At 42.0% G+C, this 144,179-nt stretch overlaps 2 protein-coding genes across 4 annotated transcripts; both read right to left on the reverse strand.

Annotated features, from left to right (window-relative positions):
* Positions 1-684: 684 nt before the first annotated feature.
* Positions 685-54,364, reverse strand: LOC127584156 (PH and SEC7 domain-containing protein 3-like). Its single transcript, XM_052040736.1, has 12 exons — positions 54,282-54,364; positions 53,486-53,529; positions 52,275-52,450; positions 48,472-48,542; positions 45,933-46,078; positions 41,662-41,806; positions 40,391-40,533; positions 10,339-10,364; positions 9,849-9,935; positions 6,151-6,318; positions 5,323-5,400; positions 685-719 (listed from the first exon to the last, which is right to left on the reverse strand). The coding sequence occupies exons 1-12, from the start codon at positions 54,318-54,320 to the stop codon at positions 685-687; spliced, it is 1,158 nt and encodes a 385-aa protein (XP_051896696.1). The 5' UTR covers positions 54,321-54,364.
* A 7,460-nt stretch (positions 54,365-61,824) lies between these two features.
* LOC127584377 (uncharacterized) lies at positions 61,825-81,075 on the reverse strand. Of its 3 annotated transcripts, none has more exons than XM_052041152.1 (6): positions 80,960-80,984; positions 78,804-78,893; positions 77,044-78,161; positions 65,349-65,460; positions 64,822-65,257; positions 61,825-62,136 (listed from the first exon to the last, which is right to left on the reverse strand). In XM_052041152.1, exons 3-6 carry the CDS (start codon positions 78,142-78,144, stop codon positions 61,890-61,892), a joined length of 1,896 nt encoding a protein of 631 aa, XP_051897112.1. In that variant the 5' UTR covers positions 78,145-78,161; positions 78,804-78,893; positions 80,960-80,984; the 3' UTR covers positions 61,825-61,889. The 3 variants fall into 3 exon arrangements, with proteins under 3 accessions (XP_051897112.1, XP_051897114.1, XP_051897113.1); XM_052041154.1 differs by lacking the exon at positions 80,960-80,984 and adding an exon at positions 80,136-80,215; XM_052041153.1 differs by lacking the exon at positions 78,804-78,893 and having other exon boundaries at positions 80,960-81,075.
* Between the last annotated feature and the right edge of the window lie 63,104 nt (positions 81,076-144,179).

Consider the following 144,179-nt stretch of genomic DNA (forward strand, 5'->3'; position numbering starts at 1 on the left):
TAGTTTTAGACACCCCAACCATGGGAAACATACCTACCCTATGAATGCCTCTCATAATTTTACATAGCTCTATCATGTCTCCTCTCAGCCCCCCTTACTCCTGGAAAAATATACCCTGCCTATTCAATCTCTTCTTATAACTCAAGCCCTCCAATCCAGGCAACATCCTTGTGAATCTTTTCTGCACCCTCTCTTCCACATCTTTCCTGTACTGTAGTGACCAGAATGGCACATAATACTCCAAATGTAGTAGAACCCAAGTTCTATACAACTGTTACATTACATCCCAACCTCTTGTACAATGCCTTGCCGATGAAGGCAAGCATGTCTTAGGCCTTTTTCACTACCCTGTCTACCTTAATTGTTGCTATGTACTTGTACCCCACCCCAAGGTCTCTCTGTTCAACAGTACTCCCCAGGGCCCTGTCATTTACTGTACACGTCCTGCCATTCACTGTATACGCCCTGCCATTCACTGTATATGCCCTGCCATTCACTGTATACGTCCTGCCCTGGTTTAATTTCCCAAAGATGCATTATTTTGCACTTGTCCGAGTTAACTGCCATCTGCAATTCTCTTGCCCACTTTCCCAGTTGATCTATATCCTGTTGTAACCTCAGACAACCTTCTTCAGTGTCCACTATACAATTTCGGTGTCATCTGCAAACTTATTATTCACAGGCTCAAGGAATATCCTGATCCTCAATGATGGCAAGGCCTATAATGCCAAAGACAGGTTGAAGCAATCACAACCATAAGTGCTGAGTTAATGATTCATCTGGCTTCCTCCTGAGATCACAACTATCAGAGAAGCCTTTCCATAGCTAATTCAATTCATATTATATTAAGAAAATACTGCAAAGCCAGTGGATCAGACAACATGCCAGATATTTTACTGAAGACCTATTTTCCAGAACTAGCTATGCTTCCTCCCAAGTTGTTCCAGTACAATGTGAAAAATTACCCAGGCATGTCCTGTTCACAAAAAGCAGAACAAATCCAGTCAGACTAATTACTGCACCATCAATCTACTCTCAATCATCAAAGTAATGGAAGGTGTCGTCGATAATGATATCAAGCAGCACTTACTCACTGATGCCCTATTTGGGTATTGCTAGAACTACTTGGCTCTAGACCTCATCAAAGCATGGACTAAAAAGGTAAATTCCACAGATGAAGTGAGAATGACTGCCATTGATATCAAGACAACATCTGAGGTCATAAAATTTGGAACATTGTGAACTGCAAAGAAGATAGTGATAAATTGCAGTGAGACATAGACAGGGTGGTGGAATGGGCAGACACATGGCAGATGAAGTTTAATGTCAAGAAGTGTAAGTTAATGCATTTTGGAAGGAAGAATGAGGACAGACAATATAGAAAGGATACTGTTCTAAAAAGGGTGCAGAAGCAGAAGCAAAAGGACCTGGGGGTATGGGTGCACAAGTCATTGAAAGTGGCAGGACAGGTTGCAAAAGCGGTTAATAAGGTATGTGCAATTCTTTTTCCTACTTCTGATGAGGGGTTAAAAATTTGAAACAGTGATTGTTTCTCTTTCCACAGATACTGCCTGACCTGCTGAGTTTTTCCAGCAATTTCTGTTTTTATTTCAGATTTCCAACATCTGCAGTTTTTTGAGTTTCACAATGCAGCCCAGTCCATCACGCAAACCAGCCTCCCCTGCATTGACTCCATCCACATTTCCCACTGCCTCAGGAAAGCAGCAACAAAATCAAGGACCCCTACCTGTCCAGTCATTCTCCCAACAGACAAAAGATACAAAAGCCTGAGAGCACGCACCATCAGACTCAAGGACAGCTTCTATCTCACTGTTATCAGACTCTTGAATGGACCTCTCATATGCTAAGGATGAACTCTTGAACTCTCAGTCTACCTTGTGGTGGTACTTGCAGTTTATTTGTCTACCTGCACTGTACTTACTCTGTAACTGCAACACTCTATTTTACATTCTGCTTTCTTTTTACAACCTCAATGTAATTTTGTATAGCATGATCTGTCTGGTTGGCATGCAAAACAAAAGCTTTTTATTGTACCTCAGTACATGTGGCAATAATAATCCAATATCAATATTAATAGAAACATAGAATATAAAAGCAGGGAAGCCATGCTGAAGCTTTATAAAACACACTGGTAGGCCTCAACTGGATTATCATGTTCAGTTCTGGTTGCCTCATTATAGGAGGGACGTGAAATTATTGAAGAGGATCCATAAATAATTTATGAGAAGGGGTTTGTGGGTGGAGCTAGTGAGTTGCTCTGGTAGAGAGCCAGTGCAGAAATGTTGGGCTGAATATCTTTCTGTGCTGTAACCATTCTATGATCCTAGGATCAAGTGTGGCATCGGGCGCCCTGGTAAAACTGAAGTCAATGGGCATCAATAGCAAGACATTCCAGTGGTTGGGAGTCTTACCTTGCACAAAGGACGATGGTTGTAATCGTTAGAGATCGATTGTCCCAGACCCAGAACATTACTGCAAGCCTTCTTCAGGGCGGTATCCTTAGGTCCAACCATCTTCAGCTACTTCATCAATAACCTTCCTTCTATGATAACATCATGCAGCGAGTTCTGGATAATATACAGGAACAATAAATGGCAAGTACTATTCAGGTTACAGAAGTGCCAAGCAATGACCATTACCAACAGGAGAAAGTTTAACCAACTACCCTTGATATTCAATGTCATTACCATCAGTAATTCACATCCCAGAAGTTAACTTTGAACAGAAACCCAACTAGACCAGTTACATAACCACTGTTGCTACAAGAGCAAGTCAGAGCCTGGGTATCCTGCAGTGAGTGACTCATCTCTTGATGCCCCAAAGTGTTCCCACAAGACATAATTGTGATATGATAATCCACACCCATCAAGATGAGTGTTACGCCAACAGCACCCAAGAAGCTTGACATCATCCAGAACAAATAAGCCCACTTGATTGGTACCCATCCACCACCTAAACATTGATTCCTTATACCATTATCACACAATGGCCGAAGTGTGCATCAACTACAAAATGTACTGCAGTTACTCACCCAGGCTACTCTTTGACAGCATTCCAAAACCATGACTTCTGCCATCAAGAAGCGCTAGGATAGCAGACACAAGGAAACTCCACCCATCTGCAGGTTCCCTTCCAGGTCAAACACCCTCCTGACTTAAAAATACATCGTTGTTCCTTCAGTATTACTGGATCTAAATTCTGGAACTCCCTACCCTACAATATGGTGGGAATAGCTTCACCAGAAGGACTGCAGTGGTCCAAGATGGCCACCTTCTCAACAGCAGTAAGGAATGGGCAATAAATATTGGCCTTGTTATTGATGCCAAGAGTTGTAGAGTAATTACAGAAATGGGCACTTCAGCCTAGTGAGTCTGCACCAACCATTAACCATCCATCTAGACAAATCTTACATTAATCTCATTTTTTTTATTCTCCCCACATTCTCATCAACTCTCCCCAGATTCTGTCACACACCTACACACTAGGGGAAATTTATAGTACCAACCTGCGTGTCTTTGGGATATGGGAGGAAACCAAAGCATGCAGAGTAAACCTACACGGTCACTTGGAGAATGAACAATCTCCATGCAGACAATGCCCAAGGTAAGGATTGAACATGGGTCTCTTGCCTTGTGAGGCAACGGCTCTACTAGCTACGCCACTAAATCGCTGATGAATAAATTTTAAAAACTCTTATGTGGTACCTCTGTCTACCATGCATAATTCTCCATTTTGGTCCATGCCCTTCTCTTACTACTTATTTACTATTAATATGTTTGTAAAAGACTCCTGGTTTTCCTTCTATTAGCTGTCAGTCTACTCCCACTTGGTCTCGTTGTTCTCCTTACTTCTTTTCCTACTTCCCCTCTAATGTCTTTATACAGGTAGTTCTGTTATTAGCCATAGATGCATTCCTAAGAAACCTCACGTTATAGAAAATCATGCTATAAAAACAATTATGTCAATGGGAAAAAGAGGGGGTTAGGGGCTACAGGATTTTCAAAAACAAAGTTGTTTTTAATAGCTGTTTATTTTGTTACTGCAAGCTAAGCGTACTGAAGGCTGAATGTTACATTGTTTAATAAAGTATCCTTGCACAAGTATTAATAGAAGTGATTGCTTGTTAATTTTCATGGCCTCCCGTAGTGAAACCAGCAGCTTGTGTTCTTAAGAGACAATGGTGTCTGATTACTGTGGGGAGGTTACATATAAAGAGATTTTTTCCAAGACTCCTTTTTTTGTCTGCTTGTCAATTTTCAAAGTAACTCTGAAGTGATTCTCTAGTTCCTGATCAAAGTCATGTTATAACCAATTGGCTGCTGTAATAAATAGGATTCCCTAATTCATCAATCACATTGTGTCCAATTCACGTTATAGAAACACGTGTTATAGCATAACTGCCTGTATTCAGTTTGGCCTTTTCTAATATTATCTACATCCCTTTTGTCATGTTTTCCCTTTTGTCCAAGTTCTATGTTGTTCCTAGTGCTATACTGGTGGCAACACGAGTGGGCTGCCCCCAGAACACTTTACTCTGTGTGTTTTGATGTACATGTGACTAATAAAGATATCCTATCTTATAGTTCATCTCACTGTCTATCTCACCTCAATGAAAGTACAGCACTTTGCAATTAGAATCACCTGGTTATATATCTCATTCAGTGCAATTAACTCCAAAATCTAATTTCACAATTAAAATAATTGTTATTTATTCATTCTTTGGGATGTGGGTTTCATATGGAAGGCTTGAATTTATTGCCTGTCCTTAATCACCCTTGAGAAAGCGATGGTGAGCCACCTTCTTGAACTGCTGCAGTCCTTCTGATAAATATACTCCTGCAATGGTTTTGGGTAGGGAGCCCCAAGGTTTTGACTGAGCCCCAAGATTTTGACTGAGCAACAATGAAAGAACAGAGATCTATTTCCAAGATGATGGTATGCTATATGGCAGGGAACCTTAAGGTGGCGGTGTAGCGACATGGCTGCTGCCTTTGTAATTTTTACGGGTAGATGTTGTGGATGTAGAGGTCCACAGTGGATGGGAAAAAGAACGTGGGATCTTCAGCTCTGATGAGTGGAAAGGGAACGGAGGAAATGGGGCTTTGGTGAGTTTCAGGGAAGCATGTGGAACCAGGGCCCCAGTGAGTTTCAGGGAAGCGTGTGGAACCTGGACCCTGGTCTGTTTCAAGGAAGCAACACACAAAGCGCTGGAGGAACTCAGCGGGTCAGGCAGCATCTATGAAGGGAAATGGACAGTTGATGTTAAGGGTCTCAACCCTGCTCCAGATTCCAGCATCTTACAGTCTCCTGTCTTGGGTTTCAGGTAAGTGTGTGGAACCAGGGTCCCGGTGAGTTCGGGGGACGCGTGGAACCAGGGACCTGGTGAATAGAAAAGGATGATGTTTCTAAGAAATAAAAGGAAGAAAAAAAATTACTATGCTGGTTTTTGTACCTGTCTTGCAGCTAAAGATGTTTGAGTGGTTTACATACATGTTTGGTTTGGAAAGAATTCAGGACGTGTTATTTAACAAATGTGATCCAGGGACCACATTATGTACACAAATCCATAGTTAAAAAATATTAACATGCTGCTGTGCAAGAAATCCCGCAATGACATCCTCTGATCAGATTTTAAAAGTATCTTGAGCTTGCCTTAAAGCTCAAGACCTATCTCCAGTGTCAAACTTTGATTCATATTATTTCGGATAATATGGTAATTGAACTTGACTGTAGATAACATGATCTTAATAATTCAAGTTGGCAGTAAATATAAACAATGTAGAAACCACAATCACACTAAGCTTATTAACAAAATTGGACTGCTTAAAAGTGGGAACCAAATTGGTAATTTTGCTTGTGATTACCAATTCTCTTAGTATATTCATTCGTTCATAATTTGTTCAAGTAATATTCATACCAATGAACTGCCAGGCAATGTTTCCAACAACAGGAGCATCAAACAGACGGCCAGATACCGAACCATCAGGAGTTCCGAATTGTCGGATAACAGATTATCGGAATTTTACTCAAATATGAAAGAAAGATAGTTATTTTTATGTAATGCATCTGTCTGTTGTCTTTCTCCCGTACGAAAATTGCGTCGTTTCAGATGAATGTCCCCCCCTTCACCCGCCCGACGAAAACCTTCCGTCGAGCTTTCGGCGCGCTCGAACATTGACGCATGCGCCGAAAACACAGCAGCTCTGACGGCGCATGCGTGAATAAAGGGCGGGCCCTGGAGCGCATGCGTGGCTGACAAGGCGCCCATCAGTTGGTAGATGACAGTGGGACTGATGACTGGAATGGTAGAGATAAGGAGAAATCAAGAGATAAGAAAGAAATAAGAAGATAACCAGAAAGGAAAATGATAGGGAATGGTGAAGGGTAAAGCAGATTGACAAAGGGATTGGATGAGATGGAAAATGAATCAAGAGAATAACAAGCTGGATCAAGACTCAAGCAAGTAAACAAGTGTTAAAAGTTAAAATCACAGTGGGAAGTGAGTGATTGTGTCATATAGTGGCATGGAATACTGATGCAATAATCAGCTATTAAACAGCAAAAAATACAGGAAATCTGAAATAAAGACAGCAATTTTCTGTTCTTATTCATAAACAGCTACTATTTGAATTTAATGGTAGGTTTTAGGAATTGATTGGGCCCTTTCATGTACTATGCTCCCTTTTAAGGAAAATAAATGAATACTGGATGCAAAAATTTGTGAAATGAATGAAATTGAGAAATTAAATTTGTAGTAGCTTATAGTTTTAAACATAAAAGCAAAATGCTGCAGTTGGGGAAAGAGAAACCATTGACATTTCAGGTCAAAGATTCTTCATTAGAAGAGTTCTGAATTGTTAACTTGCCTCCAAACTGAAAAGGTAATTAAGAGTCAACCGTACTGGTGGATGTGGAATCGTATATAAATAAACCAGACTAAGTATGGATGGCAGATTGCCTTCCCTGAAGGACATTAGAGAACCAGATGGATTTTTACAATGATCTGCTAGTCTCATGGTTTTGGTTACTGAGACTTGCATTTTTATTTTAATTCCAGATTGATTTAATTACATAAATTTAAATTCCCAGCTGCTGTGATGGGATTCAAACTTGCATCTCTGGATCAGTGGTCCAGAACTGTGGCTGCTAGTCTTGTGACTTAACCACTAAGCCACCCTCCCTGCCTGGCACACCTGCCTTCCCTCCCCTCCTTCCTGACACCACCCACTAAGTCAAACATTTATCAAGGCTCATAAGTTGCAATGATTGCAAATTTTATCATAGTTCTGCAGCTTTTCAGAATATTATTTAATTGCAATAATGCTGTAGGCTGTTGATTGAAGCATATGGAGGAAAATACAGATTTCTTAATTGGAACAAAATAAACCCTAACCTTCACTCCCTGGTACACTTCCTCCACTTGTGTTTGTCATTGCTACTAAAGACACAGCATCAAATTGCCAAGACATCCTTAACTGCACCTCCATTGCTTAGAAGGATATAAGAGCAGGGACATGTAACCCACCACTACAGGTGTCCCTCCAAGTCACATCCATCCTGACTTATAAATATATCACTAGTCTTTCATTGTTCCCAGGTAAAGATTCTGGGGAGTCCTTGCGTAGCGTTATTGGACGTATCTGCAGGTGGATTGTGAGTTTCAAGGCGGCAGTTTGGGGGCAATTAGCAAAATTGAATGAATTGGAGAGCATTATCAGAATTAACGTGCTATCAGAGAAAATGTGTTTATTGAATTTGTCTTTCACAAACTAAATTGACTTTTCAGTAAGAACTAACAACAAAGTTAAAATATTGGAAATCTTTATATCATTGTTGCCATCTTTGATGTGTTAGGTGTCATCACAGGCTTCACCTGGGAAATTTTATTCTTCTGATGTCTCACTGTTGATCTATCCAAACCACAAAAGTCACAGGTTCAATCTTTTGATTTTGCTACATTGACTGAACTCTGCTGAATCCATGGAAGTGTGCTGCTTTGGGTCTTGGAACTCCAACCCTGTTAGGACTTGGATCTGTTTAGTCAAATAACCTGTTGGCACTTATTGGCATGTCTCATGCCTTAATAATCCCCATTTTGCTGAGGTATCAGACTGTGTCCAGTGCCTATGAAGTCAGTGCCCTAAAAATTTGCTGTAAATAAAAGTAAATATATTTTTGTTAAATGATTAAATTTTTTAAAACCATATTCAATTATGTGCCAAATTGTTTCTGTTAGGAATTTACAATTGACATTAATTTGATTCAGACAGGTTTAATGAAGGGCCATAAACATCGTAATAAAAGAAACATTAGTGCCGAGAAATTGGATCAAATGCACTCATTTTTATTTTGGGGATAAACATTGCAAAATTGATTTCATTTGGAGTAGATCATGCTAGCAATCATTTCTAGGTGAAATTCAATCGTGCAAAACTGAATTAGACACTTGTGCATCTGTCATTTACATGCAGTGATGCAACAAGTTCAGCACTATACCTTTTACGATATTGACAGAGCAATCAAAATATAAGGAGCAATATTCTCTGATCATCACAGTGCCTTATAACACGGGAGTCCCAGGTTCAGTCCTGACCTTTGTGGAGTTTACACATTGCGTAGATTTCCTTTGTGTGTTCTGGTTTCCTCCCACATCACAAAGATGTGCAAGTTGGTATGTTAGAGACACAGGAGACTGCAGATGCTGGAATCAGGAGCAAAAATCAAACTGCTTGAGGAACTCAGCAGGTCAAGCAACATCTGTGGAGGCAAAGGGATGGTCAATGTTTTGGGTCAAGACCCTGCATCAGGACTGAGCGTAGAGGAAAGAAAGCCAGTATAAAGAGGTGAGAGGAAAGGGTGAGACAGGAGCTGGCCAGTGATAGGTGGAACCAGGTGAGGTGAGTAATGATGGGTAGATGGAGCCAGGAGGTGGAGGGGGAGTTTTGAGAGAAGGTGGTGGGTGATAGATAGAAACAGGTAAGGGGAAAAAATGGACATATGGAGCCAGGTGGGGGGAGGGAAGAAGAGGAGAGGGGGAAGGTAGAGAAAGAGGCTGGAATGTGATCATTGGAACCAGAGAAGGGAGGGGTAAATGGCAGATGGAACCAAATGGTAGAGGGGATAGGAACGGTAGACCAAAGGAGAAGAAACCCAGGAGGATAAGTGTGTGTGGGTGATGGGCAGATGGAAACAGATGGGGGGAGGGTAACAAATCTAGGCAATTGGGGGGGGGGGGGGGAGGGATGTGTGGAAAAAGTGAACAAAGGAAGAGAGAACCTTGCATCAGTAGGAGTGGGAAAGGAACCCAAAGGGGTGTGGGTCGGTAGGTTAACTGGCCACAGTAAATTGGCCTCAGTGTGTATGTGAGTGGTAGAATATAGGGAACATTGAGAATGTTGGGAGAATAAAATAGGATTAATGTAAATGGGTGGTTGATGGTCGATACGGACTTGGTGGGCTGAAGGGCCTGTTTCCATGCTGTATTCCTCAATGAAGCAAAGAAACATTGATCGAATGTGCACAGCATCTGTCAGCCATTTTGCAGACTCAACCTCTGTGCAAGCTCACTTATTATTCAGTCCATTAATGATTGCAGCCTTTTTACTTAATCCACATAAGTCAACACACTGTCATCTCTGCCTTATTGATCAATGCCTCATAATGGTATCAGACCATTTGCAGTGCAGGACTCCATTATGACAAACAATCCCTGCAAGGGGGTGTCCAGATGCACACAGGATCACTACATTCTCACCCCGCCCCCACACTCCCTGTTCATGTAATCTTACTTTCATGGCAGCTTCTTATTGCAGCTGGTCTGTGCCTACCATGGCGAGAAGTCCTTTGAGGTCTGATGATCTTCCCAGTGATCAGCACAGCAATGCCGAGGAGGTTGTGAGCTTCTTGTGCAGTTCCTGTTGGCAAGAATGCAGCTTTAAGATTTATCACTTGTTTTGAGGTAGGAAATACGATAGTGTGCTTTAGAAGACATTTTTATCCAATATAGTAGCTTTATCAGGGGTGTCCCAAGTTGGCTCTAGTGTTGCAATAATAATATTTAGGTCTACCTAAATAGCCCCAATTGAATCTTTAAGCATAGGTTTGCAACTGCTTTCTAACTTGGAATTGGAGCCAGTGGTATTAATTCCTGCTTATGTTCCTTATGATTAACCTGAAATTCAAAATGAAGACAAAAACTGGTATTTAAATGTTGATTTATCATGGCACCAGTTATTTGAAATCAAGCTCACTATAGCCCTTGCATAAACTTAATCTTGCATAACTATTGAAAATCTTTATGACCCTGGAATACCTTACCAAGATCTGGTTCACTGATAAACCTCCTGAGCAACAAAATAGTCATTTTTTATAAAAACATGTCTCATCTTAAAAAATTGTTTGAAAGTTACTGGATGAATTGAGCTATAAGGCAGCCTTGGAAGAAAACCTTGAATACAATGTGTAAAACTTTATCAGCCAAGATATTCTAGAATTGTGTCTGAATATAAAGAATACAAGGTTAAGTTCAGACTTTGTGTTGCAGACCTTTATGACTCAAATCCACTCAAGGATGAAATTCCAACAAAGTATTCTTGGAATCCTCTTATCCCATTTCCTCTCTTTGTAGCATTGTTTGCTTTCTGGGATACTGTGCTTCGTGATCATAGTGCCACTAATTATGGGTTGGTAGACTGACCTCTGATGGCATCAACAATAAGCTCAATGTCTTCACTTGATGTCCATACATATTCACTACTCCAACTAAGCCCAACATAAACTTGAGGAACAGCACCTCGTACTCTATCTAGGTACATTGCAGCCCTTGGGACTCGATATTGAATTCAATAAATTCATAAATTAGCCTTGTATGTTTATGTGAAAACTGGCCAGTTGTGATGTTAGGTGATCCACCTACAAAATTAACAGTTTTTCTCTTTCCTCAAATGTTGCCTTATCTTCTGAGTATTTCCAGTATTTTCAAGCAACTACTGTGCTCTGCAACTCACAGTTCCAGTGTGGTTTTTGTATTTGCCCTCCAACTGACCTAATTGATCTATTAATTAGAAAGCTTCAAAAGCATTGTGTCACCTGGAACCCTTGGTCTCCACCCCTCCACCTGTCAAAGTTGAGTTTATTGTCATTTGCACAAGTACATGTATGCACGGGTGCAATGAAAAACTTACTTGCGGCGCCACTCAACCAGGTGACCCATCTTGCTCCAGTGAGCTGACTTATCGTCACCTGTGATTCATGCACAATAGAAGTGTCGTGGGCAAATTTGAAGATGACATTCTATTTGTTTTCTGCCATCAACCCTTTTGCAATTTATACACTCACTTGTTTTCCCATTTTTCCAGCTCTCATTAGGGTCATTGACTTGAAAATTTAACTCTTTTTCTCTCTCTCCACAGATACTGCCTAAACTGCTAAGTATTTTCAGCCCATTCAGTTTTTATTCCATTGCTCTAATCCTGCTGGCTGACCCCCTGTGTGGGACTTTATTGAAAGCATACTGAAAAATCTAAGTACACTACACCCACTGGTCCCCAATTATCTTAGTCTCATCCTGAAGTCTAGCATGGTTACTTTTTCATAAATCCACACAGACTCTGTTCAAATCTATTATCTTTTTGGTGTTCTATTATTACCTCCTTTATTATAGATTATAGCATTTCTCTACAATTGATACTAGTCTGTTAGTTCCCTGTTTTCTCTCTCCTTTCTTAAATAGTGGGTTCACATTTGCCGCTCTGATCTGCAGAAAACATTTCAGAATGCATAGAGTTTTAAAAGATGGTAGCCCATGCATCTACTATCCCTATCACCATATTTTTTTTTAAAACTAGCACATCGGATCCTTGGGACTTTATTTCAGATTTCCAGCATTTGCAGTTTTTTGCTTTTAGATTTCTATTGACATTCTGAATAATAAGCAGTTAGTTAGTGGAGTGTTGGGGGCTGATTAGATAATCTATGCGTGGAGGTGAAGGGCACGGCTAGAATACGTAATGCATACTTTGTTTTGGCCATTAATAGGGATACTTTCAAATTTCAGTAGGAAGGGAGTGCAATATATGCTGTCCGTGGATTTTAAGAAGGAATTTGTCAAGGTTCCACTTGACAAAATAGTTAGCAAAGTTGAAACCCTTGGAATAAAAGTGTCAGTGCTAGCACTGATAAATTGATTGGGAGGGAATTGTTAAGGAGGAGTCATTAGAAAGGCTGGCTATGCTTAAAGCAAATTGGACACCAGGTTTGGATAGGTTTCGTCCTAGGCTACTGTGGGAGATGGGATGGAGATGGTAGAATCTAACTCTACATAGAAGAGAAGTTCCAGAGGGCAAGAATGGAAAAGTGACACCTGTATTGAAAAAGGTATGCAGGCAACTACAAGCCAGTCAGTTTAACCTCACCGGTGGAGGGCTTAGAAACAATAATCAGGGGAAAAAGTATTAAAAAAAACATGGAGATGTTTATAAAGGAGAGCCAGCACATACTTGTTAAGGCAAATGTTTGTCTAACCTGATTAATTTTTTTTGATCAGGTAACAGAGAAAGGATGAAGGGAGTGCAATATATGTTGTCTGTGGATTTTCAGAAGGAATTTGACAAAGTTCCACATGACAACATAGATAGCAAAGTTGAAACCCTTGGAATAAAAGTGTCAGTGCTAGCACTGATAAAATATTGCCTCAAGGACAGAAAGCAGAAAGTCATGGTAAGCAATAAGGATGGCAGAGGGTAATATTCCCAGGGGTCAGTGACTGGACCACTGCTTTATTCATATGAATTGAAGACTTGGATATGGTGTGTGAGATTAAATTTTCAAAGTTTGCAGATGACCTCAAACTAAGAAACAGGAGAACAGTAAAAGATTGCAGAAGGACATTGAGCCAGAATGGGCAGAAAAAACAAGGCTGGATAGATCTTCGCAAGTATTCTAGCATTTAAATAGAACATGGCTGAACGCTATCTGATCTCCACACATGTAGCTTGATAGCTGTCTAAATGACAAACTGTTGAGCTATTTTTTAATATAGTGTTCTAGAAGAGAGGGAGTTACGAACTTCCACTATCTTTGAAGAAGTACTTACTGATAGATTTTCTGAATGGCCTAGCTCTAATTTTAAGATTATCTCCTTATTTTACACTCTCCCACAAGAGATCATTTCAAGAGAAACTATCAAATCCTTTCATTGTCTCAAGCATTTCAAAGAAATTACCCTTAGTCTGTAATACTTAAGGGAATGCAAGCCTATTGTGTGCAACCTGGCCTCGAACTTAGAAACTGTCATTTAAAATCAATGTAAATGCTATTTTTATTGCAAAAAATGATATTTTGAAGTTATTTCATACAGAACTATATAGAATTTTCTGAATTATTATCAAGTGGATAAGACACTAAGTGTAGCAACAGTAGTGGAAAACAAATAAAACTGCAGATGTGGGAATCTGAAACAAAAACAGAAATGTTGGAAGACCTCAGCCAGTCAAGCAGCATCTGTAGAAAGTGAAACCTGTCGACATAGGGGGTCAGCGACCCATCCTCAGAACTGGGGGACGAATGGAGAGTTTACAGTTTTCAAAGCAGAACTGGGAGAAGGAGTGAGGTATAAGACAAAAGACCTTGGGCTAAGACAGATAAGGCAACAAGGACCATGACTGCTAGCAAGGCATTTTAAAGAAACGGGGTGAGAAAGTATAGCACAGATTTGATTTATGCGCTAGTTTTGTGGCATATTCTCTCTCTGTTTATTTACTGATATGTAAATTTTATAGTGATGCATTTTGCATGTATGTAAATTTTCCAGAATATATTACAATTCACTTCCTAGCTTTTGTATTTACTGTGTATTGAGTAAATTACTGTGTATTGAGTAAATTACAGTAGCATATTTCTTTCAGAGTTTCTTCCTCTCTATTTTCATTATTCCCCCTTCCTCCTCTCCAAAAAGCATTGACTCCTTGTTGGAGTTATTGCAATGTTTACTTGTCGATCCCTGCTACCTAGGATAAATGGCCGTGTCATAGTCAATGCAGGGATTCTATGCTAGCCTTGCAGCCGAACGTGGTATACATGTGCTTGTGTGTATAAACTTCTGGATCTATCCTGAAGTTACTCGCCTGTGGCAATTACACAGGCTTTAAGAATTTGACCTCTTGGGATTAGGAATTCTGTGAGCTTGGAGTTTGCAGAGGCCACACTGCTGCTTTCGATCAATAGGCCAGTTTTTTCATCGACTTCTGCTATGTTCCTATTTTGTTGAGTTAGTTACATGTTACTTCTGTTGTTGCAGAAAATGAAACGTTTTGTTCCTGGATGAAAGTCACCCTTGTTTTCCTTTAGATGGTTTATGTTCTTTTTCCAGAGTTGCAACAGGGCCTCACTGTAGTGTGACAATATTTTCTGGTGTGGCGACTCACCGCCTAGTTGGGCGAACCGGCTCGGCAGTCGGGTCGCGCGGTGTCGGAGCGACGAGGCCCAAGATGGCGGCGGGCCTCGTCTTTCCGAGCGACGGGGAGAACCCGCGCGCGGGAAAGTCCTGATGACGTAGGACTTATGTCATTGCCGGTTGTTTTGGGCGGGAACATTCTCCCTTAAAGGGCCCGCGCAAAGCGGGAAAATAAACCAGTTCTGTTTGGCAATCCTCCGAGTAGAGTCTTGTTTTATTCCGCGGTAGCAACCGCTACATTGGTGACCCCGACGGTCCAAACAGCTTTTGGACCTGCGAAATGGACGACAGCGCAGCAGCCAACGCAGTGGCCCTCAAGCTGCCCACCTTTTGGACACTTCGGCCCAGCGTCTGGTTTGACCAGGCCGAAGCGCAATTCCACCTTCGGCAGATCACCTCCAACTCCACGAAGTACTACCATGTGGTTAGCTCTCTGGACCAGGAGACAGCCGCCCAGGTTGGAGACTTCATCCAATCGCCTCCGGAGGAAGATAAGTACCCGGCTTTCAAAGACCTTTTGATCCGGACCTTCGGCCTCTCCCGTCGTGAGCATGCCGCCCGCCTGCTTCATCTGGATGGCCTGGGGGACAGATCCCCATCCGCCCGAATGAATGAGATGCTGGCATTGGCCGAGGGACACAAGCCATGCCTGATGTTCGAACAGGCCTTCCTCGAACAGCTCCCCGATGACATCCACTTGTTGTTAGCTGACGCCGACTTCAGCAACCCCCGTGAGGTGGCCGCCCGGGCAGATGTCCTGTGGAGGGCCAAGCGCGAGAGCGGTTCGTCCGTCAGTCAAATCACCAGGCCGTGAGCCCAACGCCCGCCTCGCCCGGCCCCAGCAACCGAGCAGCCACGCCCCAGGAACGCAGACGACGACACGGGTGACCAGCTGTGCTTCTACCATCAGAGGTGGGGTGCGGAGGCCCGTCGATGCCGCCCACCCTGCAAGTTTCAGGGAAACGCCAGGGCCAGCCGCCGCTGATGGCTACGGTGGCTGGCCGCCGACAGAGCCTCCTCTTCGTTCAGGACAAGAAATCTGGACGGCGTTTCCTCGTTGATACTGGAGCGGAAGTCAGTATTTTGCCCCCGACAGGCCGCGACACTTGTGACAGGCCACCAGGTCCTCTACTCAATGCCGCCAACGGTACAACGATATGGTCTTTCAGCACCCGTACGCTTCAATTACACTTTGGCAGCAGCCGCTTTACCTGGACCTTTACCCTTGCCACCGTTGCCCGACCACTCCTAGGAGCCGATTTCCTTCAGGCCCACAACCTGTTAGTCAACCTGCGAAGGAAGTGGTTAGTCCACTCTAGCACTCTCCGGACCTATCCCCTGGGAGAAATCAGCCCACCAGCCCCGCGCCTGGACTCCATTTCCCTTTCTGGCGACGATTTCGCCAAGCTCCTAGCCGAATTCCCATCGATTTTGGCACCTTCGTTTACAAATTCTAGGCCCACACACGGGGTACGACACCACATCATTACCACAGGGCCACCCCTTCATGCCCGAGCACGACGATTACCTCCAGACAAGCTCCGCCTGGCAAAGGAAGAGTTCCGTCACATGGAGGAGCTGGAGGGTGGAGGCCCTGCGGCGACTACCGCAGGCTGAATGACGCCACCACCCCGGCCCGTTATCCCATCCCTCACATCCAGGACTTCGCAGCAAACTTACACGGGGCCCGCATCTTTTCCAAAGTGGACCTCATTAGGGGATACCACCAAATCCCGGTCCATCCGGATGACGTCCCCAAAACTGCGATTATCACCCCATTCGGCCTGTTCGAATTCCTTCGGATGCCGTTCGGCCTTAAGAACGCCGCGCAGACCTTCCAGCGGCTGATGGACGCGGTAGGCCGAGACCTGGACTTCGTGTTCATTTACTTGGACGACATACTGATCGCCAGCCTTAACCGCCAGGAACACCTTTCCCACCTCCGCCAGCTGTATTCCCGCCTCCGCGATTTCGGCCTCACGATCAACCCGTCCAAGTGCCAATTCGGACTTGAATCTATCGATTTCCTCGGCCACAAAATCACCAGCGACGGGGCAACACCCCTACCCGCCAAGGTGGATGCTATCCGCCATTTTGCCCGCCCCGACACAGTCAAAGGCCTACAGGAATTCCTTGGGATGGTCAACTTTTACCATCGTTTCATCCCTGCAGCAGCCCGTATCATGCGCCCTCTGTTCTCGCTGCTGGCTGGTAAGGGCAAGGACATCACCTGGACTGACGAGACTGCGGCTGCTTTCGTTAAGGCCAAAGACGCCCTGGCAGACGCCACGATGCTGGTACACCCCAGGACCGATGTCCCGACTGCCCTCACGGTAGACGCGTCCAACACCGCAGTGGGTGGGGTACTGGAACAGCTACTCGAAGGCCGCTGGCAACGCTTGGCATTTTTCAGCAAGCACCTTAGACCGCCCGAACTGAAGTACAGCGCTTTTGATTGGGAACTTCTAGCGCTGTATCTGGCGGTCCGGAATTTCCGATACTTTCTAGAAGGCAGGCCTTTCACCGCTTTCACTGATCATAAGCCTCTGTCCTTTGCTTTCTCCAAAGTCTCCGATCCCTGGTCAGCTCGTCAGCAGAGACATTTATCTTACATTTCCGAGTTCACAACTGACATCCAACATGTCTCCGGAAAGGATAATGTCGTTGCTGATGCACTTTCCAGACCAACCATCCACAACCTATCCTTGGGTGTCGACTACACGGCCCTAGCTGACGCACAGCAAGCCGACGACGAACTGCCCAGCTACAGAACCGCAGTCTCGGGTCTGCAGCTCCGAGATTTTTTGGTTGGTCCAGGTCAGCGGACCCTACTTTGCGACGTTGCGACTGGTCAGCCCCGCCCTATAGTCCCTGCAGCCTGGCGGAGACGCGTTTTTGACTCGGTACATGGGTTGGCGCACCCGTCCATCAGATCTACTGTCCGACTGGTTGCCAGCAAGTTTGTCCGGCATGGCCTGCGCAAACAGGTCAGTGAGTGGGCCAGGACTTGTCCGCACTGCCAGACGTCAAAAATCCAGCGACACACCAAGGTCCCACCACAGCAGTTCGAGCCTACCCGTAGGAGGTTCGACCACATACACGTCGACCTCGTGGGCCCTCTGCTGGTTTCAAGAGGAGCCCGGTACCTCCTTACCATCGTGGACCGGTTCACGAGGTGGCCTGAGGCAACCCCCCCTGACTGACATCACAACTGATTCCTGCGCCTGGGCGCTGCTCACAACTTGGGTCTCACGTTTTGGCGTTCCGGCCCACATCACTTCAGACAGAGGCACCCAATTCACTTCCAGTCTCTGGGCTGCATTAGCGAACCTGCTCGGGATGCAGCTGCACACCACCACGGCCTACCATCCTCAATCAAACGGGTTGGTGGAACATTTTCACCGCCATCTGAAATCGGCCTTGATGGCCCGCCTGAAGGGTCCTAATTGGGTTGACGAGCTGCCTTGGGTCCTGCTCGGCATACGCACTGCCCCCAAAGAAGACCTCCGCACTTCGTTAGCTGAGCTTGTATACGGGGCGCCACTAGTTGTCCCCGGGGATTTCATACCTGCCCTTCGGGACCAAGGGGAACAACCCCCAGCAGTCCTACAAAGACTGCGCGAGAAGCTTGGCGCCTTGGCCCCGATTCCCACCTCACGGCACGGTCAAGCCCCATCCTGCCAGCCCAAGGAACTACGGGACTGTAAGTTTGTTTTCGTTCGCAGGGGCACACCTCGGGCGCCATTGCAACGACCATATGAGGGACCGTTCCGAGTCATACGGAATAACGGATCCACTTTTATTTTGGACATTGGAGGCAGGGAACAGGTTTTCACGGCGGACCGCCTCAAACCGGCCCATTTGGATCTGCAACAGCCTGTCGAGGTTGCCACGCCGCGATGCAGAGGCCGCCCCCCTAAGCGGCAGCTGGCACAGCCCACGGACCTTGGGGACTGTCTCGCCGGTTCTGGGGGGGGTTGTGTGGCGACTCACCGTCTAGTCGGGCGAACCGGCTCGGCAGTCGGGTCGCGCGGCGTCGGAGCGACGAGGCCCAAGATGGCGGCGGGCCTCGTCTTTCCGAGCGACGGGGAGAACCCGCGCGCGGGTAAGTCCTGATGACGTAGGACTTACGTCATTGCCGGTTGTTTTGGGCAGGAACATTCTCCCTTAAAGGGCCCGTGCAAGGCGCAAAAATAAACCAGTTCTGTTTGGCAATCCTCCGAGTAGAGTCTTGTTTTATTCCGCGGTAGCAACCGCTACACTGGACTCTCTTGCAGAGAAAGGTTTGAACACCAAATAAACAGTAGTATTTTCTTCAATTGCTCCCCATTGTTCTTGCCCAATTTCAAGAGCATAGATGCTATACTTTCCATAAGAGGAAGAGAATATAGTTGAGCTTAAATAAAAATAGAAAATTCTGGAAACACTTAGTCGGTCAGGCAGCATCTGTAAAGAAAGGGGAAAAAAATAGAAGGGCCTAATTTAGCTATTGTACTAGGTGCTGCCATTTCTATAATAGTGTGAGAGTTTCTGTGATCTGAGGGCACTGGGGGGAATTATTATAGTTGTACTTAGATGGCTTGTATTATGTGACCTTATACTAGTTTAACAGAACAGTGAAATTTAATGTAACCTGTTATTTCCTCTGTCAGTTCTGATACGTTTAGCGTTGATGTTATATTGCAAGTTTGGCAGACTTGGTTATTTGTACTCGTATTTAAGAAGATTCCTTTGGAAATCTTGGGTTACAAGAAAGCATGCTGCTGGTTGACAAGCAGTCTCCATAGATTCCTCCATGAAGCACTCTGCCCTCATAAGTATCCAATCAAAAGTGACAGGAAACAAATGGGGCATGACCCACACACACCAGGAGGTGAAGTATCCTCGGGGCATCATAGTATATGAAATGACAAGAGTTATTTTGACACAGTTTCTTAGGGCTGTCATATGATCCCACAAACACACAACACAGTGTTACACAGATTTCGAACAAACCAACAATCCTATCTCTCAGAGTCAGTATCAAATGTTCTCCACCTGCCCCTTAAGTTTCTCACTGAACTCTGTGTGCATTGCAGCTAAATTTCCTGTTTGCTGTTAAGACCTGTAAGTTTTTTTACGCATTTTGGTTAAATGCTAAATATGAGTTCATTTGTCTTTGCTTCCCATAGAGTACAGTAACAACGCTGCCTGTAAGAAACATTTGTGTGTGACATGTAATTTAAAATAAATCCACGCAGCAAAGGTTGGAGTCTTAATCAGCTGAAATATTTTTGTTATATTAAACATTCAATGTAATTTTGAGTTGTGTTTATTGATGCTCAAGTCTAGCCTTACTTTTCCATTAATGCTTTTATTGTGAAAATACAACATTTCAATAAATTAGAAATGTGGATGATGATGTTGTATTGAATTGTACAGAACAGAAGATCCCAGTCGCATTCCTGGTGCACAGAGAGTTACTTGATTGCATCTGTGACTACAGTTAGGTTGCTCAGATAGTTGGCAGTGCTCTTGCACTCTTAATCAGGCAATGTTCTTGCCTAACCACCTTCACTGTAAGAGTGAAAATATAGGAATTTGTACCATGTAGAATGGTTAAGACAAATGGCAGAGAAGTGTTGAAGGGCCAGCTGGAGAAGCACATAGGAGTGAAAAGAATAGTAAAATATAGAGGTATGGGATGGGATCAGGCTTGTGTGGAGCATTAAAATGGCATGATTGAACTAAATCAGTGATTTCTATTCTTTACATTCTATGTAATTATATGATTTTATGTGATATTGTTTGCATACATAATCATGTTAAGTTAGGATTCTATCCACAGTCAAACAGCACACTACCTAAGAATCACTTGGGAGGCTTACCCAGATTAGTGAAGTACCTGGAGGTAGCTGGCTTCATTGGTGAAGTACCTAGAGGTAGCTAGAATGAGCGAATTCAGAAGGGGAGGGAGAACATATATTGAAATAAAAAAAAGTGAATAACATTATTAAAATTCATTTTTTTGTGATGTGGGTATTGCTAGCAAGGCCAGCATTTATAGCTGATCCCTAATTTCCCTCGAGATTATGGTGATGAGCCACCATCTTGAACCATTGCAGTCTTCCAGATGAAGGTATTTCATTCCAAGCTCTGTCAGGGGAAAGGATTACTTGGTGGAAGAAAGAAAAGATTCAGGGATATTATCAAAGCCTCCTTGCAAAAAGCATATATAATCTCCACTGATATCTGGGAATCTATGGTCCTTGACTGTTCAAAATGGAGAGAGAACATTCAGAATGGTATTGAGAACCTCGTATTTATGTGTTAGAAACATACAGAAGCCCTGCATGAAGGAGAAGGTACTCCAGCTGTTCTGTAGGGGAAAGAGTTCCAGGATTTAGACTCAACAAATATGAAGGAATGGTGATATATTTCCAAGTCAAGCTAATGTGATGGTGTTCCCATGAGCCTCGTGCCCTTGTCCTTCTTGGTGGTCGAAATTCTGGGTTTCAGATGAGATGACAGAAAGCCAGGTGATTATTCCAGTGAACTTTGTAGATGGCACATGCTGTAGTCAAGGTCTAATGGTGGTGGAAGAAAATAAAGTTTAGGGTAGTGGATGAGGTGCCAATCATGCACCTGAATTCTGCCTTGTAGAGGATAGCAGGAGATGAATCATTAACTGCAGGATATTCTGTCTCTGACCTGCTGTTGTAGCTGTAATCAGAGTTAAGCCCAGTGATGTTGATGGTGGGGCATTTGGCAGCGATTATGCTGTTGAATGCCAAGGGTAAGCAGTTTCACTCTCTCTGATTAGATGTGGTGATTATTTGGCACTTCTGAGGTGAGAATGTTCCTTAGTTGTTAGCCCAATCCTGAATGTTGCCCAGACAATGCTGCATGCAAGCATGGACAACTTCATTTGCTGAGAAGTTGCAAATGGAATTGAACATTGTGCCATCATTCGCAAGCATCCCTATTCTGAACTTGCGATGGAAGAATGATATTGATGATTAACGGTGCTAAAGTTTGAAATAATTCTACGAAACTAAAAATCAGCTGTGGTATTTAAAAAATCAGATTTTGGTAATTTCCAGAAAACAACAGTTGTCACTCCTTTAGGTGCTAGAAAGGTTCTGAGCTGGACAAGGGAGGGTCTTGGGTTTAAACATTTGTTTAGCCATGTTGGCAAAGGAATTGAAATGTGAACTGCAGAACAGCCCAGAAGATGGTTAAAGGACTGATTGCCTCTTAAATTGACAGCTAATGCTCATGAATGAGACTGCGAGAGTTTCTGGTAGATAGCACTTGGTCTCTGCCCTCTTCTAACAGTAACCAGCTGACTGGGATTAAACAAGTCATTGCTGAAGATCTGAGTGCTACTTACATTCTCAAATATACGAGGTACTCACCTCTTACTGTGGTAGGATGAAGATGGCAGAATCTACATTGGTGAATGTCTGAAAAGAGCTTTTGAAAATCTTTAAGATTGTACCAACATGTTATCAACATTTATTCTGAAAATGCTCTGAGAACTTCACCTTAAGAGAGTAAGTATGTTACTATACTTTGTTGGACAGAAATGAACTGGAGGAAGGGAAATCTTGGCCATGGGTAACTTGTTAGGATCCTGCCTGAGATTTGAAGAGCCAGGCACAGCAGCTCTATGGACTGTACAAGTGAGAGGTAGCTCCTTTCCAGTTGATACAGGACATCACTCCTCCAATGGTGTATTCACAAACCTGTATGTGTTTTCCCTTTGTCTCTGAGTCATCCAGAAAGATGCCTATGTCTGGCAGTCAGACCACACCACATTTGTTCCATCTCTATCTTAAATGGGAGACCCCTTATTTTTAAACAATGACCTAGAGTGTCCCACAGGTAGAAACATCCTCTCCACATCCACTGTGTCAAGATCCTTCAGGATCTTGTATGTTTCAATCAAATTCCCTTTTGGTTTTCTAGGCTCCAGTGGATATAAGCCTAACTTGTCCAACCTTTCCTCACAAGACAACCCACGTATTCTAGGTCTCAGTCTAGTAAAACTACTCTGATCTGCTTCCAATACGTTAACATTCTTTCCTCAATAAGGACTGCGGATGTGGTCTCACCAATGCCCATTATAACTGAAGGCTAACCTCCTTACTTCTGTGTTTAATTCACCTCACATAAATATTCTCTTAGCTGTCATTATTTGCTATTCCTGAATACTGGCAAGGGACACCAAGATCCCTCTGCATCACAGAGATCACTGTTTAGATAATACATTTCCTCTTTACACTTTCTACTAAATAGACAATTTCACGTTTTTCCAATTATATTCATTTGCTTTATTGTACCCATTCACTTTACCCACCTATCTCTCCTTGAAGGAAATGCTGGAAAGATTAAGCAAGATAGACAGCATCAGTGGAAAGAAAGAAAAAGATAGAATTAAAATTTCAGGTCAGTGACCCTTCATCAAAACTGATTTTTGGTTTTTGACTACCTCCCTTTGTAAGCACTGTACCTTCTGCCCTCTTCACAACTTGGTTTGGTGAGCTTAGCATGTTTGCAGGAACACTGTCTGAGCTTACACAGTAAAAACTACATAGCTTACCAGCACTAGTAAGCTTCTATAGCCAGGATCCCAACCACCAAGGCACTGGCTTGCATTCCTATTAATGTGTGAAACCACCATGTGTCCTGAAGTACTACAGACCTACCCAACTCGGGCATCACATACTCATCCACTGAGCAGAATGTTTTCTTAATGAGCAACACAAGTCTTCTTGATCTGGTTGTCTATATAACTCTAGTGCACTGATTGTTTCATTTTCTGCTCTTTTGCTTCCTTAAGGAGGCCCTAAGTGTCATTTCCCTTGTGGGTCAGGAGTGCATACTTGTTAACTCATTTAGCATCTGAAATGAAAACAATGTTTCCAGTGTTCAGACCAGTTCAGCCTTATAAAAACTATTTTCTTTGAAATATTTCCTGTGCATATTGATCCGTCAGGCATGAAAGGGTGAGTGTGGCAACTTCTCTTAAAAGTGAAGGGAGGGATGCTGTTTTTAAACAGCAAGTACCTTGTGAAAAAACACAAAGCTTCAAACTAGATTCCTGCCAGGATGAGTTGCGTCATTTGGAACGCAAGACAACACAAGTAAATCTTGAAACAATTCATCTTTTAAAAAATGATCACAATCATCATAATAATGTTGGAATTTTAAAGTGGTATTGTGAGTCTGGACTCCAAGTGACTGCTCTATCTACTCGCAGAACACCTCAGAAAAAATTGGTTTAGAGAATCAGACAGAATGCACACACAAACTCTGATACGTGCTGCTGGTCAGGGGGTGACGGTAGGGCACAGTCTGGAAGTCCACAGGGATGTGGACTCACAAAATGAACCCATTTATTGAGCTGCTGCCATTTCAGATATTTGGCAGTGTATATTGTGTGAATCTTCAAATTAAGAGGTTTTCATAATAGGGCTACCATCCATTCGGTTGTGACTCTGGACTATGTGGGTTATGAGCCATGCATTTGAAGACGTGTGTAAAAAAAAAACCTAAAACATAATTTAAACAAATTTCCTGGAGACTTGAGTTTCGTGAGCTCAGCATGAGTGTATGAGTGCTGTGTGAGTTCACACAGTAAGTACTACATAGCTTACTAGCATTTGTAAACTTCCATTGCTTCTGTAGGTAGGATTCCCCAATATCAATGCACCGACTTGCATTCCTTTCCAAAGCAGATGTGTCAATGAGTGAGACCATCAAATGCACTAGTTGCAGCATTTTCTATTTTTTTATCTTCATAAGAAGACATGTCAGGAGTACTACAAAGTAGCTAGATTTTAAAATGTTAAGAAGCTTTATCAGCAGCAAAACATTCAGAGAATTCAAGTAAACCCTGCAGCTGTGAAGGTGGCAATACATTCTGTGACTAGAGTAAGTGAGCATTACTACAGAGAAATTAAAAGATATATTTAATTGATGTAGAATGAGTGACCAGCATAATCAATGAGTGTGGAGCGAGTGATCAGTACCTTTAGATACTGTAAGTGAGCTGTATATTCAATATTTAGAAAGGGCAATACATACATTAGTTTGAGGTAGCAGTATTATACAATAATCAAAGTGAGCAGTGTATAGCTTCACATAGTGATAGATTCAATAAATAACCACTGAGAGCGTGAGTGCAACTGCAGAGGAAATATTTGCAACACATTTATGTACTTAGCATAAAATGCACAAGAGTAAAATGTTCTTATCTCTTATCTATTTTGCACTTTTACCCAGCTGCACAATTTTCTCATCAGAGAACCCTGTTTGCTTAGTGAGTTGCGAGTGTAACCACTCCCTCTGAATTAATAGTCATGAAACAATCCGTGCAGTCTCAGTGAATGTGTCCTATATTCAGAATGCTGCTTGCACTTCTGCATTTAAAATTTTACCAGCCCAGAAAAAATACAGTGCCCTTCAGTTTTAGAGGTTGGTTCCAATACATGTGTTTACAAACACTACATGCACTTTCTTGCCATTTTGTTAGGATGGTGTCCCATTTCTCTCCTTCTCCACCTGCAGGCAATGAACTGACAGTGCAACCAATTCAGGGTGAAAGGTCAGCTTCACAGAACGTTACCTCAGCGTATATTCATTTACCAGGATAGAAATCAGATTATTGGAAGTCTTCTAATATGTGTTACCTTTCAAAACTGGCCTTGAGTCAGCAATGTATAACTGACTTGTTCTGTGCACAGACTTGCACAATATAAAAAGAGGCACCTTTTCTGTAATCGCAATGGCCTAGAAGTTTTGATGCATCCAAATGGCACTTTACCAACTGTGGGCTTGTCTCTGCATCAGTGGTGCCCAAAGTCATGACTCAGACTGAGGGCAGTAAGTGATGGGATGTTGATGGTTGCAAAGGTGTTTGAAGCCAGGAAGGGGGCTGGGAAAGAGATCTGAGTTTAGGGTTGGTGGGGGGGTGGGGGGGGAGTGAAGGTGGGTGTCAATTAGTTTAATGATTGAGCATTGGGATTTGAGTTGCTGGTGGCTTGTGAGGAAGGGATTGTGTTGGAGATCAGGCCTCATCGGGGTAAGTCATTGGTTTGAGCACCAGGACAAATTGGAGGATTGGTGGAGGGAAATCTATTCATGAAGGGGTTTGTGGCTTAGCCTTGGAAAATCAATGGAGGGAGAACAGTGATCCATGCTGCAAAGTGGTGTGTGTGGGTCTTGTAGAATTAAAAGATGAGAATCTGACTTGACATACGTGGCTCAATCCATTGACACAAGAGATTCTGCAGATGCTGGAATCTGGAGCAACACACACAAAGTGCTGGAGGAACTCAGCAGGTTAAGCAGCATCTATGGAGGGAAATAAACAGTCGACGTTATCCATTATCTGGCTCAATCCATTGATGGTTTATTAAAACCCAGTTATCAAAGTGATAGTCACTCCAGAGACAACTTGTCTCATTTTCAGTGAAATACAAACTGACACAGAAATGGCTTTTATTGTGCTTCACTTTGGGTAAAGTGAAGTGCTGATCATGTACCAGTGAAAAGAATATTACAAACTCATGTTCCTAGCTAAATGTACTACTTGCTTTTGTAAGTTTAAACTAAATACCCTTCTAATGGCATTAGCTATGATCTCCAATTTTAACACTACGCTGGAGTCAGAAAGCACGTTTGATTCTGGTGTATTAGCTATTCTATCGAATGGCCCCAGTGGAATTTGTATGTTCAGTGAGTTGTCCAAGTTTACTATGTCACACTTTCTTCCCACATGGTTCATTCTCGTTGTGTTGAGACTGTTTTGTGACACTGTCTCCTAGACAAACTCGTTATTTCCTTGAGTGTGGAGCTCTTCATCTCCCTTGATCATCCAAAACAAAATTCAAACTGGTCATTACTGGTTCATAATTATTGATATATCCTACTGTCACCAACCTTGGTTTCTTTAAAAATTGCCATTCAATACCTGCCTAATTGCCCTGAATATGCCAGTTGTTTGGCAGTGATCAATATGTTGCCACTTTTAGTACATCATCATAATTTGGTTGCAACCTCTCTGCATGCAGTCTCAGAACACTGCTGAATCATTAGCTTGCACTGATATGGATACAACTATGGAACTAATATGTAATATAAACTTGGCAAAGCTCACACCCCTTCGGCACATACCAGGTGTCACGAATTGCAAACAATTTTCAACCTGACCTCTGGTTTAGCACATGCTCTATTTTAAACTTGCCTGCCCAGTCTTAAAGTGCAATGCTGAAAAAAATTTCCTCAGTAAACATAACAACAGAGGTCAATTCCTAAAAGTAAACATCACCATTTCTGATTATCTGGTTTGTGCTGAGGAAATATTAGTTGAAATGATGTCAGATACTTTTTCAAAGCTCAGAGCTCACATGATCGCACTGTTTTTTGCCCATAAACCGCTGGCCAACCTAACTTGGTCAAATCTCAAACCTTTTTCTGATTACTGTACCTTTTATAGAGGATTCAACATCTGTCCTGACCCAATATCTTTCCACATCACAAAAATGATTAACTGATCATTCACCTCATTAGTGAGCTTGTGATGAATAAAAGGGCATCTCGTTTTGACAACATTACAAAATAAATGTATTTTAGAGTATTTGCAAAATGATTTGACAGGAGCATTATTGAAATGCTGCACAAATGTAAGTTTTGTGTATTGCTGGCATGAACTCAAATGGGGCAAAAAGCTTCCTCCAGATGAAGGGTCTCAAACCAAAACGTTTACTGTCCATTTCCCTCTGCAGATGTTTCTGGACCCACTGGGTTCCTCAGTACTTTGTCTGTTGCTGCAGATTCCAGCATCTGTATTCACTTTTCTCCTCCTGTGCAGTGATGTTTCTATTCGGCCCTCTTTCAGCTCCTTGTAGGTGTGAAATTTGTGTGTTTATCATAGAATCACAGCATGGAAGGAGACCATTTGTCCCATTGTGTCTGCTAATACCTTCATGGCCCTTCATTTTGTTTTATCCTACAAGTACTTAAATTCCCTTTTTGAGTGCTATAATAGAATCCCTTTCCAGTACTATAATCGAATCTGCCTCTTGCTATTTCCCCTGGTAGCATATGCCAGCTGTAGCCATAGAAAAGGTTTTCCCTGTGTCACCTCTGATTCTTTTGACAATCACCTACTTCTGAGTCCTCTGGTCCTTGGCTTCTCCACCAATAGGAACAGTTTCCCTCCAGTTTCTTTGTCCATACCCTTGGTGATTTCAAATACCTCTATCAGATGCCCTTAAACAACCTCTACTGCTCCAAGAACAACCTCAGCTTCTCTATTCTATCCGCATAACTAAAGTTTTCATCCCTGGAATCATCCTAGTCACTCTTTCTGCATTCTGTCTCAGGCCTTTGCCTTTCCTCAAGTGCAGTGCCCAGCCCTAGACACAGACTTCTGAGGAGGCCGAACCAATGTTTTATAAAGGTACATCATGACTTCATTGATCTTATTTATAAAGCCAGGGATTCCACACATTAATTTTAGCTGGCAAATTTTAGGAACATTTTTTGAATGAGTAGTTTGCGATGGCATGGACTAGTTAGTTTGACTGGCATAGTTCCATATTGTGTAATTTATGTGTACAGTTTGGAGGAAATAGCTTAGTTGTAATCATTACTGGTGCAGTACTTCTGCAAATCATACAGGCTTGGACCGATGTATTGTCTGAGCTGGAGTCAGTCCCGTGCTCATACTTGTGTAAGTGCTGCTTGTAGAATCACTTCATTAATAGTTTTCACAGTGCGACCAGCCAGCGTGACATGAAATCCTGCAAAAAGTGCTGCTGTGTGTACTCGATGGCTTTTCAGTGATTGTTCACTTTATTCACCTAATCATTACTTTGTGCAGTGAGTAAGAACATGCAAACTGCTGACGAAAGTTTTAAATCCCTTTTTAAGAGTTTCTTGCTGTCTCCTTTTGAGTGTCTCCAAAGCTAATCTTTGAATAAGAGAGAGCCAAGTGAAGCCTGGAGTGGCACTCCTGCCGGGTTAATAGGGGGCTAATGAAGTTTGGGTTCCACTGTTTGTTTTCTTAATGAGTCCTAACACAGATACAAAAGTTACAATGAAGCATATTTTAAAATGCAGTGCTGGACTGATGGTCCCCTGTTGTGATTGCATTTTGTATTGCTTTGGTTGATGGTTTACATCACTAACTATAAAAGATGTTTTGAATTTTTTTTATCAGTGAAATGATCTTTAAAATATTGTCTGATTTCCTATTTAAAAATGTGTTGGTCTAGATGAGACTGTAATGCTTTGTGGTGGTAATAATCCACAGGTTTTAAAACCCAAATATTCTTCTTGATAGCCTTTGATTTTTTTTTCTTGCTGTTTTCATCCAGTGATGTCCAGCACTGAGCTTGTAAAGAAAAATGAGTTGAGCAACAATTTGCCATGGGAAGGAAAGAATAGAGCATCTTATCATATTCCAAAGCATTGTACATTAAATTAATTAAATTGCCCAACTGAATGCCACATACAAGCACAACAGCAGTTGTGCACACAGTCAGTTTACCAGTTAATTGGTATTTTCATGTTGTTGATTTGGGGAAGAATGGTAGCCAAGGCCCCAGGAAAATTTTACCAAACATGGTAAATATGAAATATGAAATCTGTAATGTGAAAAAGAGGTGGGATAGACTTGAAAATAAAGGATGGAATAAAGGCATTCAGATTAAAAGAAACTTGGTCCAAACAGTGAAAATGTAGAATCAATGCGGGTAACAGTATTGGTATACAAAATGAGAAAGGGCTGACATTGTATAATTTCCCAGGGGAATAAAATAAAATGGGAAAAGTGGTCAAGTGGTGGATAACTAGAGCAGTCAAAGATGGCACTAGATCACAGGAAACTTAAAAGAGAGACTATTAGATCCACAGCTACGTACAATCTACATTCGTAATTTTGTTGAGGGCACTGTTGAATTCATCCATTCTGATGTTGATGCAAAGTTAAGTGAGAAGTTGGGGTGTGAGGAGAATGTAAATGTCTGCCTAGCCAAGAAAGTGCCAAGTGAACAATAATGTGGGAAGGTGTGAAATTATATGGATAGTGGGTTGGTAGGTTAACTGGCCACAGTAAATTGCCCTTAGTGTGTAGGTGAGTGGTAGGATATATGGAAAGTTGAGAATGTTGGGAGAATAAAATAGGATTAATGTAAATGGGTGGTTGATGGTCGATATGGACTTGATGGGCCGAAGGGCCTGTTTCCACGCTGTATTCCTCTATGAAGCAAAGAATAATTTTAGGTGATAATCTCAGGACTGGGCAGGCTTTAAGTATCAGCAAAAGGTGACCAAGAAATGAATAAGGAAGAAAGTAGTGCATGAGAAGAAATAATCAAAAAATGTAAAAGCAGATTGTGAGAGATTGTACATGTGGAAAGAAAAAGATTGCCGAAAGCAAATTGGGGTTCCACAGAATCAAAGTCAGAAGAAACTACAAAGGCAATTCAGGAAAGCGTAGAGATGCTAAGCAAATGCCTGCTTTCAGAATAGAGGTTACAACAAACAAACCAGGAATTGTGGTGGACCAAGGAGTACATGAGAGTGAGAAGTAGTGATTATTAGTTTAAGAAAAAATAAAGGTAAAAGCTGGTAACCACTGGATCTGATGACATACTCACTTGGTTTTAAGAGGCAGCTGGAGCCATTGTGGATGCATCAGTGTTGGTGCATTGGATTTCATCTTCTTGAATCAATTCTAGAGTGGACCTCATGTATGGAAAGATAGAAAGTGTAACCTTACTGAATAAGAAAGAAGAGGTGACAGAATATCAGGAAATAAGTCTGTTTGCCTGGCATTAAAAAGCAAGAAAAATGCTAAAATATCATTCAAGTATGTTGTTACAGACCCTTGGAAAACCGCAAATGTTAGGCAGGTCAGTATGGTGTTGTGAAAGGAAAATCATTTTAGAAAAATCTAATAAAGAGTTTTTAGGGAGTGCAGCTAGTGGAGTAGATGGGGGCTAGATAAGTGGAAACCAGTGAATGTAGAATATCTGGATTTTCAGAAGGAATCTGACAAGTAACTATTCCTGAAGAGGGATTATGGGATTTTTGTTAATATATTAGCATGTCTTGTGAATTGGCTAATGAAAGAAATCAGAAGTGTGAAATCATATACTTTGGTGTGAAGAATGGAGAAGCAGGGTAATTTTCAGAAGAGACAAGTAAATGCTGGTATTCAGAGAGACCTGTGTGCCTTTGTTATTTTGTAGGCACCGGAAGTAATTAAGAAGGTAAATGTTAAGTTAGCCTTCATTTAGGGAGGTGAAGTACAAGAGTGGGGAGGTTTTGCCGCAGTTAAGTAGGGCATTGGTGGGATTACACTTGGATGTTTTATTACCTGTTTGTTCTTTCTCTCTAAAAAAGGATATAATTGCCTTAGAAGTGGTGCAGAAAAGGTTACTGGATTGAATCCCGTGAGGAGAGATTGAAAAGAATGAGCCTGTATTTTCTTGGATTTAAAAGAAGGAACAACAAGCTCATTGAATTATATAAAATTTTTATCAGGGTTAACAGGGTGGATCCTGAGGAAATTGATTCCCCTCACTGGGGAGTGCAGGAGTAGGAATTATGATGTCAGAATAAAGTTTGCCCATATATGACTGAGATTAGAAGGACACCACTTGGAGCAATGTTATTCTTGGCAATTTTCCATTCTGGAGGGCCATGCCGTGTTAGATGTATATATGGAAAGTGGGACAAATAGACTTTGTGATCAAATGATACAGGTAGGATGGGAAAGTGGAGTTAATGAAGAAATTCTCCCATTATTGAATTGTGGCGTAGGATGAGAAGAAGTTTGGTCCACTCCTGTTCAATTTTTTGTCTCAGGAACCTGGAGAGAACGTTTGGCAATGTAGCATCCTTCAGTACTGCTTTGGAGCAGGATCCTACATTTAATATTGCAAAGTGTTTATTGTAGAGAGAAGGACCTTTTGGCTCAATGGATCCATGGCAGTGCTTATGCTCAACATGAGCCTCCTCCAATCCTTCTTCACCAACATTGTGTACAATCCTCTGCAAAACTCAAAAGGGCAGCTTAAAATCACCCTTGGCACCATTTAACCTAACAACTTAAGTAAAACACATATTTTGTTTTTGCAGCAGTGGAACTTGAGTTGTATTAATCTTCAATGTAGAAAGATTTTATACTTTTAAAATAAAATCAATTATGTCAGGTATACCTACAATAAAGATTGTTTGAAGCAGAAATTTTGCCAGCCTATTTTAACCTTTAAATCAGCAGTTGTCACAATACCACCCTGCACCAACCTCCCTCCAGATGTGGTACATCTGCTTGTGTATTTAAGCTTGTATTTAATCCCATCATTGCAGAAAGAGAAATAGTGAGATCTTCCAAGAAGGCATTATTAGCTGGCCTACAATTTCTTTCATGTGGAGAAATTAATTTGTGCTACACACAAATTAAGTTTTAAAACTCAGTCACTATATGGTGACTGAAGGGTCCTGTTGAGGGGTCTCAGCCCGAAACATCAACTGTTCATTTCCCTTCATAGAAGCTGCCTGACCTGCTGAGTTCCTCCAGCATTTCATGTGTGTTGCTCCAGACTTCCAGCATCTACAGTCTCTCTTGTGTCTACTACATAGGATTTGATCCTTTGTTCACACGTAACACTTTTACCTAAATTAGTCTGGGCTATAGCATATATGGCACACAGATTCATGAAGGCTACAGTGATGATAAACAATGTTCTGAGGTCACGTACAAAATTCCTTAGTGCATTCGAAGTCTGTGAATGATTGCAGCACTCTTGCCAGTTCAGGCTTTAACTAGAGAATCAGGGCTGGATTTGGCAGGAGTTGAAAGGGACCAGCCTTGCCTTTTATGTTGCTGTGGACATTCGGGTGGGTTTTACTTTAACTTGATCTTCACTCCCACCTCTCCCCACCTTATTCCAACACAGCTGCTCTCTGGATATCAAGCACCATAAAACTCACCAGTTTATTTTGATTGTAACTTTATTTTTTTGTAGAAATGATGTTTGCTGAAAAAAGGATGCATTGCCCTATTGCTTGGCTAGAACTTAGTGTGTGGAAATAAATTGCCAGTCCTTTATGAAAATACACAAATGTAGAAATCATTTCAATTTATTTAACAGCTTTTAGCTACAAAAAAGGGCTTTGAAAACAATTATTATATAGACATCTTGTTAAAGAACTCATTATTATAACACTATATGGCACAATTTTTTACTAAAATAACACAATTATTTTTCATTTAACTGAAAAAATAGACATTTGATATTGCCACTCTATTTTTGTCTGTACATTACACACGGGATTATATATTCAGCATCCCTTGACCTGAGTTGCATTTATGCACAGTGAAACAAAGTGCTGGAAATACAGTGATTTATTGAGTTAACATTCCACATCAGTTTCCAATTCTGATGCAGGTTCTGCAGATAAATGTTTATCTGACTTTTTTCTAATGGCACACTTCCAGCATTTTCTGTTCCTTTTTCAGAGTTCCAGTTTTCCCCTTTTAATTTGCATTAAAGGTTGGCACCTACTGAACAGACCAAAAGGCAGAGCCTGCCCTCTGGTGGGTCCATTAAGCAAGAACCATTTTTAAGAACACAATGCCCATCAGCATTTTCAGTATATATTTTTTCAAAAATTGCACAAGTTTTAACCTTTTGAATCAGCAGTTCTCACAATGCCATTCTGTGGCCAACCTTTACCTTACAATATGCAAATGAACATTATCTAAATCCCAATTGCAAAACAAGATTTGGTCCTTTATTTTCACCTTCTTTCTATCAGATAGCTAATGGGCTGAGACTTGATTGACCTTTCTTTGATCAAAAATGACATTAATTGCAGTTAAACCTGTGAAAATAAACAGTTTGAGACCTGCAAGACAAAAGTCAACAAAAAAAAATTGATAACCATCTGTTCACTGTTGTACCCATCAGTAAGTCTGGCCACTGAAGAATGGGTGATATTATCCCATTTGGTGAAATCACTGTAATTGTGTTTGGGACTGCTTGGGTTCATTTGTCAGTATTAGATTTTGGGCATTGTTTGGATTTTAAAAGGGAAATCAGAGGAACAAAACCTATCCCTAATAACTACAGGGTAAAGTGCTATAATAAGAATAAGGTTTAACTGTTTTATTCTCTGATGGACTAGCTAAGTGAGGAGAGCTGAACACAATGCTTCTGTCCAATTGGTACCTTGGCCTTTATTAAAAGAGAATTTGAATTCAAGAATAGAGGCATCTTGCTCCAGTTAGACAGAGCCCGAGTGAGGCCAAATCTTGTGTTCTAGTCTGGTTTCCCTACCTAAGGAAGGATATACTGGCCAGATTGATTCTTGGGCTGGTGGATTTGTTGCACAGGAGAGATTAAGCAGATTGAGCCTTTAATAGCAGAGGTTATCTGAATGAAACACACAGAATTCCAATGGGGCATGACAGGGTAGATATGAGGATGTTTCCTATGGCTGGGGTATCCACAGCCAGAGGTCATAGTCTAAAGATGAGGGTCAGCCATTAAGAAAAATTAAGAAATTTCTTCATGCAGAGGGTAGTGAACCTTTGGAATTCTCTACCTATTGGGTGGCAGAAGCTTAATTATTAGGCATATTCAAGACCGAGATTAACAGATTCTTAGATAAGGAATCAAGGGATATGGGGTTAGTTCAGGAGAGTGGATTGAATAACTGGGCAGGCCAGAGAGACTGACTAGCCTACTGGTTCAGTTTCTTATGAGACCTGCACATTCAGTAGTTGATCACATGATGAGTGAGCAATCATTTGGAAAATGGTGACTAAAGCTAAACTGAAATTGAGTGAGAACATTTTGCAGATTATAGAAAATGCAGAAATGAAGAGATGATAATGGTCTATTTGATCCATCCCACAATTATGCAATTCTGTTTTGTTTTCTTTGTGCTTTACTCTTCTACAGTAAAGACAGCTGCATGGTGTTCTCAGGGCCCAGCAGTTGTCCCAATCAGTCAGTAGAAGGAATGTGAAGGAAGCTCACTCCTGGCTTGACCCTCTTTTGGTGGAAATAACTTGCATGAAAAAGTTGAAGCTCCCCCTGAACTTCTTATTATCATCTGATTGCAGCTCTCTGTGTTCTTTACCACTACCATCTCTGATAGAATTACATGTTTACCAAGTACCAGGAACACATAGTGGGTCCTTGAACATGTGAGAGAGGAAAGACAGACTAACATTTTGGATGTTTCCCTTCACTGAATCTGTGTTAATATGTTTGTACAGGAAGCCTCCACCTGAAATATGAGCCCGTTTTATTTTCCCTCTTTCAGGTGCTGAGCACTTTAAGTACTTCTTTAGTTTTTACAATGTTTCTGCTAGAAATGTAAATCCAGCTCCTATGCTCCTCTGAACTGGCATGAGGTTGATTTTGTGTTTGTTAAAAGTTAATTCTGCATGGAAGTATTAAAAACTTGAGCATCAAACCAGCTGGATTTCCCATTTTTAAAAAAACATTTTAATCAAAAATAACAGCAAAGTAGATCTGTGGGAGAGGGTGGGCAGGTGGGGTTATTCTGTAGAACGGGCACTTAGCAGGCCTTTTCCTCATCCTTAAAATTCTTGAAAGGACTTTAAACAACATAACTAATTCCTGCTTTGAAATAAAATCCCCCTGGGAGCAGTTAAAACTTGGAATGATTCAAACTCAGACTTTATCTTTTTCTTTATCTTTGTTAGAGTTTGTAGACCAGTGTGCAATACCACACCAATACCACACTAATTACTGCTAGATCCTATACAGCAGTAACTGCACTACAGCTCCTGAGAAATTCTGAAACGCATTTCATCATTGCCAATACTGGATATTTCATTAAAATTAATAACTGTTTTGGCTCCAATGCAAAAGCTTCTGCATTCCACCAAGGGAGTGGGGAACTCACTGTAATCAGATTAGCACCCAGGCACAAAGCTATACTACAGTCTGTCAGCCTGAGTCACTGCAGTATTCATGGAGAAGTTTAAAAGATTGATCTAACAGGTTGGGAAGCCACTTTTTTCACTCCCATTATGAGTGACCCCTGTTAATCCCCATTGTCACTTGGAATCACTAACAAGGTGCCTTTGGAAAAAAATAATTCTCCACACAGTTTGCGTGTGAGTGTGTGTACCTTAGCTCCAAATGGCACACTAACAGACTTCCCTTAGACCCACTGGGCTTCCCCACTGAGTAGCCATATCATGTAGGTGATAATACCCTCGTTCCTGTCTTAAGCAAGGAAAAAAGAAAAGACAGAGTAAAAATGCACTGTGTTCAAGGATTGTTCTGATTTTTATGCAGTAGTATAAAATAGGTGATGTTGAATTTGCAGTCCATTTTACATCCCTTCCCAATTTTATTTCCACTGAAGCCGCTGAGCATAAAATGGGCTGTTGACTCCCTATCACTATTGCGCAAAGTTGAGGTATCTTTGCCGCCTTGCCTCTGATAAAATACAAGCATCACAAAACAGAACCACATAACTATGGAAAGCTCGACCTAAATCAAAAGCAAAGATAATGCACAACCCGCATCAGTAACCTGCAGATACCTCTTTGTTCCTTTTCTATTCTACTAATGATCTTTAAACTACTTAAATCTGGTGAAGATCTCTAAAAAGGAACCAATTTATATCGATGCTTTGGTATATTTTGACTGAGTCCTGAGATGCTTTGCATGCCAATATCTGCTTGGCTTTTCTTAGCTGTTTAATTTTTTTTTTAATTTTAGTTTTTCTTCCTCTTTCTGCCCTTTTATACATGCAAATATTGACTCTTTACCAGAGTAGAGGTCAATGGCTGACAACAGTCACTTTCCTTGATGAATGAACCATTTAAGTTGAAGGGCAATATAGTCAAATATCATGGAGATTTTACCTAAAGCCTGCAAATAGATGGAACTTGCAGCACAGAAACAGGCCATTTGGTTCAACTCATCTGTGATATTTTGCTGAACAGGATCTTCTTCCTTCTTACTTTTTCTTACCTATCACAGCTATGACAAAGATGATTTGAAGGAGGAATGTTGGCCCACAGCACTGCAAGGGCAGAGGTGGTCTTTGTTTAATTTCTCACTATAGAATGTTAGAGAAAAACTTACATTTTTCAATAGAAGTTAGTGACCAGCAATTATCGGCTGAAAACCTGGCTAGTTTATACTTCCAGTCACTCCATACAGATCATGAAACAATGACTCAGTGTCACACTAGACAATGTTTTGACCCAGTAGCCTTTGCCAAACTGTGCAGCAGATCCACTCAGTTAGTGAAGAAGTTTCTTTTGATGTCCTTGGTGTGACTGAGCCAGGAGGTCACATTCTCAAAATGTAGGATATGCTTACATAAACATTATAAAACAACTTTAAAATTCACAATGAAAATAAAAAAATAAAATGCCCTCCCCATGTTGATCTCTACCATTTTGCCTAATATTTTCTTGACCTTTTTCTTGATTTTCTTCATATATTTAGTTACCGGAGTCTAATTTCAACAGCCTCACTCAATCCACTTTAAACAAAGTTTTGTTTTTTAACAATTCTTTTTAAATCAATTTTCTATGCCTAATTGGCATAATTTTCCTGTAGGTCCTCCGCTCTGACACATTTCTCTTCACCTTGACAACTGGTACCTGTTCCTGGTTGAGGGATGGACTGGAATGTGACTTTTTTAGGTTGCATCCTTCTTCTTCTTCCAAGGTGTTGAACAACTGAGCCTCCAATTTGTCGAGATCATCAGTGTGTTCTTTCAGCTTAATTTTTAGAAGCTTCACGTAAGTTTCAATTCGGCATTTCTGCAAATAGTAAATGGATTTGAAAATTGGCAATAGAATTTTGGTGAGTGACACAGTTGGAAGGATCAATGCAAACTGTTCATCACACAAGAGTAGCTAAAACACTATGTACAGTTTTGATTTCCAGTTGGAGGAAGGATTTGATAATGCTGGAGAGGGTGCAGAAATGATCTGAGGATTCAAAAGCCACATGCTATCAAAAACCACCCATACTTTCCCCTTTTCCACTGTCCTCTTTTCTTGATGTTAAACACTCTAATATTGATTTCACTATCAATGCAAGTTGTTATTCTTTTGAAGATTAACTACTTCAGGTAGTTCTGATGTAAAGTCATCCAAAATAATTCAGTTTTCTCTCTGTACTGATGCTACCTGATCTGCTGAGTATTTTTAGCATTCTCTTGTTTCCAACAGCTGCTCTTTGGCCTTTGACAGTTCCAGAACCTTCTTTTCGCTACAGTTCTCAATCATCTCCCTCTATTTACAGTTCTCCAGACCGATCAGCAATGATTTAAACAAACATTCCTTGCCCTCTTTTGGACAGCTCCAATAGATCTGTCTCTCTTGGTCTCCATCCTATCATAGAGATTATCTTTGTTCTCTTCACCTTTCCCTTCTCTGCAACTCAAACTACATTTTTTTCTAACTTTCCAGGGCTTATTAACTGAAATATTAACTGTGTTTCTATCGTCACAGATGCTATCTGACCTGCTGACTTTCCAGCATTTACTTTTTATTTTAGATTCACAAGGTCATTGTCAGGGCTGGAGAAGTTAATTTGTGAGGAGTGATCAGCCAGGTTGTACTTGTTTTCTTTAGAACAAAGATCACTGAGGTGAGATTTAATTGTGAGGAGCCTAGATCAGGTGAATAGCAAGAATCAATTCCCATAGAATGGAGCTCAATGGCTAGGGTTCATAGATTTAAGCTAATAGTTAGAAGGAACGGAAGGGAGTTGAGGAAAGAAAATAGTCCCAAATTGTGGTTGGGACTGAAGCTTATTCCCTAAAAGGGCAGTGGAGGCTAATGTTCTCATTGCATTTACAAACTATTTGGGCAAGTACTCTGTGCTGTAAACTACAAGATTCTGGACTGACAGCTGGGAAGTGGGTTTAGTCTTAATGTCATACTTCCATTTGATTATTTTATATGATACCTCAAATTTAGATTTCTCCAGTACAATATTTCTTAATTCATGCACTTTTCTGACACTCAGCTTCTATGTCTCTTACTTTTTTCACTCCCCAACACTAGATTTATCTTCACTTTCAAAGTTCTCTATTCAATTAACTGCAAATTGTTCCTGAATGTTCTTTCCTTCTGCTTTGCTGCTGATGGCTAATGTTTCAGATGCAGTTATGTCTACTGTAACTCTAAGCTGGTTCCTCTAACAAGGCCAGTTCCCTGCTATCAGTAAACACCTCATAATCAGTCTCTTTAATTGTTCCTTCAGTTTTCTATCCTAGTCTCTCCATTTCTCTGGACTTTCCCTTTACTCAGTATAAAGCAATCAATGGGGTTTCCTGAATTCATTGTACAAGCAAGAAAATTACTACTTCAGTTAGTTAACCATGATGCCTTTCCTAAATTAGCTCTAATAATATCAAAACAAGTAGCTCAAATTTCCAGTGTGTTCTGTTACGGACTCAGTGAAAGTCCCTTTAAGATAGAAAGTGTGTGTGTATGTGTGTGTGGGGCGTGCTTACGTCAATAGAAGATAAAGGACGTAATGACGTTGTTGAAGAGGTTAGAAGAAGAAGAAGGAGAGAGAGAGAAGGGAGAGAGACACCAGCCTGCTTGTTTTCTCTATCGATGGATGAGAAACTATAACTGTGTTTGCCACTGAAATCCATGTATGGAAGTTGGAAGTAATCCGGTGGAGTTCACTTTGTTTGCTGACCTGTAGAAGGAAACAGGTATTTGTGTGTGGACGACCACGGTTCGGATGCTTTTCGGGGTGAGGAAGTCACTACCGAGTAAACACTGAAGTGTCATTTGGGTTCCATCATGGAACATTTGGATTTCGTATTTACTCTCTCTATGTTTCCCTACATCTACATCTTATCTTCTGACAACGGTGGTTGTTGAAGAAGCCCTTGCTCATGTTTCACCTTATGGCTTGCGGAACTGAACTTTAAGAACCATTCCGGAACTGGGAGTTTTGGACTTTGTCACACACACACACAACGAGTTTAGTTTTGGGGTTAACGTTCAAGGTTTAACATTTTTGAATTCTAACATACTAACATTTTTACTTTTATTTTATGTATTATCATAAGTAGTGATTAATAAAATAGTTTTTAACACTGAATCATGCTCAGTGTGTTTCTTTTGTTGCTGGTTCGTGACAAAATATATGAGAGAGTATAGGTAGGTGCTTACTACAGCAGAGCATCACTCTGCAGAATTGACTGATGTTCAGATGGATTCTCTTCCTGAGAATCTGCATAATTTTTCAGAATTATTGCTGCTTATTCAATAATGTCTCATCTTTAAATTCTAAATTTATTATTGCAATTTCCTTAAAACTCACATTTGAATTTTTATATTCAATAGCAAAATTATAATATCTTAACAAAAGTATTAAGTGACAAAATGGACTGTTTGGTACAGTGGCTGACGTACTCCCTCACCTCTGATCACCTTCACCCACCTTTCCACCGGCACTTAATGTGCTACATAAGTTTATGCATTCCCATTCAGAGCCTTGGAGTACTGGCATTCAAGTACAGTGTTTAAATTTAAAGTGGTTAACTCTGAAGCACATTAGTTGAATTTCAAACCAAGAAATTTAAATTTGGGAATATAAGTAGCACGAAGTACAATGCAAGATGTTTCTCGTGTATGAATTCATAGTATGCAATTGCCCATAACCTAGTAAAATAGCACTAAATGTATGATCTTTCTTAATGAGGCCATACAAATGACGGTAGTTCAGTATTTCAAATTACTGCACAATCTATGTTATCTCTACAGAAGATGTGAAGATTATGGGCCTGTTTTAGGCAAGTCACCTTCATTAATATATATAATAACAAAAAAAATCAGCAAATTGAATATCTGCTACCTACATTTTAAGACCTTACCTCGTATTCAAATATTCCTGCTTCATCTTGTACTCCTCAAACTCCTTTGCTTTGCTTTTCTTGTCTGGAACATTCAGTTGATGATCATCGAGATCGTCCAAAATCGACTGCAACATGGAATCATGAGATTCAAGCTGTGCCTCCTGAAACAAGCATAAAGTTTATTATAGAGACAAGTAATGTTCTGAGATTGGTGCATCAGGTTTATTCAGCCCAATAGGAGCTATCTTATTTAGAAGGCAGCCTTTTGCCCTATTGTGCTCCCCTGGTATATGTAGTGATTCTAAAACTTGCATCCTTCTTCAGCTCAGTGAATGCAAGTGCCGTTGGTAATTGATAGTATTATTGTCACTTATACCTAGATAGCTTTTTTCCTGCTTGCCATCTGGACGGATCATACCATACATAAGTACATTGAGGTAGTACAAAAGGAAAGAAAAACAGAATGCAGAATATAGAATTACAGTTACAGAGAAAGTGAAGCTCAGTTTTATTCACCTTTACCTCTGTCTTAGAAATTAACCTACCTACATAGAACAGTACAGCACAATAACAGGCCCTTCATTCCACGATGTCTGTGTCTACCATGATGCCAATTTAAACTAATCTCATTTGTCTGTGCCTGGTTTACATCCCTCCATCCCCTGCCTGTTTATGCACCTGTCTAAATTCCTCTTAAATATTGCTATTGTATCTGCTAAAACAGAGTACGTAGTTGTTATCACTTTGCAGCTTTTGGGAATTTGCTGTGAGCTAGCTGTCTTTGGTACATTCCACTTTAATTATTCTTCAAAATACATCGTTAATTGTGAGTCGCTTTGGGATGTTCTGGAAAGAACATGAAAAATGTGATATGAATGCAATCTTACTTTCTTTTATTTGCCCTGATCAAAGTAGAAAAAGGTTCCTCTAATTGTTGCTTCAGTCTATCCAGTTGAGTTTATCATTAACGTATGTACATCTCATTCATATTACTCAAAATTCAACTTTCAGAGTCCTTGAGCTGATTTGTAATCTTCAGCTTTATTATAAATAGAAAAATGGATGTTTTCTGACTTCTGAATTCTGACTTCTGTGTCATCCCAGATCAGGCGACTGTCTGTGGGCAATGTCACCTGATACACCAGTTATGACAAGATCTCGGAGAACTTCATAGTTGCTACCATTTTGGATTTATTAGGCTTTTGATAATTTGCTTTGTTTTGGAAGGAGAAACTTTGGTAGTAAGAATACACTAAAACTAAATTATATCAATGCACACAGGACTGTACCTCTGACTGTTTAGAGACAGTAGCTGGATATATTGGACGACTAAATTTCCTCTTTGATCCAATAGCTGCTGGGAATGGAGGTGAAGAAAACATAGCAGCCACAAGATTGATCCGGGTGATCCAGGAGTTCATCTGTTCAGCACTTCTGTTAGAGATGACAGGAAGGCAGTATTATCATTAAGTAATTCGTGTAATTGAAATCAGATTGCTTTCAAATTATTTTTGCCTTGCTGATTGGTTTGGGAGAGAACACTTCTAAACTTGAGGCCTGAAGGAAATTGTAAAACCGTAAAACTGGTGGTCTGACTATTATTCAGAAAGTCTACAATTTGCTTAAAGCATGTCTTGAAATATTGTGATTATGCATTAAGACATTGATAGAGCTCATAATGAATGATACCCTGGCTTGTGTTTTCCAGAGAAGGGAACTGCTCATTGAGACTATCTCTGGAAATCAATACTCATGGTTTCTATAATTTTGCTCTTACCAAGCATTAAACCCTGCTGTAAACTCTGGGTGATAGAAGTAATAATGCAGCTTTGTTCATAAAAAGCATTTAGGATCATTTTTTAAAATATGTTTGAATCAACCAGTGAAGCGGCTATTTTAGACCCTGTCTTTTGTAATAAGATAGGATTAATGAGAAATTTCACAGTAAGGGCTCAGAATAAGATGGAATTTTACCTTGAACTCAAGACTGACGCCCAAGTCTAAAACCACTGTTAACATTTATAGCTGTGAGGAGCAAAAATTACATAGTTATGAGGAGAAGGTAGCTAAAGTTAATTGGAAAATAAGATTAAAAGTTTTGGCGGTTTATAAACAATGGTAAATATTTAAAGAAATTACTCATTAATTCTTAGTGATTATTCATTTCATTGAGAAATTCAACTCCTTGTGAGAAGTGACCTCATCATGACTAACTGATGACTTTACCAGTTTGAAAGAACATAGAACAATACAGCACAGGAACAGGCCTTTCAACCCACAATATTTGTGCCCAACCATGATGCTAATTTAAACTAATCCCATGTGCCTACACATGAAAAGCAGGAGATGGAGGGATATGGGTCATGTGATCCATATCCCTCCATCTCCCACCTGTTCATGTATCTGTGTAAATGCCTCTTAAGTGCTGCTATCATATCTGCCTTCTACCACCTCCCCTCACAGTGCGTTCCAGCTGCCTACCACTCTCTGTGTAAAAGACTTGCCTTGCAAATATCTTTTAAACTTTCCTCCCCTCACCTTAAGATCCATGTCCTCTAGTATTTAACATTTCCACCCTGGGGAAAAAGACACTTACTATCAACCATATATATGCCTCTTATAATTTTAGGCATTTCTATCAGGTTGCCCCTCAGCCTCTGACACTACAGAGAAAACAATCCAAGTTTATCCAACTCCTCCTTATAGTTAATACTCTCTAATCCAGGGAACATCTTGGTGAACCTCATTTGCACCCTCTCCAAAGCCTCCATGTCCTTCCTGTAATGGGGCAACCAAGAACTGCACACAATACTCCAGAAGTTTCATATAGCTGCAACATGACTTAACAACTTAATGCCCAACCAATAAAGGCAAGTATGCTGTACACATTCTTTACCACCCTATCTACCTGTGTGCCACTTTCAGGGAGCTATAGACTTACCCCAAGAATCCTCTGTATATCAGTGCTCCGAATGGTCCCTGCCATTTACTGGATACTTTCATCAAGCATTTGACCTACCAAGGTGCAACATCTCACACTTGTCCACAAGATGCTCATAATGTTGCCAAAGTTATAAGCCTATTGGGATTGGAGAGTTTAATAAACCAGCAAAAGATGACCAAGACTTGAGAAATTTGGGAGAAGATACAACATGAAATCAGGAGAAATTTCTTCACTCAAAAGCTGTTGAGTTTGGAATCCTCTGCCCTGGAAATCTGGAGGCTCATAATTGACTTCATTTAAAACTGAGATTAGTAGATTTCTGGATATTGGTGGAATCAAGGGATTTGGGGACAGGGCAGGAAAATAGAGAAGATCAGTCATGCTCTTGTGGACTGCCTTACTTGTCCTTTTTTTATATTTTTATAATATAAATGATATATAACATAATTTAATGAGTTAATATAATTTAACAAGAAATATAAAATTTTAAGCTTCTGTCGATCAGTGGTCTAGAACTCTGGCTGCTAATCCAGCAATTTAACCACTATGCTACAATACTCCCACAACCACCAGACCTGACTCACTCTGACCCCTACAGCTGTGTAACAATGCCAAAAACTAAGAATGTAAGAAATGGAAACAGCATCCCCCATCATTCAATAAAAGCATGTCTACTCCACTACATTAGGCTCACATTCCTGAGCCCACAACCTTTGATTCAGTATCCAAACATCTAAAAATCTAGCTTCAACGGACTGAGCCTCCACAGGTTCTCTAGGGTAGAGAATTACCCCAACTTGAAATAAGAAATTTCTCTTCTCAGTCCTAAATGGGCAGTCCCTTACCCAAGGGCTAGGCCCTGGAGTTCTAAGCTCTCCAGTCAGATAAAACAGCCTCTAAACATCTATCATGTCAATTCAGAGGCAGAGTCGTACAGCACAGAATCTCACCATGTCAGCTAGGGAACTTAAATTCAAGCAATTAATAAACCTGGAATTAAAGCTAGTCCCAGTAACAGTAACCAGATTGTCAGAAACATCCCACCTTGTTCAGTAATGTCTCCAGGGTAGGAATCTGTTGCCCTTAGCCTGTCTGGTCTCTAGTCTGAATCTACTCCAGGTCCACGACTGTGGTTGACTTTTAATTGCCTTCACTGTTCAGGGGCAGATATTTAATTAAATTGCCAATGACATTCACATCCCATTAATGTAAAAAATATGTTGTTTGTCATGATACCGTAGTCATCATGGTTTCTGATGCAAGGTCATTGATGTGAAATATTAACTCTTTTCTCTTCACAGTTACTATCTGATTGCTTAGAATTTCCAGCATTTGTGTTTATATTTCAGATTTCCAGCTTCTGCAGGCTTATTCATTTAGGTTTCATTTCTTCCATCAGTATTGTGTCCAGTATCCAAATGAATAATATGTTCAATTTATAAGATTAGAGAACATAATTCAACCAAAAGAGCACTACCCATTAAAACAAAGTCATTCCAATACTTTAGTTTTATGCAATTGTGCAATATTGCTTCAAGTGTGGCAATGACATTGCTTTAATTAGTGAAAGGTTTCAGATTCCAGAAGAATCATGCAATGAAGTACAGAACACTGGTTGATGAAAGATTAGCAGTGGTGATAGTTGGTGTGACAGCTGGTGCTACAGAATGCTGCCAAGAATGTTCAATGCCCTTTGTGTGTGTGGAGATTACAGTCTAATGAAGCTTTCTCTGTAAAGGAAGAGCAATGAAGGCCTTGTATCACAGAGCACTTGCCTTCACAATAGTGAAGGCTGGTCTGGGCACTGCAAAGGTCTAACACCTAGTTTTTCTTTGCTATCTTCACATGAGCAAAAGACTAGTTATATACATAGCTGATATTGACATGCTTAATGTCACTCAAGATTAGTGACCTGCTTGGTCTATTCAGTGTAACTAGTGTTGGTAACCATCTCTGCTTGCTTCTCCCTTTCTGCAGGGATAAACCAGGTATCTTTCTGAGTACTGTAACCAAAACTGAGAAATTTTCAGACTGTAGAATAAAGCAAATGCCCCACTATTCTATTTGTGTAGGTCTTGTGAAGATACATGACAACTCCTGACTAAAATGCTTATGAATCATCAGATTATTCATTGCATATGCCATTCATGATATTGCAATTAGAATTTCACAAACTGGACAATGGAATCAAAGCTTACCCATTATAGGAAGCACAGTGGTGCAGCTAATAACGCTGCTGCCACCTGTTGTCCCTGTGACTGCTTGGGCACTTCCATTTCCTCCCATGGCCCAAAGCTGTGTGGCCTGGGAAGTTAATTGCCCCAAGTGTTTAAGTGAATGGTAGGAATCTGGGAATAGTTGAAGGGAAATGTGGAGAGAATAGGTTACAGGGCAAAATAAGTCCGAGAACAGGATCACACAGTGGGTCAAAGTTGCCTCCTTCTGGGGTATAAGGATTCATAAAGTATGGAAAACCTAAATTGCTCAACTATTAATCTGCACATTTGAATTCACCTTGTACTGTATATTCAGGGTGGTCTGGGAGAGGAGCACTGCTGGAGAGGTAAAATTTATCATTCATTGTTGTTGTCCCAGCAAAGCTGGTATGATACTTACTGAGCCTGGAATAGAAAGATTCGCCAATCAGCTGTCTGCAGACGGAAAACGTGAGGGCGCTTGTTATATTCAGCAGCTTTGGTTGCCAATGAGTGGTGAATGCTGATCGCCTCCTCTGATGACTGCTTATCAGGCCTGTATTCATCCTAGGAAGGGTAATGAGATAATGCATTTCATCATGTGACTAGGATAGAGAGCAGATGAGAGCACCTTGACAACAGAACAATGGTAGATGCAACTTTAGGTTCCAACAACTCGTACTTAAGGACACACAAGTATTGCAGCAAGGAGGTGATGTAGTTTTATAGATGAGCTTTTAAACCCTGAATGTCCCTGATGGGTTTAATTCTACTGTACTCCTAGAGTTAGCTGGCATTCTCAACATACTTTCAGAATCTGCCACATCCTTATCTGACCCTGGTTGCCCTACTGGATCACTGAGAGATAATGTTGTTCTAGGCACACAATCCACTTACTGGGAACTGAGGGCCATCCAACCATTAATTAGTGGGTGACTCTGGAGGTGGTGCATGGTTTCATTGTAAAGTGATCATTACTGGATGTGCGTATCACCTCCTCCTCAATGGAAGAGGAGAGCTAGAAAGTAATGGAAACTCTGAAGCTTGCATGCAATTTTCCTCCACCCCTCCCCCCTTGCATGAGGGAAAGATTTGAAAAGCTTGGGATAAGAGTGTTACTGCTGCATTCTCTCTCTTCTAAATTGATTGTATAGTTACCATTTGCCACCAAGTGCCTATGATGGCCACAGCCTGAAAGGAAGGAGAGGAAAGGCTTGGGAGAAGATAGTACTGTGTTGGGATGGGCAGGAGGGTGGATGGGTGGGTAGTTGAAGGGAGGTGTTCATGACAACAGTTCTGCAGTGACAGAACTACTAATAACTTTTCTGTGAGCATCAAAGTACAGCTCTGGATGTTGTTTCAAACCTCTTCATTTTGCATTGCTTCCTTTCCCTGCAGCTTTTAGCCATGGAAGACATACTTTATAAATATATAAAGTACTGCTGTCATTATATTGGCTGGAAGAATGCGTGGGATTTTACTCGTGTATCATGGGTGGTTTGATGTAATTTATGTTGATGTACACTTTATTTAAATAGTTGTACAATGTTCTTATCTCACAGCTGTAGTGCACACTTGGAAGAGAAACACGATTATTGGGTTCTTAGATCCAAAGGTAGCTTAAGAGATGTTGCTTATTTGTCACCTGTGAAATAATATTGTGTGTGTGTTTTGGTGGTGAGGTGGAAGAGGAAACAGCTTTATTATTACCTCATGACCATGTTTTTAGTTTTTTATGTGTTTTAGTATTACACTTTAGAGTCATCCAGTGCTTAAGGTCCCTTATGAAAGGAAGTACATTAAAGCTCTTGGATCAAACATGGTTCAAGATAGTATTTAATTCTACTATTTTGGAATGTTTACTATTGATTAGTTTAAGAGGACTACAGATTTGTGTTAGTAACTAGTGGGATGTAACGTGTGTGAGATCTGTGTATCTTGTGTCTACCTTTATTAACTTCAGGCCCAGTCAGAAGATCATACCTATTACCACTGGCCCAGCTTCATTTCTGAAATATTACTTCCACGATTGAACTTATTGTTGAATAAAAATAATGATGGGCGAGCTTAGAGGTCTGTAAGGTCCTCCCAATGATCCAACACTATGTAAGGTTTTGTACAATAGTTACATTACTAGTTTTTCTTCACTCTATCTGTTGCTCAGTAAAGGACACTAGGTGGTGCTAACAGAACACTACAGTACTGAAGGCTGTCTATTTCACATAAGCTGGCAAAAATAGGAAATGATCAACTTTGACCACTAGAGACCAAATATGTTCAGTTGACCGAGCTCCTGAGTGGCCAGAAATGTCCTTGTTCTCCTTCTCTAGACCCCTTAAAAGTTTTGGAGTTGCTAAAAATGTCACCTATTGGCTTGAAAGCAGATGCAAACCTACTTCTGCCTAGTTGTACTTAGGCCTCAGTTAAAATTGCATCAAAGCCCCATTGATGTAATAGGGTATTTTAGGGAATGATTATGTCCTTGTAGATTCATAGAAAGAAAAGCTGGCACAGAGGGACAGTGTCTGAGTGCCATTGGTAATGTGTCCCATTTTTCTCTTTATCGTTCCTTACCATACATGAGATTTGCAGTCAGAACTGGCCAGGTTGCCTCAGAAGTGATCCAGCATTAAATCTGAAAACTTGGATGTGATCAATATGTTTGGGATAATTCATACCTAACAATTCAAACTGCTAGCAACCTGCAGTTGAATTTTGTGTTTACTGTAGTTTTCTTTGAATAAGATAGAATAGGACTCCTCTTTCCAAACCACCACACTTATAAATGCAGCTTTTCCCCTCTCTTTGGAATTTTGTTTACCTTAAGATTGTGGCAAAAGATGAAACTGAGAAGGAATGAGTTGAGTTAGGAGCTTAGTCAGAATATAGAAAGGTGAAGTATCAATGAAACAGGCTGAAAGGTTGGTTGAGAGATGTTCAAGCCAGATTTGAGAGATTACCTTGAGCAGATAGATGATTGTTCCCTTTAATACAGCATAAAAGGTTTTCCAGCTTCTCTTTCCCCACGGTGCTGTGGAACATAGGAAAGCAAGAATTAGAAATAGCCACAGCACTGAAGCAAATTTTACTGGGCTGAAAGTAGCATGGATCTAAAAAAAGGCATGTTAAAATGGTGCTTTTCTCTAGCTCACACTAGTTTTATGGAGGCCCTGTAGTTTCAAAATTCTTTCATGAATGAGAGCCAAGGCTCAGTCTTTGGGCACAGAAAGGTCTTTCCTCTGCCTAGTTTTGTATTGTAGCATTTGTGGAGGAATTTAGTTGGCCCATGGGGATGGGTGATCAGTAGGTTTGAGGACATTGGTAGTATGGATGGGTGAGGGAGAAGTGGGAGTGACACTGAGAAAACCACAAGGGGGTGTAATCGGAGGATGCAATCTGGAGGTTAATGACATTTCAGATCCTCCCGCACTGGCCCATGTAAGTTCAGGATCCTCGGAAGTAACACTGATGTAGCCCTCAAGCCTCCAGTTAAGATCTGCTTTACTTTGCTAGGTCTGTGCCATTTGTGGATCTCACCTGTGCAAAGCAATTTTGTGGATGACATCAAAACGGGTTCTTTGTTTGATGCCACCGCACATGCTCAGTGACCTTCTGGGATGTTCACATCATAATACATGAAGATCCCCAAACAAATTTCTGGAAGAGCACTACCAGTGTACTAAAAAATGCAATTATTTATTGATAAAATTAAGCATGTAGTGTGTAGAAAGTGCACTATATGATAGAATTCCTGGGTCACCCTTGCTTGCCCATGGTTTCCCACATCCTATATGATTGTCCTGTATTCTGTAGGCATTAAAGATTTAATATCCTGGACACTGTTACAAATAACCCAGGAGATGTATTATGGGGAAATAACAAAAAAAAAACTTTTCATTTTCTTTGAGCATGGGAATCTGGTACCAATGTATTGGGCTGATTGGAGTCCTTAATTGCTTAAATATCTGTGAAATAATATGAATCCGAAGGTGTTCATAAGTCAAAAAATTACTTCAGTGGGAGACTTGACTGCACTTGTAGATTCTCACCCCTTCTGATTTCGAGAAAAATTCAAAATATACCCATATCCATCTAATCACCTTCTCCACACACCAACATATTACACATCTTCTATGACCTCTGACTAGGTCTGTTCACAAAGTGTTAGGGGTGGAAAATACTAACTGGTTGACTCGGTGGAGTGGACTGAGGCAGGAGGATATATGATAAAACTCAGGATTAGCACCTTACTTCCATCTGGAAGGCCATGTACTAGTCCCTACTTCTGACTGGCTTATTTTCTCTCAGACTACTAATGCTGACTACTAAGACTGATATGCTAGGGCATGTCGACGTGAGGAAAAAGGATGTGCTGGAACTTTTGAAAAACATTAGGATAGATAAATCACTGGGGCCGGATGGATATATCCAAGGTTATTATGGAAGCAAGGGAAGAGATTGCTGCACCTTTGGCGACAATCTTTGCGTCCTCACTGGCCACAGGAGTAGTACCAGATGATTGGAGGGTGGCAAATGTTGTTCCTTTGTTTAAGAAAGGGAGTAGGGATAACCCTGGGAATTACAGACCAATGAGTCATACTTCGGTGGTGAGCAAATTACTGGAGAAGATCCTTAGAGACAGGATTTATGGGCATTTAGAGAAGCATAGGCTGATTAGGGACAGTCAGCATGGCTTTGTGAGGGGCAGGTCATGCCTCACAAGCCTGATTGAATTCTTTGAGGATGTGACCAAAGCACATTGATTAAGGTAGAGCAGTGGATGTGGTGTACATGGATTTTAGTAAGGTGTTTGATCAGGTTCCTCATGGAAGGCTTATTCAGAAAGTCAGGAGGCATGGGATCCAGGGAAACTTGGCTGTGTGGATTCAGAATTGGCTCACCCATAGAAGACAGAGGGTGGTGGTAGATGGAGCATATTCTGCCTGGAGGTCAGTGACCAGTGGCGTTCTGCAGGGATCTGTTCTGGGACCCCTGCTCTTTGTGATTTTGATAAATGACTTGGATGAGGATGTGGAAGGGTGTGTTAGTAAGTTTGCAGATGATACAAAGGTTGGTGGAGTAGTGGATAGTGTAGAAGGTTGCTGTAGATTACAACAGGATATTGATAGAATGCAGAGCTGGCTGAGAAGTGGCAGATGGAGTTCAACCCAGATAAGTGTGAAGTGATACACTTTGGGAGATCGAATTTGAAGGCAGAATACAAGATTAATGGCAGGACTCATAGCAGTGTGGAGGAACAGAGGGATCTTGGGAGTGAGAGAAATGGGGAGCTATGTGGGAGGAAGGATTAGATAGATCTTAGAGCAGGATAAAATGTAAGCACAACATTGTGGGCTGAAGGGCCTTTACTGTGCTGTAGTGTTCTATGTTCTAAATAACGATGCCATTCTATTCTATAAGTGTTTGGCCATCACCAGGATGCTCCAGGAATGAAAATGTGCTAAAGCAGAATTCAGCCCATTGTCCATCATGGCTATTGAAGCTGAGCCAATTACAGGATTTGATGAATAATAGAATACATTTGAAGGACAACACTAAAGGATTTAGGAACAGATCTGGGAAGGGAAGTTAAGTAAATGTATCATATGGGACGATGGAGCAGGTTTAATATGCTGGAAGACTTCTGTGTTTATATACAGTGAAATCATTTGAATCTGAAGGTTAAGACCATAAGTTTCCTGTGGCAAGATTTGATTACCTTTACAGATTCTACTCCCTTCTTTTGGTTTCTACAAGGAATTCTAAATATATATCCAAACATAAAAAGTCCATTTTACACCACCTCCAGATCACCATCTTATAAATGTTCCACAACCCTTTTCATACAGTGCTGCGTCACATTCGCCTCCAGTTCGTGCAAGCAATCACTCTCTGACTGTGCACTCCCTGAGAGGAACAAGCTATCAAGTACTCACCGTGCATCCAACCACCCATGAACCCACATCCTTCCGCCTGTAAGTTGTAGGCTGTTGATACGTGCTCATTGCCATGGCAGCAGCTTTGAGGACTCGGATGGTAAATTACTTTGGCCATCTACAGCTACACTCTTCAAATGGGAGAAGCAGTTTTCAAATAGTTGCTAATAGTAATTGATTGCTAATGTTTCTGCAGAAGGCCCGGGGGAGATAATTATATAGGAATGGAGGTGCCACACCTGCAGCAGAGAAATCTGTCCTGTGATGTTTAAATTACTATACTAATTTGACCCAACCCAACAACCATAATACCTCACCTACACTATGATAACTACACTATACTTTGGTGCCATTTATAGTAAAGCATGTATATTTCATACCTCTCTGCCCCTTGTCCCACTCAGGTCCCTGTGAGCTCCTTACCAAAGGTTTTCCCACATCGTGCACAAAGTTTGTGTGTTAATCCCTTCTTATCCTCCACAAACTTTGAGATCTCAGTTGCTTCCTCTCCTCTTTCCCCCCGCGCCCCCCCCCCCCACAGCCATCAAGTGCGGCACACTGACTCTGACTCAGAGGTAGTGGTTTCAAGTCTCACCTTGAGACTTGAGCACAAAATACGGACTATCACTTCAGTGCAATATGGGCAGGGATGCTACCTATGGTTAAGATATTAATGCAATATCCTTATTTCTTCTCCCTCTCTGTTTCTCTTTCCTTTTCTTATTTTTCCTCTTTCTCTCTTCATTCTTTTTCCTGAAGGAGAGACTATAGCAGTGGACAGTCCTGGGGTTCCTTCAACTGGAAATGTAATAGGGGAAATCACTAACTTTTTTTGCCATCAATGTCAGCATGGAACTTGCGGCTGAGAAATCCTTGCTTGTAGGTTGGAGCTTTGTGATCTTGTGGAACTTCCAGGAAGGGGCTGCCTTGTCTGTTGTGCCCCGTTATGTTGATGGTATCTTCAGACATTGGCATGATAGATTTCTGCAGCTCTTCTTCATCTCTGGAATAATTCATGGAAAAGAGGATGGATTTTAATCTTATCTGCTTCTGTACGGTGAGATTTTTAATTTTAGTTATGTGATTTGTTATCACTTGATCCACCAGGAGGCCACCATAATTAATATCCGCCCTCAGGTTAAGAGTGCCCGACTATAGTCACCCTTGCATATGAAAAAGCTCCATAATATTAAATTTAAAAAGTCTGATGTACATACATATGTTGGTTCCTATGAAGGCAGAACTAGTTTCCTCTCTCCATTTTTAGTAATTGTTCTTTCTTATCAATCTTGCGTGCTTTTGATGCTATTCTTTACAATACTGTAGAGATACAGTTACCATATCGAGTGATTTTTGTGTATTTCCAACTTATGGACAAAGTTTATTTATGGACGTCTGTAAAAATGGAACCCATTTGTTACCTGGAGACTCCCTGTATGCATAATTACAGTATTCGCTGGATAGTGCTAATTCTCATGTCCCTATCTAGGCTGGCTCTGTATGAACCTGATATTCCATACTGATGTCTTTCACTAGATTAAGACTCCGGCACCTTACTGGATGGATTTTGTATCCACTTAATATCTCTCACTGCATTCTCTGTAGAGTCAAGCTCAATACTGAGTTCTGCATAAATCTGATGTCTGACACCATGTTGACCTGACATTGCTCACTGAGCTTGGCAGAGACCTGATTTAATCTGGGCTCTATATGGACATGATGCCCCTCACTAGGTTCTCTATGAAATTGATGGCTTGCTAGCTCCTCTATGGATCAGATGCCTCTAACTTAGTTCTGTATTGATCTGATGTCTTTTGCTGGTGGAGTAGCTGTTCAGATCTCATGTCCTCGTGACCCTCCGACTGACTGTATGGATCTGATGTTCTTCATTAGTATCTGTATAAACCTCATTTCTTTCCCTATTTTCTGCATTGACCTGATGTCCCTCTTGACTTTTTCCATTCATTCAATTGGACAAGATAACCTGTATTATGAAATAAATAACTCCAGTTTCTGGGGCTATTTGTTAGGTACTTACACGGCCCATTCGAGCTTCTTACTTTTTATTGACTGGTACAGACTCTGGAAACCAGAAACAGGGAATTATTTGAAAGTTCAACAGAGACAGCCAGTGAGTAGGCAGTTTAGAATAAATAGAGACACAGAGACTGCAGATGCTGGAATCTGGAGCAAAAAAAAACAAACTGCTGGAGGAACTCAGTGGGTCAGGCATGCACCTATGGAAGGAAATGGACATTCGACGTTTCAGGTCAAGACCTTCATCTGGACTGGTGAAAGGTCTCGAACCGAAACATCGGCCTGTCCATTTCCCGCCACAGATGCTACCTGACCCAGTGAATTCCTCCAGCAGTTTGTTTTTAAGTTTAGAATAAATACATCATTTTTGGATGTTGACTGTGCTTTACCCATGGGCAGCAGTTACCTGTCCAGTTTGCACGAAATTAACCAGTATATTTATTTGACACTACTTTGTTTGTGGTTTTTAATGGAGGATTTGCCTCATAGGCTAGATTAATCTAGAAGTTACAGTTATTCAAATTTCTACACGTAGTCTAAGCAGATTAAAGCACAGTTTTTCTTAGTGCTCCTGCCATGGGTAAGGGTTCAAATCACGATTTCCTTCCAACAAATCATCCTTGTATTGGATAAGGAAGGGCTCTCAGTACTTGCCCATCTTGAGTTCATCTACTCAAAGCTTTTACCACAAAATAATTGTAATTCTTGCAAACCCTGTCCCCATAAAGGTCAAGATTATCAATTAATGCGAGGAGAAAATTGTTGAAGGGAAGGAAAGAAGCAATCTAAATAGTCACCTTGAGAAAGTCTTTTGGAAAATCCTTCCCATCATTCATCCCTCTCCAAGTTAGTTATGAAATCTTGACTAGACATACTTTTTTCCAAGATTCTAAAGAAGCAAAAAAATACCAACAGTGAAGCAGTATAGTAATATATCCAGGAGATATTTAATTTTCCTCTCTTTTTGGGGTTAGGCTCAAATTAACCATATGAAATTGGAGTGAGGGTGAAGTCATATCTGATTTTTGGAGGCCAGGTACAATAGCGAGGAGACTATTCCAATAAAAGTCAAGTCAAAACATAGCTGAATGGATTATGGCCTTCATACACACATCAGTTTTCCATGTGCTTAGTTTCTTGGATTGCAAAGCACAACAAACATTGTGTCATTGAATTCTAACTATGTCTTGGTGTGTTGTGTCAACTGATTTTCCCATAAAGCAGCAGAAAGGCTACAATTATTTCCATAGACCAAGTAAAGAAGACTGCCTGGATCAGATTACTGTTCGGTGTCTTCTGTCAGAAAATGCACATTTTCACGCGAATGCCAGGAAAGGTCAGGATTGTGCCTCTTAAAAAGTCTGATGCTGTCAAAGTAAAAAGCTGAACACTATTAGTGGGATGACTTGCACTCTGTTTAGAAACTTGAATTCTTCAAAGCTTAAAGGAAGTATACACTGTGCAGTAGTGTATGAATCACTGTCACAGACTGATTATTATGTTGTCTTCCACCTCCAGTACAATTTTTCGCCACTTTCTAATATCACCTCTGATTTTATGTGCACGTTGATCTAATCAGTTGCGTAAGGAAACAGGAGCAAAAGTGTTTATAAAGCAATTAACTATTAGTGAACTTGTTTAAAAAGTATTTTAAAAAAACTTTAACATTGTTTTAAATTAAATATATTAGTTACGTAGATTATTCAAAACAAATTGCCTCATATTTTCCCTTTTCTCTCACAGCCATTTCTTCTTATTTGAACATAGGAGCAGCAGGCTGATTTCCTGCCATAAGTGCTAGGGAGTTGCAGTAAGCTCTTGTGTTGCACTGGAGTCTTTTCTGGGCCAAAAACCAAAATGCAGTTGGCTAAACGCCACAGAAGATCTGCTAACAAGTTTGAAACTTCCACCTTCATGGAAATGCAGCTTTTCACAGCAGGTTTCAGTCTGTGGTCCAGCTGTATACGTTCAGCAACTAGCACTCAGATACTCATGTAATTAGTCATCTACTCTTTCAGTGTTTGTAAAGTGTACTACTAATTTGTTTTATTCCCAATAATCCCATTCTTGTTAACCAGGAGTTACCTCATCTATGGACACATTATATTTAATGTCTTTGCCATAAAATTATTTTCTTCAGATAACTGTTCAGTCAAGTTCTATTACTAAACATCATGGCTGGTTTATACCTTCCCTAGGAGTAGATGAGCACCAATACAGACTTTTTGAGATATTTTGATGACTTTGGTTTGCATTACCCACGGGCAGTTTGTAGAACCAGTGGCAGCCTCAGTATGGTCTGTGTCCTAAAACACTTTGGGAAAGAGGGGACTATTTCAACACTTCCTACAAAGACTTGGGGAATTTGTTTGCATGAGACTGTTTATGGAGAAGTATTTGCTTCAGTTGGAAACTTCTGACTCTTGAACTACATTTGTGGACTTTCTGCAAGTACCATTCTGTGCCTTATGCTGCCATAGATACTTTGTACTTATTGTGATGAGAATAGCCAGCCATCATGTTTACATCTCACTGGTATAATTTACCTAATATATATCTGCAACCTGGTTCCTGGGAAACTTACCTTACCATGAAGGTCTGAATTTAAAAGCCATGAGTGCGCAGGTTATGGTGTGAACAGCATCTTACAAAGGAGAAGAAGAAATAAGATCAGATGAGCTCTTTTCTTTGTTTTTACTATCATTTGTCCTTTTTAATTCCAGGTTAAATGTGATATGGTAGGAAGCCCAAACAACAATTGACAACTGATTTGCTTATTTTGTTAGCTTTGCCCTTTTTCACATGCTAGAATGCATATAAAGAGATATAAAGGAATTAAACAGAACAATGATCTCTTACTGCTGACTCTTCCTATCAGAATCCATCATCTTCAGCCCTTTTGTCACATCCACCTAACACCTCCCAGCTTCTTGCACCATTCCCACTCTTCCCCTCCCTCAGCTGCCTGTCATCCCCCCTCACCTGGGATCCACCTATGACCTCCAACCCTTGCTCCACCCCTTCCACCACCTTTTTTATACTGGCCATCTCCCCTCTTTCTTTCCAGTCCTGATGAAGGGTCTCACCCAAAATGTTGACTGTCCATTTCCCTACATAGCTGCCTGTCTTGACCTGCCAAGTTCCTCCAGCATTTTGTTGTGTTGCTCCAAATTTTCCAGCATTTTGCTATCTTGTGTGTCTCTACTGCTGAGACAACTTGGAGATGGAGATTGCTTTCCATCATAATGGTCAGTGAAAACTGGACTTGCGAAAGCATTACATGCACCTTGCATCACCAAGCGTGATTAATATTGGGACATATTTTAAGGTACGTCGACTCAGCTCCCTAACTGGGCCTGATAACAGACATGATCATGTGCAGATTTTACTCCCAGTTTCTCTCCGACAGATTTAAAAGTGAGACAACTCTTCCTGCCAACTACAAAGTACTATAAAAGGCTAGATACACTAGTCTAGTGGTTTTTAAATTAGTTGTGAATAATTCTTTTTAATAGGTGGCAACCTATTGCAAAAGTTATTGGAAAGCATATTTGTCAGATAGCCATGTATTCTCAATCCGTGGCCATGTGGGAAACGTGAATCTGCTCAGATGGATCTCTGCTGTACAGTGAGGCTATTCCCACCTAGTTTCTCATACCTCTGCTGTGAATAATCTCTGGATTACACTGCCTGAAACGGTTAGAGAATGGTGCAACACTCGCTCCCGTTCCTGAGTCTCTCCAGTCAGTGCAAATGCATTAGAAATTTTTCTGTGGACAAAATCAGGATCATAAAAGATGCACATTAATATCATTATTAATAACTTATTACCAATTAAAAATCTTTTCATCTACAAAATAAAATTTCAGCAATAACAAGTTCAAAAGATATCCAAGACTCACCCTACCTTAGTGCCTGATCAAGGCTCATCTCTCTGAAGTCAAATAATTGCAGGTATTCCTCAGCTACCATCATGACTGAATCATTACTAAAGGATTAAAAAAAGAGAGAGAAAAATGAAAAGGACTGCTTCAGCTATTCCTGGTTGTCCAGGTTAGCAAGTAGTCTAGTATAAGTTTGTTAATTTAGCTGAAGCACATGTGTGTATACCAGCTTTGGAAATGATGGCTTGTAACTTTAGAGTAGTGAATATATTTATGTGATTCCATCAGACATATTAATAGAAGCATTAAGTTACTTACTTTTAGGTCAACAGTTCAATGAAACTAGCAGACACAGAGAGGTAAACATGAAACTGTTTAAGAATCTACCTATCGACAAAATGGACTTCTAAATGTTCCAATAAAACTGACATTAGGAATTATTTCCCGTGGGTTGTTACAGAGTCATAAAGCGTGGAGCACAGAAATGGGCCCTTTCGCCCACCACATCCATGCCAACATTTTGCCCCACCTACACTAATACCATTTGTCCTCATTAGGACCTTCTATGCCTTGCCTATTTAACTTCTAAATGCCTCTTAACCATAGTAATTGTATCTGATTCCACCTTCCCCTCTGGCAGCATGTTCCAGATATCAACTACTCTCTGTTGAAAAACTTACCCTTAACCTCCCACCTTAAAACTGTAGCCTCTAGTGTTTGGATACCCCATCGTGAGAAAAAGATTTTAAATATCTACCCTATTCTGCCTCTCATGATCTTGTATACTTCTATCGGGTCACCTCTCAGCCTCTCTTACCTCCCAGGAAAACAAGCCCAGCCTTGTCCAATGTCTTCCCGTAACCAAAGTCCTCCAATCCAGACAAACAGTCTGGTGAAGCTCCTCGTACTATCTCCAGGGCAGCTACATCTTTCCTATTAGGTGGGAAACCAGTCACTTCTTTCCTGTGGTGTTGCAACCAGGTTGTGATGACATTGTGCTTCATAGGATCTTGCTGTTCAAGGCGGGGCCCCTGCATTGCAACACTTGAGAGCATATCCCAGGAGGTCTGGGTCAGGAGGGCCCCCTTGATAGATCTTCATCCATTCTGGGTAAGTGCAGATATGGGTAGCAATTCCAGATGAGCCCAGGACTGCCCCCATTATCTTTAGCATCACATGTCCTTTCTGATCATGAAGTTTCCCAAACTACAACTGCCATAACAGAGACACAAGAGATTCTGCCAGATGCTGGAATCTGGAGCAACACACACAAAATGCTGGAGGACTGATGAAGGGTCTCAACCCAAAACGCCCAACTGTTTATTTCTCTCCATAGATGCTGCCAGACCCTGCTGAGCTCCTCCAGCATTTTGTGTTGTGTTACAACTGCTATTTGGTATCTAATAGTCCCATCACAAGGTAGGAAGGAAAATTTCACTGTCCAGCTTATCCACGTGGTATTTTTAAATCTTGGGTTTTCATGCTTGGAATTTTTTAAAAATTCTAATGGTTTTAGTTTTGATAGAATGAAACTTAACATCAATTACTCCTTCCTTGGCAGTGTAATCACAAAATGTAAAACAAAATGTTTCATTTCTCATTCTTACAAATCTTTTAAATGACTTTTACAGTTTACTCAATTCTCCGGCAGTTGTGTAAGTGCAACATCAGTTTCATGCAGATATGTTTTACCAATGTGAAACCTATTCACATGCATTTAAATGAGCCAATTTTAGCTTAATAACTAATAATTATACACATAAGTCTTCACTTCTCACTTCAGAAATTTGAAGCCTAAATGGGATTAAAACTTACAATTGTAGCAACCAGAGATCTCTCTATCAGCATTTATTATTTCTTCTAAATTAGCAACCGACAAAAGTGCAGGAACAGAACAACATACAACGGTGCCAAGATGCCGATTAGCTTTGGTCTTGCATTGGAGCCAAGTCCTAACAAAAAATCTGCATGTTCACTCTTCAAATGTTGCAACAGTCAAAAACTAAAATCAGTAAATGTGAGAAAGTTAAAATTTTAATTCTGTTTATTTTATAAAATCAAACCAATCTTGCTGGGTTTCTTTCTGTCAAAACTGTATAACAACTTAGTACTCAAATTAAATTTTTAGACTTCCTCCCCAGATCACTATGCTTAGCTATTAGTAAGCACCCCACTTCCAATGTAAAAGTCCCATGTAATGTGTGTAATTTTAGATACATTATTTCATAAAAAGGAGTCATTTCATTTGTATTGTAATTGTTAATGCAGTGTTAACTCCTTGGTTCTGATAATTAATATTATAATTTTTCATCATGTGATGGCTAAAGTGAAGCGATTCAGACAAGTATAATGAGATAACACTGCACATTTGCTTCCTGTGACCTGTTCAGGCCCTTGGTCACATTATAAATACAAAAGAATGGAATGGAGATAATTGGTACTTGCTGGCTATAAGATTGATTACATGTGATCAGAAGGCTCTTTAATTCTGTTTGAGTCATAGAGTTATACAGCACAGAAGTGGGCCTTTTGGCCCAACTCATCCATGCTGACCAAGGTGCCTTCCAGAACTTGTCCCATTTGTACCTGCCTCAACCACTTCCTCTGGTAGTTCGTTCCATATATGCACTACCCTCTGCTCATGAAGAAGTTGCTCCTCAGTTCCTTTTTAAATCTTTCCCCTCTCACTTTAAACCTTTGCCCTTTAGTTTTTGGTTCCATTTCCATGGGAAAAAGTGTGTGCATTCACCCTATCTATCTATGCCCCTCTTTTTTAAACCTCTGTAAGGTCACCCCTCAGTCTCCTACATTCCAAGGAATAAAGTCCTAGCCTGCCATACCTCTCCCTATAACTCAGGCCCTTGAGCCCTGGCAACATTTGTGTAAATTTTCTTTGCACTCTTTCCAGAAAAAAGGAGGCATATATTGGGTTTAGGCAATCAGGAACAAGTGGGTGCAACAATCAGAAATCTCCGTGTACAAGAAGTGTAGGAGTACTCTTAAGAGGAAAATCAGGAGGGCTAAAAAGAGGGCACGAGATGCATTTGGCAGGCAAGGTTAAATAAAATCCCAAGAGTTTCTACAGGTATATTAAGAGTAAAAGTGTGTCTAGGGAGAGAATAGGTCCCCTTAAAGATCAGCATGGCTGTCTATGTATAAGCCACAGGAGATGGATGAGATTTTAATGAATATTTCTCATCCATTTTTACAGTGAAGATCATGGATGCCAAGAAATTGTGGCAAATAAGTTGTGATGTCTTTGACCACATATGAACTACCAAGTGGAGGTATTGGCGGCCTTGAAGCACATTATGGTGGATAAATCCCCAGGGCCTAAACAAATGCATCCTCGGACCTTGAGGGAAGCGAGGGAAGAAATTGTGGAGGCCTTTGCAGAGATATTTGCTTCATCTTTAGTCACAGGTGAAGTTCCAGAAGACTGGAGGGTAACTGTTGTACTGTTATTTAAGAAGGCAGCAAAGATAAGCCAGGGAAATGCAGGCTGTTTAGATGCCCTTAATAGAACTAAGAATCTGTACCTATCAACACATATGTGCTTCTAAATGTTCCAGTAATCCAGGATCAATTTCGGGGTGCAGTGCACTTTAGAACTGCCAGCTGTGGTTATCTTGAGGATCGTCAAAATCTTCTCACAAAGTGCTACGGATGACTACCTTCAATCAGGTTATAACTGCTTTCAGTGTAATTGGCTAACAGTCTGCACACTGTATTCTTAGTTAACCTACAAATTAGCACATTTGACACCTGATTCTTTACCAGATTGGGTGTAAATCAACAGAAGTAATGCCATTTCTGATTGTGAATCAGAAAATCTTATTCTCTCCTTTGGAATTTCTTACCTCCAAATTTTCTTCTTTCACTATTTTCATTCCTCCCCATCTCGTTCTGAGGTGCTAATTTGTCAATGGATATTGAGCACTACCAGCATGAAGTAATGCTTGTACATGTGATTTCCCATGAGCATTCATTGTCAATATATATTCCAGGACAATGTGTGTCTTCTGGTACCTTATCCAAATGAAATAACTGTTCTTCTTGTCTAAGGCATTGAGGGTCAAAGACTTTACAAACACAGCAAGACTAAGTAACTGGGTTAAACAGATCATTCCACCCAAAAAGTTGGACAATTAAATTGAAAAGAAATAGCTAGTCTTATATCAATTACTTTCAGATGAATTGTAGCCTTTCTAACAGTATTCTGGCTGAGTCCAGCTTTCTGGCCTGTATGGTTCAATTAACTGGACATACACATGCTTATAATTTAGTGTTCTTTTGCATGACAGAAACACAATTATGACTCGGGATGCAGAGGTCAATTTAACCATTAATGACAGGAATTTTTCATAGGCAGAACGGAAATAGACTGGATAAACCACCTTCTACGCAACTGAACCCATTTCTGACTCTGCTCATCATAAAGGTGGTCTTTTGATACTGAAAATAGATGGATTGCATACATTCACAGATAAACTGCCTTTTTCTTAAATGTGCTTTTACCCCCTAATTCTGTAAGAAGCTAAACATAATTGCAGAAATTATTCTGCAACAGACGTACTTCTTTTCTATGTAGGGTGCGATATCCGTCTTCTTAAACCCATCAAGATTGTAGAGCTTATAAGCCAACCTAATGGCAACTTCTCGATCTGGTTTATTCCCATTAGCCAGTAGAGCTTCAAAGTCTGTTGTTTCCTTAGTGATGTTTGTTTCTGGCAGAGGTCTAGGTTGTTGCTTGCTCTGAATGGCATCACTATATGAAGACAAATAAAGCAACAGTTTTGTTAAGAACATTAAGCCCTGTAATTATGTGGGTGTTCTCCCTGTCTCCCACAGTAATTTCAGCAGGGGACTGGGAGAACCACACAAAATTTCAGGGCCTGAAAGATTTGGGAACAGGAAAAATCTTTCAGGCCCAACAAAGCCATCCCTTTTTGAAATATCAGCCCCATATTCCTTAATACCTTTTCTTCCCAGAATATTATCTATAGGGTTGATTAAGGCCACTTCCTTCACATACCTCCTCATTGGTATATTTATTTCTCTATTATTTCCGATTCATCATCTGCAGACTAGTCTTATATCTGTGGATCACAGATCTTCACCCTTCATTCTCCCACTCACTAAACATGCAGAATAACCATGGCAGTAGCTTCGCATTGGCCCAATTGTGATAACACACGATATGGAGGCTGAGGCTCTATGAATTATTATTAAGGCTTTTGCATGATCCTCACTTCTTTGGCTTCAGATCACTGCACCACACTGGTTAAACCTTGGATGCACACTAAGGCTGGCCCCGAAACCGAGATTCCATTTGGCAACGGATGCCAAAAAGAGGATCACCCCTGACCACAGCAGCGTGAAGCGACTGCCTTAACTGCTGTTCTTGTAAGTCTCTGCTGTATTATAATTGTTAAAAATATGATTTATGATAGCTAGTGCATTTAATTTACACAAGAATAACTCATTGTAATTGAATCTCAAGTAGCTTAAGAATAACAAACCCTTAAAAATCGAATCTCTCGGAGCATTGCCACACACTCCTGCATTACACATTTTGTTGCATGTCATATGCAAATGCTGTTAACATAACACAGCCTTTTTAGCTTATTGAATAGATTCCATATCACCAAGTCCAAATATTTGTAGAAGCTTGGACTGTTGTGGCTTCATGGCTGGCAGCCTTTTGACTACAAGAGATGCAGTCAAGCAAATGAGTAGGAAACCTCACTGCAAGTGTCTACTTGTGGCTCTCTAGTAGGTAGCAAGATAAATGAGAGTAAGATAAATGGCACAACACCATGTTAACAGGATCTTTTAAGCATCCATATGAAGGTTATTTGCTAGCAGCTGTTATGGTCTTAAGATCTGTGCACCCAAGAACACAGATGACCTCAAAGCTGGTGGAAAGGGTGGAGTCCAAGGGGAGAAAGAGATAATTCAACAAGCAGCTGAGAATTCAGGTGCCAATATGGCAACAGATGGGTGGGACGAGATATACTGTTGTTGTTTCAGGAAATCCAGGCTGTTTAAATACAAACCCTGATCACACCACATGCAGTATGATTGCTGAGGGATTTTTGTTCAATGAAGAATGGGTAATAGCCAAATATCACTTGAACTAAAGCAGCACATAATTTTTCATGAAGTGCAACTTAAGAGTAAATCGCAAAAGGAACTTTAAGAAGGTAAGATCAAACAAAAAATATTAGAAAGATATGGCTGATCTATTGGCATCCATAAACAGGATACAGGATATTGTTCAAGGTACAGAGTTTTTCCTTTCACGGGACATAAGAATTGGACTCATGCCAATATGCATGTCTATCCCCAGTTATCCTTGAGAATGACAGTGAGCCACATTCTTAAACACTGCAAGTCATGTGGTGAAGGTATTACTACTACTATCGGGTTGTGAATTCCAGATTTGGTCCAAATAATTCTGAAGGAGTGGCATTATATTTCCAAGTCGCATTGGTGTGAGATTTGTGGCAGGGCGAACTTGCAGATGTTCTAATTTGCCGTCTAGGTGATAGAGATTGGGGATTTACTGTGCACCAAACAAGCCTTGGTGAGTTCCTGCGGTGTATTTTGTAGAAAGTGCACACTGCAGTCATGGTGCAATAGTGATGGATGAACTTAATGTTTGAAATAGTGGATGGGGTACCAGTTAATTGAACTGCTTTTTTTTTCCTGGATGGTTCAAAGGCTTTGGAAAGTCAAGAGATGAATCATTCACTGCAGAACACCTGCTTTGACCTGCTCTTATAACCACAGCATGTGCTTTGTCTGGTCAGTGACCTAAGAATTTTGACAGAGATGGTGCCTCCTCTGTTGGCCATAACCCAACAGTCAAAGTGATGGAGGAGGTTAAGACATTGGCTGAAAGTTGTGATTCTGAGTGTATGGCTATATCAGTTGTCTGAGGAATAACTACTTTTATTTTTGGACGTGTCCTCAGACAAAAGAACCAGAACCAGGAGAAGAAACTGTTCTGCTACAAGTGGTTGGGGTTTAGAATCCAGAACCAGACAGAATAATGGAAATAGATCCAGTGAAACTTTCAAAGGAGAATTGGATAAATACTTGAAGGAGAAAATAAATTCAAGTTATGTAGCAAAATTGGTCTTACAAAGTGCTGAGGCAGACCCAGTGGGTTAAATAGTTTCCTTCCATTTTGTACTGTTCTATGTTCTGTATTTAATGAACATGTTTTCACTGGGTGTTTATAATTTATGTGATATAACCCATACCTCCCAACATATATTATTTGTTACCCAACCTGTGTATTACTCAGCTCATTGCATAATGGTAATAGGTAACTACTTATCTTTATGTTGATAAGTAATTATCCAGTATTGCTAAGTGCCACCATGGCCAAAATGGTAGACCAGTCAATAAGTAAACAAGTCAGCTCTAGTTTGAGTTTCCTTACTTTTCAGTTATGACATCTGTGATTCCTTCATTCTCCTCTTTATCCTGTTCTCGAGACAAGTTACCCAGTTCCATTCCTTCGATGTTTTTATCAGCGTTATCATAGCTGCAATTGTCTGCACCGTTCTTTCCAGTTAATGTGCATTCTACTTGTTCTTGGCCTTCGTGCAAATCTATCTGACTGTCCATAGTTGGGCTCCAATTCTCCCTATCGGCCATAGGAGATAGCTGGTTTGTTTTCTGGCAGTCGCAGAGTAATGGTTTTATGTTTTCTGAGTTCCATGTCTGGCTAGTTTTCTGTGCATCAGTAGAAACATCTTGTTCCTTGCAGACATCATCTGCATAATCCCTGAAAGTTCCTCTTATTGAAATATCCTGATTGTCAGAGAAAAGTACTGCTTCAGATATTGATGTGACGTACACAGTCTGGCTGGTCCCTTTTACATGTAGAGAGTACAGAAGAATAATTAGAGGTGGCTGGGAAGAACAAGGAGCATGAGAAGTATTTAGTGAGATGCACATACTTACCAGCAAATAATGCTTCCTTGGGTTTGAAAAAATTGGGCAGAGATTCTTCGCTGCTTGTTAGTTTCAGCTCTTTGGAGTGCGACTGATTTCCAAAAGAGAAGTGGCTGGTGTCCTATGGAAGGGAAATAGACCAACACTTACATATGACCAATTTTTATGTGTGACTTAACAAGAGCTCCAGAATCATGTATTGTACATTTCAGCCACATTTCTGTGTTTGTTTTCTTTATATTTACACAGAAATTATCTATCGTAAAAAGGTGACTTGTCAACTTACATTAAAGTTTGGAGAAGGCTACCACTGATAAATCAACGAACTGAACCATAAAGACCTGGAAGGATTCAGGTTGATCCTCTATCTGTGCTGTTATACAATGATAGTTCTGCGCACTCTTGGTGAATAGAGGGAAAGAAGAAACATTTGACTGCTCTCCATTGCCTCCCGGGGAAATGACTTTCTAATCCACCAGTGTCCTGGTAGATAACATTTATTAAGCCCTCTAGTTTTATGATCCATACTTAGCTAAGACACAAGGTAAGAACTGGTTTTGAGAATGGACAGGTTGGGACTTTTGTGACTCAAGATGCATTTCCGGTAGAAGGCAACATGGGTGAGTTGATTCACTGCCTGAGGCAGTGGAAGTTAAGATAATTTTAATCACTGAGACTCATTTCACTTCTTGGAGGTCATGAAAAACAACTGGATAGTCCTTGGTTTCTGTTTAAATAACAGGTTAGTTTGCATGGAAATAAGGGAGTTCGTAACTTTCCCTTCAGTATTTGAAAGAGTTCTGCTCTTCCTACCCCCCACAAAGGAAAGTTGCAATCTTGCCACTGCTGCTCTGTTTTTAGCCCAGCAGCATATTTGCACTGACTAGTTGGAGAGCTGTGTTGGCTTCTGAGGTTCTGACTAAAACTACAGAGAACCCACAATAATTTGCTTAAACAGGAAATGTTGCCTGCTTTATGAGTGCACCACAATTACCTGAAAAACCCTGTAGGATAATATCATAAATGTTCATAGTCTAAAGAGTTTAATAGGCAGCTTCCTTTTAACTTTCCACCTGACTGGTTTTAGTTAACCCAGTAGGTCGAATCCTAGGATGCAAAATCTGTTCTGTAGTTTGCTTTTTTTGGGTGCTGCACATGCTGATCTGGATCAAAAATAACACATGACAAGTGCAGGAGTCATGTCAGATACAGTTTGTGGGGGTGTTAGCGGATGCACAGCTAGAGGTCAAAGTACACATGTAGATTAGACAATGTGGTTAAATGTAGGAGAGAATGATTTGCCAGCCAACAGGAAGGTAAAAAGAGGGGAATAGGACCAATGGGATTGTTCTGCTGATGAATCTGAAGGGCCTCCTTTTACAGGCAGCACAATGGTGCTGGTACCTCACAGCTCCAGGGATCAGGTTCGATCCTGACTTTGGGTGTTGTCTGTGTGGTGTTTGCACCTTCTCCCTGTGTTTACAGGGGTTTTCCCTGGGTGCTCTAGTTCCTTCCCACCCACTGGAAGGCATATTGGCTGCAGTAAATTACTGCTTAGTTAATGGCAAAAAATCCAAAGGGGAGTTGATGGCATGAGTGAGATAGAATAAGTTGGAAGTGAGTAGGGAAATATGGAGAGTGGGAATAGGACTAATAGGATTTCTCCCTCTGGAGCTATCGTAGACCTAATGGGCCAAATGGCCTTCTTCTGAACATCCTAGTCCTGTGATTTTCACCACGGTCTCACAATAGTGTAATCCCTCTTTATATATCAAATTACTTCTTAAAATTATTACTGAATCTGCCTTTACTTCACTTACAGGTGGATGTTCCAGACATAAAAAAGGCTAGGAACACAAATGGTCTTTTGGTCAACCCTGCAAGAGCATTTGAGTGTAAGAGCAAGGATGTTCTTCTGGAGTTTTGTATACAGTTTTAGTCTCCTTATCAGAGGAAGGATGTTCTTCCCATTGGAAGAAGTGTCACACATGGTGGCCAGACTGATTCCTGGCATGGCAGGACTGACTTGTGCAGAGAGATTGGAGTGATTAGGCCCTTGTTCACTGGAGTACAAAAGGGTAAGCAGGGATCTCACGAAACATAAAACTCTAACAGGACCAAATACAGCGAAGATATTCCAGATGGCTGGAGAGTCCAGAACCAGGGATTCCAGCCTCATGATATGGCATAGGATATTTAGGACTGAGATGAGGAGAAATTTCTTCACCCTTAGACTGGTGAGCTGTGGAATTCTCAAAGGCAGTTGAGACTAAGTTAATAAATATACTCAGGTGGGAGTTAGACATTGTATTAATGTCTAAAGAGATTGAGGGATATTGGAGAGAAAGCAGGAGCAGAGTAATGAATGTGGATGATCAGCTTCAGAAATTGCTTCAACTAAGTCTACTTCTCCTTCTCTGTGATTTTGTCTTTCTTCCTGTGGACTTCATGTACTCCCAAACCCCGACCATCATGCAGCCACATCTCAGTAATGTTGGAACTAATAACCTGAATTTGCACCTGCATTTCATTCAATTCATTCCTTATATTTTCTGTGTGAAGCAAAGTGTGGACCACATATTAACTGTCCTTTCTGTTCTATTTTACTGACAAATTCCTATTCCTTACACCTGCTTTAACTTCTTCGCATCTTTTATTTTCCCATCACCTGTTGTAATTAAGACACAATTTCTGACTGCTGCTATACACAATGTTTTGCCCTTGAGACCTCCCTTTTTCGCTAGTTTCAAGTTCTCACAATTGACCTATTTATCCTTTATACTAGAACTCTACTCAGGCACCTCATGTAAAAAGGTCAAGCCTTGGGCCATGAAAGGCATAGTGAACAGAATTTTGGGTGTCAGTGGAGGTTGCTGCTGGTTCCCCACTGCCATTAAAAATAAACAGAAACTGAGTGGAATGTCTGTTTAAATGGGGAATTGGCTGTCCTGCAGAAAAGGATCCCCATTTTCTGACATAATTTTCATAGCCCAGAGACCTGACTTTCAAGGAATGAGTCATGGGGCAATAGGATTATTATGACACAGAAGGTGACCAGTCAGCCCAATGAGTCGATGCTAGCTCCTGAAGAGTAATCCTTCAGTCCCATTCCCTCCCTCTATCCCCACAACCCTTCCAAATTATTCACTCTTAATAATTTATCCAATTCCCTTCTGAAAGGTCTAATTGGTTTTGTTTCCACCATCCCGATAGGCAGTGAGTTCCCGATATGAATTATTGGAGTAAAAAGAGTTCAAGCTCACATCATTCACGTATATATTTTTCCCAACGTTTTTAGTTTGTCCCTTGGTCCTTGAACCATGCACTAATGGGAACAGAATCTGTCAATTTGCCTGTCCTAATCATCTTGGCCACCTCTTGCAAAGGTCCTCTCACCCTTCTTTCCTCTGAGGAAACAACTCTGGCTTCACCAACCCAAGCTTGTATCTGAAATCCCTCATTCCTGGAAGCATTCTTATTAAATCTTTATGGTACTCTGCCTTGGGCATCACATCCTTCTAATGTGTGTTGACCGGAGCTGGATGTAATGCATCTGTGGCCTCACCAACGTTTTGTACAGATTGAATGCATCTTCCCTCCTTTTGTATTCTATCTCCTAGAAATTGGATTGCACCTATTTTTAGTGTGAAAACCATAGAAATTTTACGACACTGGAGGAGGTAATTTAGCCTGTCAAATCTGTGTCAGCTAAACATGAGCTAGCCAGCCTAGTCCAACCTTCCAACACAGATCTGTACTCTGTGTGGGTCATGGTTTCAGTGTGGTGAGGGTTGACGACTCTAGCACCCTTTCAAGCAATGAGTTCCAGACCCTAACTATCCTCTGGATGAAATTTCTTTTTCTTATCTCCCCTTTCGTATTAATTACTTTAAATCTATACCCCACTGGTTTTTGATTCCTCTGCTAAATGAAAAAGCAAAGGAGGGGTTACAGAGGTTCTATCACTATTCAATTCTCCACAGCCCCAGAGTGTTGGAGGACTGCTAATGTTACACCATTGTTTAAAAGGCATCAGTTGGTAAAGAACAATTACAGGCTATTGAAAGTCAATATATAGCAGATGCTGGAAATCCAAAACAAATAAAAACAGAAATTGCTGGAAATACTCGGCAGTTCGGGCAGCATCTCTGGAAAGGGAAAGAGGAACAGAGTAAATGTTGCTTACTTGCCTGATCTGTTGAGTATTTCCAGCATTTTCAATTTTTAATTACAGCTAGTTAATTTAACATTGGTGGTAGGCAAATTATTGGAATCCATGCTATGGGACAGTTAGAAAGGTGCAGATTAATCGGGGACAGGCAGCACAGATTTGCTAAAGGAAGGTTGTGTCTGATTAACTTGATTAGACAATTGGGTGGTAATTATCCAGATTGGATTTGTCCTGATTATCTATGAACAGGGCATTCATAGGCAGTTTCCCCCATTGTCAGGCAGTTGCAGTGCTGTAGCTGTACTAGAACAGCTTGGCTAGAGGCCAGCTAGGAGAAATACGACAGAAAAATGAAATCTGTGTTTGTGTGATTGGTAACAGGAAGTGGGTCAATATAGAGCCCAGGGTGCTGGAGCTGTGGTGGCACAGTGATACAGCAGGTACTGCTACATCTCAGCTCCAGCGACCCTGATTTGATCCCGTCCTCTAGTACTGTCTGTGTGGTGTTTGTATGTTCGTCCTGTGACTGCAGAGGGTTCCCCGGGTACACTGGTTTCATTGAGTCATGGATAGATGTAGCCTGGAAACAAGTCCTTCGACCCACTGAGTCTGCACCGACCATCAACCACCCAGTTACACTAATTCCACATTAATTCTTTTTTTATTCTCCCCACATTCCCGTCAACTCACCTCCCAGATTCTACCACTCATCCACACACCAGGGGCAATTTACAGGGCCATTTAACCTACCAATTTGCATGCCTTTGGGATGTGGGAGGAAACTGGAGCACCCAGTAACCCATGCGGTTACAGGGAGAACATGCAAACTGCACACAGACAGCATCCGAGGTCGGGATTGGACCTGGGTCTCTGCTACTATGAGGCAGCAGCTTTACTAGCTGTGCCACAATGCTGCCCACATTCCAAGGAATTGTTGGTTAATTGGTGACTGTAAATTACCCTGAATGTAGGGAGGTAGGCGCTAAGTAGAGCAGAATTAATGGGCATGGGAGAGACAATAGGTTACAGGAAAAATAAGTGGGGGAATGAGATGATAGGATTGCTCTTGAAGACAGCATTTACTTTGTGGGCCTCCTGTGTTGTAAGGAAAAATAATCCAGGGTCCATATTGTACCCCACCACTCTCTGCATTCAATGGATCATCCTTTGTAATTTCCTGCACTTCCAATAAGATTCCAACACCAGACACATGTTCTCCTCCCTTCCAATTTCAGCATTTTGACAGGATTGCTCCCTCTACGACTCCGTGGCCTGCTCTTCCATCCCCGCCTTCCATCTCATGGCACTTTCCCATGCAACTGCTGGAGATGCAAGACCTGTCCTTTCACCTCTTCACTTCCCACCACCCAGAGACCCACCCAGTATTTCCTGTGAAGCAGCGATTCACTTGCACTTTTTCCAATCCAGTGTAGTGCATTCAGTGTTCACAATGTGGTCTCCTCTACACTGGAGAAACCAAATGCAGATTGGATGATCGCTTTACAAAGCAGCAGATTTCAATCTGCAGGAGTAACCCTGAGCATCCTGTTGTTTGCTGCAATAATTCCTCACCCATTATCTGTCTGTGGCCTCCTGCACTGTTATAGGACCCAATGCAAGCTTGAGGAACAACATTTCATCTTCTAATTCGGGATGTTGCAGTACTCAATATCAAATTCTCCAGCTTTAGGTAACTTACTCTTTCTATCTGTATCAGAACTGGCTATTTTTGCCAGTCATCATTTTGTCTCAGATCTTACTTTTTTTTGTATAGTTGGACTTGCTGGGCATGTCCCACAACCTTACCGTCAGTACGCATTACACAGAGAAAGAAGCTTAATCTGTTACATTAAACATTCAGTTATCTCAAAAATATTTCCTTCGTTCTACCCATCTCTTTCCCACCTTCTCAGCCACCTAAAACTAACATGTTTTCTCTTCCCAGTTCTGGTAAAGGGCACTGAACTTGAAATGTTAACTGTTTCCCCTTCCACAGATGCTGCCTGACCCACTGAATGTTTCCAGCAGAAATTTGATACAAGTTACAGATGAATTTTTATTTTCCAATACACATTGGTTCTTAAATGAGAAATAGATGGAATTTGTGTAAACAGATCCATCTGTTTTTACATTATGTGAAATATATGCTTTTAAAGATTATTTTGGGCAACAAATGTAAAAATGGTCAGCCATACCTCGACCACCATGTGGTCAGCCTGTTTCCTGTTACTCACTCATCTTAATTGGCCATGTTCTGTGCAAACAAATAGTAAACCATGTTGCATTTTACCAGCATGATCTTTAAGCAGAATGAGACCTAATGCTTTGCCTTTGATCAAAAATTATACTTTATTCACGATCTTTATAAATATAACCAAAGAACAAAATTACTCAATTGGCTACAGATTAGGCCTTTTGATTTCTTGGGATACTGAGAGGTCAAATATCAAAACACCAAAGTTGAAAGTTCATTCCAACCTGTTTAACAAGAACATTGTGTAAGACTGCTGTAAATTGTTGTTTATGGTGCTTGGTACTTCCTGGATCACAGTTATGTAATTCCTTTTAATTCCTTCAAATACACCCTTCACAATGACAACATTCTAAACCTAGCACATTTACTTTGCCCAAATCCGTAACAAAAGGGGTTTAAACTTGATTAGATCAGGCTAATGATTTTTCCAGGTGAAGTGATGCTTATTAGGAAATTGTGCTAGGCACTTACAGGATCGAAGGCACAGGCTGTACTAATACCAGTGGGAAAAGAGGAGCAGGAGGATAGGGAAGGCAACCAGGGACAAGAGCCACCAGTGTATCACCTGCCTCATCTGCTAGCAAAAGAGGGAGCCAGTGACTGTACGGGGAATAGGAGATTTCCTGACAGAGTGATGCCTTTCATAATCAGAACATGCATAGAACAGTGCAGCACAGGAACAGGCCCTTCGCCACATTGTTGTGCTGAACTAATCAAACTAGTAATTAAACACCTAATTAAACTAGTACCTTCTGCCTACACAAGTCCATATCCCTCCATTCTCTGAATAATCATGTGCCTATCTAAGAGCTTTTTAAATGCCTCTATCGTATTTGCCTCCACTACCACCCCTGGCAGCACATTCCAGGCACCCATCACTCTCAGTGTGTAAAAAAAAACTGCCCCACACATCTCCTTTGAACTTACTCCCCCTCAGCTTAAATGCATGCTCTCTGGTATTAGAAATTTCAATCCTGGGAAAAAGATGCCTCTCATAACTTTATAAAATTCTATCAGGTCTCCCTTCAGTCTCTGCCACTCCAGAGAAAACAACCCAAGTTTGACCACCCTCTCCTAGTAGCACATGCCCACAAATCCAGGCAGCATCCTGGTAAACCTCTTCTTCATTCCCTCCATAGCTTCCACATCCTTCCTATAATGGAGTGACCAGAACTGAATGAAATGCTCCAGCTGCAGCCTAAACTGAGTTTTATAAAGCCGCAACATAACTTTCCCACTCTTGAACTCAGTGGCTCGACTAATGAAGGCAAGCATGCCGTATGCCTTTTTTACCACACTATCAACCTGTGCAGCCACTCTCAGGGAGCTATGGACTTGGATCTCAAGATCCCTTGTACATCAACACTGTTAAGGGTCCTGCCATTAACAGTGTACTGTCCCTTTACGTTTGATCTCCCAAAGTGCAAGACCTCACATTTGGCCAAATTAAACTCCATCTGCCTTTTCTCCACCCATATCTGCAACTGATCTATATCCCTGTATCCCGCAATCTTCTACACTATCTGCAATGCCACCAATCTTTGTGTTGTCTGCACACTTCTAACTCACCCATCCATCTAAGTCACCTGCTACGTCATCGTTCAATCCAGACTGTCTCCATACTCCAACATGGTTCAGCAGTATTCGGCTAAGAGAGCCCAGATGTCACATAATAATCCTTCCCATTCTTTTTACATGACCATCTTCATTGATCATAATATATAAATGAAAAATCCTGACATGCCTCACTCCAATCTGCTTTTTAGTAGTTGACCTACCTCGTAAGGACATGAAATTTACTTCTGCTAGAACAAGTGGGGACTTTTACCCCTAGAGGAGATGCTGGAGTCACTTCCTGCATGGCCCCAGGGGATTTCTTGCCCCTCCCCTACAGGGCCTCCGTCCTGGTATCTGTCCCACTGATGGAAATGCCAGGTTTCTGTCAGTAAATCTGGAGGCTCACTCCCTCTCTCCTGCAGCCCTCTTTCCTTTACATTAGTGTCTGGTTGCCAAGAGGAATGTGCTTTAAGACAGACCATTCTCAAATGGACGTGCAAGTTCTCAGAAACTCCAGAGGAGTCCCTTGGATCCCATTTTCAGCACAAATCTGTGGAGATAAACCCCATACTACTGTTCTTAAAGTATTTTGGCCGAATTCATCATTTTTTTTTGTGGAGGATCTGATTGGGCAACAATGCTGTAGGCACATGTTTAGTGCTCTAAACAAAGGGTGAAATCTAATTTCTGGTCAGTGGCTTATAAACCTCTCAGCAGCCTCGGACTTCCACTAAATATCCTCATTGACGAACCACAGCCTTTCCTTTTATCACTTGCTCCTTTCAGAATAACCTCAGAATTTTCAAATTTGTTACATCATTAAAAATACACCTCTTTAACCAGAAAGAGAGTGGGAGCAGCTTGGTGCCATTTTGACCATTCTGTGCCTTCACTCAATGACCTATTTATATCTCTTTAACATTAAGAAATATCCAAGGCTGAATAGGTGGGGGGGTGGGGGCGGTGAGGTGGTGAGGTGGTGGGAATGATGCATATGGCAAGGTACTCAAAACTCGGAGGTCTGAGAGAAATATAGAAAGTGTAAAGGGGGGGGGGGAGTACTTGTAAAAGAAATTAGGAGGGCAAAGAGGGGGCACAAACTATCACTGGTAGACAAGATTAAGGAAATTCCCCAAACATTTTGTGTACTTAAGGGAAAGAGGGTAACCAGGAAGAGAGTAGGGCACATTGACCAAAGGGGCAAGCTGTGTGTGGAACCAGATGATGTAAGTGAGGTCTTAATTGAATACTTCACGTATGTTAAAAACAGGTTTGCAACATTAAAAAATTATATAAATACAAATTGTAATTGTGAGTATCAGCTGGATACTCAAAGACCCTCAAGAGGCCAGAGTTGGCCATGAAGTGACTTTTGCAAACATCTTTCACAAAATGTTTTGAAATATTCCTATGAAAGTTTTATCTATAACATGGGTTTCTATATAATTTTTAATTAACAAAAACAGGTCATTAAGTCTTAGCTGGTGTTTTACAAGTTGGACATCTAATTCTATCTCCCTTTATTCAACCCATCTCACCTCCCTGCTACCTCTTTTTTTTAAATGGTCTGTTCAATCCTTAAGTATCTCTCCTTCAACTACAACAATGTATTCGTTGCCTCTCAGTGTTCAGTTAAGAGGTTCCTCCTACTCTATCTTTTATATATTTTGTCACTCTAGATCCTTCAACCTCAGCAGCCTGATTCTATCCCCCCTTCATAATTTCAAAACACTTCTTTCGTTATCTTTCACAACTTGAAATGCCCTATAATCTCTGTTAAGAGTGATGATCACCCCAGTGTTTCAAGTTTTCTTTGCATTTATATTTCTATAGCATTAAATCTGCTGTAAATTCTTGATAACACTTCAACATCCTTCCTATTATATCGAGACTAAAACACCACTCCATCTGTGGTTTTATATTGATGTAGATTCGCCATTGCGTCTTGATTCTCAATCATTTCCTGCAACTCGTTCTCATTATGCTTTTGGCTGGTTTGATGTGAAACAAGTAAATAAAAACTGAAGACTTAAGGAAGTAAAGAATTGGAAATTAGCAATGTGGTTAGAATATTACAAAATGGAAACTACTATGGACATGAAATCAACTAAACCTGGTCAACTGTTCAGTGGAGCTTACCACTAAATTTCCCAAGTGATGAGCTGATCAGAGCATTTGTTTTAACTTTTTTAAAAAACTGTTCCCTTTTCTGAATTATCGTTAAAGAGGTAAATAATGGACAATTCATCAACTGGAGTTCATGCTGAGCAGGCTTGGTTATTGGTCAGTAAATCTAAAATCTTTCCCATAAATGGATGAGAGTAAAATATGCAGCAATGTCCAAAGGTAGAGCACATTATGATTTTGACCACGTTGGAGATATTTGCAGTTTAAAATCCTATTAATTATTCATATGTTCAGTGTATGTGAAAAAGTTACACACAACCAGTAACCCAGCGCAATGAAAATACCCATAAGGGATGGAGAGCTAGGTACTTCCCAAAAGGAAAGAACTCAAAATGTAGAGAGCCTTGACAGTGTGTTTATAACAGGTTATCTGCCCGATTTATTCAGGGAGAATTTGTACTGCAGATTAAAACAAAAGGCTGCTGGTGTGAGAAACATGTCCATATTCACAATGTGATATCCTCAATATACTTCTGACAGATAGTAACCACTCTCAAGTTACTGGTCTCAGGCCTTAAACAGCTTATTGGAAAGTTACTTTTCAGAAGGATGTTGTCAAATACCAGTACCACCACCAAGGTGCCTTCAAACTCCAGCACTGATGGGTTGGTGCTACTGCCTAAACCCAGTATTGACCAATTCATGTTGCTGTAAAACCAGCACCGACCCACACTGATGTCAACTCTTAGCCCCCAACACAGAGCCGCCAGATGCCAACACAATTTCATATTGCTGCTAAATAACAGCAGCATTGTCCAGATATCATTAAACCCAGCACTGACCCTGGTACAGTCATTTCCCAGCACTGACCCCTAGAATAGTTCTTGATTAATAATGGGACTAAGGGTTACAAGGAGAGGGCAGGAGAACGGGGTTGAAAAAAAAATCAGCCATGATTTAATGGCAGAGCAGGCTCGATAGGCTGAATGGCCTAATTCTGTTCCTATACCTTATGGTTTTATAGTCAGTCCCTAGCACTGACCCCTGGTACTCTCAGTCCCCAGCACTGACCCCTGGTACTCTCAGTCCCCAGCACCTCGTGCAGTGACCCCCTCCTCCCACCGCAATGACTCCTGGTGCTGGCTGAGGATAATTTTCAGTCACCTAATCTGATCTTCAGTCCACCAGTGGTAGTTCTGAACTACCACTTTACAAAGATGTATTTGAACCTCTGTAAATCCCTGTTCCTGTTACCTTACATCACTCTCCTACAACCATTATGCACTGACTCACTGTAATCAACACCAGAGGAGAGCTACTAGGTTTTACATCAAAGTTTTGAGGCATTCTTGTGAGTTCAATCTCCAAAATTTCAGAAGTTTGTTACACCAGATGGACTTTCACTTCATGTTTATATTTTTTTGGCACTTACAGTCCGCAAACTTCAACTACAAAGCTCACGTACTTTTGACCAACATCACCTGAGATCTGGTGCTAGTAAATAAAATATGGAACTGAGGCTTCCAGAAAGGATGAAAGGGAACTCAGTGGTCAATCTCCATCTTTACTGCTTCATTATAAAGAGATTCCATTACCTCAGTCTCCGTTGGTTGGTTATTCCATCCCACCAGCTCCTTATGCACTGAAGGAATGTATGAAGGTAAAGTGGATACTGAATCGTGTGTGCTTATTACATAGGAAGTTTCTGTAATAACTTCCTCAGTCTCCTGACTTTCTATTTTATTGCTTGATGGCTCACAGTTCATGGGCATTACCACTGGATCCAGGTTACTCTTTTCATCCAATTTCTCCTCAGCCGTGGTGACTTCTGTCATTAAAATTGGAATAAATGCTTGGTTCTGATGCCATACATCTTGTTGTAAAAAAGCAACATCTAATGGATCCATAATAATTTCATCGGGAGTTGTGGCTGCATCAGAAACCTGGGCTAAATCCTCAGATTTATCCCTCAGCAGTTCTTCATCAGTTCCTTCATTGACAGAGGGCGTTAAGGGCTCTGACGAACCTGGGCTCTCAGCAGTCATCGAATCTGAATTATTAAATAGACTGTCAGTACTTTCCTTAGCATAGTTTCCTGTTTCATTGGTCCCTTTGGTCAGTAATACAGCTTGTACCCATGGCGTAGATCCATTACTTTCCAATGAACTTGTGCTCTCTGATCGATTAGAAGCATCTATTTCCACATCCTTAAAAAACTCGCTGTTCGTTAGTTCACTAGTACATGCTTCAATTTGCCATGAATCTGAATTCTCACTCTGGGCGAATGTGCTTTCGTTTTCTAAATCAAAGCTCAAGAGTGGATTTTCTGCAACAGTATAATTATTATGATCTTCATTGAGATCCTTCACACAACTGATGTCACCTGGCTCTATTTCATTAACTGGATTGGCTGAGATCTGAGAAAGGTTTGTTTCAAAGAGGGTATTGTCATCTTGTGTCCTTGGCTCTGAAATTCTTAAGTCAGAGTTGTCACTATTGAAAGGAGTTAGATCTTGTGCACTGATGCCATTGTCTTCTTCAATGTTGTCATCACCTTCTGTACTGTCTAAATCTTTTGAGGAAGATATTTGTTCCATATTAATCAGGAAATCAAAGTGATCCATCTTCAAATATTTAAAGGGAAGTTGCAAAAGGTCTGTTGTTGATTTCAATGGATTCCGCGAAGTTGCAATCATCTATTTGCCATGATGATCTGTGAAAAAAATAATTTGAGCGATTGCAAAATCATTGGTAAATGTTTCAATTTGTCCTGAATTATGGTTGCATAAACATTACAAAAAATTCACATATTTTGAGGTTTTGCACAATTTCTAGAAATGAGGTCCATAAACAGAATGAAAAGGAGCAAGTATCAGGTTTTGATCTATGAATGAGTCTCTAGTGAATGAAATTTGAATATAAGTTGTTTTTATTTAGTGCATTTCAAGATTTAAGCCACTTTTTCTTGACCTAGTGGTAACATGACTCCCACCTTAAGGCAATAACTCTCTGTACCTTTATTTAGTCTGAAGAAAATAGCCTCGAGAGGTCACATAACTATTTCTCTTGTTTTTGCTCAATAAATGGAATAAGTGACTTTCTATCTAGTATTAAGTAAGCCCACACCAATGCTTAGTCCAAACTTCACTACACCTAGAACATCTGCCGCCTTCAAACATATTTTAAAGCAGTTGATGCAATAAAAAAAATTTAATTTAAAAATTAAGGTATGACAACTGCAGAATGAGTTCCAGCATATGACTGCAGGCTGGGTCCAAATTGTACAGAAATAATGCAGAGATCAATAATGCCTTTTAAACAGATAACTAAAATTAAAAAAAGATATATATAATACCTTTTGTAGCTTTAGGTTGTCTTGAAGTCATGACAGTCTATGAAGTATTTTAGAATTTCAATCACAATTGTAATATAGGAATCTTGTGCACTTGGAATGAAGAGACAATATTTTATTTACCTAACGGTGAATTTTTTTGCTGATAAAATTAAATGCTTAGTTAAGAAATTTGAGTACAGACCACAGAGAGGCAAAATTGGATCCTAATTATTAAATTTAAATCATAAATTGTTCTGCCATTATCTGACCTAGTTTATCTTGTTGACATTCAGTTGAGAAGCTTCCGTTTTAATATTTACAGAGGTTTCTAGTGCTAGGCAGTATAAAGTTGTAGTAAATTAAAAATACAAAAAAACTACAGAAGCAAAACTGCTTAATTGCAGTGTGGAATGCTCAATAAAAGTACCACATCATCAATTTCCTACAGTAATTACTTAAAAGAATATTTTGATTGCGTTGATAGAAGTTACAGCACAAAATTGCACCTGGAGATCTCAGCTCTCATCCTACCTCCCTGACCTTTCCCCTTGTCTTTCTGTATTCTCTCTTTTCAAACATTTATCTTGTTTTTGTTCAAGTGACATCAGTCTTTGCTTCAATAGCATTTTATGATAAAACATTCTGTTCTTCTAGAACAAATTCTCCTAAATTACCTCTTTGTTTATTTAGTGATAACTCAAAAATCTATGTCTGCTTGTTACCAATTCATCAGGATACGGAATAGCCTTTCATTTTTTTTTATCTCCTTCAAAGTTCTAATAATCTTGAGAACCTCTAATAAATATCCCCCTTAACTTTTATTTCAAGAATTTTCCTTTTTATTTTTTCATTACTTACAGCTAATATTTATATTCTTAACACTGTAATGTATTGGAGTTACATTGTAATCTTAGTTGATCTTACTGGACAATAATATAACTGCAAATTTAAGATAGAATGTTGCTAATCAAAATACGTAAACTTTCTGATGGATGTGCTTCATAAGATTCAATGAACATAGGGTATTTAGGGTCTTTGTTTGTCCTTGTCACTAGCTTTATAAGTAAAAGATGCAGCTCACTTGACTGATTATGTGGACTTGCTTGTTTTAGGATCTGAGGGTAATTGAAAGTTTTCATTGTTGAGGTATGTGGCTTTACAGTGAGTACTTCTAACAAGGGAAGAAGTTGCATCAATACAAGTAATAAAACCATTTGCCCAAACACAAAAAAATCTGAGATCACACCTCTTTGTAAATGATACAGAATGTGTTATAAAATTTCTAATGAAAAAGTTTGGGGCAATTTAGGAGATTGTAAAATGACTTCTTTTCAGCCCACACCATATACATACTCTTGTTTGGTCTTATCAAGATGTAATTCCTCTTCCTGCTGAAGGCAACCTCCATTTCTGTACACTGTTTCAGCATCGCCATTAATACCAGAACAAGGTGGTTTTGCACTTTGGGATTCAGTTCTGCTACATTTAGTTTATTTCAATCCAGTAGCAAGTATAAGGATGATCTCCATAACTGTAATGGTCGGAAGAATAGATGAAGTGTAATGTTATTTTAGAGTGGTTCTTTCTAATCATTGTGCCAAAGTGTTAATCAGTGACTGATCTGATGTGGTTTCAATTTGATAGTAAATTGTTTTTATGCTTGGGAATTTTAAGAAACACAGAGGACATTTAATTGAGACACCCAGACAGAACTTGAATTATCCCATGTAAGTAAGACTTAAAATGATTAATTTCTGTGTGTTTGAGAAGTATTTGAGTGACAGGGACTTATTTCACTTCTGACTGGTTTACACAGGGATTTAATGCAGCGTGGAGAATATATGCTGCCTCCTGATATGGCACCTGTACATAGAGACCACCTGTCTCAAAAGATCAAACCCACATCCTTGGTGAAAAATGCTGCTGGGAACTCCTGTCTGTTTGCAATAAGTCAACGTTATTGGAACACAAATTTTATTTTTACATCCAGCATCATCGGTGTTCAGTCCACGGGGAATTAGATGAGATGTTTTTTTGTCCTTAATAAAGACTCGACAAAGATTGTTTAAACTGAGACTTCCTGAAACATGCAAGACAGCTAACCACCTATAGCAAAGCAGGCCTTGCTTTTGCTTAATCTGACTAGATTAGTTTTGAAGTAAAGTTTGTGAACTCACCCGTCAGATTTCCCATGTGTCAGAGCCGCTGAATGAAGCCGGTTCCCTGAGAAGTTTGCCAGTATTGCTGTCCACAGGGGGGAGGGGGGTGTTGGAGGGGGTGGCCCCAGTCAGTACAGACTTTTCTATTCTGCCCTATTTTCAACCAACGAATTTTTTTCAAAGTCTCTGCTCAAGTTGACACATGCTCACTTCCTTCCGCAAGTTCAACGTTTGACAGAAAATTAGTGAAGTGGGAGGATCCACAGTAAGCTGAGGAGATAAAGGAAAGTTAAACTGATTTTTTTTGTGCTACCGAACAATTATCAGCAAAAGGAGATTCAAACGGAGATTTGACTAGCTGAAATGCTGTGTTATGGGTTGTCCATTAATCTGTGCCCCAGAGCATGTACATTCTCCAAAACAATCCTGCTGCTCCCCTGTTTAGAAATGGTTCTTACCACCAGTGACAGTCTAAGAGGCTTCCGTTGTCTTGATACGATCAAATGCTCTTGCATGCAAGACGTAGGAAAAATAATGCAACACTGACAACCCAACACCTGCCGGTGTGGAGAGCTACACCGCTTTAAACAAAATGTATTTAAATGAATCAGCATCCTTATCATTTGCCTGAACTGAAATGTCAACTAAGCATTTAACTCTTTCAAAGCTATTGCCAAATGGAGTGCAGAATAGTTCTTCACATTACTGATTTGAAAATATTCAAGTATATTTTAAGAGACTTTTGGATAGGTACATGGAGCTGAGAAAAATAGAGGGCTATGGGTAAGCCTAGTAATTTCTAAGGTAGGGACATGTTCGGCACAGGTTTGTGGGCTGAAGGGCCTGAATTGTGCTGTAGGTTTTCTATGTTTCTATATAAAAATATAGTAATTTTGCCCTCTAGCCTGATTACAATTCTGAATGGATGGTTGTTACACATGATAGGACATGTTGACATACTTTTTTTTTAAAATTTAGCTCGTGAAAATCTGAAATAAAAACTTAAGAATTGCATGGGTACTTGAAAAGAAAAAATAGATCAATATTTCAGAGTTAGATGCTTTGTTATAACTCAGTTCCACTCAAATAGATGATGCTCATGCCTTCAGCTTTTGAGGCTGGAAACTCCTGAGATTTCCTCCCCATTTCTCTTGCTCCTAACTCCTTAAAACATTCACTTAGTATCTGACCACTTGTCCTCATCTCAGTCATTGGTGCTGTACCAATCTTTTGTTTTGTTATGCACTTTTCAGGCTCATCAGGCTGTTTCAGGTGCTTTCTATGTGGTAGCTGTTGTTTATTATAGCATTTTCCAGTTTAAGGATACTTCTGAAGTTGAATATTCAGGTCTTTGCTCTTGCTTCCTTTGTGCTTTTGCTTGTCACCACAAATCACTTCAGTGAACAGCGACATGTTGTGATGTAGCACAGTAATGCTGATGTCGTCTTCATATATATTGCTAGTACAGTATATTGGGAATAGTTTAAGCTGCTGCACATCTTGTGAATTCACTACAAACAATATAGATAGGCCTGAGCTCATTACAGAGGTGCCCCTACAACCATTTTAATCAAGATCCTATTGCTTGCAAATTCAATAGCACCTAAAGCTCAAAGTGTTGGACAGGCCTTGCACTAGCAGAAGGTTTTTCTGATGCATGGTAAAGTGTACAAAAGAAAAAAACTTAAGTCCTGGACCGGGGCTGGGAAGATTCCAGGGGTGGGTGTCAAGGGTCATGAGTCAGAAGGTGGGCTTGGGTGACCATCATCAGATGTCAGCGATTGGCAGGGCCTGCAGTCAGAGGCCACATGTGCCACTGATGAGTCAGGGATGCAGGTAGTGAGTTGCTGTCCTGTGACTGGTGATCAAAGTTGGGAGGTGTGGGTACAGAGAAGTTTTACAAGAACTCTACTAGGAATGTGAGGATTTACATTTCAGGAAAGGCTTCAATCTGATAGAGTGAATACAAAAGGAATGTTTGTGAGGAAGAGGCCATCAAAATAAAATAATAACTGGAAAATCCAGTAGAGACTTCAGAGAAATGTCTTTACCCAAAGTGGTGATAATCAGGAACTTGCAGCCACTAGGGGTCATGGTAAATATATTTAAGAACACATGAGGGAGGAGGGGAGAGAGGGTTGATGGATTTAGATGAAGAAAGGCAGGAGGAGGCTTGAGTGGAGTGTAAACGTTGGCATGTTGTGGTTGGGCCAAAGGGAATGTTTCCATGACATATACCCTGTGTGACCCTATGATAAGTGGCCTGTGTAGCGGTTGCTACCGCGGAATAAAACAAGACTCTACTCGGAGGATTGCCAAACAGAACTGGTTTATTTTCCCGCCTTGTGCGGGCCCTTTAAGGGAGAAAAACTCCCGCCCAAAAAAAACCGGCAATGACGTAAGTCCTACATCATCAGGACTTTCCCGCGCGCGGGTTCTCCCCGTCGCTCGGAAAGACGAGGCCCGCCGCCATCTTGGGCCTCGTCGCTCCGACGCCGCGCGACCCGACTGCCGAGCTGGTTCGCCCGACTAGACGGTGAGTCGCCACACAACCCCCCCCAGAACCGGCGAGACAGTCCCCAAGGTCCGTGGGCTGTGCCAGCTGCCGCTTAGGGGGGCGGCCTCTGCGTCGTGGCGTGGCAACCTCGACAGGCTGTTGCAGATCCAAATGGGCCGGTTTGAGGCGGTCCGCCGTGAAAACCTGTTCCCTGCCTCCAATGTCCAAAATAAAAGTGGATCCGTTATTCCGTATGACTCGGAACGGTCCCTCATATGGTCGTTGCAATGGCGCCCGAGGTGTGCCCCTGCGAACGAAAACAAACTTACAGTCCCGTAGTTCCTTGGGCTGGCAGGATGGGGCTTGACCGTGCCGTGAGGTGGGAATCGGGGTCAAGGCGCCGAGCTTCTAGCGCAGTCTTTGTAGAACTGCTGGGGGTTGTTCCCCTTGGTCCTGAAGGGCAGGTATGAAATCCCCGGGGACAACTAGTGGCGCCCCGTATACAAGCTCAGCTGACGAAGTGCGGAGGTCTTCTTTGGGGGCAGTGCGTATGCCGAGCAGGACCCAAGGCAGCTCGTCAACCCAGTTAGGACCCTTCAGGCGGGCCATCAAGGCCGATTTTAGATGGCGGTGAAAACGTTCCACCAACCCGTTTGATTAAGGATGGTAGGCCGTGGTGGTGTGCAGCTGCGTCCCGAGCAGGTTCGCTAATGCAGCCCAGAGACTGGAAGTGAATTGGGTGCCTCTGTCTGAAGTGATGTGGGCCGGAACGCCAAAACGTGAGACCCAAGTTGTGAGCAGCGCTCGGGCGCAGGAATCAGTTGTGATGTCAGTCAGGGGGGTTGCCTCAGGCCACCTCGTGAACCGGTCCACGATGGTAAGGAGGTACCGGGCTCCTCTTGAAACCGGCAGAGGGCCCACGAGGTCGACGTGTATGTGGTCGAACCTCCTACGGGTAGGCTCGAACTGCTGTGGTGGGACCTTGGTGTGTCGCTGGATTTTTGACGTCTGGCAGTGCAGACAAGTCCTGGCCCACTCACTGACCTGTTTGCGCAGGCCATGCCAGACAAACTTGCTGGCGACCAGTCGGACAGTAGATCTGATGGACGGGTGCGTCAACCCATGTACCGAGTCAAAAACGCGTCTCCGCCAGGCTGCAGGGACAATAGGGCGGGGCTGACCAGTCGCAACGTCGCAAAGTAGGGTCCGCTGACCTGGACCAACCAAGAAATCTCGGAGCTGCAGACCCGAGACTGCGGTTCTGTAGCTGGGCAGTTCGTCGTCGGCTTGCTGTGCGTCAGCCAGGGCCGTGTAGTCGACACCCAAGGATAGGTTGTGGATGGTTGGTCTGGAAAGTGCATCAGCAACGACATTATCCTTTCCGGAGACATGTTGGATGTCAGTTGTGAACTCGGAAATGTAGGATAAATGTCTCTGCTGACGAGCTGACCAGGGATCGGAGACTTTGGAGAAAGCAAAGGACAGAGGCTTATGATCGGTGAAAGCGGTGAAAGGCCTGCCTTCTAGAAAGTATCGGAAATGCCGGACCGCCAGATACAGCGCTAGAAGTTCCCGATCAAAAGCGCTGTACTTCAGTTCGGGCGGTCTAAGGTGTTTGCTGAAAAATGCCGAGGGTTGCCAGCGGCCTTCGAGTAGCTGTTCCAGTACCCCACCCACCGCGGTGTTGGACGCGTCTACCGCGAGGGCAGTCGGGACGTCAGTCCTAGGGTGTACCAGCATTGTGGCGTCTGCCAGGGCGTCTTTGGCCTTAACGAAAGCAGCCGCAGCCTCGTCAGTCCAGGTGATGTCCTTGCCCTTACCAGCCAGCAGCGAGAACAGAGGGCGCATGATACGGGCTGCTGCAGGGATGAAACGATGGTAAAAGTTGACCATCCCAAGGAATTCCTGTAGGCCTTTGACTGTGTCGGGGCAGGCAAAATGGCGGATAGCAACCACCTTGGCGGGTAGGGGTGTTGCCCCGTCGCTGGTGATTTTGTGGCCGAGGAAATCGATAGAGTCAAGTCCGAATTGGCACTTGGACGGGTTAATCGTGAGGCCGAAATCGCGGAGGCGGGAATACAGCTGGCGGAGGTGGGAAAGGTGTTCCTGGCGGTTACGGCTGGCGATCAGTATGTCGTCCAAGTAAATGAACACGAAGTCCAGGTCTCGGCCTACCGCGTCCATCAGCCGCTGGAAGGTCTGCGCGGCGTTCTTAAGGCCGAACGGCATCCGAAGGAATTCGAACAGGCCGAATGGGGTGATAATCGCAGTTTTGGGGACGTCATCCGGATGGACCGGGATTTGGTGGTATCCCCTAACGAGGTCCACTTTGGAAAAGATGCGGGCCCCGTGTAAGTTCGCTGCGAAGTCCTGGATGTGAGGGATGGGATAGCGGTCCGGGGTGGTGGCGTCATTCAGCCTGCGGTAGTCGCCGCAGGGCCTCCACCCTCCGGTGGCTTTGGGGACCATGTGCAGGGGGGAGGCCCAGGGGCTGTCTGACCTGCGAACAATCCCCAGCTCCTCCATGTGACGGAACTCTTCCTTTGCCAGGCGGAGCTTGTCTGGAGGTAATCGTCGTGCTCGGGCATGAAGGGGTGGCCCTGTGGTAATGATGTGGTGTCATACCCCATGTGTGGGCCGAGAATTTGTAAACAAAGGTGCCAAAATCGATGGGAATTTGGCTAGGAGCTTGGCGAAATCGTCGCCAGAAAGGGTAATGGAGTCCAGGCGCGGGGCTGGTGGGCTGATTTCTCCCAGGGGATAGGTCCGGAGAGTGCTAGAGTGGACTAACCGCTTCCTTCGCAGGTCGACTAACAGGTTGTGGGCCCGAAGGAAATCGGCGCCTAGGAGTGGTCGGGCGACGGTGGCAAGGGTAAAGGTCCAGGTAAAACGGCTGCCGCCAAAGTGTAATTGAAGCGTACGGGTGCCGAAAGACCGTATCGTTGTACCGTTGGCGGCATTGAGTAGAGGACCTGGTCGCCTGTCACGAGTGTCGCGGCCTGTCGGGGGCAAAATACTGACCTCCGCTCCAGTATCAACGAGGAAATGCCGTCCAGATTTCTTGTCCTCAACGAAGAGGAGGCTCTGTCGGCGGCCAGCCGCCGTAGCCATCAGCGGCGGCTGGCCCTAGCGTTTCCCTGAAACTTGCAGGGTGGGCGGCATCGACAGGCCTCCGCACCCCACCTCTGATGGTAGAAGCACAGCTGGTCACCCGTGTCGTCGTCTGCGTTCCTGGGGCGTGGCTGCTCGGTTGCTGGGGCCGGGCGAGGCAGGCGTTGGGCTCGCGGCCTGGTGATTTGACTGACGGACGAACCGCTCTCGCGCTTGGCCCTCCACAGGACATCTGCCCGGGCGGCCACCTCACGGGGGTTGCTGAAGTCGGCATCAGCTAACAACAAGTGGATGTCATCGGGGAGCTGTTCGAGGAAGGCCTGTTCGAACATCAGGCATGGCTTGTGTCCCTCGGCCAATGCCAGCATCTCATTCATTAGGGCAGATGGGGATCTGTCCCCCAGGCCATCCAGATGAAGCAGGTGGGCGGCGCGCTCACGACAGGAGAGGCCGAAGGTCCGGATCAAAAGATCTTTGAAAGCCGGGTACTTATCTTCCTCCGGAGGCGACTGGATGAAGTCTCCAACCTGGGCGGCTGTCTCCTGGTCCAGAGAGCTAACCACATGGTAGTACTTCGTGGAGTCGGAGGTGATCTGCCGAAGGTGGAATTGCGCTTCGGCCTGGTCAAACCAGACGCTGGGCCGAAGTGTCCAAAAGGTGGGCAGCTTGAGGGCCACTGCGTTGGCTGCTGCGCTGTCGTCCATTTCGCGGGTCCAAAAGCCGTTTGGACCGTCGGGGTCACCAATGTGGCGGTTGCTACCGCGGAATAAAACAAGACTCTACTCGGAGGATTGCCAAACAGAACTGGTTTATTTTCCTGCCTTGTGCGGGCCCTTTAAGGGAGAAAAACTCCCGCCCAAAAAAACCGGCAATGACGTAAGTCCTACGTCATCAGGACTTTCCCGCGCGCGGGTTCTCCCTGTCGCTCGGAAAGACGAGGCCCGCCGCCATCTTGGGCCTCGTCGCTCCGACGCCGCGCGACCCGACTGCCGAGCCGGTTCGCCCAACTAGACGGTGAGTCGCCACACCTGAGTGATTTAGGCTGTTATTGATTAATCGGGGAGTGGTGGTGAGTGATGTTGGGTCCTGATAACCTGTGCTGATTGTGGGGAGTTTTCAGTAGGTGTCAGGGGTCATTTTGTGTGATTAGGATATTGAGGGTGAGGAGATCATTGGATGGGGTTGATGTCAGGCAAGTGTCATGATTTGGGAGATGGGGATCAATAATACGAGGACAGGATCAGAGTTCAAAAAGAGAATGTAAGAAAATATCTAAAACTTCAACAGTACACTGTTAATGGCAAGACCCTAACAGTGTTGATATCCAGAGAGATCTTGTGGTCCAAGTCCATAGCTCCCTGAAAGTGGTTGCATAGGTTGATAGGGTGGTAAAGGAGACATACGGCATGTTTGTCTTTATTAGTCAAGGCACTGAGTTCAAGAGTTGGAAGTTATGTTGCAGTTTTATAAAACTAGTTAGGCTGCATCTGGAGTATTGCATTCAATTCTGGTTGCTGTGGAGGCCTTGGAGAGGGTGCAGAAGAGGCTTACCAGGATGCTGCCTGGATTAGAGGGCATGTGCTATGAGGAGAGCTTATTCAAATTTGGGTTGTTTCCTCTGGAGTGGCGGAGGCTGAGGAGAGACCGGATAGAAGTTTATAAGATTATGAGAGGCGTAGATAGAATAGACAGCCGGTATCTTTTTCCCAAGGTCGAACTGTCTAATACTAGAGGGCATGGACTCAAGGTAAGAGGGTGTAAGTTCAAAGAAGATGTGCGGGACAAGTTTTTTTTACAGAGAATGGTGGGTGTCTGGAATGCGCTGCCTGGGGTGGTGGTGGAGGCAAATATGATAGAGGCATTTAAGAGGCTCTTAGATAGGCACATAAATGTGCAGAAAATGAAGAGATATGAATATTGTGTAGGCAGAAGGGATTAGTTTAGTTAGACATTTTAATTACTAGTTTAATTAGTTCGGCACAACATCGGACTGGCAGATTTTCCAAGCTATTGGATGTTATTAATAGCCCAACACATTTTTTAATTCACATTTTTTAGACGTTGCTCAATATAATAATAACTTTTCCAGTGAACCCAGTGAACTTGAATGAATCACAGGAACTAGGACCCCAGTAAGTTGAAAGGGGGTGCAGTAAATATCACCTGGCGAGCCAGATGCTAAACATCAGGATTTCCAAATAGATAGCAGCTTATCAGAGTTTTACCGTAAATTACGTGCAATGCACCTGACTGATAACACTGAGAATGACCAACAACAAACACGACATGGAAATATGTGAACTAATATTTCCCATCATCGTTCTAAACAAGCATTGCACAAGGATTGAAGTCAGGATTGTAGATATCAAGAGAGAAGATGTGTTGAAGTTGTTAAATAATATTAAGACAGATAACTCTCCGGGGCCTGACGGGATTTTCCCCAGGCTGCTTCGAGAGGCTAGGGAGGAGATTGTTGAACCGCTGGTAAGGATCTTTGAGTCCTCGTTGTCCACGGGGATGGTGCCAGAGGATTGGAGGGTTGCGAATGTTGTCCCCTTGTTCAAAAAAGGTAATAGGGATAGGCCAGGGAATTATAGACTGGTGAGTCTCACGTCTGTGGTGGGTAAGCTGTTAGAAAGGATTCTAAGGGATAGGATTTATGAACACCTAGAGAATCATGGACTGATTAGGGACAGCCAGCATGGCTTTGTGAAGGGAAGATCTTGCCTCACAAACCTGATAGAGTTCTTTGAGGAGGTGACCAGGAAGATTGATGAGGGCAGTGCGGTGGATGTGGTTTACATGGATTTTAGTAAGGCGTTTGATGAGGTTCCTCATGGTAGGCTTCTTCAGAAGGTCAGAGGCCAAGGGATCCAAGGAAGCTTGGCTGTGTGGATTAGGAATTGGCTTGCATGTAGAAAGCAGAGGGTTGTGGTGGAAGGAGTGCCCTCGGATTGGAAGGCAGTGACTAGTGGTGTCCCGCAGGGATCGGTTCTGGGACCTCTACTTTTTGTGATATTTATAGATGACTTAGATGAGGGGGTGGAGGGCTGGGTTAGTAAGTTTGCGGACGACACTAAGATAGGCGGTGTTGTGGATAGTGTGGAGGGCTGTCGGAGTTTACAGAGGGATATCGATAGGATGCAGAGCTGGGCTGACAAGTGGCAGATGGAGTTCAATCCGGAGAAGTGTGAGGTGGTACACTTTGGAAGGACAAACTCCAGGGCAGAGTACTGGGTAAATGGCAAGGTACTTGGCAGTGTGGAGGAGCAGAGGGATCTGGGGGTTCATATTCACAGTTCACTGAAAGTTGCCTCACAGGTGGAAAGAGCAGTTAAGAAGGCCAATGGGATGTTGGCTTTCATAAGTCGCGGGATTGAGTTTAAGAGCCGCGAGGTGATGATGCAGCTTTACAAAACTCTAGTTAGGCCACACTTGGAGTACTGTGTTCAGTTCTGGTCGCCTCATTATAGGAAGGATGTAGGAGGCGTTGGAGAGGGTGCAGAGGAGATTTACCAGGATGCTGCCTGGATTAGAGAGTATTGAATATGAGGAGAGGCTTAAGATGCTAGGGTTTTATTCACTGGAAAGGAGGAGGATGGGAGGAGACATGATAGAGGTATATAAAATATTGAGAGGAATAGATAGAGTAGACAGTCAGCACCTCCTTCCCAGGGCACCAATGCTCAAGACGAGAGGGCATGGCTTTAAGGTTATGGGTGGGAGATTCAGAGGAGATGTCAAGGGGAGGTTTTTCACCCAGAGAGTGGTTGGTGCATGGAATGCACTGCCTGGGGTGGTGGTGGAGGCAGATACATTGGACAGGTTCAAGAGCTTGTTGGATAGGCATATGGAGGAGTGTGGGATGGGGGGATATGCGGGAGGAAGGGGTTAGGTAGTATGAGGGTGGTTTGATGGATGGCACAACATGGTGGGCCGAAGGGCCTGTTTTGTGCTGTATGGTTCTATGGTTCTATTACATGCACCTCCAATGGGGAAAACAGCTGATCTGCACAAGAGCCATTTATGATAAAGTGTCTGACCTAAAAACCATCATAATAGCGTTACACTCTGGGGAACATCCATTATGAAAGGCACAGCAACTGGGGTAAAAGACAGAGCTATGTAATTTGGACTTCCAGGCCATAATACTTGGGCACCAAGGATTGAGAAAACTGTATCATAACATAATATTCAAATTGTCCTTAGAAACTTAGTGCTTTTCATAACAAAATTATTTATAAAGTTTACCCAAAAGAATATGAGCTCCAGTGTGTGTTGAACTAACTGTCCTCAGCTAGGTCAATAATTCAGAGTGGGAGACTGCAAAACAAAGACAAGAATTTTAAAATCAAGGCATTGCTGAACGTTGCAGGGTCATTGAGCACCAGGGTGATGAGAGGGTCCATTGCTGCTGATACTAAAAATAACTTCTTGTTGAGAACTCAGTTCTATTGCAGATATCTAAACATTGTTCCAGCAGACCCTACATTTTGGCAGGTTAGCCTGATGAGCATTGAATGTCAGCTGCTCTAAGTGCAATTGTAATAGCACATGGTAACTAGATCAGACCAGTGACAGAATGGCATGGTGGTGCAGCTATTAGTGCTGCTGCCTAACAGATCAGAGACCAAGGTTCGATCCTGACCTCGGGTGCTGTCTATGTGGAGTTTGCACGTTCTCCCTGTGCCCCCATGGCTTTCTTCTGGGGGCTCTAGTTTTCTCCCACATCCCAAAGATGAAAGAGGATTCATTGGCCGCTGTGAGTTATCTCTCAGTATAGTTTACTGGCAAAATTTATCAAAGGTTAGTTCATGAGCATGTGGAAGAGAGAATGAGTTGCAGAAGTGTAGGGGGATGGGACTGATGGGATTTCTTCCCTTGGAGCAACCGTGGACCTGATTGAGAAAAGAAATAAACTGCATTGGGTCAAGCAGCATCTGTGGAGGAAAAGGGATGGTCGATGTTTCAAGTTGAAAGCCTGCATCAGGACTGTGAGTGTAGAGGGAAGATGGCCAGTATATAGAAGTGAGAGGGAAGAGTGAGACAGAGGCTGGCAGGTGAAAGGTGGAACCAAGTGAGGGGGGAGTGATGATGGACAGATGGAGCTAGGTGGGGAGGAAGTGTTGAGACAGAGGTTTTTCGGTGGAAACGGGGGAGGGGGGGAAGAAAATTGTGCAGATGTAACCAGGTGATGGAGGGGAGGTGGGGGTTTAGAGACAGAGACTGGTAGGTAATTGGTCAAACCAGATTAGGGATGATTTCTCCACTGCCACAGTGAGGCCAAACACCAGCTAGAACAACAACACCTATCCCGCCATCAGAATAAAATAGTAACTAGAAAGTCCAGTAGAGACTTCAGAGAAATGTCTTTACCTGAAATGGTGATAATGAGGAACTTGCAACCACTGGGAGTCTTTGTGAATAAGGAGGGGAGAGAGGATTGTGCTGATAGATTTAAATGAAGAAAGGCAGGAGGAGGCTTGAGTGGAGTATAAATGTTGGCATGTTCTGGTTGGGCCAAAGGGAATGTTTCCATGACATATACCCTGTGTAACCCTATGATAAGTAGCCTGAGTGAGTTAGGCTGTTATTGATTAGTCGGGGAGTGGTGGTGAGTGATGTTGGGTCCTGATAACCTGTGCTGATTGTGGGTCAGTTTGTTTGATTGGGGTATTCTGGGTGAGGAGATCATTGGTTGGGGTTGATGCCAAGCAAGGGTCATGATTTGGGAGATGGGGGTCAATGATATGAGAACAGGATCAGAGTTTGAAAAGAGTAGGTAAGAAAATATCTAAAACTCCAATAATCCAGCACGCGTGGGACTTCAGTGTGTCGGACCAGCAGATTTTCCAATCTACTGGATGTTATTAATACCTCAACACAATTTAAATTCACATTTTTTAGATGTTGCTCAATAAAAAAATAAATTGTCCAGTGGACCCAGTAAACTTAAAGGAATTACAGGAACCAGGGCCCCAGTGAGTTGAAAGAGGGCGAGGCAAATATCACCTGGTGAGCCAGAGTACCAAATATTTCCAAACAGTGAGATAGCAGATTATCGGAGTTTTGCTTTAAATTATATGCAGTGCACCTGACTGACAGCACTGTTAGGACTCAACTATCCTGAGAATGTGTAACAACAAGTGTGACATGGACCTATGTGACTTCCAGGCCATAATACCTGAGCATAATAAATTATACCAAGGATTGAGAAAACTGTATCATAGCAAATTGTCCTTGGAAACTCGGTGCTTTTCATGACAAAATTATCTGTAAAGCTTACCATGATAATATTAGTTCCAGTCTGTGTTGAACTAACTGCCCTCAGCCAGGTCAATAATTCAGAGTGGGAGACTGGAAATCAATGATGAGAATTTTAAAATCAAGGCATTGCTGAATGTTGCAGGTCATTGAGCACCAGGGTGATGAGAGGGTCCATTGCTGCTGATACCAAAAATAATTTCATGTTGAGAACTCAGTTCTATTGCAGATATCTAAACATTGTTCCAGCAGACTCCAAATTATGGCAGATTAGCCTGAAGAGCATTGAAGGTCAGCTGCTCTAAGTGCAATTGTAATAGGACATGGTAACGAGGTCATACCAGTGACAGAGTGGCATGGTGGTGCAGCTATCAGTGCTCCATCATCGGCACAACCCTCCCCGCCATCAAAGACATCTTCAAGAGGTGGTGCCTCAAGAAGGCAGCATCCATCACTAAGGACCCTCACCATCCGGGACGTGTCCTCTTCTCGTTACTACCATCGGGGAAGAGGTACAGGAGCCTGAAGACCCACACTCAATGATTTGGGAATAGCTTCTTCCCCTCTGCCATCAGATATCTGAATGATCCATGAGCCCATGAACACTACCTCGTTATTCCTTTTTTTCCTTGCACTATTTATTTATTTTTGTAATTTATAATAACTTTTATGTCTTTGTACTATACTGCTGCTGCAAAACAACACATTTCACATCATATAAGTCAGTGATAATAAACCTGATTCTGATTCTGCTGCCTAACAGCTCAGGCACCAAGGAGTTTGCACATTCCCCCTGTGACTGCATGGGTTTCTTCTGGGGGCTCCTGATTCCTCCCACATCCCAAAGATGAAAGAGGATTAATTGGTTGCTGTGAGTTATCCCTCAGTATAGTTTATTGGCAAAATTTATCAAAGGTTAGTTGATGAGCATATGGAAGAGAGAATAAGATAAGATGAGGTATCTTTATTAGTCACATGTACATCGAAACACACAGTGAAAAGCATCTTTTGAGTAGAGTGTTGTGGGGGCCGCCTGCAAGTGTCACCACGCTTCCGGCGCCAACGTAGCATGCCCACAACTTCCTAACCCGTATGTATTTGGAATGTGGGAGGAAAGCGGAGCACCTGGAGGAAACCCACGCAGTCACAGGGAGAACGTACAAACTCCTTACAGACAGCGGCCGGAATTGAACCTGTGTCACTAGTGCTGTAATAGCGTTACACCAACTGCTACACTACAAGTTGCAGAGGTGTAGGGGGATGGGACTGATGGGATTGCTTCCCTTGGAGCAACCGTGGACCTGATTGAGAGAAAGAAACTGCAGAGGGTCAAATAGAGGGAAGATGGCCAGTATATAGAAGTGAGAGGGAGGGGTGAGACAGAGGCTGGCAGGTGAGGGGGGAGCGATGATGGGCAGATGGAGCTAGGTGGCGGAGGGGGTGTTGAGAGACGGAGGTTGCTAGATGGAAACAGATAGGGGGGAGAGGGAGAAAATTGTGCAGGTATAACCAGGTGATGGAGGGGAGGTGGGGGTTTAGAAAAAGCGGCTGGTAGGTAATAGGTCAACCCAGATTAGGGATGCCTTCTCCACTGACAATTTGATGCCAAATGTCAATGAGAAGAACAACACCTCATATCCTGCTTGGGTAGCTTACAACCCAATGGTATGAACTTTGAATTTTCTAATTCGGCTAACCCTCATCCCCTGTGTTCCTCTCCCACTCTCACCTGTCCACCCAGGGTCTCCCTACCTCTATTCTCCTTTTTCATCCCCCCCACCACCAAGACTTGATACCCTCCCTCCCTCCCCTGGTTCCATCTGACCATCACCCACACACCTATCCACCTGGGTTTCTTCATCCCAGTTCACCTTTTCTATCCCCACCCCCCCTTCACCTGTTCTACCTTCCAGCCCCTGCCTCACCCTCCCTCTCATCTCTTTATACCAGCTACCTTCCCTTCACAGTCTTGATCAAGAGCATCGACCTGAAGAGTCAACTATTCCTTTGCCTCCACAGATGTTGCCTGACCCACTGAGTTCTTCCAGCTCTTTAATTTTTGCTCCAGATTCCAGCACTCTGCCTCCTGGGCCTGAATGGCAAATTGACGCCTTCTGTGTTATTACAAGTACATTCACGAGGTGGCAGTATTATGGAGCAAATGACTGTAAGTCTGATCACATCATCTCTTCACATTTTGTAAAGCAATTTGACAAAATCACAGAATGGTACAGGACAGAAGGAGGTAATTCAGCTCTTCCAGTCCTTACTGGATCCATGCCTGAGCAATCCAGTGAGTCCAACTCCCCATGCTCTGCAATTTATTTCCTTTCAAATACTTACCCAACTCTCATTTCATTGCTACGATTGAATCTGCCTCTACTACTTCCACTGCTTCCCAGACCCGAACCACTTGCCGTGAAAATAATTCACCTTCAGTCTGTGTCCCCTGAATCATGACCCCTGAACCAAAGGGAACAACTTCTCTCTATCTGCTCTGTCCTTGCTCTTCATGATTTTCAATATCTCTTATTGGGTCTCCTCATAACCTCTTCAGCTGTGAGTTTCTGCAGTCTGTCAGTATAACTAGAGTCCTTCACATCTGGAATCCTTTTTGTACATCTCTTCTGCATTCTCTCTGAAGTCTTTACATCTTTCCTAAAACATGCACCCAGAACTGGACACAGTACTTCAGTGTGGCTGAGACAATTTTTATAAAGGTTCATCATGACTTCCTTGCTCATGTACTCTTTGTCTCTATATCTCTACATATAATACTCAAGGTCCAGTGTGCATTTTAACCCAATTTTCAACCTGCTGTGCCAAAGATCTATGCACCTCTACTCCTCGATCTCTCTGACCTTGTACCCCATTTAGAATTGACCCCGCTGGTTTATATTCCCCCTTCTCATTTTCCCAACTAAAGTGTAACTCTTTACATTTCTTAAGATTAAATTTAATTTGCTCCTTATCCACCCATTCCACCAGCCTGTCTACATCCTCCATGGACTGTCACTACCCTCACATTTCACTGCACCCACAGGTTTTGTGTCATCTGCCCTGTACACTAAATCTACATCATTAACATATATTAAGCAGGACAGTGATCCAAGCACTGACCCTAGGGAACTCCACTAAATATATAGTTCCCCCAAACTTCTAAACTTAAGAATCCTCCCCATCCTTATCCAAACCAAGACCCCCCCAAACCACAATGATACAAATGACAATGTGCATTGCCAGTGATACAAACTCCAGCCCCCACCCCAATTATTGAAATTTCAGCTTCTTTCTCCTGCAACCACCCCCACCCCAACTAAGTTCCTCGTGGCAAATGATTCAAATCCAGTGGTTCCTGGCACCATCTTCAACAAAATGAACTGGAGAGCCCATCACTGCCAATGATTCAGCTTCTAGCCCCCACCACCAACGGCACAAATCAAACCCCTCTCATGATTCAAGCTTCAGTACCACACCCACAACAATCTAAACTTAAGGCTCCATCCACCTACTGTACAAAGGATTCCTCAATGATTCAAATATTATAGGAAGTATACAAAATTATAAGGGGATAGGTAAGATAGACAGTAAGAATCTATAGTATGATAGGAAGACCCTCTAGGTGGGGCTATCTAAATCAAGAGGGCTTATGTATTAGGTGAGAGGTAGGAGGTTTGGTTGGAATCTGAAAACACTGCCTGAGGAGATGGAGGAGGCAGGTAATCTCACAACATTTAAGAAGCATCTGGACAAGCACTTGAATCACCAAGGTATAGAAGGCTACGGACCAAGTGTGAGTAAGTGGGACCAGTATAGATAAGTGTAATAGTCGGCATTGACATGGTGGGCTGAAGGGCCTGTTTGTGTTGTACAATTCTATGGCTCCATGACTGCCTCTCATCCCCAGTGACCAAAATTCAGGACCCCACCCACAACCATACAAACTCGAGCCAACCACCAAACCTGAGCTTCTCACTCAAGGATTGAAACAAGACCTCACCCGCAATAAACAGCTTCAACCCACCCATCTCCAACTAAACAAATGATAGTCCCCACCAAAATGCAGCCTCCACCTTAATGATTTACATTTCAGAATTTCCAGTCCAAACCCTTCAAACCAGCACTGCAACCTCAATGGTTCAGTCTCTCCAACCCTGTGTGATTCAAGCCAGCTCTTCCCCCTCAAAGGTCCACATTACAAACCCTGTTCCAAGGATCTAAACTTCAGAACCTCCATCTCTAATGATCGAACATTAAGCCACCAATCTTGAGATGGAAACTTCAGAACTTACTCCACAATTATCCTAACTTCAGATCCTCAGCACTGGCTTAATCAGCATTGGCTGTGCTTGCCAGTGGTTGAATCTGGCCCATTGCCAAAAGGGAAAATGCCCACTGAAAGTGCCCACAGTCATCTCCCCACCTGCTACCTCCCCATGATAGCTGGGCCTCTAGAATGAGCGCACTAGGCCATAAGAGCTTAGAAAAACTTGGATATTTCAATGTTTTCAAGGGATAATTGATTATGCATTGGTCAACGAATGCACATTGTAATTTTTCAAGTTTGGCGGGATGCTCATTGAAAAACTACGTGACAGGACCTAGTTGGAATGTGGAAATTACTGAGTTCATGTGCCTCACACAATGAATAGGGTCTCTCTCTGGGATGACGTTATGTGCCTCACATCCTGTCACACTCTGAAGTGAGAAAACAAAGTCTGTGAAATTCTTTCGGATCAAAAATAACTACATGCAGCAGGAAATTTAGAAATTCTTAATTTGCACTGATGGTAGGGCGAGTCCAGGATATTGAAATAAAGTTAATTCCTCATTGAGTTTTGTTTTGAGAGATTAAACTAAACATTAAGAATCACGTTCTAACTGTTGACCTGTTAGCTTAACATCTATTGTTGGAAAGATGCTGGAGCAAATAAACAAGGAAGAGATAACTAGGTATTTAGAAATGCTTAATATAATCAAACCAAATCAACATGGCCTTATGAAAGGTAAATAATGTTAAACAAAGTTGCTAGAGTTCTTCAAAGATATAACAAGCTGAGTTGATAGAGGGGATCCTGTAAATGCGCTGCATTTGGATTTCCAGAAGGCACTCAATAACTCAGCACATAAAAGGCTCATGCACAGAAAGATAAAACCTCATAGCATTGGGGGAAATATATTAACATGGATTGAAGACTTGAGTCGGAATACATGGGCCTTTTTTCAGACTGAAATGGTGTAACTAGTGGAGTGCCCTGGGGATCAGTCCTTGACCCTCAAATTATTTAATGCCAATATAATTGACCTGAAGGAGTGGGCAGAGGGTAAAGCATGTAAGCTGCTCATGACACAAGAACAGATGGGAGAGCATGAGGATATTTGGACTCTGCCACAATGTGTAGGAAGCTTGAGTGATTGGGCAAAAACTTGGCAAATGTAGATTAATGTGGGAAAGTGTAAGGTCATACACTTCGGTGAGAGGAATCAAAAGGCTGATTATCACATAAATGGTGAGAGGATACAAATGAGTGGAGTACAGAGGGATCTAGGTGTTCTTGTGAATGAAACACAACAAGCTAATAGGCAGGTGAAGCAAGTAATTGAGAAGGCAAATGGCACATTGACCTTTATTGCTGGTGAATGGAATTTAAAAATAAAAAAGTACTGTTACAATTGCACAGGGTATTGGTTGCACCTGGAGTACCGTGTACAGTATATTGGTGCCCTTATTTAAGAAAAGATATACTTGAATTGGAAGCAGTCCAGGAACGACTCCCAAGGTTAATTTCTGGTGGGAGTGGGCTATATTATCACAAACAGAAGTTAGAACTGTATTCTTTGGAATATAGAATAAGGGATGATCTTATTGAAACATTTAAGATCCTAAGGGGACATGACAGGGGAGATGTCAAGGTATTTTCCCGCAAGTGGGAGAACCTTGAACAAGGAGACATAGTTACAAGATGAGGAGCTGTCATTTAAAACTGAGCTGGGTAGATTTTTTTCCCATACAGGAGGGTGAATCTCTGGGGTTCTCCAACACAGAGGGTTGTGGATGCTAGATCATGGGAGTTACTTAAAGAGAAATTTTTGAAAAATCAGAGGATTGAGGTTGTATGGAACTGGCAGAGAAGAGGAATTGAGGCCTGGGGTAGATCAGTCATGATCTTATAGAATCGCAGTACAGACCTGAGTAGTCAAGTATCCTACACCTGCTCTGATTTTCCTGTGTACATTCTTGTCTATAACTATAACAGTTCCATGCAGCTGTTACCAAGATCAATTATACAGCATAATCTATGAGGAGTTACCTGATAGAGGCCTATGAAAGCAATTGATCGGATGCAGAAATTGCTTTACTGTCTCTTAATGGCATTAAAGAGGAAATTGTGGGTCACCCCTAATGCTGTTTCTGGAAATCCCATAAAGGTCGAGATTGTCAGATGTAAAGTTGACAGAATAGTACTGTTGGATTTCTCTAATACCACACTGAAATTGACAATGCCAGTTCTTGCAGCTGCCAGTATCTAGCCTTGAATGTGCAATCACTGCAGATCTCAATGCAAGCAACGTGGGAGTTGTCCACTGAATGGATGGATGCTGCAGTGTGTGGAAAAGTGAGGGGGTCAAAGGGACTAGAACAGTGCCTGCTGGAGGCATTATTTTTGTGCAAGAGGGTCACAGTGACTCTCATGGGCATCAAATGTTCCTGGCAGGGAGGTCTCTATAAGGTCATGAATACCTGCACTGGGGAAATTGAAATGCAGGCAAATCTCCACACCCACTCTTCATATTCCTCTGGACTGGGAAAAGTCTTTGCCCTCGATCGTAGAATTTGGGTGACCTCCCTAATGCACTAGGCATCAGCAACAGCAGCCTGAAATGATCTTGAAGCGGAAGATGACCATGACCTTGACCTCTGTGGTCAAAGCACATGGCTGAAGTTCTGTTTGTGGTCACAGGAAGCCACAGATTTCAGTGAGATGATAGCATGGAGGTTGAGTTTAGGCCCATTAGGTATCTTGTTGTCGGTTGTTGTATGATAAAATAAGAATTGTTATTTTTCAGGCAACTTAGTTTGATATTCACATTTGGAGACAAATTTTGTTTGCACTTCCATCAATGTCATTTGAGGGAGCTTTACAGCATATAAAAAATTGCTAGGGCAAAGAAAGCCAATATATCAGCAGTCAAAGTGCCAAGGCACCCAGAAATGTTTGCAATACAGTGTCGGCCTGAGTAAAGCCAATTTCCAATAGCACCACATCATTTTGTTTGGAGTTCTGCAAAGGAATTTCCAAGCCTTTGTTTCATTGGAAGTATAGACCTTTCAGCCCCCTTCAGGCCTCTGAAATTCCACCTGTAAATAAATGATAAATCCAACAAAGAATTCACTGATTAGGCAGAGAGTATTAAGAGATGGAACTCATGAATTTAATGGATGGATGCAAGAGAAAGCACGATAATCACAAAAGAGAGAAAGAAGTAAATGGATTTACTGATAGGATCAGACAGGGAAGTTTAAGAGTATGGTCTATTTCTGTAATTCTGTGCAAGGTATAAAGGAACCAAGAAACTATATACCATCAAATGTGGATCTTTGGCACAAAGTGGTGTAAATTGGTTTATTATTGTCACATGTACCAAGGTACAGTGAAAAACTTGTTTTGCATGCCATCCATACAGATCTTTTCATTATTGGTATTGGTTTATTATTGTCACATACCGAGGTACAGTGAAAAACTTGTCTTGCATACCGTTCATACAGGTCAATTCATTACACAGTGCATTGAGGTAGTACAGGGTAAAAACAATAACAGACTACAGAGTAAAGTGTCACAGCTACAGGGAAGTGCATTGCAGGTAGACAATAAGGCACAAGGTCAAACAAGGTAGATTGTGATGTCAAGTGTCCATCTCATCGTATAAGAGAGCCGTTCAATAATCTTATCACCGTGGGATAGAAGCTGTCCTTGAGCCTGGTGGTATGTACCCTCAGGCTCCTATATCTTCTGCCTGATGGGATAGGAGAGAAGAGAGAATGACCTGGGTGGGTGGGGTCTTTGATTATGCTGGCTGCTTCACCAAGGCAGCGAGAGGTACAGACAGAGTTCATGGACGGGAGGCTGGTTTCCATGATGCGCTGGGCTGTGTCCACAACTCTCTGCAGTTTCTTGCAGTCCTGGGCAGAGCAGTTGCCATAGCAAGCCATGATGCATCCAGACAGGATGCTTTCTGTGGTGCATTGATAAAAATTGGTGAGTGTCAAATGGGACATGCCAAATTTCTTTAGTTTCCTGAACAATGCATTGAGGTAGTACAAGGGAAAACAATAACAGAATGCAGAATAAAGTGTTACATTTACAGAGAACGTGCAGCGCAGGCATACAGTAAGGTGCAAGGACATAATGAGGTAGATTGTGAGGTCAAGAGTCCATTTTGTCATACTAGGGGATTGTTCAATAGTCTTATAACAGCAGGATAGAAGCTATCCTTGAGCCTGGTAGTATGTGCTTTCAGGCTTTTGTATCTTCTGCCCGATGGGAGGGGGGAGAAGAGAGAATGTCTGGGGTGGATGGCGTCTTTGATTATGTTGGCTGCTTCATCGAGGCAGCGAGAAGTGTAGACAGAGTCCACGGAAGGGACTCTGGTTTCCGTGATGTGCTGAGCTGTGTCCACAACTCTCTGCAGTTTCTTGCAGTCCTGGGCAAAGCAGTTGCCGTACCAAGCCGTGATGTATCTGGATAGGATGCTTTTTATGGTGCATTGATAAAAATTGGTGAGGGTCAAATCCTGAGGAATATAAGATAAGATTTCTTTAATAGTCACATGTACATCGAAACACGCAGTGAAATGCATCTTTCTGCACTACTGAGAATGTGCTGGGGGCAGCCTGCAATTGTCGCCACTCTTTCGGCACCAAGAGGCACTGGTGAGATTTCTTGGCCATAGCATCTATGTGGTTGGACCAGGACAGGCTATTGGTGATGTTCACTCCTAGGAACTTGAAGCTGCATTGTTACACTAACTAATTAATGTGACTGGTATAAAAGGTTTGTAATCATCCAGTACTCTCTGCTAATTTTGAATATTTTTCCCTAAACTGTTAAGGTTTTGAATGCCTGTTGATCTTGTCCTTGAAAAGAGAATTAAATAGTGGAAGAAAAGGGTGACACAGAGAGCTGTATTTTGTTTTACAGCCATTTTGTCAGCCTATGCTGAGGGAGACCTTCCTTTGTCCTCTGTAGTCAATCTGCATGGATTTATTAAATGAAATCAAACAGCAAAGGGAATTACACTGTCCACTGCTTTAATATATCAGAGAGGTTCCTCTTTTTCTAATTTAATCCATTCCTCGTTTTAATTGGTTTAATTCTTCCAAAGCGATAAAGGTATTTAGGGTGATAATTTCCATGGAATCTTGAAGGAATAGGATTGATTTGCCTTGGCCTTGATACCATACTTATGGGGATTACAGGCTTCATACCAATGAGGATCAGTCACAACCTCAGCACAAGTATTGGCCTTTAGCTGTTTAACTGGACAAGGGACAATATTACTCGGCATAAGAAAGACAAGTTCGGCAATTCAAAGTGTTGGATCAATCAGTGATTTTCTATGAATTGTTTGATACAAAGAACCAGCCATATAGGAAAGTGGTATAAACTGGTATTTGTTTCATTACTCAGATTATATTTAAACTTCATTAACTGGAAGTGTTGGGACAAGTTCTCTCTTTGCTATTTTTAGTGATCTAATCTAAGCACTTTTTCCCTCATCTTTATTACCCATTTATTCAAAAATTTATTTTAAAAGCATTAATACTAAGATAAGAATTTAACTCATGCATCTTAAATTCATTTAATCAAATCTTGCTATATATAGGTTCTTATTTCTGCACACAAATAGACTGGCCATCTATTCAGTGATAAATTTAATCTTTCTGCTATTGTGTTACACAGCTGTACACTTCTTAAATGACAGAGTAAGTAGTTTCCTAATGCCAGATTGGCTCTGTAGAAACTAATTAAAGTTTCCAAACAACAGAAGATGGCAATAATTCTGAGTCTTGCTGGACAGAAGGAATAACAATATCAGACCGATATACTGAGAAGTAACTTTATTTGTCTAGAAATTGCTTCACATAAAGTTTTTTTTTCTCTTTTCTATGTGATTGAAAATTGATTTCACTCAGTTTAAATTGCATTTGTGGTCATTTCAGGGTCAAGTCACGCCAGTTGAGAAATTCCACCGAGCACTTCTCACTATGAGTCACCCCTGCAATTCCAACACGGCTTCCTTGTGAAGGCGGCACACGATGATGTCACATCCCTTGGAGCATTTCAGGGGAACTTGGACCACGTTGTTCTGGGGGTGCCTCATATGAGCACATCCAGAACAATATGGTCTTAATTTCACAGCACTGACCTGTGAGGCCTGCAAGGAAGTAAAATACTTTGCCATAAATCCATGAACCTCTTCAACCCCTCACTGCACTGACCACCCCCCCCCCCCACCATCTGCTGCTCCCTCCCCCTTCCTTATTGTACAACCAGTCTTTGAACCATCTTCACACCCCTCACCAAATGCTCTGATCCCTCCCCCTGCCCAAATGAAATGCCATCCAATCCCCTGTTCTGGTCTCAAGTGCCTGTATGTAGCTGTCCATCTCCATGACTTCAAGTGCCGACCACTGATCTCCTCACCTCCTGACCTCTCAAATGCTACCCTGCTTGGAGCTCAAGTTTAAGGTCCAAGGTGTTATGATGTGACAGGACAGTGATGAAAACAGTCACTATTGCACTGCATTAACAGCATTCCAGTTAAGTCTTTCAGTTGCATTTAAGTTTAAGGCACTTCTATCTCATTATAATTTTACTTTCAGTTGATGTGGACTCTTCCTCCACCTAAGTTCAGGTGGACTGGTCTCAGCTGATGATAAATAGGTTTGCTCCAAATAGGGGCCTTATACACAACAAGGCCATTGTACATACAGTTATGTACTCAATATATATTCTAAGGCTTACCAAGTATCACCTCAAATATTCACACTTCAATGGCACTAGAGCTTGATGGTTGGCATTTGTCTTCGGGCACACACGTCACAAATGGGCACAGGCAGACAAGCAGTGACAGGCACAGCTGTAAAGAGTTTGCTTCAAAGAACCCAGACTCTTCCAAGCTCTACTCAACCGGACACAGGTTCTGTATATTGAGGCTGCCAAGGAAATTGGGAATCATTAGACTGAGAATCTGCAGTGACAGGCCTTCCAAGGAAATGCCCACGAATGCAGGGAGGATAGAGAGATGTGCCTCAAGCAGTGGTTGATGTCAGAGAGCTTTGCAGTACTGTTGTCTTGCATGGATAAAGTGGGCAACTCTGTGGAACATTGCTCATAGGAAGTGAATGGGTCTGTACAGCTCTTGACAAGGCCCTGCATACTCTGGATGCCAGCATATGTAAGCAAGGAGATTGGTACCTTGGCCTGCACCGTACAGCAGTGAAATCATAGAGTAACAAATGAAAAGATAGATAAATAAATAAGAATTTATTAATGAATAAAACATAACTCATCACAGAAACAGGCCTTTCAGCACCCCCATATCCATGCCAGCCATCACATCCATAGTAATTCCATTTTCCAGCACTCAGTCCTTTGCTTTCTATCTAAATGCATTTTAAATGTTGTGAGAGTACCTGCTTCTACCACACTCTCAGACAGTGCTTCCAGATTTCAACTGTCCTTTGGGTGAAACAATTCTTCCTCAAACCCTTCTCTAAATCTATTACTCCTTACCTTAAACCTATACCCTCTGATTATGGACACCTCTGCTTAGGGGAAAATTTCTCACTGTCTATCCTATAATTTCCCCTGGTAATTTTGTAGACCTCAATCAGATTCCCTCTCTGCCTTCTCTGCTCCAAAGAAGACAAATCCAGCCTATCCATCCTCTCCTCATTGCTGAAACATTCCATCCTAGGCAACTTACTGGGGAAACAACAAACAATCCGCTGGAGGAATTCAGCAGGTCGAGCAGCATCTGTGGGAGGAAAGGAATTGTCGATGTTTTAGGTGGAAACCCTGCATCGAGTCCAGATTGTTTGTTGCTCCAGAGTCCAGAATCTGCAGTCTCATGTGTTAACATTCTGAGGAATCTTCTCTGCACCCCGTCCAGTGCAATCACATCCTTCTTACAGCGTGTCAAGCACAAATATACACAGTACTCCAGTTGCAGCCTAACAAATGTGTTATATAGTTGTACCAGAACCTCGCCGCTCTTATATTCTGTGCCCTGCCTAATGAAGGTAGGTATCTCATATGCCTCCCTTACCATCTTAACTACCTGTTCTGCCACCTTCAGGAATCCTCAGATTTGCACACCATTGTCCCTCTGTTCCTCAGTACTCCCAAGGCCCTAACATTCATTGATTGTCTTACTCTTATTAGTTCTCCAACATGCATCACCTTCCACTTATCAGGATTAAATTCCATCTGCCATTGTTCTGCTGATCTTACCAATCCGTCAATATCATCCTTTAGCTTCAGACTACCCTTCTCACTATCAGCAACGTCACCAATCTTCATATCATCTACAAACTTGTTAGTTATACTTCCTACATTCACATCCAAATCATTAATGTATATGATAAACCGTAAGGGTCCCGACACGGATCCCTGTGGTACTCTGCAGGTCACAAAAATAACCCTCTCATCACCATCACTTTCTGCCTCCTATCACCAAACCACTTTCCAATCCAATTTGCCATATTGCCCTAGGTACTGGGGGCTTTTACCTTTTAGACCAATTTTCCATGTATGATTTTATCCAAAGACCTTACTGAAGTCCATATCAATTACCCTCATCAATACACTTTTTCACCTCCTCAAAAAATTCAGTCAAATTAGTCAGACAGAATCTCCCCTTAACAAGGCCATGCTGTGTGTCCCTGATCAATCTCTGCCTTTCCAGAAGATTAATTCTGCACCTCAGAATTCTTTACAATAATTTTTCTACTGATATTAGACACACCGGCCTGTAGTTACCTGACGTATTCCAGCTGCTGTTCTTGATTAAAGGTACATTTGCTGTCCTCCAGTTGTCTGGCATTTCTTCTAAGATGTCTTACACCTCTTCCTTTTCAATGGTAATTTGTTCTAGAATTCCACTGTCTCTGTGTCCACACTCTTCAGCCACAATGCCTTTCTCCTTACTGAATACAAATGATAGGTATTTAATTAAGCCTACATTCTCTGGTTCAATGCAGTGATTGCCTCTCTCGTCTCTAATGACCTTGTTCTTTCCTGTGTCACCCTCTTGCACTTAATCTATTATAAAATGCTTTGGGATTTTCCTTATCATGATCACCAGGGCTATTTTGTGACCCCTCTTTGCCCTTCTTGGTTCTTTTTTATGAAACCCCCTGCACGTTCTATATTCCTGAAAGACGCTTCCTGTTTTCAGTTCTCTAAACATGACATAACCATCTTATTTTTCTTTTCCCAAGCCTTTATATCTCTTGATACCCTGGGTTCCTTGGGCATGGGCCCTGAATCCTCACTATTTCATTTGTGAATGAAGAGCAGCTAGATATGAGAGGACATGGAATTGGAGTTTCATTCAGAGCCCTCCCATTTCTCACAAATTGTCCTCCCCCAAAACCTGATCATTCTTCCACCTGTTCTCTCATTTCTTGATAATCATCTTTACATACACAGTGACCGTGGGACGAATTGACGTTTCAGTTGAAACGCTTCCATGAAAGAGTATCGACGTGAAGCATGAACTCATTTTCCATCTTCATTCAAATATCCTTGGCAGGACCATTTGCCAATTCCATTTCAGCAGACACAGCAGGGATGTTTGTTGGCCGAAATGTAGAAAACAAAGAGCAGGGAGGCCACACTGGAACGGTATTAGATGTTAATTGGGCCGCTGTTAGTGTCTGTGGTTCTACGCACCACACTACAGGAAGGGTGTGATAGCACCAGTGAGAGAGCAGAGATTTATGAAGACATTGCAAGATTGGAGACTTACAATTAAGACTGGATACTGCCTTGGCTGATGTGAATAACATTATGAGAGGAATAGACAGGATAAACAGGAAGGACATGTTTTTCTTTGCAGAGAGGATGATAACTAGGAAGCATAGATTTAAGTTGATTAGTAGAGGGATTAGAGAGGAAGAAATCTTTTTCACTAAATGGGTGGGGTTGGAACTCACTGCCTAAAAGGGCACTGGAGGCAGAAACTAGTACATTTATAATTTACTTGGATGAGTGTGGACCAAAGGCTAGGAAGCAGGATTAAACTAAGTAGCCTGCTTTTCACCATCAATTTATATAATTCTATGATATGATACGAGCAGCTGTCCTCTAACTCTGCCAGGCACATTTGATGAAGGTAGCAGCAGACACTAAGTCTGCTTGCACATTCAAAGAATTTAGAGAGTGTATGATGCTCCCCCAGGAGTCTGCCACAAACCTGCAAATATCTTCTGTGACTGCACACCAGCTGTATGTTGATTCAGTGGAAGCCCTTGCACTCATGGCTCAGAGGTACATGAATTACCACCTGGGTGCTCTGTGTTGTGGGAACTCAGCCAGAGTGACAAACCTGAGTACACACTGATTCTGACTGGTGTTGTTATAAGTATATAATTGTCTGGGAAACAACCCATCACTCTTGCTACAACCATTGTCCTTGTGTGCATGTGGACTGTTAACTAGGAGTTCTTGGGTATGTCTTCAGGAGAACCCTGAAGACATAAGGGTTGAGGGCATGGGACTTTAACAGTCACTGATAATGCACTGTCACCGGGTCCGCTGGCATCAGATCTTCAGAAGCTGCAGATTTCTGGTACCATCCGAAGCCTCTTGATGCAGTGAAAGGAAATTCAGGCCCGACTATTGCACCCTGTGTTTTGGATCCTGCTGCCAGCTGCAACCAGCTCTCAACAGCAAACTGCTGGTGCTAGTTCAAATCATATTGGACCTCGTGGAGTCATATCAAAGGCAGCCAATATGACATCTATCCTGATCTGGTTCAATGTAGAAAGCAAACACTAGAAAAAAATAATGTGGAAAAATCCTTTCCCACCTGTAGGCAAGAAAGCAGCAATGGGGCAGGGGTACTTAATGGAGTATTTATATGAATTTTAATCAGCTTTGGAAATTTCTGTAGCAGACTGGCCGTTGTTTCGAGGGTGAATTTCAGAAATTCCATGAAACGTGGATTTTTCATTAAGTTTGAGACTGTGTTGAAATATTGCTATAATTAACATATTTACATCCATAGCCCTTCTCTGTCAATGGGGTAATCCATGTAGCCTATATGACCCACATAACCGATAACCTGTACAATGTGCCTAGGTTAAAAGCAGAAGTTGGCAGGTTGGAACTGGCCTGTTTCTATTTCCTGCCATCACCACCCTGCCCTCCACCCACATCTACCCTCATACAAATTCAGTGTTAAAAATTCCCCTTTGAGTGCAGATCCCACTGTGACAAGTTATGAAATCTATTAGCTTGCTTTTAATATTTAATCAATTCACTAATAGCTTGAAAATTTTAATAAAATGCAGAGACTGAAAATCTGAAATAAAAAGAAATTCTACAACATTAGGTAGGTTGTGTTCTCAATCTGTAACTGAATTGGCCATTTCTGCTACAAGTCATCTATCTGTGATATTGGCTCAGTCCTTTTCTTTGTCCATTAGCACAGCCTTATTTATTGGACATGTCCTACATTTCATAACTTTTATGTGCCTTTATTTCTATTTTCAGTCTGGAATTGCCCTCATTTCTTTGCTTTAGCTCATTTTCTCTGTATCTAACTGCTTCCATTAATCCATTCACCATATAACCTCTACAATGTATCCCCATGGCAACCTTGGCCTCACCCTATCCTCTCCTTTCCTCCCCAACCTTCTCTGCAGCTTGTTTTCTCTCTTTCCCAGTTTGAACAATGGTATTTGACCCAAAACATTGACTCTGTTCTCTCTTCCCGCAGATGCTGCCTGATCTGCTGAATGTTTCTAGAATGTTCTGTTTTAGTATCACTCATGCTGCCATTCTTCCTAGGCTCCATTTCCACACTGTGCAATTTACTCACAGCTCCTAGAGACCCAGAGAATGCCAAAGAAAAGGCTGGCATGTGTCTATGGAATGTCTTGCACAACCTCAGAATCTCTCTAAATGCTTTATAAATAATGAAGCAAAATAAGCAGTTCCTGAATTTATGTCCCTATTCACTGTTGCCGTGAAATGTAGCAGCTAACTTGCACGTATGAAGCTTTCACAAACAGCAGTTAATCGAGTGACCAACCGATCTACTTATAACACTGACAGAAGATATAGACACTGATTGACATTGATTGAAGACACTGGTCGGCATGGACTGGTTGGGCCGAAGGGCCTGTATCTGTGCTGTATTGCATTATGACTTTATATACATAGGCCACAATACTGAGAATTCCCCTGCTGTTCTGCAATGGGATCATTAATATCAATTGTCAGAAGGAAAATAGGGCCTTAGTAGAATTTCTCATTTGAGAGAAATGTGAAATATTACATTATGGTAGGAAAAATGAGAAGTGGCAATGTAAACTGGTGGTAATATTCTAAAAGGGGCACAAGAACAACGTAGACAGTTCTTCATGAGAGGCAGAGCAGGTTGTGAAAGTGTTTTTCTAAAAAAGATATGTTGGATCTTGTGCTGTATCCGTAGATCCACTGAGTACAAGAGTATGGAAGTCATGATGAACCCTTACTAAACACTGGCTCAACCACATTTGGAGGATTGTGTCTAGTTCTGTGTGTGCTCTCCTGCGTGTTGTGTATACTGTTCTGCATTTTTGGCTTGCCATTCTTCACTCTGTACTTGCTGTTCTGTGCTTCTGTATGTTCTGCTGAATGCTTCCTGTTCTGAACTCTGCTCTCAGCGCTATGCTGTACTGTTCTTGCATCTCCACACGAGTGTCTGCTTTCCTGCATTCTATGCTCGCTGGTCTGCATTCAGTGCTCATTGTTCTGCACTGTGTGCCTTCTTTCAGCCTTCTCAGCTTGCTTTCTGTGCTGTGTGTTTGCTGTTCTATGTGCTACTTCCTGGTTTGCACTGCATGTTTGCTGATCTTTGTGCTGTGTTTGAGTCTGCATTCTCTGCTTGCTGCACTGCAGGCTGTGCTTGCTGCACTGCAGACTGTGCTTGCTGCACTGCATTCTGTGCTTGCTGCACTGCAGACTGTGCTTGCTGTACCTCAGTTGCCCTCTGCTTGCATTCTATGTTCTGGTCATGCCGTTCTGCACCACGCACCTTATTGTGTTTCGGACTTCTGTATTATGCATTTGCTGTTTGACACGGCACACTTGTTATTCTACATTTCTTCTTGTTTTCTGCATTTACTGCTGCTGCACTGCAGACTGTGCTTGCTGCACTGCATTCTGTGCTTGCTGCACTGCAGACTGTGCTTGCTGTACCTCAGTTGCCCTCTGCTTGCATTCTATGTTCTGGTCATGCCGTTCTGCACCACGTACCTTATTGTGTTTCGGACTTCTGTATTATGCATTTGCTGTTTGACACGGCACACTTGTTATTCTACATTTCTTCTTGTTTTCTGCATTTACTGCTGCTGCACTGCAGACTGTGCTTGCTGCACTGCATTCTGTGCTTGCTGCACTGCAGACTGTGTTTGCTGTACCTCAGTTGCCCTCTGCTTGCATTCTATGTTCTGGTCATGCTGTTCTGCACCACGTACCTTATTGTGTTTCGGACTTCTGTATTATGCATTTGCTGTTTGACACGGCACACTTGTTATTCTACATTTCTTCTTGTTTTCTGCATTTACTGCTTTTTTGAATCCTATGCCTGACTTTCCATATCTTTTTGTGTAATGGTGACACAACTAATAATCTGATCCTTCTAACTGGAGGGTGCCAATAGCTGCTTCTTTGTGTATCCTTTGAAGCTCTGTGGGTGTGCTTTACCACCATCTCAGCATCATCCCCACCCTTTTCTGTCCAACCCACCACCCTCTGCCCTCCTGCTGCAAGCTGCCCCAAGAGACACCTTAAACTGTTACAGGTGCCCTCGGCTTCAACACTGAGCAACAGCTTATTAAGGACTGATGATTTTCTAGGCATCATATTTAACTCATTAGTCATTCTGCATGAAATGCTTTGGTATTTATTAAAGTAAACGAACCTATCAAAGTTACGTGGGCTAGCTATCTGTGCAGTTTGTACACTTTGCAAACATGTTCATCTACTACAACATAGTGACGAGATCTTATGACCAACCTGCTGTCTCTTATGACTATCCCTCAATTAAACAAAGATTGATTTCATCACCAAAGACAGAATTTTTGGGCAGATAGCCAAAGCCAGCTGGAAGGATAACACAAGCTACAAGTGACGTATTTCCAGAGGATGTGAGAGAACAGGATATTAAAACAACACAACAGAAAGAAATGTGGGAAACCTTACTATTGTGAAACACAACCACAATAAATAAATTAATTAACAGCTGTTGTGTATTGTTCTCAATTTCTTCTGAATTTGGTGAATATTGATGGCTACAATTTTACAGACCTCACCAGTCCATCTTAATAATAAAAGCTGGTAATTCTGGCCATATGTGTGCTGGCTAAAAATTATTGTAATCACCCAAGTATTGGTATCGGTATATTATAAATTAATAATAAATTTTATTTACAGCGTGGTAACAGGCCCTTCCGGCCTAACGAGTCCGTGCTGCCCATTTTAAACCCATATTAACCATATTATTGTCACATGTACTGAGTGAAAGTTCACATGAACAGTGAAAAACTTTGTTTTGGAAGCCATTCATACAGATCACTTAAAAACATAAGTGGAAGGGTAGGTTGGTAAGTTTTGCGTAGTGTTCTGGGGGCAGCCCGCAAGTGTCGCCACGCTTCTGGCGCCAACATAGCACGCCCACAACTTTCTAACCCGTACGTCTTTGGAATGTGGGAGGAAACCGGAGCACCTGGAGGAAACCCACGATGCTGTATCTGAATGTTTGCAGCATTTGCAACAAGGTTAACGAATTAATGGCACAAATTGAAGTAAATAGGTATGATCTCACAGTCATTATGAACACATAACTTACAGGGAGAGCAAAGCTAGGGACTAAATATTCCAGGATATTCAACAGTTAAGAAGGACAGGGAAATAGAAAGCAGCACTATTAATAAGGGAAGAGATCAGTGCGATGATGAGAAGTGATCTTGGGTTGACAGAATAGAACTAGGAAAGAGCAAAGGGTAGAAAATATTGTTACATGTTATTTATAAGGTACCAAATAGAAGTTGTAATATTGGCTGTGGCAGAAATCAGGGACTTAGAGGCGTGGGTCAAAAGGGTGATACAGTAATCATGGGAGACTTTAACCTAGACAGACTGGATGAATCAAATTTGCTGTACTAATGTGGAAAATGAATTCATGAAATGTATACAAGATGTTGTGCTGGATCAATATGTTGAGAAACCATTGCAGGAAAAGGCTATTTTGGATTTTGTTTTATGCAATGACGAAGAGTTAATTGATAATCTTATTGTCAAGTGGCCTTTGAGGAACAGTGACCATAATTAAATATGATAGACATTGAGTTTAAAAATGATGTTTTGCATTACAAAACTATGATGTTTAATCTAAACAAAGGACACAATGAAGGCATGAGAGGAGAGTTGGCTGTGGTCATTTGGGAGAACACATTGTATGACAGTGTACAGAGATAGTTGGCTATAAGAAAGAATGCATAAGTTGCAAACAAAATCTCTTCAAAGCTTAAAAATGCAAAAAGGGAAACTAATTTATCTATGGCTAAAAAGAGAAATTAAATAACATTAAACCAAAGAAAAAGGCCCATAAAGTTGCTAGAAACAGCAGCAGGCCTGAGGATTGAGAGAATTTTGGAACTCAGCAAAAGAGGTCCAAGAAATTAATAAACGTACAGAACCTGCCAAATATAGCAGAGAATCAAGGGTCTAACAAGAATGAGGAATTGAAAGGTAAATTGAAGGTCAAGACATAGTACTAGAGAAGTTGGTGAATTTGAAAGCTAATAGATTCCAAGGATCTACATCCCAGAGTTTTGAAAGAAGTGGCTTTAGAGATAATGGAAACTCTGATTGTCATCCTTCCAAAGTTGTATAAATTCTGGAATTGTTTCTGTAGATTGTAGGGGTAGCAAATGTGACCCCATTGTTTAAGAAAGGAGAGAGAGAAAACTGCAACTACCTAACGTAAATGGTAGGAAGATTGCTGGAATCTGTAATGAAAGATGTAATAATCTTGAAAAGAATAATAGGACTGAGCAGAATCAGCATGGATTTATGTAAGGTGAGTCATGTTTGACTAACCTCCTGGAGTTCTTTGTGGGTGTGACTGATCAAATACATAAGGATGAATCAATGGACATGATGTATTTGGATTTTCAGAAGGCTTTCAGTAAGGTTTCACACAGGAAAGAGGAAGTTGGTCACAATGGTAGATCACGTGGAATTGGGTTTGATATGTGAATATTGTTTGAGATTTGCTGTCAGACAGAAGGTAAACAGTGGGGAAAAATGATAATTCTTAGGTCGATAGTCTTGACAGGCTGTGATTAGTGCAGAACTAGAGACTGGTGCTTAGGTTGAAGCTTTTCACAATTTATATCAACAATTTGGCTGAAGAGATCAACTGTCACATATCCAAATTTGCTGGTGATATTAAACAAGGTGGGATTGTGTGTACAGAGGAAGATGTAAAGAGAATTCAAGGGGATATGAACAAACTGACTGAGTAGGCAGTTGGAATATAATTTGGAAAAAAGTAAAGTCATCCACATTGATGCACATTTCAGAAAAGCAGGATGTTTGTTAAAGAGTGAGAGATTGGGTACTGTTGATTTTCAAAAAGACCTTTATGTGCTTTGTGCACAAGTTGCTGAAGGCCAAAGTGCAGGTGTAGTAAGCAATTAAAAAGCTTAGCTTTTATTATGAAAGGATTTGAACACAGGAGTAAGGAAATCTTATTGCAATTGTACGAGGCCTTGCCGACCATGTTGCCAATTTAAACTAATCCCATCTGCCTGCACATGGTCCATATACCTCCATTCCCTGCCTGTTCACAAAGGCTTAAATATTACTGGCATATCTGCTTCCACCAGCTCCCTGGCAATGCATTCCAGGTGCCTACCACCCTGTATCATAGTATTGATGTCAGTGGTCTGATTAAGTTCCATTCAATGGTATCCTTTGATAGTGGTAGATCTGGTGATGTTGATGCCAATAACTGTCAAGCATAACTGGCTAGTCTCATGTTGGACACGATCACTGCATGGTACTTGTATTGTGACTACTGCAATAAAACGCCAACAATCCAGTATCCAAATATTCAGGAGACCCGATAGTTTGGCATCTGGCTCACCAAATGATGTTTCTCAGGCTCCCTTTAAATTCATTGAGGCCCTGTTCCGATGCTCCCTTTAAACTGACCAAGTTCTCATTTCCCATGCTCACTGGGGCCTGGTTTCTGTGCTCTCTTGATACTCACCAAGTTCACTGGAAAATTTATTACAGTGCGTAACATCTAAAAAAAGTAGAATTAAAGCTATGTTGGGGTATTAATAGGAATAACATCCAATAGTCCAGAAAATCTGTCTGTCCATCACTACGAAAGTCTTGAGCATACCAGATTATCAGAGTATTTACCAGATCAATCCCATCTGGCTTTTTGCAGATATGCACTGCCTCATTATCCAAGGGATTGTAAATGGAACTGCACACTGTGCAATCATCACAACACCTCTGCTTCTGAAGTTCATTGATGAAGCAGCTGATGATTGTTGATCATAAGACCACATGTTAAACTCTGTGTTAGCATAGAGATTATATTGCAGAGTTAAATGCATGGCTCAAAGATTGGTGTGGGAGAAGTGGGTTTGAATTCATGTGGTATTGATACCAATATTGGGGAAAGAGGGAGCTGTTCCGATGGGACGGGCTCTACCTGAACCATGCTGGGACCAGGGTCCAGGCGAATCGCATAACTAGGGCTGTGGATAGGGCTTTAAACTAAATAGTAGGGGGTGGGTTCAACAGATTGGAAAAGTATGGATAAAGTAAAAGGGAAGAAGAGTGCAGGAGAGGTTACTGAAGTTTCCAGAATAAAGAATAAGACAGAAAGTTTAGAAAGGGATAAGAATTTAACCAGGCAACATGGAGACAAATTTGAGAAGAACGGTGGTGAATACAGGACTGAAGGTGTTATATTTGAAAGCACGCAGTATATGAAATAGGGTAGACAACCTTATAGCGCAGTTAGAAATTGGCAGGTATGACGTGGGCATCACAGAGTTATGGTTGAAAGAAGATCACAGCTGGGAGCAAAACATCCAAGGATACACATCCTATCGAAAAGACAGGCAGGTGGGCAGACGGGGTGGGGTGGCTCTGTTGGTAAAAAAATGAAATCAAATCCTTAGCAAGAAGTGACATAGGATCAGAAGATATAGAATCCTTGTGGGTAGAGTTAAGAAACTGCAAGGGTAAAAAGACCCTGATGGGAGTTATATACAGGCCTCTGAATAGTAGCCAGGATGTGGGGTACAAATTACAACAGGAGACAGAAAAGGCATGTAAAAGGGGCAATGTTATGGTGGTCATGTGGGATTTCAATATGCAGGTTGGTGCTGGATCCCAAGAGAAGGAATTTGTAGAATGCCTACAACGTGGCTTTTTAGAGCAGCTTGTGGTCGAGCCCACTAAGGAAAAGACGATTCTGGATTTGGTGTGGTGCAATGAACCAGATTTGATTGGGGAGCTTAAGGTAACAGAACCCATATGAGGCAGTGATCATAATATGACAGAATTCATCCTGCAGCTTGAGAGAAGCTAAAATCGGATGTATCGGTATTGCAGTTGAGTAAAGGTAACTACAGAAGCGTGAGAGAGAAGCTGGGCAAAGTTGACTGGAAGGGGATCCCAGCAGGGATGACGGTAGAGCAGCAACGGCAGGAGTTTCTGGGAGTAATTCGGAAGACACAGGATCAGTTCGTCCCAAAGAAGAAGAAGCATTGGAAAGGGAGGATGAGGCAACCATGGCTGACAAGGGGAGTCAAAAACCACATAAAAGCAAAAGAGAGGGCATACAGTATTGCAAAAATTAGTGGGAAGCCAGAGGATTGGGAAGCTTTCAAAAACCAACAGAAAGCAACTAACAAAGCAATAAAGGGAGAAAAGATGAAATATGAAGGTAAGCTAGCCAATAATATAAAAGAGGATACCAGAAGTTTTTTCAGATATATAAAGAGTAAAAGAGAGGCAAGAGTGGACCACTGGAAAATGACACTGGAGAGGTAGTAATGGGGAAGAAGGAAACGGCAGACGAACTGAATAAGTATTTTGCGTCAGTCTTCACTGTGGAAGACACCAGCAACATGCCAGAAATTCAAGAGAGTCAAGGTGCAGAAGTGAGTATAGTCTACACCCCAGGGTTCTGAAAGAGGAAGCTGAAGAGATTGTGGAGGCTTTAGTAATGATCTTTCAAGAATCAATAGATTCAGGAATAGTTCCGGAGGACTAGAAAATTGCAAATGTCACTCCACTATTTAAGAAGGGAGGAAGGCAAAAGACAGAAATTATAGGCCAGTTAGCTTGACTTCAATGGTTGGTAAGATGTTAGAGTCCATTATTAAGGATGAGGTTTCAGGGTACTTGGAAGCACATCATAAAATAGGCCGAAGTCAGCATGGTTTCCTCAAGGGGAAATCTTGCCTGACAAATCTGTTGGAATTGTTTGAGAAAGTAACAGGTAGGATAGTCAAAGGAGAGTCAGTGGATGTTGTTCACTTGGATTTTAAGAAGGCCTTTGACAAAGTGCCACACATGAGGCTGATAAACAAAACAGGAGCCCATGATAATACAGAAAAGGTACCAGCATGGATAGAAGATTGGCTGACTGGCAGAAGACAAAGAGTGGGAACAAAGGGGGCCTTTTCTGGTTGTCTGCCGGTGACTAGTGGTGTTCCACAGGGGTCGGTGTTGGGTCCGCTACTTTTCATGTTATATGTTAATGATCTGGATGACGGAATTGATGGCTTTGTGGCCAAGTTTGTGGATGATAAAAGGTAGGTGGAGGGGCAGGTAGTTTTGAGGAAGCAGGGAGTCTGCAGAAGGACTTGGACAGGTTGGGAGAATGGGCAAAGAAGCGGCAGATGGAATACAGCATAGGGAGGTGTACGGTCATGCACTTTGGTAGAAGGAATAAAGCTGCAGACTATTTTCTAAACAGGAGCAAATTCAGAAATCAGAGGTGCAAAGGGACTTGGGAGTCCTTGTGCAGGATTCCCTAAAGGTTAACTTACAGCTTGAGTTGGTAGTAAGGAAGGCAAATGCAATGTTAGCATTCATTTCGGGGGGACTAGATTCAGCAAGGATGTAATGCTGAGGCTTTATAAGGCGTTAGTCAGATCACATTTGGAGTATTGTGAGTAGTTTTGGGCCCCATATCTAAGGAAGGATGTGCTGGTGTTGGAGAGGGTCCAGAGGAGGTTTACAAGAATGATCCCGAGAATGAAAGGGTTAATGTAAGAAGAGCGTTTGATGGCCCTTGGCCTGTACTTGCTGGAGTTTTAGAAGGATGAAGGGGATCTCACTGAAACCTACTGAATATTTAAGACCTGGATAGAGTGGACATAGTGAGAGAGTCTAGGACCAGGGGGCACAACTTCAAAATAGAATGACATCCCTTTACAGGAGAGATGAGGAGGAATTTCTTTAGCCAGAGGGTGGTGAATCTGTGGAATTCATTGCAAGACCACTGTGGAGGCCAAGTCATTGGGTATATTTAAAGCGGAGGTTGATAGCTCCTTGATTAGTAAGGGCGTCAAAGGTTACGGGGAGAAGGCAGGAGAATGGGGTTGAGAGGGAAAAATAAGTCGGCCATGATCGAATGGCAGAGCAGATTCAATGGGCGAATGGCCTAATTCTGCTCCTGTGTTTTATGGTCTTACGGTCTAACTGGTAATACAGGTAAAATAATCTTTAGTTAAAAGCATTTTCTTAACGTTAATATCCACAGAACTACCATAATATCATCAAAAACTATCAGCTTCACTAATGCCCTTTGGGGAAGGAAACCAGCCATCCATATAAGGTCTGGCACAAATGCAGTAGTTGACCCTTAACTGTCCTCTGAACCAGCCTGTCGAGCCACTCAGTTTCATCAAACAGCTAAAGCAAATATGACCAGATAGACAACCTGAATCAGCTAAGACATCACCATTACTTCACCGTTTCTGGGGAATGTGGGAAATTCCGCTGAACAGCACTGTGGAACTAGCTGCATGGAAGCTGTTGCAAGGGCTGCAATTGTTCATGAAGATGGCTCATCATTTCCTCAAGGGCAGTTAGAAGTGGGCAATAATTGTTGGTCATGGCCGTGCATCAACATCCTGTGAACTTATTAAAAAAGGAAGAGAATATGTGGACTGAAATGACTGGTCTCCAATACAATGACGACTTCCCTCACACTAGGTATAACTCCCCAGTGCCGCATGATCCATTAAACAGAAATTGTCCTGGTCATGGAGAATATATTCTATGCCATGACTGATGAAGGCAAGCATCCCAAATGCCTTCATCACCACCCTTTCTACCAGTGCTGCCACTTACAGAGATCTATAAACTTTCAGGTCAAGGATACTTCATCAAAATTGGAACAGTGCGAAAACAAGCATGTTTTAATTGATGAAGGGTCCTTGACCCAAAATGTAGACTTTATTTCTCTCCCAGCTGAAGCTGCTTGACCTGCTGACTGCTTCTGGTAATCCTTGTTTTAGTTTCTTGCCCTGAGTTAGCACTATGTGCTACTAGTAAGCTCTACACATGGCAAGTCACATTCTGGGACAACTTGCAACACCTTCCCTGATATGTATTGAGAAGCACAATTTCACTTGTAGTAAGCCTGTACTGCCTGTCTTCTGAATTGGAAGCTTAGGAGGTGATTAGTTAGTTTAGTTTATTGTCATATACAATGAAATGCAATGAAATTCCTTGCGTGAAGCTCACAGAATAAACAATACACATGGTAATAATAAATACAAAAATAAATACGATGAGTGCAGAACAACAGAATGGTGCAAAGATAGTGGTGCAATCTGAAGTAGCGCAAAAATTAGGAGGTGTTGTTGGTAGTGAAGAACGTTATCATTGACTACAGGGGGATCTTGATCAGTTAGGGAAGTGGGTTGAGGAGTGGCAAATGGATTTCAATACCGATAAGTGTGAGGTGATGCATTTTGGAAAGTCAAACCAGCGTAGGACTTATACTATGAATGGTAGGGCACTAGGGTGTGTAATGGAACAGAGCAACCTAGGAGTACAAGTGCATAGTTTGTTGAAAGCGGCGTCACAGGTAGACAGGGTGGTGAAAAGGCCATTTAGTATGCTGGCCTTCATTAGTCAGGACGTTAAATATAGGAGCTGAGACGATTTGTTGCAGTTGTACAAGTTGTTGGTGAAACTGCACTTGGAGTACTGGGTACAGTTTTGGTCTCCCTATAATAGGCAAGACGTGGTTAAACTGGAAAGAGTGCAGAAAAGATTTACGAGGATTTGCCAGGACTAGAGGACCTGCGTTATAGGGAGAGGTTGGCCAGGCTAGGTCTTTATTCCTTGGAGCTTAGGAGATCTTATAGAGGTTTACAAAATCATGAGAGGCATAGATAAGGTGGATGGTAACAGTCTTTTCCCCAGGGTAGAAGAGTCCAAAACAAGGGGGCATAGGTTTAGGGTGAGAGGAGAAAGATTTAAAAGGGACCTGAGGGGCAACTTTTTCATGCAGAGGATGGTGAGTATATGGAACGAGCTTCCAGAGGAAGTGGGTGAGGCAGGTACAATAGTATCATTTAAGAAGCACTTGGATAGGTACATGGAGGGGCAGCGCTTAGAGGTATATGGGGTGAACGCAGGAAATTGGGACTAGGTGGGTGGGCACCATGGTTGGCATGGACTTGTTGGGCCGAAGGGCCTGTATCTGTGCTGTATTGCTAAAATGACAACAATGGAATAACCGAGAAGAAGAGTCATAGGGAGATACAATACGGAAACAGACCTTTTGGCCCACTGCACTGACCATCAACTACCCATCAATCCTACATTATCCGATTTTTTATTTTCCCCACATTCTCATCAACTCCCCCTCAGACTCTACCACTCACCTGCACACTAGGAACAATCTACAGTGGCCAACTAAACTACCAACTTGTACATCTTCAGGATGTGGGAGGAAACCGGATACTTGGAGGAAATCCACATGGTCACAGGGAGAATATGCAGAATCCTAATGGACAGCACCCAAGGTCAGGATTACACCAGGGTGTCTGACACTGTAAGGCAACAGTTCCACTAGCTGTACAACTGTGCTGCCATTTACACTGAAGAAACCAACATGGCATGACTAAAGCTGTAGGTCTTAGTTATAAAATGGAAACTGTGGATATTACATATACTACGAAACATATCAGCTAATTTTTCAGTTTCTGAGTTTAGTTTCAACACCATAGGACCTGTTTCAATGACACTGCATTCCTGTTATGCAATAAAGATGTCAATAAAGATTACGAAACCCACTAGATCAATAATCTCTCATCATAACTGCTGTTTTGTAACTTGCAGAAGTTTTAAATTGCCGTCACAGTTTCTCAGCTCCCTGTTATACATATTTTCCCCAGTTTCCTGTCAATTCTGAGACTGAGTTTACTTTCTGAAAATTTAATTGAATCCACATTCTCTGCAATCAGTTGAAGCAGAGAAAAGTATCTGTCCAATGTATCCCACTCAGGTAGAAAATGCCTGTGTTTGATCTACTTAAAAACATTATGACAGAAGAAGACCTGTTTGGATCTGGTCTGTCTCTGCTACATTAGTCCGTTATGTTTGAACTGAGCAGCAAACTGCACTTAATGCAAACTGCATTATAGTGCCTTTTTAACCATTCTAATTTATGAAGTGCAGTAACCAGTCTGTGTCCTTGGGTCCTTAGTGAAGTTAAGCTCGCTTGGCAGTGGGGTGGAAAGACTTAGAATTCAGAAAGGAAAAAGCACAGCTGGAAATGGAAGGGATAAAATTAGTATGAGATTTTGAGAGGCTGAACAAAGAAAGGTTGGAACATGGTTATGAAAGCAGTCAGGCTGTGCTTAATCATGTATACTTACATGCAAGGATTATAGTGAATAAGGTAAATGAGTTGAGGGCACAGGTAGACAATATCTGAACGATTACTGAAATGTTGCTTGAAGGGAGGCAGGAGTAGCAGCTCAATATTCCTGATTACAGGATTTTCAGATGAAACAGAGGGAGATTTTTTTTTAAAAGTGGAGGTGGTAATTATAATGATCACAAGTACATTATGTTAGAAGGATCATCAAATGTGGCTATGAAGGTTGAACTAAAGAACAATAAAAGGGACAATCACACTGCTAAAATTGTGTGATAGAGTGTCAAACCGTCTGTGGTAGAAAGGAAATAAAGGGTACAGAATTCCTAAAGCTAAAGGGTGACACTGCCAAGTTGAAAGGCCTTGGGATGACAGGGTGCATGGGGGAGGGGTTGGCTAAAACGAAGGCAAACAAAGGGAAAACTTATGTCAGACACCAAAAGCGTAAGACAGCTGAAAGTCTACGCAAACATAAAGTGTGGGAATGAAAGGAAAAAGCAAGTTGGGAAAAGCAAAGAGAGGGGATGAAGATATATAGCAAGTCAAATCAAAGACAATCTAATAAATGTTGTAATTACAGATACCAATGGGAGTTAAGAGTCTAAGTTCCCATATTTATTCACCCTGCAGCCATATTTCAGTACTGCCGATCAGATTAGACCCATTCACTTCTGTTGGGGATATTAATTCATTTAACTGACACCAGTGTCTTCTGACCTGAAACAATATTTCATTCCCTGCCCACCATTTGCAACAAGTTTCATATCTGAATCCTCCTTGGACTGAACTTCAGACTACATATAGGGACATATAAGACACTCTTAGATAGCCACATGAATGATAGAGAAATGGAGGGCTATGTGGGAGGGAAGGGTTAGATAGATATTAGAGCAGGGTAAAATGTTGGCACAACGTCGTGGGCCGAAAGGCCTGTACTGTGCTGTACTGTTCTATGTTCTATATTCATGGTGCCACTTTTTACTACCTAGGCTGTGTGGCTGCCTCAGCTCACTTGCTGCTGATGCTTTAATCCATGCCTTTGCTAGCCCTAGACTTGACTATCCTGATGTCCATCTAACCAGCCTCCCCAGTTCTATCCTCCATCAACTTGAAGTATCCAGAACACTGTGGCCTGTATTCATCATCATCATCATCATCTCTGTTTACAGACCTGGCCTGCAAAATCTTTGTACTTGATTTCAAATCCATCTTTGGCCTTACCCGTCCTTATCGCTCTATTATCTTCCAGGCCTACAACTCTGCAAGTTAGCTTCACTCCCCCAGTTCTGTCAACCTAAATATCACCAATTTTAATCAGTTCACCCTAGCCAGTTTACCATTACAGTTTAGCAACACTATGACCACTTTGATCACTTTGCACTGAAATGGACTTTGTTTTGTTCTAATTGTGTTCTTGTAAAAATTGTGTATAATTCATGCTTAATTTATGTTTTTCTTGTAAATGCTGCTTATGTGATGCTATGTGCCTGTAAATAAACTCGACTTTGATCAAGGACTAAACTCTAGAATTTCCTCCCCAGCCCTCTCCACCTCACATTCCTCCTGTAAGATTCCTTATAATCTACCTCCTTGATAAAACTTTACATCATCTGTTCCAATAACTCCTGAAGAGGCTCTGCACGCAGTTTTGTTTAATAACAGTCCTGCAAAGTATCTTAGGATGTCTTACGGTATTGAAGATGCTTTACAAATAAAGTTAGAAAGTGCTGGAACGCTCAGCAGGCCAGACAGAATCTGTGGAGAGAAACAAAGTTCGTGCCACAGGTCTGAAAATGTTAACTCTGTTTTTCTCTGCAAATGCTACATGACCTGCTGTGTTTTTCCAGAACTTTCTGTTTCATCACACATTTCCAGAATTTTCCATATCTTGTTTTTGATTACAAATAAAGTCATTTTTGTTGTGCAACTTATGACATCAAATTTTTGATAACATTGAAACGTAGCATTAAAGTAGTCTCCTAATTTAAAGTCTTGTTTTGGGGCGGAAAATGAGGACGTGAGAAGCAAATCTCATTTCCTACTGATGCTTTGCAGTGGATTGACATAGGTTTCACTTCCTTTCAATCTGTTTTGTCGAAAAAGTTAACCACTTGAAACCTACCATCAAAACACAATGATTCATCCATCAGTACACTTCTTGTTTGTGAGCTTTGTGCTGTGGAGCAAAGTCTCCCTCATTTCTAATCCTTGAATCATTGAAATCCCCATTCTGTTTAGAACTATTCTGCCTCTTTCAAAACTGCTAGAATATGCCAGCTTCTTAAAATGCTGATTTACATACAAGAAAGTAGGAGCAGGAGTCGGCTACTTGACCTCTCAAGCCTGCCACGCCATCCAATATGACCATGGCTGATTTGCCCCAGACTTCTTTTGTTCCTTTATAGTCCCCAATTCCCTAATTTTTTCAAAATGTATCTACCTTCTCTTGAAATCTCTCCAGTGATCTATCTCTGTGGCCACCCTCCGCGAGAAGTTCCGACGTATCTCAGTTTTAAATAACTGCTCCTTTATCTTGTAACGATGTCCCCTTGTTCAAGAATTTCCCACAGGTGGAAACATCTCAACATCTACCTTAAAAACGGAAAATGCTGGAAACACGAAGCAGTAAATAATTTGAGGTTCAAGAACTGATCCATAGGGTACTGCACGAGTTACACTATCCAAGTCTGCAAAAGATCCAGTTTTTCCGAATCTCTGTGACAACCAGTCTTCAGTCCATGTTAACCCACTTCCTCCAATACTATGAGCTGTCATCTTGTACCCAGATCTTTATGTGGCAGCTTTTCAAATATTTTCTGGAATTCCAAATCATCTTCATGGGGGAGGACATTGCAAATATCCCAGAGGTAACGGATGGGCTGGTTCAAAATAGGAGAGAAATACTTGTAACAATCGTTATCATGAGTGACAAGGTATTGGAAAATCTAAAGGAACTAAAGCCACCAAGGCCCAGTAACTTCCATCCAAGGGTTGTAAAGTTGAAAAGTTGCAGACATAATAGAGATATTGGCTGAAATTTTTCAAAGCCCACTGAGTTACCACCTGTCCCAATACAGCCACCATATCTCAAGTAGTTTCTTTTCCCTTTTCCATATTTGTATATCATTCCAAGGGAACTCCAAGTGACATTGTTGTGTCTTTTTCCTCATCTACACATTGCTGTTTGGCAACATGATGCATAGTTTGCAATCAACCTTCATATGTACATGGACAATGCTAGATTTTATCTCTCTACATGTAACGCTAAGTTCCACAACCATGGAAGTACTGTCATATTACCTGCCTGACTTTGAATAGAACGTAGAAACAGTATAGCGCAGGAACAGGCCCTTCGGCCCACAATGTTGTGCCAAACTAATTAAATTAGTAATCAAATGCCCAACAAAACGAATCCCTTCTGCCTACTCAATGTCCGTTTCCTTCCATATCCCGCACATTCACGTGCCTGTCTTAGAGCCTCTTGAATGCACATATCGTATTTGCCTCCACCACCAACCCAGGCAGTGCATTCCAGGCACCCACCACCCTTTGTGTAAAAAACTTACCCGCACATCTCCTTTGAACTTACCCCCTCTTACCTTAAATGCATTCCCTCTGGTATTAGACATTTCACCCCCTGGGAAAAAGATGTTGGTTGTCTACTCTATCTATGCCTCTCATAATCTTATAAACCTCTTTCAGATCTCCCCTCAGCCTCCGCTGCCCCAGAGAAAGCGACCCAAGTTTGTCCACCTCTCCTTATAGCACATGCCCTCTAATCCAGGGAGCATCCTGGTAAACCTCTTCTGCACCCTCATCCAAAGCCTCAACATCCTTCCTATAATGGGGTGACCAGAACTGAATGCAATACTCCAGATGCAGCCTAGCCAGAATTTTATAAAGCTGCAGCATAACTTCCTGACTTTTGAACTCAGTGCCACGACTAATAAAGGCAAGAATGCCATATGCCTTCTTACCACCCTATCAACTTGTGTAGCCACTTACAGGGAGCTATGAACTTGGACCCCAAGATCCCTCTGCTCATCAACAAAGTTAAGGGTCTTGCCATTAACAGCGTACCGTCTCTTTATATTTGATGTCGCAAGGTGCAACACTTCACATTTGGCCGGGTTAAACTCCATCTGCCATTTCTCTGTCCATATCTGCAACAGATCTGTATCTCACTGTATCCTTTGCCAGTATTCTATGCCACCCACAACACCACCAATCTTTGTATCACCTGCAAACTTATTAACCCACCCATGTATGTTTTCACCCAGGTCATTTAAATATATCAGAAACAGCAGAGGTCCCAGTACGGATCCCTGTGGAACACCACTAGTCACAGACCTCCTGCCAGAATAAGTCCCATCGACCACTATCCTCTGTCTTCTATTGGTAAGCCAATTCTGAATCCAAACAGCCAATTCACCATGAATCCCATGCATCTTAATCTTCTGGATGAGCCTCCCATGAGGGACCCTGTCATACGCCTTACTGAAATCCATGTAGACAACATCCACAGCTCTACTTTCATCAATCACCTTCGTCACCTCCTCGAAAAACTCAATCAAGTTAGTAAGACACAACTTGCCCTGCACAAAGCCATGCTGACTGTCCCTAATAAAGACATGATTTTCCAAATGCTCATAAATCCTATCCCTAAGAATCCTCTCCAGTAATTTCCCTACCACTGACATGAGACACACCGGTCTATAGTTTCCAGGATTATCCCTGTTTCCCTTCTTGAATAATGGAACAACATTAGCTACTCGCCAGTCCCCCAGGACTTCACCTGTGGCTAGAAAGGACACGAAGATATTGGTAAAGGCCGCAAAAATCTCATCTCTTGCCTCTCTCAATAGCTGGGGTATATGCCATCAGACCCTGGGGACATCCACCTTAATGTTCTTTAAGAGACCCAGCACTATCTCCCTCTTTATCTTGAAATGCCCTATCAAATTTGCATGCTCACTGATCTCCTTACCCCTGTTGGCCCTGACATCGACCTTCCTCTCAATCCCTCTACTTTCTGACCTGGTGCTCTGGTTCCTATCCTCTGCCAAAACTAGTTTAAGCCCTCCTGTGTAGCACTAGCGAAACTCCCGGCCAGGATATTGGTTCCCCTCCAGTTGAGGTGCAACCCGTCCCTCTTGCACAGGTCACCCCTGCTCCAGAAGAGATTCCAATGGTTCAGGAACCTGAAAACCTGCCTCCTGCACCAGTTCCTCAGCCACTCATTCATCTGTTCTATCTTCCTATTCCTGCCCTGACTAGCACGTGGCACCAGGCATAATTCAGAGATTACTACCTTCAAGGTCCTGCTTTTCAGCCTCTTTCCTAACTCTTTTTCTCACTGAGCAGGACGTCTTTGCCCTTTCTACCTATATCATTGGTGCCAATGTGAACGACAACCTCTGGCTGCTCACCCTCCCTCTTGAGAATATTCTGCAGCCACTCTGAGACATCCTCAACCCAGCACCTGGGAGGCAACGTACTATTCTGGCATATCTTTCGCGGCCACAAAGTCTCCTGTCTGTCCCCCTAACAATTGAGTTTCCTATCACTATTGCTCTGCCTGACTTTACCCTTCCCTGCTGAGCCGCAGAGATGGCCACAGTGCCACAGCACTAATTCCAAACTACCAGTTTTCAAGGGATCATCGCTTTTTCCTGTTTTCCTATTTTGTCCTCAAAGGTAAATACTGTGTTGTTGTACAATTACAAAGCCAATCCTTGATATTCCATTAATAGATCTGATGAGAATTAGTTTCTTCCATATTTGGTCTCATAAACTGCACATCAGTGGAATCTGTCCTGCCTCTGGATACATATCAAAATATCCTTGAGGAAATCTACAAGTGGTGGTGTTGTTTGCACAAACTTGTCTCCTCCTCTTAGCCCTGGAGGTGTAGAGAGATACAATGTGGTAGTTGCAATGGATTCAATAATTTAGGGAAACAGATAAGCAGGAACAACCATCCCTCCTGGTACGTTACAGGAGGGAGCTTGAGAATGGACTTAGGAGAGCTAGAAGGGGGCATGAGAAGTCCTTGGCGAGTAGGATTAAGGAAAACCCCAAGGCATTCTACACTTAATACAAAGAATAGGAGGATGACTAGAGTGAGGGTAGGACCAATCAAGGGTAAAAGAGGAAACGTGTAAGGAGTCGAAAGAGGTAAGGGAGGTCCTTAATGATACTTTGCTTTAGTATTCACCAGTGAGAGAGACCTTGACACGTGTGAGGATGGTGTACGACAGGCTGATATGCTAGGGCATGTCCAACCTGAGGGAAAGAGGATGTGCTGGAACTTTTGAAAAGCACTAAGATAGATAAGTCACCAGGGCCAGACTGGATATATCCAAGGTTTTAACAGGAAGCGAGGGAAGAGATTGCTGTGCCTTTGGCGATGATCTTTGCATCCTCACTGGCCACAGGGGTAGTGCCAGATAATTGGAGGGTGGCAAATGTTGTTCCTTTGTTGAAGTAAGGGAGCAGGGACAACCCTGGGAATTATAGACCAGTGAGTCTTACTTCAGTGGTGGGCAAATTACTGGAGAAGATTCTTAGAGACAGGATTTATGGGTATTTGGAGAAGCATAGGCTAATTAGGAAACAGTCGGCATGGCTTTGTGAGGGGCAGGTCGAGCCAGATTGAATTCTTTGAGGATGTGACAAAGCACATTGATGAAGGTAGACAGTGGATGTGTGTACATGGATTTTAGTAAGGCGTTTGATAAGGTTTCTCATGGAAGGCCATTCAGAAAGTCAGAAGGCATGGGATCCAGGGAAACTTGGCTGTGTGGATTCAGAAATTGCTTGCCCATGGAAGACAGAAGATGGTGGTAGATGGAGCGTATTCTGCATGGAGGTCAGTGACCAGTGTGTTCTGCAGGATTCTGTTCTGGACCCCCTGCTCTTTGTGATTTTGATAAATGACTTAGATGAGGATGTGGAAGGGTGGGTTAGTTAAGTTTTGCTGATGACATGAAGGGTTGGTGGTGTTATGGATAGTGCAGAAGGTTGCTGTAGATTACAACAGGACATTGATTGGATGCAGACCTTGGGCTGGGAAGTGGCAGATGGAGTTCAGCCTGCTAAAGTGTGAAGTGATACACTTTGGAAGATCAAAATTTGAAGGCAGAATACAAGGTGAATGGTATTGAGTTCAAGAGCCATGAGGTAATGTTGCAGCTCTATAGAACTCTGGTTAGACCACATTTGGAGTACTGTGTTCAGTTCTGGTAGCCTCATTATAGGAAGGATGGGGAAGCTTTAGAGAGGGTGCAGAGGAGATTTACCAGGAAGCTGTCTGGATCGGAGAGCATTTCTTATGAGGATAGGTTGAGTGAGCATGGGCTTTTCTCTTTGGAGAGAAGGAGGATGAGAGATGACTTGATAAAGGTGTACAAGATGATAAGAGGCATACATTGAATGGACAGTCAGAGACTTTTTCCCAGGGTGACAATGGTTAACATGAGGGAGCATAATTATAAGGTGATGGAGGAAGGTATAAGGGGATGTCAGAGGTAGGTTTTTACACACAGGGTGGTCTGTGTGTGGAACGCACTGCCGGCACAGGTTGTGGGGGCAGATACATCAGGGATATTTGAGAGCCTCTTAGATAGGCACATGAATGATAGAGAAATGGAGGGCTATGAGGGAGGGAAGGATAGATAGCTATTAGAGCAGGATAAAATGTCGGCGCAACATTGTGGGCCAAAGGGCCTGTACTGTGCGGTAATAGTCTATGTTCTAACTGGATGCTAGGACAAGGGGTATCTCAAACTGGCCTGAAAGGATGTTGGAAAAGGAGTGGAGGAAGATCCAATCATTTTTGGGATCAACAACTTCAGAAAGTTAGGCAAGAGGTACCAAGAGCCTAGAACTAAATTACAGATGAGCATGTCAAGGGTTGTAATTCATGTATTGTTACCTGACTCCTGTGCAAAGTGGCCCAGGCAGATGAACGAGGTGAACACAAGAGAAACAGAAAATGTTGGAGACACTCTGCGGGTCAGGCAGCATCTGTGGAAAGAGAAATGGAGCCAATGTTTTAACGTTAAATCTGCCTGAATTGTTGGATGTTTCCAGCAATTTCTGGGTTTTTTTATTTGTCCAGAATCTCTTTTTCTAAGAGATTTGATTTTTACAAGATTGAAGAAGTGGTGCAGAATAGTCCCTTGTTTATGCCACACTGACACGAATGCTGGGACAAGGAGGAAGTGCACCATCAGAGTGACCTTCTGTTTCTATCGAGTTCCTAGTCGGGTGGTTAAGAGATCTTTCCGCAGACACTGACCTGCTGTGTGTTTCCAGCACTTTTGGTTCTTTATTTCAGATTTTCATCTGCAGTTTTTCTTCATTTTTAGACATAATTACAGTTCTTAAACAAGCAAAAACAGAGAGAATAGAATATTGGTCAAAAAGTACGCAATAGGATTTGCAGGCAAAGGAAAAACAGACACAAAATAAAAGTAGTAATAAATTCAAGAGAAATATATCAGAAAAATGTGAGTAAAACATTGGTGCAATATTGGTTATGGTGCAAGCTTACACCAATAGCATCTCATAAATTAGAAGGGAGTGTGGGTTGAGGGGGAAGTGGGTTGTTAGAGGAAGGGTGGCATCAGAGAATGGCACCTTCTTCGCACTACTGGCACTGCATTAGAAACCAAAAATGCAGTGGTAGCCAGCACTATCTCAACCTCCACCAAGTCGAGGGCATATGGATGCACTTTGGCCATCCGGTTTTATGTGACTTAGTTCTACACAAAAAGTATGTTCGTGTGATTTTTTTGGCATGGGTGAGAAGATGCCAACATGTACAAAATGATGTGGAATTGTGAGGTTTGCAACAGAGTCACATGCACAAAGGTGTGGTGAATGTTAGTTAAGAGATCTTTTTGTAAGAGACTTCTAAGAGATTGTTAATGCGTGAGTGACAGTGAATATGTTGAAACAAGCAGTGCCTGAGGCTATTGATTCAGTTGGAAGGATATGATGTTTTTTATTCACAAGTGGAATGTGGGACGTCATTGGTATATCAAGTCTTTATTACAATCCCTTCCTGAACTGCAGCAATGTGTATGATACAGGTATTTCCATGTTGCAGGTGGGTAGGTAGGATTCTGGCTCAATGACAATGAAGAAGAGTAATATTTCTATGTCAAGAGGGTGTATGACATGGAGGCATTTGCAGGGCCAATCCTTATCCCATAGCCTCCTGGTTTTCTCCTTCTAGGTGGCAGAGGTAGTGAACTTGGAATGTGTTAACGAATAGGCCTTGGTGAGTTGCTTTTGTGGATCAGGCAGATGGTACACAATGCAGACATGCTAGGCCACTGTTGGTGGGAGGGACATGCTAGTCATGGAGGCTACTGGATGTTATTAAGTTTCTTTGATATTGGTTAGTCACATTTATTTGGCAAGAAGAGGATATTCCACTGCTCACGTGATTTGTACCTTTATGGTAGAAAGTCTCTGGGGAGTCAGTGGATGTGTCACATCACAGAATACCCAACATCTGGCTTCTCGTCTCTGGCCTTATATTCATGTGCCTAATCCAGTTAGATGTGACTGCCTAGGTATTGATGGTAAGCTTTCAATGATGGCCATCCACAACACCACCAATCTTTGTATCATCTGCAAACTTATTACCCACCCATCTACATTTTCATCCAGGTTATTTAGATATACTGTATCAGAAAACAGAGAGGTCCAGTACGGATCCTGAGGAATACCACTAGTCACAGACCTCCAGCTAGAATAAGTCCTGTCGACCACTACCCTCTGTCTTCTGTGGGCAAGCCAATTCTGAATCGAAAAGGCCAACTCACCATGAATCCATGCATCTTCATCTTCTGGATGAGCCTCCCATGAGGGACCTTGTCATACGCCTTACTGAAATCCATGTAGACAACATCCACAGCTCTACTTTCATCAATCACCTTCATCAGCTCCTCAAAAAACTCAATCAAGTTAGTAAGACACGACTTGCCCTGCACAAAGCCATGCTGACTGTCCCTAACTAGGACATGGTTTTGCAAATGCTCATAAACCTGATCCTAAGAATTCTCCCAGTAACTTCTCTACCACTGACATGAGACTCACTGGTCTAATAGTTTCCAGGATTATACCTGCTTCCCTTCTTGAATAATGGCACAACATTAGCAACTCGACAGTCATAGAACATACAGCACAGTACAGGCCCTTCGCCCACATTGTTGTGCGACATTTTATCCTGCTCTAAGATCTATCTAACCCTGCCCTCCCACATAGCCCCCTATTTCTCCATCATTCATGTGTCTATCTAAGAGTCTCTTAAACATCCTAATGTATCTGCCCCACAAACTCTGCCGGCAGTGCGTTCCATGCACCCACCACTCTCTGTGTAAAAACTTACATCCCTTATATCTTCCTACAATCACCTTAGAATTATGTCCCTTCATGTTAGACATTATCACCCTGGGAAAATGTCTCTGACTGTCCACTTGATTTATGCCTCTTATCATCTTGTACACCTCTATCAAGTCACCTCTCAACTTCCTTCTCTCCAGAGAGAAAAGCCCTAGCTCACTCAACCTGTCCTCATAAGACAACCTATCATCCAGGACTTCACCTGTGCTGAAGAGAACATGAAGATATTGGTCAAGGCCCTCTCTCAGTAGCCTGGGGTATATCCCATCAGGCCCTGGGAATTTATCCACCTTGAAGTTCTTTAGAGACCCAACACTACCTCCTTCTTTATCTTGAAATGCCCTGGCATATTAGCACGCTCCTCGCTGATCTCATTATCCTTCATGTCCTTCTCCTTGGTAAGTACAGATGCAAAGTACTCATTTAGGACCTCACCCCACATCCTCCGCCTCCAAGCACATGTTCCCATCCTGTATCCTTCAGTGGTCCTACTCACTCCCTAGTTATCCTCTTGCTCTTGGTATATGTATGGAATGCTTTGGGATTTTCTTTAATCCTACTTGTCAATGACTTTTCATGACCCCTCCTGGCCATCCTAATTCCCTTCATGAGTTCTTTTCTGGCTTCTTTATAATCCTCAAGGGATCTGTTTGATCTTAGCTTCCTAAGCCTTACAGATGTTTCCTTTTTCTTCTTGACTAAATTTGCAACCTCTCTTGACTTCCAAGATTCCCTGACCTTGCCATCCTTGTCCTTCCTTCTTACTAGAACATACTGTGCAGTTGGTCTTTAAACACCCTTCACATGTCAGATGTAGACTTGCCTAAAAACAGCTGTTCCCAGTTAACACTGCCCAGTTCCTGCCTAATGCCCCAATTTCATACTCTCCTGCAAAATCCATCCTCATCCTTATCTATAGCTATCTTAAAACTCAACTGTTCTCCCGCTGAAAGGTCAGTCACCTGGCCAGGCTCATTACCCAACACCAGCCCCTCCTCTTGTTGACTATTTACATATTGATTTAAGAAATCCCCCTAACAAATTCTGCCCCATCTAAACCTCTTGCACAAAGGAGGTCCCAGTTTATATTAGGGAAGTTGAAGTCCCCTACTATAACAATCATGTTGTTTTTACACCTTTCCCTAATCTGCCTGCCTATTTGTTCCTCAATGTCCTGGTGGCTATTAGAGGTTCTGTAGTATGATCCCATCAGAGTGATTGCACCTTTCTTATTTTTGAGTCCTACCCATATAGACTTAGTGGATGAGCCCTCCATTATGTCCCTCTGAGTGCAGCTGTGATATTGTCCCTGACTAATACCGCAACTCCCTCCCCACCTTTTACCTCCTACTCTATCTTTTCTAAAATGTCAAAAACCTGGAACCCATTCCTGTCCCTCTCTCAACCAAGTCTCTGTTGTGGCCACAACGTCATAGTTCCATGCACTGATCCATGCTCTAAGTTCATCACCCTTACCCATAATACTCCTAGCATTAAAATACACACACTTCAACCCATCCATCCCATCATGCATCATGTCCATTACTTTGCTCCTGCCTGTTCTTACTGGTCATGACATCTACCTTCCTCTCAATCCCTCCACTTTCTGACCTGGTGCTCTGGTTCCTATCCCCCGCCAAACTAGTTTAAACCCTCCTGTGTAGCACTAGCGAAACTCCCGGCCAGGATATTGGTTCCCCTCCAGTTGAGGTGCAACCCATCCCTCTTGCACAGGTCACCCCTGCTCCAGAAGAGATTCCAATGGTCCAAGAACCTGAAACCCTGCCTCCTGCACCAGTTCCTCAGCCACTCATTCATCTGTTCTATCTTCCTATTCCTGCCCTACCTAGCACGTGGCACCAGACAATCCAGAGATTACTACCTTCGAGGTCCTGCTTTTCAGCCTCTTTCCTAACTCTCTATACTCACTGAGCAGGACCTCTTTGCCCTTTCTACTTATATCATTGGTGCCAACGTGCACCACGACCTCTGGCTGCTCACTCTCCCCCTTGAGAATATTCTGCAGCCACTCTGGGACATCCTCAACTCTAGCACTTGGGAGGCAACGCACCATTCTGGCATATCTTTCACAGCCACAAAATCTCCTGTCTGTCCCCCTAACAATCAAGTCTCCTATCACTAATGCTCTGCCTGACTTTACCCTTGCCTGCTGAGCCTCAAAACTGGCCACAGTGTCAGTGACCTGGCTGCTGCTGTTGTGCTGTGATTTTTCTGCATTCAAAATCATTCTCTTTGACAGCTGAAAGAGACATGGTACACAGATCCCATATCCCCTCCTTCAATACCTTCTGTATGAAACCTCAATGTCATATTCAATGCTGGACTGAATTGCAACCTGCTTCCACTTCATCACTCAAAGCACTGAGTAAAAGCTCCCATCAAATGGCTGCCAAAACTGACATCCACACACCTGTCAGTTTCATACACACTGGAGGTGAAATTGGACAGACAAGGCTTAATGAAAGCTCTGAAGGTTGCTCACACGAATCACTCAGATGCTATGTTACTGAGGCTTGTAGTGTGGTGTGGGCTATAAGTCCACTGGAAGCATGCAGAGAAGGTAGGTCATGACATTAGTTGACACTATTTGGTACAATTTTGGTGCTCAATGACTATTAAACACCTCTTAGTGTCATCTGGCTGAAGACATGTTCAGAGGCATGATAGACCCCGTTTTCAATGCTATATGAAGGAATTGCCAACCAATTATAGGTTAGTTGCTGCTTGAGTGAGTGTCAAAATTTATGTGGTCTGCACAATTTCACAACCCTTGCCAGCCAACCTAACAGAGAACAGATGGAGAAACTGAGGCAAGCTGAATACAACCGCTCTGCCTGGGCTGATGGTGCAGAACACATCAAACTGTGATTCACGTTATCTCAGTCCCAACTGTCCATTCATCAACAATCCCACACCTTAACCAGGTAGAAGCAGGTACCTTTTTAAGTGGTACAATACCCTGACTACCAATGAGGACGTGGATAGAGAATGTCCGGAATGCTGATCATGATATTTTGGGAGACCAGAGGTTCATATTTCATATTACCTTAAGCTCAGGCCATTCATTCCATCGATTCAATGCCAGTGTTCACAGCAATCCCATTTCCTGTAACTTATTCCATTACTGCCCAACTACACTAAGGGGTACTTTACAGTAGCCAAATCACCTAACAACCTGCATGTCTTTGGGATATGGGAGGAAAATGGAGCACCTGGGGAAAACTCACATCATCATAGAGTAACATGCAAACTCACCACAACAACACCAGATGTTAGAATACAAGCCGGGCTGCTGGAGCTGAAAGATAACTGCACTGCCTGCTCTTCCACTGTGCCACCCACCTTCTTCTTAAAAATATCATTGCAGGTCATCCCCAGGTTACGGCAGAAGTTCTGTTCCTGTGAACTGTCCATAACCCGAACAGTTTTGCAAGTCAGAAATGCAGCTGTGAATTGAGTTCCCACACAGCAGAAGATGCCTGCAACCCCAGCAGCAGCCGGTAAATCCTTCCCACTGGTCTCCCAAATGCTTGGACTGTACATGTCGGGCGTTCATAACCTGGTGAGAACCTGTATCTTATTGTAAATATTGTGGGTCACCATAGAATTTTTTTTTACAAGGAGGGAACCAGAATAGGGGGCCAAGAAAGAAGATATCTTTGAAGTCTCTCTGATGTTATCAAAGATTACAATAAATGGTGCAAATTAATCTGGGTGCTCATTCATCTCTTCCTGATCAACTTTGACTCAATTCATGGGATCCAAACTGTAATTGATAGGGATTCAACATTCCAAACTGAGTTCTACTAAATATACACAGCACATCTGTTACAGACAGAAATTGAAACTAATTCCAAACTACTAGTTTTCAAGGGATTATCGCTTTTCCTGTTTTCCTATTTTGTCCTCAAAGGTAAATACTGCGTTGTTGTACAATTACAAAGCCAATCTTTAATATCCTATCAATAGATCTGATGAGAATTAGTTTCTTCTATATTTGGTCTCATAACTGCATGTCAGTGGAATCTGTCCTGCTCTGGATACACATCAAAATATCTTTGAGGAAACCTACAAGTGGTGATGTTGTTTGTACAAACTTGTCTCCTCCTCTTAGCCCTAGAGAATGGAGAGAGATACAATGTGGTAGTTGTAGGGGATTCAATAATCTAGGGAACATATAGCATCCTTTATAAGCAGGAACAACCATCCCTCCTGGTACGTTGCCTAACTGGATGCTAAGGGCGAGGGGTATCTCAAACTGGCCTGAAAGGATGTTGGAAAGGGAGTGGAGGAGGATCCAATCATTTTTGGGATCAAACAACTTCAGAAAGTTAGGCAAGAGGTACCAAGAGCCTAGAACTAAATTACAGATGAGCAATGTCAAGGGTTGTAATTCATGTATTGTACCTGACTCCTGTGCAAAGTGGCCCAGGCAGATGAACGAGGTGAACACAAGAAGAAACAGAAAATGTTGGAGACACTCTGCGGGTCAGGCAGCATCTGTGGGAAAGAGAAATGGAGCCAATGTTTTAACGTTAAATCTGCCTGAATTGTTGGATGTTTCCAGCAATTTCTGGGGTTTTTTATTGTCCAGAATCTCTTTTTCTAGAGATTTGATTTTTACAAGATTGAAGAAGTGGTGGCAGAATAGTCCCCTTGTTTATGCCACACTGACACGAATGCTGGGACAAGGAGGAAGTGCACCATCAGAGTGACCTTCTGTTTCTATCGAGTTCCTAGTCGGGTGGTTAAGAGATCTTTCCGCAGACACTGACCTGCTGTGTGTTTCCAGCACTTTTGGTTCTTTATTCAGATTTTCATCTGCAGTTTTTCTCATTTTAGACATAATTACAGTTCTTAACAAGCAAAAACAGAGAGAATAGAATATTGGTCAAAAAGTACGCAATAGGATTTGCAGGCAAAGGAAAAAACAGACACAAAATAAAAGTAGTAATAAATTCAAGAGAAATATATCAGAAAAATGTGAGTAAAACATTGGTGCAATATTGGTTATGGTGCAAGCTTACACCAATAGCAATCTCATAAATTAGAAGGGAGTGTGGGTTGAGGGGGAAGTGGGTTGTTAGAGGAAGGGTGGCATCAGAGAATGGCACCTTCTTCGCACTACTGGCACTGCATTAGAAAACCAAAAATGCAGTGGTAGCCAGCACTATCTCAACCTCCACCAGTCGAGGGCATATGGATGCACTTTGGCCATCCGGTTTTATGTGACTTAGTTCTACACAAAAAGTATGTTCGTGTGATTTTTTTTGGCATGGGTGAGAAGATCGCCAACATGTACAAAAATGATGTGGAATTGTGAGGTTTGCAACAGAGTCACATGCACAAAGGTGTGGTGAATGTTAGTTAAGAGATCTTTTTGTAAGAGACTTCTAAGAGATTGTTAAATGCGTGAGTGACAGTGAATATGTTGAAAACAAGCAGTGCCTGAGGCTATTGATTCAGTTGGAAGGATATGATGTTTTTATTCACAAGTGGAATGTGGGACGTCATTGGTATATCAAGTCTTTATCACACTCCTTTCTGAACTGTAGGAATCCATGTGATACAGGTATTTCCATGTTGCTGGTAGGTAGGTAGGATTCTGGCCTAATGACAATGAAGAAGAGTAATATTTCCATGTCAAGAGGGTGCATGACATGGAGGCATTTGCAGGGCCAATCCTTATCCCATAGCCTCCTGGTTTTCTCCTTCTAGGTGGGTAGAGTTAGTGAACTTGGAATGTGTTAACGAACAGGCCTTAGTGAGTTGCTATTGTGCATCAGGCAGATGGTACACAATGCAGACATGCTAGGCCACTGTTGGTGGGAGGGACATGCCAGTCACTGGAGGCTACTGGATGTTCTTAAGTTTCTTGATATTGTTTAGTCACATTTATTTGGCAAGAAGAGATATTCCACTGCTCACGTGATTTGTACCTTTATGGTAGAAAGTCTTTGGCGGAGTCAGTGGATGTGTCACATCACAGAATACCCAACATCTGGCTTCTCGTCTCTGGCCTTATATACATGTGCCTAATCCAGTTAGATGTGACTGCCTAGGTATTAATGGTGGGCTTCAATGAAGGTGATCAGGCAAGATGGTTAGTTTCTATCCTGTTGGATGTCATCATTGTCTGGAACTTCCGTGATCTGACTGTTACTTGCCACTTATCAGTCATAGAGTCATAGAGCCCAGAAGAGGCCCTTTGGCCCCTCATGTCCATAGCTGACCATAATTACCTAACTATACTAATCCTATTAACCAGCACTTGGTTCATAGCCTTCTATGCCTTGGTGACTCGAGTAGTTGTCTAGATATTTAAATGCTGCTACCTGCCTCCACTACCACCTCAGGCAGTTCATGTTCCTGATTCCACGCTTTGGATGAAAAAGTTCTTGCTCAGATCCTCTCTAAACTTCTAAACTTGACCTGTTGCCCTCTAATTTTAGATGCATCTCCTAAGGGGAAAAGTTTCCTTGATGTATCCTATCTATGCCACTCATAATTTTGTGAATCTCTATTAGGTTCCTGCTTAGGTTCCTCTGCTCCAAGGAAAACAGACCCAGCCTATCCAGTCTCTCCTCATAATTTTAAGCCTGCTAAAACATCTAATACCTCCTTTTACTGATACCATGTTCTAGAAATTCACTACCCCCTCACTGAATTCCCCAACTATAATGTCCTTTTCTAGTGAGTACAGATGAGTAGTATTCACTTGAGACATCACCCACATCCTCTGGATTCATTTTGCCTGTTCAACTTCCTATACTCTGGAAGAGCCTTCCCCCATTTTCAGTTCCCTATATTTGCCATATGCTTTTTTTAATCTTTACCTAACCCTCAACATCTCATGACATCTAGGATTCCTTGGACTTGCTGTCCATACCTTTCACACTTTTGGGAATATGTTAGTCCTGAAATCTCATTATTTCCCTTTTTAATGACTCCCACTTTCCTGATGTTGACCACTCTGCAAGTAGCTATTCCCAGTCTACTTTTGCCAGGTTCTTCCTTATGATATTGACATTGGCCTTCCCCCAGTATAGGATCTTGATTTCCAAGCCATCCTTATTCCTTTCCATAACTACCTTGGGACTTACAGAGTTATGGTCAATGTCTCCAAAATGCTCTCCCACGAACACTTCAACCACTTGCCCAGATACATTCCTTAAGATTTACGTCCAGCCTCTTCTAGTAGGACTATCTGTGCACTGGCTCAAAAAGCTCTTTTGGACACACTTTAAAAATTCCACTCCCTCTACGTCTTTGACACCAAGGTGATTCCAGTTAATATTGGGGATATTGAAATCCCCTGCTACTATAACCTTACTATGACATCTTGCTGTGATTCGTTTACATCTCTACTCTTCTATCTCCTGCTGACTGTTAGGAGGCCTGTAGTACACCCCCAGAAAAGTGATCATCCCCCTTTTTTCTAAACTCTACCCATAAAATCTCATTTGATTAAGGATATCCTCTCAAACTACTGCAGTAATGGGCTCCTTAACCAATATTCCAAGGACATTTCCTCTATGATACTCCCAACACCCCTATCCGTTACACCTGAAGCTTCTATTCCCTGGAGGATTGAGTTACTGTTTCTGATCTGTTTTCAACTGTGTCTCTGTGATAGCAACAATATCACATTGCCATGTGCTGATCAATACTCTCAGTTCATCTACCTTACTAGTCAGATTTCTTGCATTAAAATGTAATTTTGCCTTACCATCTTCCCATATGCTTTATCACGCCCACATCCCCTCTGCCTACTGGATAGACTTAGTTTTTGTTCAACTGGACTGCACCTCCCACCTAACTGCGCATCTACTCTGTCTCCCATTCCCTTGCCAAATTAGTTTAAACCCTTCCCAACAGCACCAGCAAACCTTCCTGCAAGGATGTTGGACCTGTTCCCATTCAGGTGCAACCCGTCCAGGTGCCACCTTCCCCAGAAATGGTCCCAGTGAACGAGAAATCTAAAACCCTTCCGCCTCTACCTTCCCTTTAGCCACACATTTGTCTGAATATCCTCCTATTCCTATACACACTGGCACATGGCACCAGAAATAATCCAGAGATTATAATCTTAAAGATTCTGCTGTTTACCCTTCAATTCCTAAATTCAATTTGCAGGACCTCATCCCTCTCTTTGTTGTTCGTACCAATTTTGTCATTGTCCTCCCTTTTAGAATGCCCTGCAACTATTCTGTGACTTCCATGACCTTGGCACCAAGGACGCACACAGCATCCTGGATTCCCAGCTAACACCTGTCTATTCTCCTCAGTGTCGAGTCTTCTACCACTGTTGCCCTTGGACTCTTGCTCATCTCCCCTTGAGCAGCATTTTCCAACACAGAGAAATAGTTTTCAAGCAAGATGCACTCTTGAGGTTTCACTGACCTGCCTGAATTCCTTCCTTTGCCTGTTGGTCACCCATTCCTTCTCTGACTACCTTCCCTTAAGATGCAGGGTGACCATCTCTAAAACCATGATGTCCACATAAGTTTCACCCTTGTTGACAACTATAGTGCCTCCAGTTAGTGTTCAAGCTCCAAAACCTGGCACTCAAACTGCCCAAACTGGAAGCACCTCCCATAGATGTCGTCATCCAAAGCACATGGAGTGGTTCAGAATTCCCACATCACACTGAACTCACTTACCATACTTTTTATTAAAAAAAGACCATTTAAAATACACTCCCAATCATCCATCTGATTGGCACCAATGTCATACTGTCAAACTATAGGCCAATGTTAAGAAGATCCCTCAGACCCTCCTCACTGAAGCCCCCTCACTCACCAAAGCCCACACTATGAGATCCACCATGAAATAACATACCAAAAATCAGATTAAGTCTGAATATTTGCTTCCTCATTGCAAGAGGGCATGAGCAGCTTCCTTATCTGAGCAGTTGTGAATGGAACTGAACGTATGTTCACTGACCTTGACTACTTGTGTGCCATCACTGAATTTGCAGTTCTGAATCCAGGTCCAGTCCGAATTGGCTACATAGTGCAGTCGTTATAGTTAGCAGGTAGCTGACATGCATAGTTAGCATGTTTATCATGATCACATTTGTTTTCCGAATAAATGAAAATTAGACCCCAGTGCTTCCAGTGTTTTATTTCTTCGGCTCCTAAGTCCCAATTTACACAAAATTTCACATATATACTGACATTCTATTTACAATAATCTTTTGCTCCAATTCTTACCAGATACCTTCACATATCCAGTGGCCTAGGCTGAGTCCTGGTCTTGAGTGCTGCCCTTGTTGAGTTTGCAATTTCTCCCTGTGACCGCATAGGTTTCCTCCGGGTGCTCCAGTTTCCTCCCACATCGCAAAGATGTATGGATTGGTAGTTTAATCCGCCACAGTGTGTATTTTGGGAGTGATAGAATCTGGGTGAGTTTATTGGAATGTGCAGAGAATAAAATGAGATTAGCATAGAAGGGAACTTGATGGTCAGTGCAGACTCGGTGGACTGAAGGGCCTATTTCCACACTGTATGACTCTATGAGAAGTCTCTTTTTTTTGCCCTTTGGAAGCCCACATGTAGCTTTCAATTTTGTTTCTTTCCGCCACTACTCAAGTTGGAACCTTATTTCTCCTGTGTATTTACCCTCAGTTGATATCTCCAATGTAAAGTGCAATTTGCGCAGTCTTAACAATTCTTTCTTATGCTGCAAATTTCCAAGGCAAAAGGCGAACCAGTGGCCAAGTAGAAATCAACCGTGTTGATTTCAGTGAGGAGCAAAGATGTAACATAATGATTTAGCAAAATCTGGATAACAGATGAAAATGTAGAGGAGAAGAACCAAAGAAATATTGATAAAATAGAGGAACAAGAGAAAAATTACAAGAAAATGGAAAGAATATGAGGGCATAACATGAAGGGATTGTAATCTGAAGGCTCTATAACTGTGGAGGTAAAAGGCCACTTCAGTGATACCAGCTGCTCTCTAGCATCTCCCTACGAGACTGCAGTCAATAGTGAAGCTGCCTCAAGAAACAATTGAGCAGCACACACAAAATGCTGGAGGAACTCAGCAGGTCAAGCAACATCTATGCACGGAAATGAACAGTCGACATTTCAGGCTGAGACCCTTCATCAGAACTGGAAGGAAAGAGAGCAGAAGCTAGAATAAAAGGGTGGAGGGAGGGGGAGGAGCACGAGCTGGCGGGTGATAGGTGAATCCAGGCAAGGGGGGAAGATAGGTAGGTGGGAAGGTTGGGGGGGGGTGGGGTGGGAGTGGGAATGATGTGAGAAGCTGGAAGGTGATAGGTGGAAGAGGCAAAGGGCTGAAGAAGGTGGAATTCGATAGGAGAGGACAGTAGACAACGTAATAGAGGGAAGGAGGTGGGGAACCAGAGGGAGGAAGGTGTGGGTGAGGGGCAGGTCGTGAGGGCACATGAGGGAAATGAGAAGGAGTAAAGGGGCCAGAGGGATAAGGGAAAACAAAGGGGGTGGGGGAGAACAGAGGGGACTGGTTACAGGAAGTTAGGGAAACTGATGTTGATACCATCAGGAAAATTGTCAAGAAACAATTTGCGCACTTTTACTGAAGATGTTTTATTTTAAAATTAGCTATTATGTGGCTTTGGCAGACTAGTCCTGATGACTGGTATTTAAGCTCCAGCACCATGTTGATGTGTGGGATTGGTCTATGTGGAGGGTTCACATTGTTTAAAAATGATGAAGAACTCAGAAGATAGAATCTTTTGAGGTCTTCATCATCTTTAAACAATGTGAATATTCCTCATAGACCAGTCCAACCGTGCAAAGGTATGGTGTGTGGGAGGGTTTGGTAATAAATGATGAATACTACTTATTTTAACTCCAGGTCAAACAAATCAATTATTATTAAAAGTATCATAGTATCAACAGTTTCACACTTTTTTTTACCACTTTTCTTGACAAGGCTATAGCTTCCATAAGCAGGTTCCTGCGTGCAGAACAGCCCCTATCAAACATATAAAACACAAGTTTCGTAAGGTGATACTATAATTATCTTGGCAAATAGTACAGGATAAACCCCCAAAGACAAATAAATAAATAATGTTTGTTAAGGCTGTAAAGAGTAGGAGATAGTGCATGGTAAATCAATAAATAGTAATCAGAGGAGTATCGATGAAATGAAATGTACTGTGGTGAAATAAAACCCTTATCACCTTGTTTCTAAGTCTGTTTTCCTTATACACGCAGATTTCAATGAACTGCGGACATAGAACATAATGATCTAGCAACTCATGATGAATGACAGAGCGTGTGGATCAAGGACCACAGAAGGAGTGTGGGCCCAGGACCACAGAAAATTAGAACAAGGAACAAGAAAACTAAGAGAAGTTATAAGCCAATGAGGAAGAGTTGTGTGGGAGTTTTGTGGCACAATGTGAAAGGACTATAATCTGAAGGTTCTATATCTGCAGCTTGCTTTGGACGTGAATTGTAATTTGTACTGAAACAGTGTGATCAAAAATTTCCAAAAGGCAGGACCACTTCCTCATTTCAAATGTTGCTCTGGTTTCAGTTCTTAATTCACATAGCACTTGGAAGTATCAATCCCTGTGGTCTTGATGTGTTTCATCCATTCTGCAAAATTAAAACACGGTAGCCTTTGGTCAGATCAACTCATGTTATTGTCTTAGCCTTCCAATGACTAATAGTTTCTGGAGCAAAATGATTGGTTTAATTGCATTTTCTGGATATTCCAGTAGCCATGCAATGCGTGGCCCAGTGTGTATCCATCCCCACTTCATTCAAAATGCAGATTTTTAAAACTCATTTCTTGCATACATGGTATCACTCCTGCAGAGTTTCCAGGGATGGGGAAGTGACTGGTGGGTGATTAAAGTTGATCCTCTCATATTTTATGTGGTGTATTCCAAGTTTAGTTTCCCTGTCTCATGTTGAACCCCAGTTTGTGCTGAGTACATTAATCTCATCAGGATAGCAGAAGAGATGCTGTGATTGGGGAGGGAAAAATTCTTAAAGGGTTCCTATTCCCACTCAATGTGCATCAACCCTTGCAAGGAAGGATGGAAATATTGATGTTTGAGATAGGATTACTTGGCTATGAAGCTTCTCTCAAAGCAACAGCCTACCAACAATCACACACTCTCTAGGATCAAACATGGAACCATTGGGCAATCTAACAGCTCCAGGGAGCCAGGTTTGATCCTGACTTCAAGTGCTGACCATATGGAGTTTGTACATTTTCCCTTGACCATGTGGGTTTCTTCCTACATTCCAAAGATGTGCTGGTAAGTTAATTGCCTGCTACAAATTACCTGTTAGTGCAGATAAATAGAAAAAGAATCAAAGAGGAATTGATGGGCATGTGTGAGAGAGAATAAGTTGAAGGGATACAGGGAAACAAAGATGGAGGGGGGTGGAAATGATTTGCTGGGACCCAGCATGGACCTAATGCACCGAGTAACCTCCTGTGTCATAATAAATCAACAAATCAGATGCCAGATGGTGGCCATTGTACTATGTCCAAGCTAAAGTCCATGCTATCCAGCGAGGTGGAAAAATGGATTCTATGGGTAATTTTCTGAGTTTATATTCGTAATTCATGCCACATTATTGGAGGAAACAGAATTTTTGGACAAATGTGTGAACACTATGCATAATTTACCAATCATTTACTTTAATGATTGGAAAATCTAATGCATGTTTATGACACACTCATTTACTT

This window comes from Pristis pectinata, chromosome 29 (genome assembly GCF_009764475.1).
Source record: "Pristis pectinata isolate sPriPec2 chromosome 29, sPriPec2.1.pri, whole genome shotgun sequence".
In the NCBI taxonomy this organism is placed as follows: Eukaryota; Metazoa; Chordata; class Chondrichthyes; order Rhinopristiformes; family Pristidae; genus Pristis; species Pristis pectinata.

Excerpts from the sequence above, each read along its gene's own strand:
- LOC127584377 (XM_052041153.1), bottom strand. The coding sequence starts at position 78,144 with ATGATTGCAACTTCGCGGAATCCATTGAAATCAACAACAGACCTTTTG. Across the intron at positions 65,461-77,043 it reads ACCAACCAACGGAGACTGAG|GACACCAGCCACTTCTCTTT; the intron begins GTAATGGAATCT and ends TCCCTTCCATAG. Across the intron at positions 62,137-64,821 it reads ACAGATGTCATAACTGAAAA|TGATGCCATTCAGAGCAAGC; the intron begins GTAAGGAAACTC and ends GTCTTCATATAG.
- LOC127584156 (XM_052040736.1), bottom strand. The coding sequence starts at position 54,320 with ATGAATGATGGGAAGGATTTTCCAAAAGACTTTCTCAAG. Across the intron at positions 41,807-45,932 it reads ATCTTTCTATTCCAGGCTCA|AAGTGCTGAACAGATGAACT; the intron begins GTAAGTATCATA and ends CATCTCTAACAG. Across the intron at positions 5,401-6,150 it reads GGAAGGTTTTCGTCGGGCGG|GTCCCTGGTTCCACGCGTCC; the intron begins GTGAAGGGGGGG and ends TCTATTCACCAG.